General features: G+C 49.0%; 2 protein-coding genes across 2 annotated transcripts in view; one reads left to right on the top strand and one right to left on the bottom strand.

The window, feature by feature from the left end:
* The window catches only part of DCAF5 (DDB1 and CUL4 associated factor 5), a 133,158-nt gene extending 112,307 nt beyond the window's left edge, over positions 1-20,851 (bottom strand). Inside the window, exon 1 of the mRNA XM_075329842.1 lies at positions 20,513-20,851. Coding sequence (XP_075185957.1) covers positions 20,513-20,768 — 256 coding nt within the window. The 5' untranslated portion in view covers positions 20,769-20,851. The remainder of the gene's footprint in view (positions 1-20,512) is intronic.
* A 6,696-nt stretch (positions 20,852-27,547) lies between these two features.
* EXD2 (exonuclease 3'-5' domain containing 2) lies at positions 27,548-78,869 on the top strand. Its single transcript, XM_075329553.1, has 9 exons — positions 27,548-27,582; positions 31,681-32,032; positions 34,561-34,817; positions 42,268-42,394; positions 42,547-42,821; positions 73,699-73,805; positions 73,883-74,018; positions 74,682-75,038; positions 76,854-78,869. The coding sequence occupies exons 2-9, from the start codon at positions 31,694-31,696 to the stop codon at positions 77,068-77,070; spliced, it is 1,815 nt and encodes a 604-aa protein (XP_075185668.1). The 5' UTR covers positions 27,548-27,582; positions 31,681-31,693; the 3' UTR covers positions 77,071-78,869.
* Positions 78,870-144,179: the final 65,310 nt, after the last annotated feature.

Raw genomic sequence — 144,179 nt, 5'->3', positions numbered from 1 at the left:
CACCTTCCCTTCCAAGTCCTGCCGTTTGCCCAAACAGACGTTTTTGACTACATGTTGGGTATCGCTGGACTCGTAAGAAAGTGGGTAACAAAATGAGGGGTCCACGTTTTGGTGTTACATCTTGTAAAAGTGGAAAATTTGGTGCTAAAGCATCACTTTTGTGAAAAAGAAGAACATTTTCAATATGACAACCTATTGTTATAAAATTCTGTGAAGTACCTGTGGGTTCAAAATGCACACTATACCCCTAGATAACATCCTTGAGGGGTATAGATTCCAGAATGGGGTCAGTTGTGGGGGAGCTCTACTGTTTAGCCACTTTAGGGGGTCTCCAAACACAACATGGCGTGCGCTAATGATTCCTGCCAATTTTGCAGTCAAATGGCGCTCCTTTCATTCCGCACCCTGCCGTGTACCCAGACAGTTGATTTCCGCCACATATGATGTATCGGCGAACTCAGGAGAAATTGCACAATACATTTTATGGTGTTTTTTTTCCTTTTACCCTTGTGAAAAAAAAAGCTACATGGTTGAAGTAACAATTTTGTGTTAAAATTTAATTTTTTTATTTTCATGGCTCAACGCTATAAAATTCTGTGAAGCACCTGGGGGTTCAGGGTACTCACCAAACATCTAAATAAATTCCTTGAGGGGTCTAGTTTCCAAAATGGGGTCAGTTGTGGGGGGTTTCTGCTGTTTAGGTACCTTAGGGGCCCTACAAATGCAACATGGTGCCCACAATCTATTTCAGCCAAATTTGCTTTCCAAACTTCAAATATTGCTCCTTGTGTTCCGAGCCCTCCCATTTGCCCAAACAGAGGTTTCTGTCCACATATGGGGTATCACCGCGCTCATAAGAAAGTGGGTAATAAACGCTGGGGTCCAATTTTTGGAATTACCTCTTGAAAAAGTAAGAAAATTAATGCTAAAGCAACATTTTTGAGAAAAAAATGAAATTTTTCAATATGACAACGTGACGTTATCAAAATCTGTGAAGTACCTGTGGGTCCAAAATGCTCACTATACCCCTAGATAGAAGCCTTGAGAGGTCTAGTTACCAGAATGGCATCACTTGTGAGGGGTTTCTGCTGTTTAGGTACCTTAGCGGACATGTAAATGCAACATGGTGCCCACAATCTATTTCAGCCAAATTTGCTTTCCAAACTTCAAATATTGCTCCTTGTGTTCCCAGCCCTCCCATTTGCCCAAACAGAGGTTTCTGACCACATATGGGGTATCACCGCGCTCATAAGAAAGTGGGTAATAAACGTTGGGGTCCAATTTTTGGAATTACCTCTTGAAAAAGTAAGAAAATTAATGCTAAAGCAACATTTTTGAGAAAAAAATGAAAATTTTCAATATGACAACGTGACGTTATCAAAATCTGTGAAGTACCTGTGGGTCCAAAATGCTCACTATACCCCTAGATAGAAGCCTTGAGGGGTCTAGTTTCCAGAATGGCGTCACTTGTGAGGGGTTTCTGCTGTTTAGGTACCTTAGCGGACATGTAAATGCAACATGGTGCCCACAATCTATTTCAGCCAAATTTGCTTTCCAAACTTCAAATATTGCTCCTTGTGTTCCCAGCCCTCCCATTTGTCCAAACAGAGGTTTCTGACCACATGTGGGGTATCACCGCGCTCATAAGAAAGTGGGTAACAAGTTTTGGGGTCCATTTTGTTGTGTTATTTCTTCTAAAATTGATTACATTTGGGGTAAAGCAACATTTTTAGGTAAAATTTTATTTTTTGCTTTTTTCATTCCACATTGCTTTAGTTCCTGTGAAGCACCTAAAGGGTTAATAAACTTCTTGAATGTGGTTTTGAGTACTTTGAGGGGTGCAGTTTTTAGAATGGTGTCACTTTTGGGTATTTTCTGTCATCTAGGCCTCTCAAAATCACTTCAAATGTGATGTGGTCCCTAAAAAAATGGTTTTGTAAATTTTGATGTAAAAATGAGAAATTGCTCATAAACTTTGAACCCTTCTAACTTCCTAACAAAAAATTTTTTTTTTTCCAAACTTGTGCTGATGTAAAGTAGACAAGTGGGAAATGTTATTTATTAACTATTTTGTGTCACAGAACTCTCTGATTTAACGGAAAAAAAATTCAAAAGTTGAAAATTTCAAAATTTTCAAAAATTTTGCCAAAATTCATATTTTTTCACAAATAAAATCAAAAAATTTTGTCCTAAATTTGGTACTAACATGAAGTCCAATATGTGACGAAAAAACAATCTCAGAATCACCGGGATCCGTTGAAGCGTTCTAGAGTTATAACCTCATGAAGTGACACTGGTCAGAATTGCAAAATTTGGTCTGGTCATTAAGGTGAAAATTAGCCCCGTCACTAAAGGGTTAAGGAACAGTGGCAAGGAGAAAGCCATTACTCATAGATAGCTATAAAAAAAGTGTTGTTTAAAGTTTGCCATAAGCCAAACATGTGGACACCAAACATGTGGAAGAAGGTACTCTGGTCAGATGAAACCAAAATCAAACTTTTTGGGCACAATGCCAAACGATATGTTTGGCGTAAAAGCAACACAGCTCATCACCCTGAACACACCATCCCGACTGTCATACATGGTGGTGGCAGCATCATGGTTTGGGCCTGCTTTTCTTCAGCAGGGACAGGGAAGATGGTTAAAATTGATGGGAAGATGGATGGAGCCAAATACAGGACCATTCTTGAAGAAAACCTGTTGGAGTCTGCAAAAGACCTGAGGCTGGGACGGAGATTTGTCTTCCAACAAGACAATGATCCCAAACATAAAGCAAAATCTACAATGGAATGGTTCACAAATAAACGTATCTAGGTGTTAGAATGACCAAGTCACAGTCCAGACCTGAACCCAATCGAGAATCTGTGGAAAGAGCTGAAAACTGCTGTTCACAAACGCCTCCATCCAGCCTCACTCAGCTCCAGCTGTTTACAAAGGAAGAATGGGTGAGAATTTCAGTCTCTCCATGTGCAAAACTAATAGACACATACCCCAAGTGACTGCAGCTGTAATCGCAGCAAAAGGTGGCGCTACAAAGTATTAACTTACAGGGGATGAATAATATTGCACGCCCCAGTTTTCAATTTATTTTTAAAAATGTTTAACATAAACAATACATTTCGTTCAACTTCACAATTGTGTCCCACTTGTTGTCTATTCTTCACCATTAATTTAAATTTTTTTATCTTTAAGTTTGAAGCCTGAAATGTGGGAAAAGGTTGAAAAATTCAAGGGGGCCAAATACTTTCGCAAGGCACTGATATGTATATATGTATAATGTATATATATATATATATATATATATATATATATATATATATTTATGTATATATATATATATATACACACATATATATATACATATATACACACACACACACAGTACAGACCAAAAGTTTGGACACACCTTCTTAACCCCTTCACGACCGCGGGCCGTAAAATTACGTCCTATTTTAACGTGACTTAACGACCAGGGACGTAATTTTACGGCCTAAACTTCATTTGATTGCCGTGGCCATAGCAACGGCTTTCAAATCATGTCCCCTGCTGTTTCTTACAGCAGGGGACCTTTGCTTGACCCCAGGGGGGGCGGCATCGCCACCCCCTATCGACGATCGATGTGATTGGCTGTTCAAATCTGAACCGCCAACCACATCGATCGCACTAATTTCGGCAAAAATAATGCCCGAATTAGTGCGATCCTGTGAGATCCAGCTATGAGATGCCGCAGCTGCAGCAGCATATCATAGGTGGACCTCAAACATGCCGCCCCCAGCCCCTGCAGCACTGATTGGAGCGATCGTGCTATGACGCGCAATCGCTCCAATCAGTGTGCAGTGGGGCGGTCTGATCTGCCGGTGGCCGCCCTCCCCAGGCCTGTGCTGGCCTGTGAGCCCTCCCCCAACATGTCTGCAGCGTGGAGTGGCTGGTACTTTTGGTACCACGCCACCGCTGCTGCCGCCGCCGCCGCCTCTGATGTCTCCGCCACTGCAGCTCTAATGGTAAGTATTCCGCTCCCTGCGCGCTCCCGTGAAGGCCCCTGCGCGCTCCCGTGAAGGCCCCTGCCCGTGCCCCCCCCGATCTGCCCCCCTACGCCCCGATCTGCCCCCCTACGCCCCGATCTGCCCCCCCGGCATCCCGATCTGCTACCACCGCTGCTGCTGAGGTCACCGCTGCTGCTGCAAAGTGAGTACTGTGCTCACTTTGCAGCCCGTGCGCGCTCCCGTGGTACCCCTGCGCGCTGCCGTGATAGCCCCTGCCGTGCCCCCCCCGCGATCTGCTCCCCCCAACCACCCCCCCCCCCGACATCCCGATCCGCTCCCCCCGCGATCTGACTGCCTCCCCCATTATTTCTATTCTGCTTCTGCAGCTCCCTCTCCGGTCTCCCCCTCTGCTCTCCCCCCCTCCCCCTCTGCTCTCCCCCCCTCCCCCTCTGCTCTCACCCCCCCCCCCCCTCTGCTCTCACCCCCCCCCCCCCCTCTGCTCTCACCCCCCCCCTCTGCTCTCACCCGACGTCCTCTTACCTGTCTTCACCGGCCTGATCACATCTGCGTCCATCGCTGGGTCCTTCCTGGGCATTCTGCTGATCTGCCTGCTGCTCCTGTAAAGCTGTCCATCTCTCTGCCATCTGTTCCTCTGCAGCTCTTCTGGTCAGTGATCCAACTGCTAGTCCTCTGGGTACTGTGAGTATAACTTTTTTTTTTTTTTCCGTATCCCCTGTCCATTTTTACACCTCATCCGTCCGTGCGTCCCGCCAAGCGCTGATCAGGGATGCAGATAACGGATCGGCATCCCTGCTCAATTTTTGGCGTGACTTTTTTTTCCGTATCCCCGACGCTTTTTGTATCGCATCCGTCCGTGCGTCCCGCCAAGCGCTGATCAGGGATGCAGATAACGGATCGGCATCCATGGTCAATTTTTGGCGTGACTTTTTTTTCCGTATTCACGACGCTTTTTGTATCGCATCCGTCCGTGCGTCCCGCCGAGCGCTGATCAGGGATGCAGATAACGGATCGGCATCCATGGTCAATTTTTGGCGTGACTTTTTTTTCCGTATTCACGACACTTTTTGTATCGCATCGGTCCGTGCGTCCCGCCGAGCGCTGATCAGGGATGCAGATAACGGATCGGCATCCATGGTCAATTTTTGGCGTGACTTTTTTCCGTATTTGCGACGCTTTTTGTATCGCATCCGTCCGTGCGTCCCGCCAAGCGCTGATCAGGGATGCACATAACGTATCTGCATCCATGGTCAATTTTTGGCGTGACTTTTTTTTTTACGTATCCCCGACGCTTTTTTTTATCGCATCCGACCGTGCGTCCTGCAGCGGCCGATCAGTGCACTGCGTCTGTGCGTTTGAAAAGTCAAATGGCGCTCCTTCTCTTCTGAGCCCCGCCATGCGCTCAAACAATTACTTTCCACCACATATGAGGTATCTGCGTACTCAGGAGAAATTGCACAATACATTTTATGGTGCATTTTTTCCTGATAGCCTTGTGAAAAAAAAAGCTACCTAGTTGAAGCAACCGTTTTGTGGTAAAAAAAAAAATTTTTCTTTTCACGGCTCAACGCTATAAACTTCTGTGAAGCCCCCAGGTGTTCAAAGTGCTCACCAAACATCTAGAAAAATTATTTGAGGGCTCTAGTTTCCAAAATGGTGTCACTTGTGGGGGAGCTCCACTGTTTAGGCACCATAGGGGGTCTCCAAACGTGACATGGCGTCCGCTAATGATTCCAACCAATTTTGCTGTCAAATGGCGCTCCTTCTCTTCTGAGCCCCGCCATGCGGCCAAACAATTACTTTCCACCACATATGAGGTATCTGCGTACTCAGGAGAAAATGCACAATACATTTTATGGTGCATTTTTTCCTGATAGCCTTGTGAAAAAAAAAGCTACCTAGTTGAAGCAACCGTTTTGTGGTAAAAAACATTTTTTTTCTTTTCACGGCTCAACGCTATAAACTTTTGTGAAGCCCCCAGGGGTTCAAAGTGCTCACCAAACATCTAGAAAAATTATTTGAGGCCTCTAGTTTCCAAAATGGGGTCACTTGTGGGGGAGCTCCATTGTTTAGGCACCTCAGGGGGTCTTCAAACCCGACATGGCGTCCGCTAACAGGTGCAGCTAATTTTGCACTCAAAAATTCAAATGGCGCTCCTTGCCTTCCGAGCACTGCCGTGTGTCCAAACATTTGATTTCCACCACATATGAGGTATCTGCGTACTCAGGAGAAAATGCACAATACATTTTATGGTGCATTTTTTCCTGTTACCCTTGTGAAAAAAAAAGCTACCTAGTTGAAGCAACCGTTTTGTGGTAAAAAAAATTTTTTTTCTTTTCACGGCTCAACGCTATAAACTTTTGTGAAGCCCCCAGGGGTTCAAAGTGCTCACCAAACATCTAGAAAAATTATTTGAGGCCTCTAGTTTCCAAAATGGGGTCACTTATGGGGGAGCTCCATTGTTTAGGCACCTCAGGGGGTCTTCAAACCCGACATGGCGTCCGCTAATGAGTGCAGCTAATTTTGCGTTCAAAAATTCAAATGGCGCTCCTTCCCTTCCGAGCTCTGCCGTGCGCCCAAACAATTGATTTTTACCACATATGGGGTATCAGCGTACTCAGGAGAACATGCACAATAAATTGTATTGTGTACTTTCTCTTTTCTCCCTTGTAAAAATGAAAATGTTATGGCTAAAGTAACATTTTTGTGTTAAAAAGTAAAATTTTCATTTTTTCCTTCCACATTGCTTTGGTTCCTGTGAAGCACCTAAAGGGTTAATAATCTTATTGGATGTGGTTTTGAGCAGTGTGAGGGGTGTAGTTTTTAGAATGGGGTCACTTTTGGGTATTTTCTGTCACCTCGGCCTCTCAAAGTCACTTCAAATGTGATGTGGTCCCTAAAAAAATTATTTTGTAAATTTTGTTGGAAAAATGAGAATTTGCTGATGACCTTTGACCCCTTCTAACTTCCTAACGGAAAAAAAATTTGTTTCGAAAATTGCGCTGATGTAAAGTAGACAAGTGGGAAATGTTATTTAGTAACTATTTTGTGTGACATATCTCTCAGATTTATGGGCATAAATTTTCAAAGTTTGAAATTTGCGAAATTTTCAAAATTTTCGCCAAATTTCCTAAATTTTCACAAATAAACGCAAAAAATATCGGCCTAAATTTACCACTGACATGAAGTACAATATGTCACGAAAAAACAATCTCAGAATCGCCAGGATCCGTTGAAGCGTTCCAGAGTTATAACCTGTCAAAGTGACACTGGTCAGAATTGCAAAAAATGGCCCGGTCATTAGGGTGTTTTAGTGGCCGGGGGTGAAGGGGTTAAGAGGAGATTTTGTGCAGCAGGCCTTCATGGTAAAATAGCTGCTAGGAAACCACTGCTAAGGACAGGCAACAAGCAGAAGAGACTTGTTTGGGCTAACAAACACAAGGAATGGACATTACACCAGTGGAAATCTGTGCTTTGGTCTGATGAGTCCAAATTTAAGATCTTTGGATCCAACCACCGTGTCTTTGTAGAAAAGGTGAACGGATGGACTCTACATGGCTGGTTCCCACCGTGAAGCATGGAGGAGGAGGTGTGATGGTGTGGGGGTGCTTTGCTGGTGACACTGTTGGGGATTTATTCAAAATTGAAGGCATAGAGAACCAGCATGGCTACCACAGCATCTTGCAGCGGCGTGCTATTCCATCCGGTTTGCGTTTAGTTGGACCATTATTTTTTTTTTCAACAGGACAATGACACCAAACACACCTCCAGGCTGTGTAAGGGCTATTTGACTAAGAAGGAGAGTGATGGGTGCTACGCTAGATGACCTGGCCTCCACAGTCACCAGACCTAAACGCAATCGAGATGGTTTGGGGTGAGCTGGACCGCAGAGTGAAGGCAAAAGGGCCAACAAGTGCTAAGCATGTCTGGGAACTCCTTCAAGACTGTTGGAAAACCATTTCCGGTGACTACCTCTTGAAGCTCATCAAGAGAATGCCAAGAGTGTGCAAAGCAGTAATCAAAGCAAAAGGTGGCTACTGAAGAACCTAGAATATAAGACATATTTTCAGTTGTTTCACACCTTTTTAAGTATTTCATTCCACATGTGTTAATTCACAGTTTTGATGCCTTCAAATGTGAATCTACAATTTTTAGAGTCCTGAAAATAAAGAAAACTCTTTGAATGAGAAGGTGTGTCCAAACGTTTAGTCAGTACTGATATATATATACAGTGCCTACAAGTAGTATTCAACCCCCTGCAGATTTAGCAGGTTTACACATTCGGAATTAACTTGGCATTGTGACATTTGGACTGTAGGGCAGCCTGGAAGTGTGAAATGTAGCAAAAAAGAATGTTATTTCTTTTTTTATTTTTTTTTTTAAATTGTGAAAAGTTTATTCAGAGGGTCATTTATTATTCAACCCCTCAAACCACAAGAATTCTGTTTGGTTCCCCTAAAGTATTAAGAAGTATTTCAGGCACAAAGAACAATGAGCTTCACATGTTCGGATTAATTATCTCTTTTTCCAGCCTTTTCTGACTAATTAAGACCCTCCCCAAACTTGTGAACAGCACTCATACTTGGTCAACATGGGAAAGACAAAGGAGCATTCCAAGGCCATCAGAGACAAGATCGTGGAGGGTCACAAGGCTGGCAAGGGGTACAAAACCCTTTCCAAGGAGTTGGGCCTACCTGTCTCCACTGTTGGGAGCATCATCCGGAAGTGGAAGGCTTATGGAACTACTGTTAGCCTTCCACGGCCTGGACAGCCTTTGAAAGTTTCCACCCGTGCCGAGGCCAGGCTTGTCCGAAGAGTCAAGGCTAACCCAAGGACAACAAGGAAGGAGCTCCGGGAAGATCTCATGGCAGTGGGGACATTGGTTTCAGTCAATACCATAAGTAACGTACTCCACCGCAATGGTCTCCGTTCCAGACGAGCCCGTAAGGTACCTTTACTTTCAAAGCGTCATGTCAAGGCTCATCTACAGTTTGCTCATGATCACTTGGAGGACTCGGAGACAGACTTGGTTCAAGGTTCTCTGGTCTGATGAGACCAAGATCGAGATCTTTGGTGCCAACCACACACGTGACGTTTGGAGACTGGATGGCACTGCATACGACCCAAAGAATACCATCCCTACAGTCAAGCATGGTGGTGGCAGCATCATGCTGTGGGGCTGTTTATCAGCCAAGGGGCCTGGCCATCTGGTCCGCAGCCATGGGAAGATGGATAGCACGGCCTACCTGGAGATTTTGGCCAAGAACCTCCGCTCCTCCATCAAGGATCTTAAGATGGGTCGTCATTTCATCTTCCAACAAGATAACGACCCAAAGCACACAGCCAAGAAAACCAAGGCCTGGTTCAAGAGGGAAAAAATCAAGGTGTTGCAGTGGCCTAGTCAGTCTCCTGACCTTAACCCAATTGAAAACTTGTGGAAGGAGCTCAAGATTAAAGTCCACATGAGACACCCAAAGAACCTAGATAACTTGGAGAAGATCTGCATGGAGAAGTGGGCCAAGATAACTCCAGAGACCTGTGCCGGCCTGATCAGGTCTTATAAAAGACGATTATTAGCTGTAATTGCAAACAAGTGTTATTCCACAAAATATTAAACCTAGGGGTTGAATAATAATTGACCCACACATTTTTGTTGAAAATGTATTAAAATTTAACTGAGCAACATAACTTGTTGGTTTGTAAGATTTATGCATCTGTTAATAAATCCTGCTCTTGTTTGAAGTTTGCAGGCTCTAACTTATTTGCATCTTATCAAACCTGCTAAATCTGCAGGGGGTTGAATACTACTTGTAGGCACTGTATATTTATATTAGCTCCACAATTGTTATATTGTGCTGAATATAATTCTGTAATATCATTTTCTTCCTATTGATTCTGCTAAAAAGATATAACAAAAAGCTGTTTTCAGTTAGTTGCATATTCTGTCATACATTTGGCCAAATCTATAATCTGTGTGAATAAAGGCATATTTACATTTAATATTTTTTTTAATTCTATTTTATTAGAGGCTCTGGAGTCCTGGGGAAAATATCTCTCTATCAGCCATTTCTAAAGGCCGCTTTACACGCTGCGATATCGGTACCGATATCGCTATCATGGGTACCCGCCCCCATCTGTTGTGCGACACGGGCAAATCGCTGCCCGTGCCGCACAACATCGCCCAGACCCGTCACACTACTTACCTGCCCGGCGATGTCGCTGTGACCGGCATACCGTCTCCTTTCTAAGGGGGCGGTTCATTCAGCGTCACAGCTGCATCACTGAACCGCCATCCAATAGAAGCGGAGGGGCGGAGATGAGCGGGACGTAACATCCCGCCCACCTCCTTCCCTTCCTTCCGCATAGCGGCCGAGAGGCAGGTAAGGAGAGCTTCCTCGTTCCTGCAGTGTCACAAGGAGCGATGTGTGCTTCCGCAGGAACGACAAACAACTTTGTTACTGCTGCAGTAACGATTTTTGAGAATGGACCCCCATGTCACCGATGAGCGATTTTGCACGTTTTAGCAACGATGCAAAATCGCTCAAAGGTGTCACACACAACGGCATCGCTAGTGCGGCCGGATGTGCGTCACGAATTCCGTGACCCCAACGAGTTCGCATTAGCGATGTCGCAGCAGGTAAAGCCCCCTTAACTTACATAGTGTTAGGAAATGTGAGCGTCACTGACAATCAGCTTTAACGTAAGGGGCGTTCTTGAGTTTGAAATTTATACCCTATTCACAAGATAAGGAAAACATTTGTGATTGCTGAGGGATCGACTGCCGTGGCCCCACCGGTCAGAAAGCTTTGAAGAGCCCCGGATGAATAGACAGGAGGTTGAGCATGCGCACTCTCGCCCCAGCCTTTCTAATGGAAAAGCCAAAGATAGCGCTTGGCAATCTCCAGCACTTCCATAAGGAATGAATGAAGTGGTAGTGCATATGATCAACCACAGCTCCATTCAAGCCCAGGTTCTCGAGATTGCCGTCAGACTCCCATCAATTGGAATGTTATTCCCTGTCCCATAGATCGGGGATAACTTTTAAACTTGAGAACACCCCTTTGAACTCCTGAATAAAATGTAAAAAATTAAATATATTTACACACACGGTCATGGCCAAAAGTGTTGGTACCCTTGAAATTTCTCCAGAAAATGAAGTCTTTCACCCAAAAAATTATTGCAATTATACAAGTTTTGTTATGCACATGTTTATTAACTTTAAGGAAAAAAAAAGGCAAATTGGACATAATTTCACACAAAACTCCAAAAATTGTCAGGACAAAATTGTTGGCACCTTTCCTAAACTGTGGGTAAACAACATTTGTTTCAACCATGTGATACTCATTCAATCTCTCACCTGTGGCAAGTAACAGGAGTGGGCAATATGAAATCACACTTGAAACCACATAAAAAGGGGAAAAGTTGACACAATCTTTGCATTGTGTATCTGTGTGCCACACTAAAGCCCCCATCACATTTAACGACTTACCAGCGATACCGAAAACGATGCGACCTGATAAGGATCGCTGGTAAGTCGCTGGAGAGATGTCACACAGTCAGACCTTACCAACGATGCAGTAACGATCAGCGACCTGTATAACAATGAGCGACCTGTATAGGAGGTCATTGTTAGGTGTCAAACACATCGCTGTGTCCTGCCCAGCAGGACATCACATTTGAAGAAAATGGTCCGGACCCTTGAACAACGACTGGCGATCTCACAGCAGGGGCCTGATCGCTGGTAGGTGTCACACATAACGAGATTGCGGGCAAGATTGTTACTGTGTCACAGAAACCGTGACGCAGCAATGATCTCGTTAGCGATCTCGTTGTGTGTGACGGGACCTTTAGTATGGAGAACTGTCTCTTGAGACCAAAATTGCTGAAAAAAATCAACAATCTCAAGGTTGCTCCAGGGATCTTGATGTTCCTTTGTCCATGGTGCACACCACAGTCAAGAAGTTTACAACCAATGGCACTGTAGCTAATCTCCCTGGATGAGGACGGCAGAGAAAAATTGATGAAAAGTTTTAACGTAAAATAATCCGGATGGTGGATAAGCAGCCCCAATCAAGTTAGCCCATATGATGATGTCATGTCTTTGGAAGCTTCTTATAGATTTATTAGGAACATCTGAGTTAACTAAGAGACATGCCTGTGGATGTATTTTAATGCTCACCTGAAACACACGGCTTCCTTGTGTAGCATCATGGGAAAATTAAAAGAAATCCGCAAAGATCTCAGGGAGAGAATTGGGGATTTGCACAAGTCTGGTTCATCCATGCGTGCAATTTACAGACACCCAAAGGTGCCTTGTTCATCTGTACAATTATACACAAGTACAAACCAGATGGGAATGTCCAGCCATCATACCGCTCTGGAAGGAGACGGGTTTCGGTGTACCAGAGATGAATGTGCTTTGGTCAGACATGTGCATATCAACCCAAGAACAAAAGTAAAAGACCTTGTGAAGATGCTGGTGGAAGCTGGTAAGATTGTGTCATTATCCACAGGGAAACAAGTACTGTATCAAAATGAGCTGAAAGGCCACTGTCAGGAAGAAGCCATTACTCCAAAAGAAACATAAAAAAGCCAGCCGAATGTTTGCAAATGCACACAGGAACAAAGACTTTAAATTTCTGGAGGTATATCCAGTGGTCTGACGAAACTAAAATGGAACTGTTTGGCCATAATGACCATTGTTATATTTGGAAGAAAAATGGAGAAGCTTTGAAGCCTAAGAACACCACCGCAATTGTGAAACACGGGGGCGGCAGTATCATGTTGTGGGGATGTTTTGCTGCAGGAGGGACTGGTGCACTTCACAAAATAGATGGCATCATGAGGAAAGAAGATGATGTGGCCATACAGAAGCAACATCTCAAGACATCAGCCTGGAACTTAAAGCTTGGGCAGAAATGGGCCTTCCAAATGGACAATGACCCAAAGCTACTGCCAAACTAGTTACAAAGTGGCTTAAGGATAACAAAGTCAATGTTTGGAGCGGCCATCACAAAGCCCTGATCTCAATCCTATTGAAAAATTATGGGCAAAGCTGAAAAGGCCGGTGCGAGCGGCGACCTACAAATGTAGCTCAGTTACACCAGTTGTCAGGAGGAATGGGCCCAAAATTCTACCAACTATTGTGAGAAGCTTGTGGAAGGATATCCAAAATGTTTCACACAAGTCACACAGTGTAAGGGCAATGGTACCATAATGAAATGGATGGAAACTTTTGACTTTGTAAAAAAATAATAAAAATGCCTTAAAACATTCCCTCTATCATTATTCTGGCATTTGGCAAATATAAATAATTTTGGTTCCTAATTGACCTAAAATGGAAAAGGATTATTCTGATTTCATGGCAGATAGTGAGAAAAACATGTAGATGCATCTTTTTAGATAGTGGATGGAAACTTCTGGTTTCAGGTGTAAACAAAAAGCTAGATTGCAGTTTGCCAAAATGTATGTGAGTAAGCCAAAATCCTTTTGGGAAAGTGTCTTGTGGAGAAATGAGACCAAGGTAGTGCTTTTTGGTAAAGCACATCAATCTACTGTTTGTTAAAAACGGAATGAGGCCTACAAAGAAAAGGACACAGTACCTACAGTCATAGATGGTGGAGGTTCAATGATGTTTTGGGGTTGTTCTGCTGCCTCTGGGTTCCCTGACTTCTTTACAAGGCATCATGAAATCTGAAGATTACTAAAGGATTTTTGGTTGTAGTGTCAGAAAGCTGGGTTTGTGTTTTAGGTCATTGGTCTTCCAGCAGGATAATGACCCCAAACTTCAAGAAGTCCCCAGAAACGGATGGAAACAAAGTGCTGGAGAGTTCTGAAGTGACAGCAATGAGTCCGGACCTAAATCCCATTGAACATCTGTGGGGAGATCTTAAAATTGCTCTTGGGAAAAAGTCGTCCTTCAAAACCTGGGGCAATTTGGAAAAGAAGAGTGATCCAAAATTCCAGGTGAGAGGTGTAAGAAGCTTGTTGATGTGGTTATAGGAAGCGAGTGATTGCAGTTATTTATTCCAAAGAGTGTGCAAACAAATACGAAGTAAAGGGTGCTAAAAATTCTGATCAGCCCATTTTTGGAGTTGTGTGAAACGATGGCCAACTTGCTTTTTTCATAGTTTTTTTTTGTGTTATTCCAATACACACAAATGAAATAATACTCATCTCACCAATTTCGGCTGCAGCTCAATTATGCCGCCTGGGTTTGGGAATTTACAAAGTATCATTTACATTATGCCGGACAGCTTAGGAAAAGCTTCCCAGTGATGAACAACACCTTTATAGTGATAAGATCATAAGATCCCCACCAATTTCAACAGGACCAGCTGAACATAAAATGTATATATGGTGGAAACTAAACTACAATGTCTGATCCTTTTGTTTCCCCAAGAGAACCTCCACCTCTGCCAGGCCCGTCTTCCAGCAACTTACTCTGCTCTCACTATAGAAAAACACATGCACGCTTGGCCGATGTGTGCGTACATATGGGAGAGTCAGTACAGATAGCCACCAATCAATCCAGCATTTGGCCAACAACCATCTATTGCTTATGCAACTAATTTTCTTCTTTTTTTTCCTCCACCTTTTTCCACAGCCATAACTTTTTCCCCCCATCAATATAGGCGTATGAATGCTTATTTTTCTCTAAACCACCCATATAGGAAAAATGGCACATGCCTGCATATGCTCTGTGTTTCCTGCTCATTGGCACCTCCTACGGTAACAGAACAGGCCCACTATTCACATACATGAAGGCTTTACTTTTTTAGCGGGAGTTGCAGTTTTGGAGAACACCATTCATTTTACCATATAGTGTATAACACAATGGGGAAAATTTGCAAGTGATTCTCTATACAGTGTCCCCACCCATATCCTGTCCACCGCCATTAACTTGAGAACGGCGGCAGCTATAGGCATTGAAGTGGTGTCTAGGTATAGTAAAGTATCCATGCGCTACGCAATGAAACCACCTATAGCGCCACCTGGTGGAAACCAATGGAGTTCGCATTTTTAGCTCAAAAAACGGAACAGGATAGAGAAAAAAAGTGAATTATAAAGTTGTAGGGCATCATCAATTCAATACGAATCCACACCTTGCATACAGAAATGCTATGAATAGAACGTGTAAAACTCACAAGGCTGCGGACGTGAAGCGATACCTCATGGAGACCTTCCTACAAGTCATTGGGTACGGTGGCTGTGTGGAGTGGCCTCCACGCTCACTTGACCTGACCCCATTGGACTTCTTTCTGTGAGGTCACATCAAACAGCAGGTGTATGCGACCCCTCCACCAACATTGCAGGACCTACAATGACGTATCACAGATGCTTGTGCAAACGAGTCACCTACCATATTGCACAACGTGCAGCAAGATACAGTATGCTGTGCAGAGTCCAGATGTGCATTGCAGCTGACGGGGGACACTTTGAGCATCAAAGTTAAATGAGCGCCATATGCGTGACCAGCATTCAATGTTTTTTTTTTTGGGGGGGGGGGGGTCATGGGTTTGATATCATAGCATTTCTGTATGCAAGGTGTCGATTCGTATTGAATTAATGATGCCCTATAATTTTTAATTCACCTTTTTTCTCTATCTCGTTCTGTTTTCGAGATAAAAATGCTAACTCCGTTGTTTTCCACCAGGTGGCGCTATAGATGGTTTCATTGCATAGCGCATGGCTACTTTACTATACCTAGACACCACTTCTATGCCTATAGCTGCCGCCGTTCTCAAGTTAATGGCGGTGGACAGGATATGGGTGGACACACTGTAGAATCAAAGGGTATATCTGAAACCTTGTAAAAAAAAAAAAAAAAAATTAAAAAAAATAAATAAAATGTGCCTAAGCACTAACAGGTAGACAGATACTACCTACCTGCCCGTTATGCCTAGCACCGTTCTCCGCCGGCACAGATCGGTCACAGGCCGCTCTTGCTGGCGATTCAGCACCTTCGGCTGACATCATGTTACCAGAGCGGAGGCTTCAGTTCTGCTTTGTAGACCTGGTGGACAGCTGACGTCATGATGATTGACAGCTGGCTGCTCGCTGCCTAACTGGAGGAACCGGCTGTCAATCAGCATAACGTTGGCTGCCCCCGTCATCTCAAGAGCACAGCGATGAACGATGAGAAGTCGCGGCTCTGTTAACGCTATGTCAGCAGATGCAGCTGTATCTCCATCAGGAGCAGTCTGTGACCGCTCTGTGCCCCTGAAGAATGACACATAGGACAACAGGCGGGTAGGTAGCAACTACCTGCCTATTAGTGGTCTGGCACATTTTTTTTTTTTTACAAAAGTCTTAGATATACCCTTTAAGCCCCCGATTCATCAAATCGATTATAGCAGAAAGTTACAATATTTTTTACTCAAAATTAAGTTGTGCAAAACTTTTCCGACTTTTGGCGCTCTTATGCCAGTTTCACCCAGCTCTGCCTATTTTGGCCAAGCTGAGGCAGCACGGGGCCATGAGAACACAGCTCGTCTAATTCATGAGGCATACCTACCTTACACCACAAATCTTACTCCAGTCCCTGACTGAGGTAAGACTTATGGCAAGGCGCACACCACTTTTCAGACGGGCCTGATTCAGTAAGGCTAGGTTCACATTTCCGTTGTTTTGCATCAGTCACATGCGTTGCTTGACGCTTGTGACTGACGCGTTGTACAACGGATGACAAGAATTAGAATTAATTGTCGGACTCCGTTTTAAAACGTGAAAGAGAGAACGATCAGCTGATCGCTCACATTAGCCGGCCGCCGGGTGATCAGCTGATCGCTCACATTAGCCGGCCGCCGGGTGATCAGCTGATCGCTCACATTAGCCGGCCGCCGGGTGATCAGCTGATCGCTCACATTAGCCGGCCGCCGGGTGATCAGCTGATCGCTCACATTAGCCGGCCGCCGGGTGATCAGCTGATCGCTCACAGCAGCCGGCCGCCGGGTGATCAGCTGATGGCTCACAGCAGCCGGCCGCCGGGTGATCAGCTGATCGCTCACAGCAGCCGGCCGCCGGGTGATCAGCTGATCGCTCACAGCAGCCGGCCGCCGGGTGATCAGCTGATCGCTCACAGCAGCCGGCCGCCGGGTGATCAGCTGATCGCTCACAATAGCCGGCCTCCAGGTGATCAGCTGATCGCTCACAATAGCCAGCCGCTGGGTGATCAGCTGATCGCTCACAGAAGCTGGCCGCCGGCCGATCAGCTGATCGCTCCCAGAAGCCGGCCGCTGGGAGATCAGCTGATCGCTCCCAGAAGCCGGCCGCTGGGAGATCAGCTGATCGCTCCCAGAAGCCGGCCGCTGGGAGATCAGCTGATCGCTCCCAGAAGCCGGGTAATCAGCTGATCGCTCCCAGAAGCCGGCCGCCGGGTGATCAGCTGATCGCTCCCAGAAGCCGGCCGCCGGGTGATCAGCTGATCGCTCCCAGAAGCCGGCCGCCGGGTGATCAGCTGATCGCTCCCAGAAGCCGGCCGCCGGGTGATCAGCTGATCGCTCCCAGAAGCCGGCCGCCGGGTAATCAGCTGATCGCTCCCAGAAGCCGGCCGCCGGGTAATCAGCTGATCGCTCCCAGAAGCCGGCCGCCGGGTAATCAGCTGATCGCTCCCAGAAGCCGGCCGCCGGGTAATCAGCTGATCGCTCCCAGAAGCCGGCCGCCGGGTAATCAGCTGATCGCTCCCAGAAGCCGGCCGCCGGGTAATCAGCTGATCGCTCCCAGAAGCCGGCCGCCGGGTAATCAGCTGATCGCTCCCAGAAGCCGGCCGCCGGGTAATCAGCTGATCGCTCCCAGAAGCCGGCCGCCGGGTAATCAGCTGATCGCTCCCAGAAGCCGGCCGCCGGGTAATCAGCTGATCGCTCCCAGAAGCCGGCCGCCGGGTAATCAGCTGATTGCTCCCAGAAGCCGGCCGCCGGGTAATCAGCTGATCGCTCACAGAAGCCGGCCGCCGGGGGAAATCAGCTGATCGTTCAGCCGCCGAGAGAGAGCATATGGAGCGAAATCCTAAGGATTCCGCTGCTCAAAAAACGTTACACTCTGCGTTTCTGCCGCCCGACGGTCAGTCGTTCCACGACTGATCAGTCGGGTGAAGAATGCATCGCAAAAGAATCAGTCACAATCCGCCGCTCATATAAGTCTATGGGAAACAACGGAATCCGCCAAACGGATTGTGTTGTTTATCAGAGCCGCGGATTGTGACTGATGCAAAACAACGGAAATGTGAATCTAGCCTGACAGTCATTCGCCATCAGGTGCCTCTAACTCCAGCATGCGCCCTCATCAAGACCGATGGGAAAAAATCTGGTCTTGCTGAATCAGGGCTTTATATTGTAAAAATGACTTCCGGTTCGCACATACACCCCTGTGTCATCAGGTCACTCAGAGCTGAAGTCGGTTGACTCAGAAGACTTAACCAAAGCTGGAAATGGAAAAAGGCAGTGATCGGTAAGTATTTTAACATAATTATTGTCGGGAGCGCTTCTTTAAAAGTTTTGTTCATTAGTCTGGCGATTGCTAATCTGTTTAGCCAGATCTCTGAACACATGTACCACCATAATATTGGCTCTTCTAAATGGCCTAAAGGATACGTCATAAATAGAAGGCAGAACAATCACTTTAAGAAATTGATCACTTTTGCACATATCGCAGACACTGAATAAGCAGGGAATGTGGAGAGACTTCTAAACAATCTGTAACACATGGTGTAATGTATCTGCAGTACAGTAAGGGCTCATGCGCACGTAACTGCTGAATATTCTGCAGCGATTTGACAGCGCATGTGCACTTCAAATCGCTGCAGAAACACTGCATAATGGATGTCGTTTTGTAGAAAAAAAGCAGATTTCATGCGCTTGGGATGCTGCCCCCACCATAGACAAGAGTGGGAGCTGCATCCATAGCGCACGGAATTGACATTTTATGAACGCACGGATTTGGGTCAAAATTTTAGTACCCAAATCGCTGCATTCATAAAAGCATTGCGCGCACGTGTCGCGCACAATCTACAGTACACAGATTGTGCAGGGGACGCAGGACGCATGCATTTACACTCAAGTGCAATACAAAGCGTAAATGTATGCAATTACGCAACGTGCGCACGAGCCCTTATCCAGGAATAAATGGTCGGATAAAGCATAAATCCTAGAAGTTACAGCCATCTTTCATCACTCCATTCGTCTCTAGAAATGACAATCTCAGTCTTGGCTATAATGTTGTGATCACAACAGTAGTGTTTACAGATAACATAGTAACGCCTGGACTCCAGCCATGACATCTGACGGCGGATTGTCAGCGGTGCCCCCAACTTGATATAGGGCAGAATCTAAAGACATTCAGGGGCGTCCACCCCCCCAATATACCATTCTATGGAGAGAAACCTCCTGGGAATTATCTGCCGACTATAAGCCCCCCGCTCCCGTACAGCAGGTGATCAGTAAGCCCCCTGCTCCTGTACAGCAGGTGATCAGTAACCCCCCCGCTCCTGTACAGGAGGTGATCAGTAAGCCCCCCCGCTCCTGTACAGGAGGTGATCAGTAAGCCCCCCCGCTCCTGTACAGGAGGTGATCAGTAAGCCCCCCCCGCTCCTGTACAGGAGGTGATCAGTAAGCCCCCCGCTCCTGTACAGGAGGTGATCAGTAAGCCCCCCGCTCCTGTACAGGAGGTGATCAGTAAGCCCCCCGCTCCTGTACAGCAGGTGATCAGTAACCCCCCCGCTCCTGTACAGCAGGTGATCAGTAACCCCCCCGCTCCTGTACAGCAGGTGATCAGTAAGCCCCCCCGCTCCTGTACAGCAGGTGATCAGTAACCCCCCCGCTCCTGTACAGCAGGTGATCAGTAACCCCCCCGCTCCTGTACAGGAGGTGATCAGTAAGCCCCCCCGCTCCTGTACAGGAGGTGATCAGTAAGCCCCCCCGCTCCTGTACAGGAGGTGATCAGTAAGCCCCCCCGCTCCTGTACAGGAGGTGATCAGTAAGCCCCCCCGCTCCTGTACAGGAGGTGATCAGTAATCTTCCGACACGTTATGAGGGTTTTCCAACCAAAAATACTTATGACCCAATGGGGTCCGCCTGTGCCCCTCGTGAGTGCAGCAGTGTGGCGTACACAGCGGACGGGCAATACATGGTGGTGGGATCACCTGCAGATCACCCCACGTCAGGGTACAGGTGGGCTGCATTGTGTCACTGCTTTACCCCCTCTGATCACATAACAGGGGATCACAACTCCCACATCTTGTATTCTGAAAGTCATATACAAAAAGCAGAGCCCCCCTTTAAGATGGGTGACAGTGAGGACCCCATGTGGGCCAATATTGCCGCTCTGTGCCCTGTAATCAGCAGCAGGGGGGACCACAGACCCTCAATGCCAGGCAGACACCAGATTACAGGCAACCTGTGGCTATGCGGCTGTCAGGGCATGCTGGGACTTGAGGTCTCCCCAGCTCGCCGCCACAGGCCGGGGTGTAGGGGTGCAGATACGGGGGTGCCGGCGGATACGGGGGTGCCACTTGCCTGACACCAGCATGTTTCCCCCGCTGTTGGAGAACTCGATGGCATTGACACAACCGAAGTGTCCGAGCAGGTCCTTCTTGTACAGGTTCCTGCAGGCCTGCAGCCTCCGCCGCTGTAAGTCCTCCTTCAGCAGCGGGTCTCCGTGTAGGCCCCTCCGGGACAGGAAGCCCACCACCGACCTCATGCCGCAACCCCCGTCCCTTCTCATGGCGGCAGCGCACGGCCCGGGCTCGCCCTGTGATCCGGGGCTCGTCATACAGACATGGCAGCTAGGGAAGCACCGAGCTGTTTAGACACAAGTTGCGGGGCCGATCCGAGCTCCTCCTCCTCCTCCTCAGCTGATCCTCCGCTTCCTCCCCCCGACTGTCCCCGGGAGCAAACAACGGCCGGGCCGACACAGGCGCCGCGTCACCCGGAGGCCGTGGTGTACAGTGCGCACCCCGATATCACCACAGTGTGTGCACCCCGACATCACCTCTGTGTGTGCACCCCGATATTACCACAGTGTGTGCACCCCAACATTACGTCAGTGTGCGCACCCCAACATTACCTCTGTGCGCACCCCGACATTACCCCCTGTGCGCACCCCGACATTACCTCAGTGTGTGCACCCCAACATTACGTCAGTGTGCGCACCCCGACATTACCACAGTGTGTGCACCCCAACATTACCTCAGCGTGTGCACCCCAACATTACCTCAGTGTGTGCACCCCAACATTATCTCACAGTGTGCACCCCGACATTACCCCCTGTGCGCACCCCGACATTACCCCCTGTGCGCACCCCGACATTACCTCAGTGTGTGCACCCCAACATTACGTCAGTGTGCGCACCCCGACATTACCACAGTGTGTGCACCCCGACATTATCTCACAGTGTGCACCCCGACATTACCTCAGTGTGCGCACCCCAACATTACCTCAGTGTGTGCACCCCAACATTACCACAGTGTGTGCACCCCGACATTATCTCACAGTGTGCACCTCGACATTACCTCAGTGTGCGCACCCCGACATTACCTCAGTGTATGCACCCCAACATTACCTCAGCGTGTGCACCCCAACATAACCTCAGTGTGTGCACCCCAACATTACCTCAGCGTGTGCACCCCAACATAACCTCAGTGTGTGCACCCCAACATTACCTCAGCGTGTGCACCCCAACATTATCTCAGTGTGCACCCCGACATTACCTCAGTGTGTGCACCCCAACATTACCTCAGTGTTTGCACCCCAACATTACCTCAGCGTGTGCACCCCAACATTACCTCAGTGTGCGCACCCCGACATTACCTCAGTGTATGCACCCCAACATTACCTCAGCGTGTGCACCCCAACATAACCTCAGTGTGTGCACCCCAACATTACCTCAGCGTGTGCACCCCAACATTATCTCAGTGTGCACCCCGACATTACCTCAGTGTGTGCACCCCAACATTACCTCAGTGTTTGCACCCCAACATTACCTCAGCGTGTGCACCCCAACATTACCTCAGTGTGTGCACCCCAACATTACCTCAGCGTGTGCACCCCAACATTATCTCACAGTGTGCACCCCGACATTACCTCAGTGTGTGCACCCCAACATTACCTCAGTGTGTGCACCCCAACATTACCTCAGCGTGTGCACCCCAACATTACCTCAGCGTGTGCACCCCAACATTACCTCAGTGTGTGCACCCCGACATTACCTCAGTATATGCACCTCGACATTACATCAGTGTAAGTGAACCCCGACATTACCTCAGTGTGTGCACCCCGACATTACCTCACAGTGTGCACCCCGACATTACCTCAGTGTGTGCACCTCGACATTACCTCAGTGTGTGCACCCCGACATTACCTCAGTGTGTGCACCCCGACATTAACAGACATTATCTCAGTGTGTGCACCCCATTACCTCATACGTGGGTGAACCCCAACATTACCGCATATGTGTGCGCACCCCAATATTAACTCATGTGCGCACCCCATTTCCTCATACATGTGTGCACCCCGATATTACCTCATACGTGTACACACCCCAACATTACCTCACACTTGTCTGCACCCCAACATTACCTCCAATGTGCGAATACCCCAACATCACCTCACACGTGTGCGCACCCTGTTATTACCTTAGGTGTGTGCTCCCCAACATCTCATACCTGTGCGCACCCGTACATTACCTCATACATGTGTGCACCCCAACAGTGCCTTATATGTGTGCAGACCCCGACATTACCTCATACTTGTGCGAACCCCGACATTACCTCATACGTGTGCAGCCGAACATTACCTCATTTGTGTCAACACCCTAACATTACATGTGTGCACCCCACATTACCTCATACATGTTTACATCCCAACATGGACTCATACATTCATACATTCATGCCAACCTACAATACCTCACACCTACAGTACCTCACACATGTACACCCCAATATCATCTTACATGTTTATTACAGGCCCCACCATATTATCTTACATAGTACACTGCCCCCCACATATTACACTATGCCCCCAACATTACCTCACATATTACACTATGCCCCCAACATTACCTCACATACTACACTCCCCCCCATATTACCTCACATATTATACTGTCCCCCTCATATTACCTCACATATTATACTGTCCCCCTCATATTACCTCACATATTATACTGTTCCGCTCACATTACCTCACATATTACACTGCCCCCCCATATTACCTCACATATTATACTGTCCCGCTCACATTACCTCGCATATTACACTGTCCCCTCCATATTACCTCACATATTATACTGTCCCCCTCACATTACCTCACATATTACCCTGCCCCCCTTATGTTACCTTATATATTACACTGTCCCCCTCACATTACCACAGATATTACACTGTTCTCATATTACCTCACAGAATACACTGCCCTCCATAGTACCTCAGATATTACACTGGCCGCCTCACATTACTTCACATATTACACTGTCCCCCATATTACCTCACATATTACCCTGCCCCCATATTGCCTCAGATATTACACTATCCCCTTCATATTACCTCACATATTACACTGTCCCCCATATTACCTCACATATTACCCTGCCCCCATATTGCCTCAGATATTACACCATCCCCTTCATATTACCTCACATATTACACTGCCCCCCCCAAATTACCTCACATATTACCCTGTCCCCCTCATGTTACGTCATATACTGTCCCCCTCATATTACCTCACATATTACATTGCCCCCCTCATGTTACCTCATATACTGTCCCCCTCATATTACCTCACATATTACACTGTCCCCCGCACATTACCTCAGATATTACACAGTCCCCATATTACCTCACATATTACCCTGTCCCGATATTTCCTCACATATTACATTGCCCCCCAATATTACCTCACATATTACACTGTCCCCCTCACATTACCTCACATATTACCCTGTCCCGATATTTCCTCACATATTACATTGCCCCCCAATATTACCTCACATATTACACTGTCCCCCTCACATTACCTCACATATTACCCTGTCCCGATATTTCCTCACAGATTACACTGTCCCGCAATATTACCTCACAGATTACACTGTCCCGCAATATTACCTCACAGATTACACTGTCCCGCAATATTACCTCACAGATTACACTGTCCCGCAATATTACCTCACAGATTACACTGTCCTTCTCACATTACCTCACATATTACACTGTCCTTCTCACATTACCTCACATATTACCCTGTCCCGATATTTCCTCACATATTACACTGTCCTCATGTTACTTCACATATTTCACTAATTGAAACCCAATAATGTCCACTGATCCATTGAGCACTGTTAGGCTATGTACCCACGGGACAACGTACCCGCTGATTTTGCTGCAGGTTTGATTTTGCCTCAGGTTTGTCCGCAGGTTTCCCGCAGATGCTCCCCGAAATCCGCAGCTACCCATTGCTGTGGGATTTGAGCATTTTTGTTGCGGTAAACCTGCGGAACAAGTGCAGAAATACCTGCGGACGTCCCGCCCTCTATCTCCATAGTGGAAATGTGGAACATCCGCAGGTATTTCTGCAGGAATAATTGACATGCAGTTATGTGCGGCTGCGGGACATCCGCAGCATATTCCACAGCCGCACATACCGCAGCATTGACACAGCACTCTCCAAATCCCATAGGATAACATGGGGCGTGTCTGTACTTGCGTAAACCTGTGGATTTATGTGGAAAATCCAGATAAATCCGAGGGTTTTCTGCGGCAAAATACGCGGGTACGTTGTCCCATGGGCACATAGCCTTACGGTGTGTGCCCACGATCAGTGTTTTGGATATAGCGTGTATTCACTGCGTCCAAAATGCTGCGTTCTACAGTACAAGAAAAGTGGATGGATTTCTAGACATCTCCTGCCCACTGTGCTTGTTTTTTCAACAGCAAACACTGCGGTGCATCTTTCCACACCGCAGCATGTCAATTGTTTGCTGTGGAATTGCCTGCGTCCTCCGTAGGGAGAACACAAGCAGGAGACCGCCGCGAACTGAACCCTGATCGTGGGTACAAGCAGCTGCGGTCTAATGTGGAGGAGACGCGCGGCCCCGCAGCTCAGGACCCTATGTGTTCAGGATGCAGTGAGTCCTGATCGTGGACACATACCTTTAGTGTCTTACATGTTGGAACAGAGAAACGCAGGTGTGAACTTAGCCTTATTCTACACTGGCCTATTATCCCTTTCCCTCATATTAAGACCACATGCACATGTTGAGTATTTGGTGAGTTTTATACCTCAGTATTTGTAGCCAAAACCAGGAGCTGGTAATAAATACAGCAGTGGTGCCCGTGTTTCTATTATACTTTCCCTCTGATTGTGCCACTCCTGATTTTGGCTACAAATACTGAGGTAAGAAACTCACCAAATACTCAACATGGGAACGTGGCCTAAAGGGGGCTTTACACGCAACGATATCGCTAGCGAGCATACCCGCCCCCGTCGTTTGTGCGTCACGGGCAAATCGCTGCCCGTGGCGCACAATATTGCTAACACCAGTCACACATACTTACCTTCCTAGCGAACAACCTCTTTTTTAAGGGGGCGGTTCATGCGACGTCACAGCGACGTCACACGGCAGGCGGCCAATAGAAGGGCGGAGAGCAGCCGCATTATCGACACGCCCACCTCGTTGCCGGAGGACGTAGGTAAGCTGTTGTTCGTCATTCCCGGGGTGTCACACGTAGCGATGTGTGCTGCCTCAGGAACGACCAACAACCTGCGTCCTGCAACGACCAACGAGATTTTGAAAATGAACGACGTGTCAACGATCAACGATTAGGTGAGTGTTTTTGATTGTTAGCTCTTGCTCCAAGCTGTTACACGCAACAACGTCGCTAACGAGGCCGGATGTGCGTCACGAATTCCGTGACCCCGACAACATATCGTTAGATATGTCGTTGCGTGTAATGGGGCCTTTAGGTAGTTGACCAGGACACCATAGAAGAGGTCATCAGTGAGACTGGTGGGGCCACACTCATTCCAGTGAGTTTCAGCTGTTTGGCGGCAGTCCATCACTTTCATATGGATGTTGTACCCCGTGGTCTCGTCAATCGTTATGTCCCTGGAGACCCCTGAAATAGATGAATATCCCACCCTGTCATGCCCAACACCATGACGAGGCCGGATTCCATTACAGAGGAGGACCCGCTGGTGTCAGGGCACAGAGGTCACATTACCGCCTCTGCACAGATTATTCCTCAGTGGCAAAATCCAATACATCTGTAACAGACCCCCGCACGGTTACTGATAGCCCCTTTAAGGTTAGGTTCACATTTCCGTTGTTTTGCATCAGTCTCATGCGTTGCTTGACGCTTGTGACTGATGCATTGTATAACGGATGACAAAGAATAGAATTCATTGTCATGAGAAAGCGGATTCCGTTGTAAAACGAGAGAGAACGATCAGCTGATCGTTCACAATAGCCGGCCGCTGGCTTTTGAGAGCGATCAACTGATCTCCCGGCCCCCGGCTTATGAGAGCGATCAGCTGATCTCCCGGCGGCCGGCTAATGAGAGCGATCAGCTGATCTCCCGATGGCCGGCTAATGAGAGCGATCAGGTGATCTCCCAGCCGCCAGCTTTTGAGAGTGATCAGCTGATTTCCCGGCGGCTGGCTAATGAGAGCGATCAGCTGATCTCCCGGTGGCCGGCTAATGAGAGTGATCAGGTGATCTCTCGGCCGCCGGCTTTTGAGAGTGATCAGCTGATCTCCCGGCGGCCGGCTAATGAGAGCGATCAGCTGATCACTCACAGAAGGCGGCCGCCGGGAGATCAGCTGATCACTCACAGAAGGCAGCCGCCATGAGATCAGCTGATCGTTCACAGAAGGCGGCCGTCGGGAGATCAGCTGATCGCTCACAGAAGGCGGCCGCCGGGAGATCAGCTGATCGCTCACAGAAGGCGGCCGCCGGGAGATCAGCTGATCGCTTTCATTAGCAGGCCACCAGGAGATCAGCTGATCGCTCTCATTAGCCGGCCGCCGGGAGATCAGCTGATCGCTTTCATTAGCAGGCCACCAGGAGATCAGCTGATCATTCGGCCGCCGAGAGAGAGCATGCGCAGCGAAATGAAAAGGATTCCGCTGCTCAAAAAACGTTACACTCTGCGTTCCAGTCGCCCAACGGTCACTCGTTCCACGACTGATCAGTCGGGCGGCGGATGCAACGCAAGGTCATCAGTCACAATCTCCCGCTCATACAAGTCTATGGGAAACAACGGAATCCGCCAAACGGATTGCGTTGTTTATCAGAGCGGCGGATTGTGACTGATCATAAACAACGGAAATGTGGACCTAGTCTAACAGTCATGGTGCTGATATCAGTTATCACCCCGGCTTCCCATAAACTAATCTGGAAATCTATATTAGGTTTCTGTGGGTGTTTTTATTTTCAGGGAGGAAAGAGGACATTGCTCGCCTCTTTGACCTGCAAGACAGGAAGGGGTTAAACAGAGCCTCGTTCTGTATAAGAGGACACGTAGCGTGCGTGCTGACGTCATACCCGGAAAGGGAAGTGCGCGCGGTGGTGGAACGCAGGCGGCGTGCAGGTAGTGGTCCGTGTGCTTGTATATGTGTGTGCCCGGCTGCTGTCGTGCGCGCGGCTTGTGGGGGTCTCTGTGTCCTCTGCCCCCCGTGCTGTTTAGTTTCTAGCCTTATATTGTGGCGCTCCTGTGAATGCTCGGGCGCTGTGGGAGGGATTGGCACTGACTCTTAGTACTGCATGATTTTCACTGCAGTATATTTGCTATATATACAAACCATGTGTATCCATTCCACACAGTCTAATGTCACCGAATGTCCTGGCCTATGGGAATATCCCAGTCTGGGCTCCTTATTTAGCTGCTACATTAGATGTATTTGTTTTTAGTGGGAAGTGTAAGTGTCCTGTAAGACCCCATGCACACGCTGCAGTTTGTGGTCACCATTAACTGCATGCCTTTCCTTCCCCAGCAAAGTGTGACACTTCAGGCTGGCTGTGTGCATGTTGCAGGTTTTTTTTTTTGTATTTTTTTTTTTTTTTGTGGTGACTACAAAAATGCAGTTTGTCAATTCCTTTTATATATTTTTTTTTTCTCTCATTGATTAAATGCACAGTCAAAAATGCATTTTTTTTTTTTTTTTTTTTGCCACCGGGTGCATTTGTGGTTACTGCAAAACTCTTGTGCGGACATACTCTAAAATGGTGGAGGGAACTGATTGTTTAATATCTGGCATGAAGGCCACCTTAGTAATTTGCTGAACTAAAGGGATAGTTGTGTAACAATCTCCTAAGATTTGATTGGCAAAATCAAATGACTAAGGCTAAGTTCACATTTCCGCTAAAATGTATCAGTCGAAATCTGCTGCTATGGTAAACTGAATCCGTTTAGCGGATTCCGTTGTGTCCCATAGACTTGCATTAGTGGCGGATTGCAACTGATGACCCGGTGCTGCGTCGCGGTCCGTCGTTTTTTGACTGACCGCCGGGCGGGGAGCAACGCAGACTGTTGTAACGTTTTTCAGGCCGTCGAAAACAACGCACCACGCAGGAATCCGTCGCCATCCGTCACACTTGCAATGTATGTCTATGGTGCTGGATTCCGTCATGCTCTGAGCATGCCCAGCATGTTTGGCACGCCCACTGGGCTGTCCCAAACACAAACGGATCATGACATCCGTCAAAAAATGGACGCACAGCGGATGTAACGGATGCAACTGATCCGTTTTTCCACAGGATTCCTGTGAAAGGAATCTTGTGAAAAACACATCAGTTGCATCAGTTGACATCTAAAAAACAACTGATCTGTTGCTCACGGACCTGACGGATTGAAAACGGAAATGTGAACTTAGCCTAAGGCTGGGTTCACATTTCCGTTGGTTTAAATCCGTCAGGTCTGTCAATGCGACTGAGTGACAAATCCATCTGTTTTCTGTCAACTGACGCAACTGATGTGTTATTTCACAGGATTCCATTCACAGGAATCCTGTGAAAAAACTGATTTGTCGCGTCCGTTGTGCGTCTGTTTGACGGATCCGTTTGTGTTTGAGACAGCCCAGTGGGTGTGCCAGACAGGGCATGCTCAGTAGATCATGACTGAATCCAGCGCTGGATTCCGTCGTAAGACAGATTACGACGGAATCCAACACCATAGATAAACATTACAAGCTTGACGGATTCCTGCGCGGTGCGTTAAGTTTGACGACCCAAAAAACGTTACGTTCTGCATTTCTGCCCGGCGGTCACTCCAAAAAACGACTGATGCGCTGCGCAGCGGATGCAAACCAAGGTTATCAGTTTTCAATCCGCCTCTCGTACAAGTCTATGGGAAACAGAATCCACCAAATGGATTCCGTTGTTTACCACAGCCGCGGATTGTTACTGATACAAATTGACAGGAATGTGAACCTAGCCTAATGTTGGGGGTCAGGAGCAATGTACCCCAGTTTGATCTCAAGATCTTTCATACAATGGCAATAAACTTTTTTTTTTTTTTTCTTAAAATTAAAGATTCATATAGCAATGTTTAATTTTGGGCATCATGCTTTCACTATTAAGTCTGAATGTAACATGGAGTTTCTCATGAATCTATGTTTTGTAGAAAAATCTGTCATCAGAATTTTCCCCTTCTGCAGCTCCTGGGCTGCATTCTATAAAGGTGCACCTTGGCCCTGACTCCCCTTCCAGACCCCAAAAATAACTTTATAAAACTTAGCCGTTAGGTATGCTAATTACCTGTGTTGGCCAGATGGGCGGGTTCCGTTTCTGCTCCTGTCTCCCCCTCCTGCCACTGATCGCCATCCTCTTTCCTTGATTGACAGGATGTCTCCCTCCGTCATCCTCCTCGAATTTTCAAATCTCGCGCATGTGCAGTTAGGTCTGCTTGCGCAGTTCGCTCTGCCACATTGTGGGCAGAGCAGAAAACTTAAACAGCCCTTGCACCAATGAGCTAAATGTGCAGGCGCGAGATTATGGGCAGGTATGAGCATGGCGCTGGTGAAGTCATGCACAGCGCCTAAGTTTTCTGCTCTGCCCATGATATGGCAGAGCGAACTGCGCCTGCGCAAGCCACCATAACTGCACAGGCGCGAGATTTGAAAATGCGACGAGGAGGATGACGGAGGGGGTGACCCTGTCAATCAAGGAAGGAGGACTGCTAATCAGCGGCAGGAGGGGGGACAGGAGCAGAAAATGAGCCCGCCCATCTGGCCAACCAAGGTAATTAGCATACATAACGGACAAGTTTTCTTAAGTTATTTTTGGGGTCTGGAAGGAGAGTCTGGGCCAAGGTGCATCTTCATAGAATGCAGCCCAGGAGCTGCAGAAGGGGATTCTTTTAGTTTAATAGGGAAAAAAAAAAAAAATCTGGCAACAGGTTCCCTTTAATAAGAGTGTGTGTGTGTGTGTGTGTGTGTGTTGCAAATTGTAAAGTGTAGTATCATTTTTTTTTGTTATATATATATATATATATATATATATATATATATATGCAGTTTCCAGACTGTAGGGCAGAAAGTAGTTAAAGGGTGTATATATAGGACTTTAACATAACAAAAAAAACCCTAAACACTAACAGGCAGGTGCTACCTGACCGTTGTGTGGGTGTTCGCCTGGCAGAGTGGTAATGGACCGCTCTTTGCAGCGTTACAATGACTGACAAAGGAGCAGAGGCTTCTTACCGCTCTAAGACAGCTGACATCATGCTGATTGACAGCGGACTCCTCGCTGCCTAACTGGGGAAGACGGCTGTCTCGCCACTCTGTTAACATGACGTCGGCAAAAGTATGGTCCCCCTGGGATCAGATAGGCCATTAATAAAGTGGCTAGACCCTTTTTAAAGGGACTGTTGGCACAATATTACTGTTTAAACCAAATCCAGGCGCTCGGTGCATCATGTCTTGGCCACCTGCTGGTTTTCCTGCCATCTCCACCCTTCTCTGGCTCTATGAAGCCAGAGCTGCCAATCAAATAGAAAAGAGGAGGTGGAGCTTGAGGCGAATGCAAGCAGGTGGGAGGGGGTATTTATTTGATTAGCCTTGCCCTGATGCATCAAGCTCTTGTGCTAGGTTTGAATGGTCATTCTATGCTGACAGCCCAACTTTCTGTCTCCTCACTTCAGCACTGAATGTTACAGCCTCATAGTCCTATGGCCGGTTTTACACATCTGGCGTTTCGCCGCTTTGCTGGATCCGTCACTCCAGTACAGTGCAATACAGTACAATGGCATTGTGGCAAGCTCCGGTCACATGACAGCATGTGACCAGAGCTTGCTACAATGCCATTGTACTGGAGTGTGCCGGATCCGGCAAAGCGGCGACACGCCGGATGTGTGAAACCGGCCTATACAAGACTTTTTGAGTTCAGGTCAGGAGACCTGTCGCTTTTTGGTACACAGACCGTGACAGTCAGATGTGTGAAGCCGGCCTAAGCCCTCTCCCCACTTGCTGTAATCACTGGATCCTCCGGAGGCTAGGTATACAGGAAGGCTGGTTAGACAGTAGGGGAAACTCCTAAGTACTCCCATGTCGGACGAATTTTTTCCTGGGGAAAGATTTAGTTTGCAATTACAGATTTTCTCTTTATTTTTGAAACTGTAGGTCAAGCAAAATCCGTGGTTCATATGGTGATCCTGTTCTTCACATATAGGGTTTTTTTTGTTTTTAACCAGGTATTGCAGCAGAATGCCCAGACATGCAGGTATAACGCTTGGTGTGGCCTCTCTGGTGGGTACTACAGTCGGATGTCTTGTGCTGTGGAAGCTCATTAATCGCCGGAGGCAGCAGCTGTGTACTAATGTTGACCACAAAGGCTTGTGTACTGCGTTGACCGCAGATATCCTCCACGGATCGGATCAGAACGTGCATCAACCTTTAGAAAAGGAGCGGTCTGTGTTTTCTGTGGAAAAAATCCTGCAAGCTCCAATAAAAATAGTCTCTAGGACTGAAGAATGGGAGGCGGTGTGGCCTAGATTACAGCGAGATCTGGATGACTACCCAGTACTCGGGGTGGACTGCGAGTGGGTATGTTGCAAGGGTGTTTTGGTTTTGTTTTTTCTTCTCAAGCCATTTTCTACCCTGCTTCTCAAGTGTTTTTCAAGAACAAAATATTTCTTTTTAATAGGTAGCATTCCCCAGCACGATCACATGTACTTGTAAGCCACACTGTTCATTTCCAAAAGTGCCTGCTTTGCCCACTTTATAGCAGTCGTGCAACTTTCCCATCATGCTGTAGTAATCTGGCTGCATTTACTGGGCACATTATATAAACACTAGAGCATCCTTGTAGTCAGACATGTCATCAGTGACTTCACCTTACACGGGAAGGTGTAGACCAGTCATGTGCCTTAGGCTAGGTTCACATTTCCGTTGTTTATGATCAGTGACAATCCACCGCTCTGATAAACAACACAATCCGTTTGGTGGATTCCGTTGTTCCCATAGACTTGTATGAACGGCGGATTGTGACTTATGCCCTTGCGTTGCCTCCGCTGCCCGACGGTCTGTCGTTCCACGACTGACCGTTAGGCGGCAGGAATGCAGCATGTAGCGTTTTTTGAGCAGTGGAATAATTTTTTGGTTTTGCTGCGCATGCACTCAGCGGCCGAGCGATCAGCTGATCAACTGGCGACCGGCTTCTGTGAGTGATCGGCCGGCTAATGAGAGCAATCAGCTGATCGCTCTCATTATCTGGCCGCCGGGAGATCATCTGTTCGCTCTCAAAAGCCGGCTATTGTGAACGATCAGCTGATCATTCTCTCACGTTTTACAACAGAATCTGCTTTCTCACGACCATGAATTCCAATTCTTGTCGTCCGTTGTACAACGCATCAGTCACAAGCAACACATGTGACTGATGCAAAACAACAGAAATGTGGACCTAGCCTTAGGCCAGAGTCACACTTGTGAGTTCCTCGCGTGTAACTCGCACGAGTCTCTCATTGAATCACCCGGCACGGACTCGCACTCTCAGGACAGGAGCATCTCAGCTGCATAGACATACATGCAACCGACCCGCTCCTGTCAGGAGAGTGCGAGTCCGTGCCGGGTGATTCAATGAGAGACTCGCAAGTGTGAATCTGGCCTTAGGCAGAGTCACACTTGTGTGTGACTTGTGAGGATCGCATCTCCTGGCCCGATCAGCAGCTCTCCTGCCAAGAGGGGGTCAGCTGAATAGAAATAAACGAAGCTGACAGGTTCCCGTTAGTAGAGCGGCGGCCGAGCGATGTGACCCTCCAGAGTTTCCAGCTGCAGGTCTGGTCTAATGTATCTGCAGCCTGATCTTCTCAGAAATCTTAAGCTGTGTGCACACTTCATGTTTTTGTCTGCAGGTTTTCACAACTCTGCAAGGAAATCCTTATGGTAGCAAAGTCAAGGAGAATCCTGAAGTGTTGTGCACACATTCAAGATTTTTTTTTTTTTTTTCCCTTCTTTGCAGAATAAGTCTGTAGCATGGCAATGCTTTCTGGGCCTTTTTTTTTTTTTCACCATTGAAAGCAATGAAGAAAATGGCTTCTTTTTCCTGCCAGGAGGTGCAGAAATTTCCCCAACATGCACACGTAGCCCTACTCTAAGAAGCATATTTCATCAGGCCCTACCACTCTCACTTTTACATCTAAAAAAAATATGTAGTTTGGTTTTTTATTTTTTATTTTATATTTTTGACTGGACATGGCCCTCCTGGAGAATTTGCTTCCAGAGGTTCACTGCCCCTCTGTCATTTTAAGAGTAAGGTGTTACCAGTGTAAGACATGGAATGACTGGCAACAAATATGCAAAAAACTGACCCGCACATCCAACAAATGTGAACAGGTGCTAGCCGAACAAACGTAGTAACTATAAAATGCATACAGCTGCACACTGAAAAGCCAAAAATGTACAAGGGAAAATATGGGACTGCATTACTGCAAAAGAGATATTTAGTTTATGTATTGGTCAATGCATGTAAGCCCAGAAACCAACGGCAAGGTAATGGAATGACTTACAGTCTGCACTCATGAACTCGCTGCAGAGATCAGGAGTGCATACTCAGACATTCTGTGACCTATGTGCCCATATAGACAGCTTATGGGGGTTAAGACTGAATTTACATTGTGTGGTTTTTTTTGGTTTGTTTTTTTGTTTTTGTTTTTTTTTTTTTGGGCTACCTCCCTTCCCTTCATAATGTGGTACTGTTGGAAATTTACTGCTTATTAAAAGTCTGCTGATCTTCAGTTACAGGCAAATGGCCATGTCTGGTGACACTATGTATATTTACCTGCAGCTATAGGTTTAATTTGCAGATTAGTGGCATTGAAATCATTGAGAAACTTACCTCCCTGTAGCTGTAACTAAAGCAGCCGCTAGAATTGCTAGTGTAATTTGCATTGGCAATTCCAGTGCCTTGCTTTGTATGGAAACACAGTACCACATTAATAAAGCTGTATTCCTTTAATGTAAACTTCTCATTCTTAAAGTTGTATTTTTATTCTTTTTGTTTTCTTTTTTTTTAACTTTTCTGTTTTTTTCTGTTTTTTCTTTTTTTTTTTTTTTTTTCCTTGTTTGCTTCCTAGGTATCTGTAGATGGGAGAGCGAACCCTATCTCCCTGCTACAGATGGCCTCCCACAGTGGCTTCTGTGTACTGGTTCGTCTGCCTCGCTTGGTCAGCGCCAGCGGCACCATTCCCAATACCTTGGTGGCTCTTCTGGCGTCCAGTGATGTTCTGAAAGTCGGTGTAGGCTGTTGGGATGATGGCTCCAAACTGATGAATGAGTATGGACTCTCTGTGAAAGGAATTGTTGACATACGCTACCTTGCAATGAGACACAGGTAAGTGTGCTCACAAGCAATTATTTGTTTAGGATTCACACATACATACATACATACATACACACACACACACACACACACACACACACACACACACACACACACACACACACACACACACACACACACACACACACACACACACACACACGTAGGGGTGGCTTAATGTTCTATACAGCACAAGTTTCACTTATCGTTTTAAAATTTGCAATGCAGGGTTTTGGTCAGGAACAAACTAAGCAATATTTTTAATAGGAATATTGAGAGAATTTTTTTTTTTTTTTGCCCCATCTAATAAGGGCTTAAAGGGAACCTGTCAGGTGCAGTATGCACCCAGAACCACGAGCAGTTCAATTATTGCTAATCCCTGCCCAACTGTCCCTGTATCTAGTAGCATAAATGGAGATCTTTAGGAAAAAAGTTTCTAAAGATCCTTTAAGATGCTAATGAGAACAGGGACTAGTTAGTCCCCCTCCCCTGACTAGTCTCCCCTCTTAGCATATTAGAATGCCCACAGGGGTATGCTATTCAATACACATTGCTCAGCATCATTGGCAGTGACACACGTACCTGTGTCTATTGTCACAGCCTCAGAAACTAGCTTTAGTGTCAGTGCGCATGATCAGAAGTCACGGCACTTCCGGTCATGTGCACTAGACCTCTCTGAAGCTGGGACGCATACACCACGCTTCATAGTGCGTATGACCGGAAGTGTGGTGACTTCATGCGCACTGACACTAAAAGCCGGCGTCTGAAGCGGTGAAATTGGACACAGGTACAAACATCACTGCCAATGATGCTAAGCAATGGGCATTGAATAGCATGTTAGTATGCCCCTGTGAGTGGACTAGTCAGGGGATTTAACGCTCTTGTGACTAATCCTTGCACTCTTTAGATTAGCATATAAAGGATCTTTAGAAACTTTTTTTTTTGTTTTTTTTTTTCCCCTTAATCTATGTATGCTGCTAGATTCAGGGATTAGAACTATTCATCCAGAACTGCTCGTGGTTCTGGGTGCATGCTGCACCTGACCGGTTCCCTTTAAATGACTGCAGACATTCATCCCGACTCTAGACAACCCACTTTTAAATATCTGCCTAAAATAATAGATGTGCTCCTGCTTTCTTTTTCGCTCCTAATTGGGAGACCCAGACAGTGGGTGTATAGCTACTGCCCTCTGGAGGCCGCACAAAGAACTACACTTAAAAGTGTAAGGCCCCTCCCCTTCTGGCTATACACCCTCCCGTAGGAGTACAGATTCCTCAGTTTTAGCTTTGTGCGCAAGGAGGTCAGACACGCACGCATAGCTCCATTGTTTTTAGTCAGCAGCAGCTGCTGACTATGTCGGATGGAAGAAAAGAGGACACATATAGTGTCCCCAGCATGCTCCCTTCTCACCCCACTGTATGTCGGAGGTGTTTGTAAGGTTGAGGTACCCATTGCGGGTACGGCGGCAGGAGCCCACATGCTGATTCCTTCCCCATCCCTTTTTACAGGGCTCTGGGTGAAGTGGGATTTGCTGGTCTCCAGGCACTGAGACCGGGCTCCATCTACAGCCCCTGGACAAGATGCTGGATGGAGCGGAGTACATCAGGGACATGGCCCTGCATCCTCAAGGTACTCTGTGTCCCCGTGCAGGCGCTCACACCGCAGCATGCTGGGTGTTGTAGTGCGCCGGGGGACATCAGCGCTACGGCGCTTGTGCCATGGCCTCATTCAGCTTAGCTGAAGCAGGCACACTTCCAGGAATCGGTCGCGCCGGCCGCTGGGACTGCGGCGCGGCTGGCACTTGTGGTGCGCCGGGGACTTCAGCGCGGCCCGCGCTTTTTACGGCGGCCGCGCTGATAACTCGAGTCCCCGGCTTTTGCGGCCTGCTTCCGTTCGTTCCCGCCCCCGGACCTGCCAGTCAGGAGAGGGGCGGGACGCTGGCCACATCTAGAGATCGGTCATGCCGGCCGCTGGGACTGCGGCGCGGCTGGCACTTGTGGTGCGCCGGGGACTTCAGCGCGGCCCGCGCTTTTACGGCGGCCGCGCTGATAACTCGAGTCCCCGGCTTTTGCGGCCTGCTCCCGTTCGTTCCCGCCCCCAGACCTGCCAGTCAGGAGAGGGGCGGGACGCTGGCCAGTGCATCAGCGCTGAGGGCTGGAGTCGTTTTTACATACTCCAGCCCTCACAATCGGCACAGAGGGGACACTGTTTCCCGCACTTTTGTTTGGGAACTCCCACGGACCGCCCCTCTCCACAGACGCCGGCAGCCATTCCTGCTGACACGCTGAGCTGCAGAGGGGAGCCGGGGAGACCCAGACAAGGATTTCTGCAGCCTCTTACCCGCTATTCAGCGGGCGGTAAGCAGCCCTCAGGGCTCACCCCTCTTGTGCCAGTAGTATCCTTAGTATTTTGTTGCTACAAATACTTGGTATTACATAGCGCTGGTCGCCCTTTGGCTATAGACTCTCTCACATTCAGAGAGCCAGCAGCATGTCGTCCGCAAAACGCAAGGGTGCCAAAGCACAGACATTATATGCTTCCTGCACCGCATGTGGGACTTTTCTACCGGCAGGCTCCACAGACCCCCATTGTGTGCAGTGCTCGGCCCCTGCGGCGCTTGCACAGCCGGGGCCTCTGCTGGACGTGACCCAGGGTGTACCACCTGTGAATGCTGTCCAGGTGACAGGCACTGAGTTTGCAGCTTTTGCTGACAGAATGTCTCTCACTATGTCACAAATTCTTGACACATTGCGAGCTAGGCCTGTACTTCAGGCCACGGACACTGTGCAATCATTGCCCCCTGGTCCCCCTCAGCTCCAAGCTCCGGGGCGGGCATATACACCTCAGGGTGAAGACTCTGACTCGGACGATGGCCCCGGGCAGCCTAAGCGGGCTCGCTATGACGGGCCTTCACATTCATCCCAATGGTCAGGATCCCAGCGAGATGAATCTATGGGTGATGAGGCGGACGTAACTGATCAGGATTCTGATCCTGGAACCGCTCTCAATCTAGATACACCAGATGGTGACGCCATAGTTAATGATCTTATATTTAACATCAATAAGATGTTAAATATTTCCCCACCAGCTCCTCTTGTGGAGGAGTCAGCTTCGCAGCACGAGAGAATCCATTTCAGATACCCTAAGCGTACTTTAAGCACTTTTCTGGACCACGCTGACTTTAGAGACGCAATCCAGAAACCCCACGCTTATCCTGAAAGGCGTTTTCCTAAACGGCTTAAAGATACACGCTATCCTTTTCCCCCTGAGGTGGTCAAAGGTTGGACCCAGTGTCCAAAAGTGGATCCTCCAATTTCCAGGCTTGCAGCTAGATCCTTGGTTGCAGTTGAAGATGGAGCGGCACTTAAAGATGCCACTGACAGGCAGATGGAGCTCTGGCTGAAATCCATCTATGAAGCGATTGGAGCGTCATTAGCGCCTTCTTTTGCAGCCGTATGGGCACTCCAGGCTATCTCAGCCGGGCTTGCGCGAGTTGACTCCGTCACACGTGCATTTGCCCCGCAGGTAGCACCATTGACCTCGCAAATGGCGGCATTCGCGTCGTACGCGATTAATGCTGTTCTTGACGCTACAAGCCGCACGGCAGTGGCGTCAGCCAACTCCGTTGTTTTGCGTAGGGCCCTGTGGTTGAGACATTGGAAAGCAGATTCTCATTCCAAGAAGTGCTTAACCAATTTGCCTTTTTCTCGTGACCGATTGTTTGGAGAGCGTTTGGATGAAATCATCAAACACTCCAAGGGTAAGGACTCATCCTTACCGCAACACAGACAAAACAGACCCCAACAGAGGAAGGGTCAGTCTGGTTATCGGTCCTTTCGAGGACCGGGCAGGTCCCAATTCGCATCGTCAAAAAAGACTCAAAAGGACCAGAGACGCTCAGATTCTTGGAGGTCTCAGTCACGCCCAAAAAGGGCAGCCGGAGGAACCGTTGCCAAAACGGCGTCCTCCTGACTTGAGGTCTCCGATTCCCACACCCGCGGTCGGTGGGAGGCTTTCCCACTTTGGCGACATCTGGCTGTCACACGTCAAAGACCGTTGGGTGAGGGATATTCTGTCTCACGGGTACAGGATAGAGTTCAGTTCTCGTCCGCCAACTCGTTTCTTCAGAACTTCTCCCCCACCAGACCGAGCCGATGCTCTGTTGCAGGCGGTGGCCGCTCTAAAAGCGGAAGGAGTGGTGACCTCTGTCCCTCTTCAGGAACAAGGTCACGGTTTTTACTCCAATCTGTTTGTGGTCCCAAAAAAGGACGGATCGTATCGGCCCGTCCTGGATCTAAAGTTGCTCAACAGACACGTAAAAGTCAGGAGGTTCCGGATGGAATCCCTACGCTCCGTCATAGCCTCAATGTCTCAAGGAGATTTTCTAGCATCAATAGATATCAAAGATGCGTATCTCCACGTGCCGATCGCACCAGAGCATCAGCGTTTCCTACGCTTCGTCATACACGACGAACACCTGCAGTTCGTAGCGTTACCTTTCGGTCTGGCAACAGCCCCCCGGGTCTTCACCAAGGTCATGGCAGCAGTAGTAGCTGTTCTGCACTCGCAGGGTCACTCGGTCATCCCGTATCTAGACGACCTGCTTATAAAGGCACCCTCTCAAGAGGCATGTCAACACAGTCTGAAAGTGGCACTAGACACTCTCCAGAGTTTCGGGTGGATTATCAACTTTCCAAAGTCTCATCTAACCCCGACCCAATCTCTGACTTATCTTGGCATGGAGTTTCATACTCTCTCAGCGATAGTGAAGCTTCCACTGGACAAGCAGTGCTCGCTGCGGACTGGAGTGCAATCTCTCCTTCAGAGCCAGTCGCACTCACTGAGGCGCCTCATGCATTTCCTAGGAAAGATGTTGGCAGCAATGGAGGCAGTCCCGTTCGCGCAGTTTCATCTGCGCCCTCTACAATGGGACATTCTACGCCAATGGGACGGGAAATCGACGTCCCTCGACAGGACTGTCTCCCTCTCTCAGACTGCCAAGGACTCTCTGCGTTGGTGGCTTCTCCCCGCCTCATTGTCACAGGGAAAGTCGTTCCTTCCCCCGTCCTGGGCAGTGGTCACGACGGATGCGAGCCTATCAGGGTGGGGAGCGGTGTATCTCCACCACAGGGCTCAGGGGATGTGGACTCTGGAAGAGTCCACCCTGCAGATCAATGTTCTGGAAATCAGAGCAATCTATCTTGCCCTGCGAGCCTTCCAACAATGGCTGGAAGGCAAACAGATTCGGATTCAGTCGGACAATTCCACGGCGGTGGCGTACATCAACCACCAAGGGGGAACACGCAGTCGCCAAGCTTTTCAAGAAGTCCAGCGGATTTTGACGTGGGTGGAAAGCAGAGCGTCCACCATATCCGCAGTTCACATCCCAGGCGTGGAAAACTGGGAAGCAGACTTTCTCAGTCGCCAGGGCATGGACGCAGGAGAATGGTCTCTTCACCCGGACGTGTTTCAGCAGATCTGTTGCCGCTGGGGGACGCCGGACGTCGATCTGATGGCGTCACGACACAACAACAAGGTCCCAGTTTTCATGGCACGGTCTCACGATCACCGAGCACTGGCGGCAGACGCCTTGGTTCAGGATTGGTCGCGATTCCGACTCCCCTATGTGTTCCCACCTCTAGCATTGTTACCCAGAGTTCTCCGGAAAATCAGGTCCGACTGCCATCGAGCCATACTCGTCGCTCCAGATTGGCCAAGAAGGTCGTGGTACCCGGATCTGTGGCATCTCACGGTAGGCCAACCGTGGACACTACCAGACCGTCCAGATTTGCTGTCTCAAGGGCCGTTTTTCCATCTGAATTCTGCGGCCCTGAACCTGACTGTGTGGCCATTGAGTCCTGGATCCTAGCGGCCTCAGGTTTATCTCATGAAGTTGTTGCCACAATGAGACAGGCTAGAAAACCATCCTCAGCTAAGATCTATCACAGAACGTGGAAGATATTCTTAGCGTGGTGCGTGGCTCAAGGGTTTTCTCCCTGGCCATTTGCATTGCCAACTTTTCTTTCCTTCCTGCAGTCTGGGTTGGAAAAAGGCTTGTCGCTTAGCTCTCTTAAGGGTCAAGTCTCCGCGCTATCCGTATTCTTTCAGAAGCGCTTGGCACAGCTTTCTAAAGTACGCACTTTTCTCCAAGGAGTTTGTCATATCGTTCCTCCTTACAGACGGCCATTGGAACCCTGGGATCTGAACAAGGTTCTCATTGCTCTCCAGAAGCCGCCTTTCGAGCCTTTGAAAGAGGTTCCCCTTTCTCGGCTTTCACAAAAGGTAGTTTTTCTTGTGGCGGTCACGTCTCTTCGAAGAGTGTCCGAGCTAGCGGCGTTATCTTGCAAATCTCCCTTCCTGGTGTTTCACCAAGACAAGGTAGTACTGCGTCCAATTCCAGAGTTTTCTCCCAAGGTGGTTTCTTCCTTTCATCTCAATCAGGATATCACTTTACCATCTTTGTGTCCGCATCCAGTTCACCAATTTGAAAAGGGTTTACATCTGTTGGACCTGGTGAGAGCACTCAGGATTTACATTTCTCGCACGGCGGCTCTACGCCGTTCTGATGCGCTCTTTGTCCTAGTCGCTGGTCAGCATAAGGGATCGCAAGCTTCCAAATCCACCCTGGCGCGGTGGATCAAGGAACCAATTCTTCACACATACCGTTCTGCTGGGCTTCAGATTCCATCTGGACTGAAGGCCCATTCTACCAGAGCCGTGGGTGCGTCCTGGGCATTGCGGCATCAGGCTACGGCTCAGCAAGTGTGCCAGGCGGCTACCTGGTCGAGTCTGCACACGTTTACCAAACACTATCAAGTGCATACCTACGCTTCGGCAGATGCCAGCCTAGGTAGACAGGTCCTTCAGGCGGCGGTGGCCCACCTGTAGGAAGAGGCTGTCTGACAGCCCGTTCATGTGGTATCTTTTTACCCACCCAGGGACTGCTTTTGGACGTCCCACTGTCTGGGTCTCCCAATTAGGAGCGAAAAAGAAGGGAATTTTGTTTACTTACCGTAAATTCCTTTTCTTCTAGCTCCAATTGGGAGACCCAGCACCCGCCCTATTTGTTCTTAGGGTTTCGTTTTTCGGGTGCACATGTTGTTCATGTTGTTTCTTAAGTTCTCCGATCATGTTATCGGATTGAATTTGTTTTTGAAACTGTTATTGGCTTTCCTCCTTCTTGCTTTGGTACTAAAACTGAGGAATCTGTACTCCTACGGGAGGGTGTATAGCCAGAAGGGGAGGGGCCTTACACTTTTAAGTGTAGTTCTTTGTGCGGCCTCCAGAGGGCAGTAGCTATACACCCACTGTCTGGGTCTCCCAATTGGAGCTAGAAGAAAAGGAATTTACGGTAAGTAAACAAAATTCCCTTCTTTTCAGCTATTGTTGATCAGCATTGTACCCACGTTTTAAGCAAACTGTCAATTATTGGTCCTTCTGATATATTTTGTTCTCTTTTCAGGAGGGACAGTTTTCAGAACAGCCTGAGTCTTAAATCTCTGTCTGAAACTATCCTGTGCTATCCTCTGGACAAATCTTTTCAGCTTCGATGTAGTAACTGGGACGCTGATGAGCTCACACAAGATCAGGTATATACATGGACTTGCCTTTGTCTCCTTTTGTATATAACGTTTTTAGCGTCATAAAGGGCTGGGGGTGGAACGGTCCTCATACTACAGCCGAGTGAGTTTGCTCCGTTCCTCATAAAGGTTTGTCTAAAATGCTATTTTTGTTCTTTCAGGTGTTTTATGCGGCTAGAGATGCCCAGGTCTCGGTCGCCCTCTTCCTCCAGTTACTTGGCTTCTTCTCTTCGCCTCCTCCCTTAGCCTGGGATTTCTATCTGAGTAAATGCCAAGGGCTCGTTGATGTGCCGTTCAAAGGAAAAAATGTTGTAAATGGCGATTTAAACATCATTCCAAGACAGAAGCCAGGGCTTATAGAACAATCCAGCTATAATTCCCAGGGCGACCCTCGCAAGAAACAGAAGAAACCTCTAGGAGTGGGATATTCAGTGAGGTATCTCAATTTTGTAACGTTCACAGAAGAATTTAGGAGTTTATAGATGCTTATCTACAATCAACCAAATTCTTCTTTGGCTAAAAATTAGTGACGTAACATAATTCTGACCTAGAATTAGGCTTTATTGCTCGCTTTCAGTCTAAGCTACCTCAAGCGTGCCTCCACCCATGGCATATTTATGCAGTTGTCTACTTAAGCCCTTAGTGACCACCAATACGACTTAAAACTGACAAGTGAATAGCCCCCTACCCCCCCCCCCCCCCATGGCTGAAAATGCCACCGCTGACTTTATATAGATAACATGCTGCATCAGTCTCTCGGTGTTGGCACAGACCATGGCCATTTAACCCCTAGGATGCTGCTGTCAATGACTACAGCATCTAGATAGTTGAGTGTGGGGTCTCCCTCTTTGAACATTGTGCACTCCTGATGGTAGCCAAAAAAAATGGTCTTTGAGTTTGCTGGCTAGAGTGACCGGTTCAGAAGCTAGCATTTTTTTGGTGGGGTGTTTTTTTTTTTTTATAAATACAGTGGAACCTCGCTTAACAAGTAACCCACTTAACGAGAATTTCGCTTAACAAGCAAAGCATTCTGTAAATTTGTAATTCTATTTAAGAGAAAGCTTTGCTGTACGAGCGAAATTTTCACCGCACACACTTTGGTTCCGTACGTCCACCGCGCTCTGACCCGCACTTGCAGTCCACACAAACACACATGTACGCGCGCGTGCGCACACACACAGTATTATGCTCACCTTACGTTCCACCGCCGGTCTCATGGTTCTTGTAGTTCCTGGGTACATAGCGACGTCCTCACGGCGAACTACAAGATCCAGGAGGCCGGCGATGGAACGGAAGGTAAGGTGAGCATATAACATATAGTGTACCTTTTTCGTTTCATCACCGGCCTCCTGGGTCCTGTAGTTCGCCGCTCTGCTCCACTCCAGGCTGTGCATCGGCATACATAGCGACGAGGGAGGAACTTCCTGTCACCGCTACTGAAAGGCAGCGCGCTGGCCAATCGGAGACAAGCGGCTCTGCCTTTGACGTCAGCGCTCTGGCCGGGAAGTTCCTCCCTCGTCGTTATGGTAACCCAATACACAGCCCGGCCCCGTACCATAGAACAGCAAGTCCCAGGAAACCGGCGATGGAATGAAAGGTAAGGTGAGCATAGTGGGGTGTGTGTACACAACAGGGCACCAGCATGAGTTATATAACAAGTTGTGGAAGGAATTGTCTGCATTGCAATGATTTCCTATGGGAAATCTTGCTTTGCTGAATTAACTTGGCTAACAAGCACAGTCCCAGAACGGATTGTTCTCATTAACCAAGGTTCCACTGTAAAGCTTTATCTAGTGTAATACCAGACTTTTAAAGATTGCAACTGCAATCTGTCACCATGCAATAGGATAGTTGCACACTAGTCACAATGTATAGGGGAATAATGAAAAGCAGAACTGCTATGGGAATGCTAGACTGAAAAATACAATGGACCATCTGAAAAAAGTGAAACATGAAAATGATATAACTGCTATGAATAATAGGAATGAGATGTTTAGCAATTGTATTAAATAAGACACATGTATAGCTTGGTCCTTTGCTTCCCATACAGAGCAAGTTTTTTTTTTTTTTAACTGCAGGTGAGGTTACATGTAGGTCAGGGACCCCAAAAATAGAGATTACCTTGGTATTTGGTTTTGGGGCTTCTTTGCATTGATCAATACAATGTCTAAATATCTCTCATTCCTATTATAGCAGTTATGCACATACCATTTTCATGTTTTTCACTTTTTTTTTTCAGATAGTCCATTGTATTTTTCAGTCTAGTATTCCCATAGCAGTTCTGCTTTTTCATTATTCCCCTATACATTGTGACTGGTGTGCAACTCTTTCTTATTTAGTTGTATATTTTTGAGTCTTGCACCTTGTTCACACCATAGTGTTCCAGACGTCCATTCTTTAATCTGTCACTGTGCAGTCTGTCCTAGATTTCAGGATAAACAAAGATGGCCAGCACTAAATGTGCACTTCAGCACTAAAAATTCCAAACTGTACTTATTAAAATTTGAGATTTTTGGCAAAACAAATTGCAATTTCTTGAGCTACCCCGCCACATCATGGCAAATCTTTGGGGCAGTCCTACTCTAAAATATTTTTTATATAAAATGTGCCATGCGGCCCCACATGTGAAAAGTAGAACTGCCTATGGCAGCACTTGGTGCTTTGCAATCCTGTACCCATGACTGAATCATGGCTGTGGGCGGGACAGGCCCAAGCACATGCTGCTGGAAGTAAATAGCCTGTGGACAGGGCCTGATGGCTGAATGTGAACAGCCACAAATTGCCAAAATCAAGACAGGTGGCATATAACCCAAATTGGGGTGCACGGCAAGGTGGGGGGGGGGGGGGGGGGTCAGCCACCGACCAGAACTAAGAACAGTTCTACTTTCTTCGGCGCTCCATTGGGAGACCCAGACGATTGGGTGTATAGCACTGCCTCCGGAGGCCACACAAAGCATTACACTAAAAAGTGTAAGGCCCGTCCCCTTCTGGCTATACACCCCCAGTGGAATCACTGGCTCACCAGTTTTCTGCTTTGTGCGAAGGAGGTCAGACATCCACGCATAGCTCCACTGTTTAGTCAGCAGTAGCTGCTGACTCTATCGGATGGAAGAAAAGAGGGCCCATATAGGGCCCCCAGCATGCTCCCTTCTCACCCCACTTGCGGTTTGTAAGGTTGAGGTACCCATTGCGGGTACGGAGGCTGGAGCCCACATGCTGCTTTCCTTCCCCATCCCCCTGAGGGGCTCTGTGGAAGTGGGATCTTACCGGCCCCCAAACCCTGAGGCCGAGCTCCATCCACAGACCCAGAGACCCTGCTGGAGGAGCTGAGTACAGTCAGGGACAAGGCCCTGCAACGTTCAGGTACTGTGTCCCCGCACAGACAGGCCACGCACACTCCAGGCTTGCTGGGTGTGCTAGTGCGCCGGGGGCACTAGCGCTGCGCGCTCGGGTTAGAGTCACTGCAGCTTAGCTGAGTGATTTTATGCCTTGGGAACTACCGCGCCGGCCGCTCCGGGAGCGGCGGCGCCGCTGGGACTTGTAGTGCGCCGGGGACTCGCGCTGCCCGCGCTTTTACGGCGGCAGCGCTCATAAATCTAGTCCCCGGCTTTTGCGGCCTAGCTCTGCTTCGTTCCCGCCCCTACCCTGTCAATCAGGGAAAGGGAGAGACGCTGTTCTATAGCCAGCGCCGAGGGCTGGAGTCTTATTTACATACTCCAGCCCTCTCACTGGGCACAGTGGGGACGCAAGTTTCCCGCTCTTGGTCTCAACACGCCCAGGGCCCGCCCCTCTCCACAGGACGCCGGCAGCCATTCCTGCATGCAGTCTGGCTGGAGAACGGACACAGGCTCTGGGGGACTCAGACAAGGGACTCTGGCGACCACACACCCGCGTTTATGCGGGCGGTAAGCTGCACATAAGTGCTGGCCCCACTAGTGCCACAGTGTTATTTGGTGCATTTTTTCCCTGTACCATATATATTTATATTGCACTGTACAGTCGCTTCTTGGCTTATACCCTACATTGCTCTGAGGAGACAACAACATGTCATCCGCAAAACGCAAGGGTGCCAAGGCACAGGCGGTATGCACTGCTTGTGCCGCATGTGGGGCTAATCTACCGGCAGGTTCCAATGACCCCCATTGTGTGCAATGTTCAATCCCTGTGCCACTTCGGCAGCCAGAGTCTATGGTAGTAGTGGCCCAGGCAGAGACGCCTGTGAACCCTGCCCCGGTGACGGGGACAGAATTTGCAGTTTTTGCTGATAAGATGTCTGTGACTATGACAAAAATCCTGGAAACCTTGCAGTCCAGGCCAGTTTCTCAGACCATGGACACTGCTGTGTCTATGCTCCCCGGTCCCCCTCAGTTGGAACTAATCCGTACTTCAAGGGGGTCCCAGGCATCACAGGCTGAAGACTCTGACTCGGATGACAGTCCCAGGCAGCCTAAGCGGGCTCGCTGGGAAAGACCCTCGCCGTCATCACACTGGTCAGGGTCTCAGCGAGACGAGGCTCTGTATGAGGAGACAGAGGTGGGTGATCAGGAATCTAATCCTGACACCGCTCTCAATCTAGATACCCTTGATGGTGACGCTATGGTAAATGACCTTATAGCGGCCATCAATAGACTGTTGGATATTTCTCCCCCAGCCCCTTCAGCAGAGGAGGCAGCTGCACAGCAGGAGAAGTTCCATTTCCGGTATCCTAAGCGTAAATTGAGTACTTTTCTGGACCACTCTGACTTCAGAGAATCAGTCCAGAAACATCATGCTTATCCAGATAAGCGTTTCTCCAAACGTCTTAAGGATACACGTTATCCCTTTCCCCCTGACGTGGTCAAACGCTGGACCCAGTGTCCAAAGGTGGACCCCCCAATCTCCAGGCTTGCGGCTAGATCCATAGTTGCAGTGGAGGATGGGGCTTCACTTAAAGATGCCAATGACAGACAGATGGACCTTTTGGTTAAAGTCTGTCTATGAAGCTATCGGCGCGTCGTTTGCTCCAGCATTCGCGGCCGTGTGGGCACTCCAAGCTATTTCAGCTGGCCTGGCACAGGTGGACTCTATCATACGTCCAGCAGTGCCGCGAGTAGCGTCCCTAACCTCGCAAATGTCTGCGTTTGCGACTTACGCTATCAACGCTGTCCTGGACTCTACGAGCCGTACCTCAATGGCGTCTGCCAACTCTGTGTGGTTTTGCGCAGAGCCTTGTGGTTAAAGGAATGGAAAGCAGATTCTGCTTCCAAGAAATGTTTAACTAGCTTGCCACTATCTGGAGACTGTTTGGTGAGCAATTGGCTGAGATCATTAAACAGTCCAAGGGTAAGGACTCCTCCTTACCCCAGCCCAGATCGAGCAAACCTCAACAGAGGAAGTGGCAGTCGAGGTTTCGGTCCTTTCGAGGCTCCAGCAAGACCCAATTCTCCTCGTCCAAAGGGACTCGGAAGGAGCAAAGGAGCTCAGATTCCTGGCGGGCTCATTCACGCCCCAAGAAAGCAACCGGAGGAACCGCTTCCAAGGCGGCTGCCTCATGACTTTCGGCCTCATCCCTCCGCATCCTCGGTCGGTGGCAGGCTCTCCCGCTTTTGCGACATTTGGCTGCCACAGGTCAAAGACCGGTGGGTAGCAGACATTTTGTCTCACGGGTACAGGATAGAATTCAGTTCTCATCCTCCGCCTCGGTTCTTCAGAACCTCCCCACATCCCGACCGAGCAAATGCCCTTCTGCAGGCGGTGTGCTCACTAAGAGCAGAAGGAGTGGTGATCCCTGTTCCTCTGCAGGAACAAGGACAAGGTTTTTACTCCAATCTCTTCGTGGTTCCAAAAAAGGACGGCTCGTTCCGTCCTGTTCTGGACCTAAAGCTGCTCAACAAGCATGTGAACGCCAGGCGGTTCCGGATGGAATCCCTCCGCTCCGTCATTGCCTCAATGTCTCAAGGAGATTTCCTTGCATCAATAGACATCAAAGATGCTTATCTCCACGTGCCGATTGCTACAGAGCACCAACGTTTTTTACGTTTCGTGATAGGAGACGACCATCTCCAGTTCGTAGCTCTGCCATTTGGTCTGGCGACAGCCCCACGGGTTTTCACCAAGGTCATGGCGGCAGTGGTAGCAGTCTTGCATTCTCAGGGACATTCGGTGATTCCTTACTTAGACGATCTACTTGTCAAAGCACCCTCTCAAGAGGCATGCCAACACAGCCTGAATGTTGCGCTGGAGACTCTCCAGACTTTCGGGTGGATCAACTTTTCAAAGTCAAACCTGGCACCGACTCAATCACTAACGTATCTTGGCATGGAGTTTCATACTCTCTCAGCGATAGTGAAGCTTCCGCTGGACAAGCAGCGGTCACTACAGACAGGGGTGCAGTCTCTCCTTCAGGGTCAGTCGCACCCCTTAAGGCGCCTCATGCACTTCCTAGGGAAGATGGTGGCAGCAATGGAGGCAGTCCCGTTCGCGCAGTTTCATCTGCGCCCACTTCAATGGGACATTCTCCGCCAATGGGACGGGAAGACAACTTCCCTAGACAGGACAGTCTCCCTTTCTCAGATGACCAAGGACTGTCTGCAATGGTGGCTTCTTCCCACCTCATTATCACAGGGAAGATCATTCCTGCCCCCATCCTGGGCAGTGGTCACGACAGACGCGAGTCTGTCAGGGTGGGGAGCAGTTTTTCTCCACCACAGGGCTCAAGGGACGTGGACTCAGCAGGAGTCCACCCTTCAGATCAATGTTCTGGAAATCAGGGCAGTGTATCTTGCCCTATTAGCCTTCCAGCAGTGGCTGGAAGGAAAGCAGATCCGAATTCAGTCGGACAACTCCACAGCGGTGGCATACATCAACCACCAAGGAGGGACACGCAGTCGGCAAGCCTTCTAGGAAGTCAGGCGGATTCTGATGTGGGTGGAGGAAAGAGCATCCACCATATCCGCAGTTCACATCCCGGGCGTAGAAAACTGGGAAGCAGACTTCCTCAGTCGCCAGGGCATGGACGCAGGGGAATGGTCCCTTCACCCGGACGTGTTTCAGGAAATCTGCCGCCGCTGGGGGGTGCAGGACGTCAACCTAATGGCGTCTCGGCACAACAACAAGGTCCCGACCTTCATAGCGCGGTCTCGCGATCAAAGAGCTCTAGCGGCAGACGCCTTAGTGCAAGATTGGTCGCAGTTCCGGCTCCCTTATGTGTTTCCACCTCTGGCACTCTTGCCCAGAGTGTTACGCAAGATCAGATCCGATTGCGGCCGCGTCATACTCGTCGCCCCAGACTGGCCGAGGAGGTCGTGGTACCCGGATCTGTGGCATCTCACGGTCGGCCAACCGTGGGCACTACCAGACCGACCAGACTTACTGTCCCAAGGGCCGTTTTTCCATCGGAATTCTGCGGCCCTGAACCTGACTGTGTGGCCATTGAGTCCTGGATCCTAGCGTCTTCAGGATTATCCCAAGGGGTCGTTGCCACCATGAGACAGGCTAGGAAGCCCACGTCTGCTAAGATCTACCACAGAACGTGGAAGATATTCTTATCCTGGTGCTCTGCACAAGGAGTATCCCCCTGGCCATTCGCGTTACCTGTCTTTCTTTCCTTCCTGCAATCTGGGTTGGAAAAGGGCTTGTCGCTCGGCTCCCTTAAAGGGCAAGTCTCGGCACTATCCGTGTTTGTTTTTTCAGAAGCGTCTAGCGCGACTTTCTAAGGTGCGCACGTTCCTGCAGGGGGTGTGTCATATCGTACCTCCGTACAGGAGGCCGTTAGATCCGTGGGATCTAAACAAGGTCCTTGTTGCTCTCCAGAAGCCGCCTTTCGAGCCCCTGAGGGATGTGTCACTTTCTCGACTCTCACAGAAAGTGGCATTTCTGGTAGCGGTCACGTCTCTTCGGAGAGTGTCTGAACTAGCAGCGCTGTCATCCAAAGCTCCTTTCCTGGTGTTCCACCAGGACAAGGTAGTGCTGCGCCCCATTCAGGAGTTTCTCCCTAAGGTGGTATCCTCTTTTCATCTTAATCAGGATATCTCCTTGCCTTCCTTTTATCCGCATGCAGTTCATCGGTATGAAAAGGATCTACATTTGTTAGATCTGGTGAGAGCACTCAGAATCTACATTTCCCGCACGGCGCCCCTGCGCCGCTCGGATGCACTCTTTGTCCTTGTCGCTGGTAAGCGCAAAGGGTCGCAGGCTTCAAAAGCCACCCTGGCTCGATGGATCAAAGAACCAATTCTTGAAGCCTACCGTTCTGCTGGGCTTCCGGTTCCATCAGGGCTGAAGGCCCATTCTGCCAGAGCCGTGGGTGCGTCCTGGGCATTACGACACCAGACTACGGCTCAACAGGTGTGCCAGGCAGCTACCTGGTCGAGTCTGCACACTTTCACCAAACATTATCAGGTGCATACCTATGCTTCGGCGGACGCCAGCCTAGGTAGAAGAGTCCTGCAGGCGGCAGTTGCCTCCCCGTAGGGGAGGGCTGTCTTTGCAGCTCTAACATGAGGTATTTCTTTACCCACCCAGGGACAGCTTTTGGACGTCCCAATCGTCTGGGTCTCCCAATGGAGCGCCGAAGAAGGGAATTTTGTTACTTACCGTAAATTCCTTTTCTTCTAGCTCCTATTGGGAGACCCAGCACCCGCCCTGTTGTCCTTCGGGATTTTTGGTTGTTTTTCGGGTACACATGTTGTTCATGTTGAACGGTTTTCAGTTCTCCGACGTTACTTCGGAGTGAATTTGTTTAAACCAGTTATTGGCTTTCCTCATTCTTGCTTTTGCACTAAAACTGGTGAGCCAGTGATCCCACTGGGGGTGTATAGCCAGAAGGGGAGGGGCCTTACACTTTTTAGTGTAATGCTTTGTGTGGCCTCCGGAGGCAGTAGCTATACACCCAATCGTCTGGGTCTCCCAATGGAGCGCCGAAGAAAGAAAAAAAAAAAAAAAAAAAACACATTTGGTAACTAATTTTCAATGGGGTGAAAGAGGGGCTCTGAGGAAGTGGGATCTTACCGGCCCCAAAGCCCTGAGGCCGGGCTCCATCCACAGACCCATTGAACCTGCTGGATACGGAGCTGGGTACCGTTCAGGGACATGGCCCTGCACCATTCAGGTACTCTGTGTCCCCGTACACACAGGCACAGCACACTCCAGACTTGCTGGGTGTGCTAGTGCGCCGGGGACAGTAAAGGGTTACAGTCACTGCAGCCTAGCTGAGTGACTTTATGTATGGGGAACTACCGCGCCGGACGCTCCGGGAGCGGCGGCGCGGCTGGGACTTGTAGTGCGCCGGGGACTTAGCGCCGACCGCGCTTTTACGGCGGCGGCGCTTATAAATCCAGTCCCCGGCTTTTGCGGCCTAGCTCCGCTTCGTTCCCGCCCCCACCCTGTCAATCAGGGTAGGGGAGAGACGCTGTACACTCAGCAGCGCCGAGGGCTGGAGCCTTATTTACATGCTCCAGCCCTCTCACTGGACACTGTGGGACGCCGGTTTCCCGCTCTGACTTGGGGGCACGCCCACGGCCCGCCCCTACTCACACGAGCTGGAGAAGGACGCCGGCAGCCATTCCTGCAGTCCGAGCTGAGAGATCGGACTCTGGGCAACCAGGCACAGGACTAGGGCGACCACACACCCGCTTACAGGCGGGCGGTAAGCGGCACCTGAAGTGCTGACCCCACTAAATACCGCAGTTGTCCATTTGTATTTTTATGCTTACACTGCATAGGTCGCTATTTTTGGCTATATGCCCTCTTAGATGGCGACACATCAGCAGCAGGAAAGCAGGGGTGCTAAGGCACAGGCTTTCTATGCTGCTTGTATTGCATGTACTGAAGTGTTCATGTGTATTTATGCTTGTATGCTATACACTGCACTGTACGGTCGCTAGTCTGGGCTATTTTCGCCTAGAATGACTAGACTACAGCAGCAGAAAAGCAGGGGTGCTGAGGCACAGGTTTTTTCTATGCTGCTTGTATTGCAGGGTTTGCAGTGTTCATTTGTACTTATGCTTGTATGCTATACATTGCACTGTATGGTCGATATTCTGGGCTATATTCCCCTAGATGGCTAGTCTACAGCAGCAGAAAAGCAGGGGTGCCAAGGCACAGGCTTTCTATGCTGCTTGTATTGCATGTGCTGCAGTGTTCATTGTACTTTATGCTTGTATGCTATACATTGCATTGTACGGTCGCCATTCTTGGCTCTATGTCCTAGATGGCTAGTCGGCAGCAGCATATAAACAACACAGGCTTTCGATGCTGTTTTTACTGCATGTGATACTGTTCCACGGCACTGAACCCCATTGTGTGCAATGCTCCCCTGGAGCACTTGGTCAGCCGGGGTCTCTACTAGACGTGGCCAAAGGAACCACCTGTCAACCCTGTCCAAGGACAGGGATGGAGTTGCAATGGGATAGAGACTTGCAGTCCGGACAGGCCATGGGCAATCTGGATCATTGCTCCCTGGCCACCCTCATTGGGAATAAAATCGGTGCTCCGGGGGGGGGGGGGGGGGTGGGTCCCAGGAGGCTCTCTGTATGATGAGGCAGACGTAGCTCATCAGGACTTTGATCCTGACAACGCTCTAAATCCGGATACACCGGATGGTGACGCCATAAGGAATGATCCTATAGCGTCCATCAATGGAATGTTGGATCTTTCTCCCTCAGCTCCCCCAGCGGAGGAGTCAGCTTCACAGCAGGAGAAGTCCCATTTCAGTAGCTCAAACGTATATTGAGTATTTTTCTGGCCACGCTGACTTCAGAGAAGCAGTCCAGGATCACCACGCTTACCAGATAAGCGTTTTCTCCAAACGTATTAAGGATACACGTTATCCTTTTCCCCTGACGTGGTCAAGCGCGGGACCCAGGGTCCAAAGGTGGATTCTCCAATCTCCAGGCTTGCGGCTAGAGCTATAGTTGCAGTGGAGATGGGACTTCACTTAAAGATGCCAGACAGATTTCAACCAGAGTCCATGAGGCTATCGGCGTGTCGGTTGCTCCGGCATTTACAGCCGTATGGGCACCCTAAGCTTTTCAGCTGTTCTTGCACAGCTGGTCTTGAGCATATGTACATTTGTGCCGCAGGGGCGTCCGTAACCTCGCAATGTCTGCATTGCGACTTACCCTATTAATGCTGTCCTGGAAGGACAGTCGAGGTTTTGGTCCTTCCCAAGCTCGGGCAGGTCCCAATTGTCCTCGTCCAAAAGAGCTGAAAAGCCTCAGAGGGGCTCAGTTTCCGGGGGCTCAATCACGCCCAAGGAAGGCAGCCGGAGGAACCGCTACCAAGGCGGTCTCCTCATGACTCTCAGCTCTCTCATCTCTCCGCATCCGCGGTTGATGGCAGACTCGCTCGCCTTTGGCGACATTTAGCTGCCACAGGTCACAGACCGGTGGGTGAGGGACATTGTGCCCACGTGCACAGGACAGAGTTCTGTTCTCGTCCTCCGACTCGATTCTTCAGAACGTCCCCCACCTCCCCACCGAGCCGATGCTCTTCTGCAGGCAGAAGGAGTGGTAATCCCTGTTCCTCTTCAGGAACAAGACACGGTTTTCCTCCAATCTGGTTGTGGTGCCAAAAAAGGATGGCTCTTTCCGTTCCGTTCTGGACCTAAAACTACTCAACAAGCACGTGGAGGCCAGGCGGTTCCGGATGAAACCCTCCGCTCCGTCATTGCCTCAATGTCTCAAGGATATTTCCTAGCATCAATAGACATCAAAGATGGTTATCTCCACGTGCCGATTGCTACAGACCACCAATGTTTTCTACGTTTCGTGATGGGAGACGACCATCTTCAGTTCGTAGCTCTGCCATTCCGTCTGGCGACAGCCCCACGGGTGTTCACCAAGGTCATGGCGGCAGTGGTAGCAGTCTTGCACTCACAGGGACACTCTGTGATCCCTTACTTGGACGATCTACTTGTCAAGGCACCCTCTCAAGAGGCATGCCAACTCAGCCTGAATGTTGCGCTGGAGACTCTCCAGACGTTCGGGTGGATCATCGACTTCTCAAAGTCAAACCTGTCACCGACCCAATCACTAACGTATCTTGGCATGGAGTTTCATACCCTCTCAGCGCTAGTGAAGCTTCCGCTGGACAAGCAGCGGTCACTACAGACTGGGGTGCAGACTCTCCGTCAAGGTCAGTCGCACTCCTTAAGACGCCTCATGCACTTCCTCGGAAAGATGGTGGCGGCAATGGAGGCGGTTCCGTTTGCGCAGTTTCATCTGCGTCCTCTTATTGGGACATTCTCCGCCAATGGGACGGGAAGTCAACATCCCTGAACAGGAAAGTATCCTTTTCACAGAAGGACTCTCTGCAATGGTGGCTTCTTCCCACCTCATTATCACAGGGAAGATCCTTCCTACCACCGTCTTGGGCGGTAGTCACGACAGACGCGAGTCTGTCAGGGTGGGGAGCAGTTTTTCTCCACCACAGGGCTCAGGGTACGTGGACTCAGCAGGAGTCCACCCTTCAGATCCATGTTCTGGAAATCAGAGCAGTGTATCTTGCCCTACTAGCCTTCCAGCAGTGGCTGGAAGGAAAGCAGATCCGAATTCAGTCGGACAACTCCACAGCGGTGGCATACATCAATCACCAAGGAGGGACACGCAGTCGGCAAGCCTTCCAGGAAGTCCGGCGGATTCTGATGTGGGTGGAAGCCACGGCCTCCACCGTATCCGCAGTTCACATCCCCGGCGTAGAAAACTGGGAAGCAGACTTCCTCAGCCGCCAGGGCATGGACGCAGGGGAATGGTCCCTTCACCCGGACGTGTTTCAGGAAATCTGTAGCCGCTGGGGAAGGCCGGACGTCGACCTAATGGCGTCCAGGCACAACAACAAGGTCCCAACCTTCATAGCACGGTCTCGCGATCACAGAGCTCTGGCGGCAGACGCCTTAGTGCAAGATTGGTCGCAGTTCCGGCTCCCTTATGTGTTTCCACCTCTGGCACTCTTGCCCAGAGTGCTACGCAAGATCAGATCCGACTGCAGCCGCGTCATACTCGTCGCCCCAGACTGGCCAAGGAGGGCGTGGTATCCGGATCTGTGGCATCTCACGGTCGGCCAACCGTCGGCACTACCAGACCGACCAGACTTACTGTCCCAAGGGCCGTTTTTCCATCGGAATTCTGCGGCCCTGAACCTGACTGTGTGGCCATTGAGTCCTGGATCCTAGGGTCTTCAGGATTATCCCAAGGGGTCGTTGCCACCATGAGACAGGCTAGGAAGCCCACGTCCGCTAAGATCTACCACAGAACGTGGAGGATATTCTTATCCTGGTGCTCTGCTCAGGGAGTGTCTCCCTGGCCTTTTGCATTGCCTACCTTTCTTTCTTTCCTGCTATCTGGGTTAGAAAAAGGTTTGTCGCTCGGCTCCCTTAACCCCTTCACCCCCGGCCACTAAAACACCCTAATGACCGGGCCATTTTTTGCAATTCTGACCAGTGTCACTTTGACAGGTTATAACTCTGGAACGCTTCAACGGATCCTGGCGATTCTGAGATTGTTTTTTCGTGACATATTGTGCTTCATGTCAGTGGTAAATTTAGGCCGATATTTTTTGCGTTTATTTGTGAAAATTTAGGAAATTTGGCGAAAATTTTGAAAATTTCGCAATTTTCAAACTTTGAAAATTTATGCCCATAAATCTGTGAGATATGTCACACAAAATAGTTACTAAATAACATTTCCCACTTGTGTACTTTACATCAGCGCAATTTTCGAAACAAATTTTTTTTCCGTTAGGAAGTTAGAAGGGGTCAAAGGTCATCAGCAAATTCTCATTTTTCCAACAAAATTTACAAAATAATTTTTTTAGGGACCACATTACATTTGAGGTGACTTTGAGAGGCCTAGGTGACAGAAAATACCCAAAAGTGACCCCATTCTAAAAACTACACCCCTCACACTGCTCAAAACCACATCCAATAAGTTTATTAACCCTTTAGGTGCTTCACAGGAACCAAAGCAATGTGGAAGGAAAAAATGAAAATTTTACTTTTTAACACAAAAATGTTACTTTAGCCATAAAATTTTCATTTTTACAAGGGAGAAAAGAGAAAGTACACCATACAATTTATTGTGCATGTTCTCCTGAGTACGCTGATACCCCATATGTGGTAAAAATCAATTGTTTGGGCGCACGGCAGAGCTCGGAAGGGAAGGAGCGCCATTTGAATTTTTGAACGCAAAATTAGCTGCACTCATTAGCAGACGCCATGTCGGGTTTGAAGACCCCCTGAGGTGCCTAACCAATGGAGCTTCCCCACAAGTGACCCCATTTTGGAAACTAGAGCCCTCAAATAATTGTTCTAGATGTTTGATGAGCACTTTGAACACCTGGGGGCTTCACAGAAGTTTATAGCGTTGAGCCGTGAAAAGAAAAAAAATTTTTTTTACAACAAAACGGTTGCTTCAACTAGGTAGCTTTTTTTTTCACAAGGGTAACAGGAAAAAATGCACCATAAAATGTATTGTGCATTTTCTCCTGAATACGCAGATACCTCATATGTGGTGGAAATCAAATCTTTGGACACACGGCAGTGCTCGGAAGGCAAGGAGCGCCATTTGAATTTTTGAATGCAAAATTAGCTGCACTCATTAGCGGACGCCATGTGGGGTATGAAGACCCCCTGAGGTGCCTAAACAATGGAGCTCCCCCACAAGTCACCCCATTTTGGAAACTAGAGCCCTCAAATAATTTTTCTAGATGTTTGGTGAGCACTTTGAACACTTGGGGGCTTCACAGAAGTTTATAGCGTTGAGCCGTGAAAAGAAAAAAAATTTTTTTTACCACAAAACGGTTGCTTCAACTAGGTAGCTTTTTTTTTCACAAGGGTAACAGGAAAAAATGCACCATAAAATGTATTGTGCATTTTCTCCTGAGTACGCAGATACCTCATATGTGGTGGAAAGTAATTGTTTGGGCGCATGGCGGGGCTCAGAAGAGAAGGAGCGCCATTTGACAGCAAAATTGGTTGGAATCATTAGCGGACGCCATGTCACGTTTGGAGACCCCCTATGGTGCCTAAACAATGGAGCTCCCCCACAAGTCACCCCATTTTGGAAACTAGAGCCCTCAAATAATTTTTCTAGATGTTTGATGTGCACTTTGAACACCTGGGGGCTTCACAGAAGTTTATAGCGTTGAGCCGTGAAAAGAAATTTTTTTTTTTTTTACCACAAAACGGTTGCTTCAACTAGGTAGCTTTTTTTTTCACAAGGGTAACAGGAAAAAATGCACCATAAAATGTATTGTGCATTTTCTCCTGAGTACGCAGATACCTCATATGTGGTGGAAATAAATTGTTTGAGCGCATGGCGGGGCTCAGAAGAGAAGGAGCGCCATTTGACTTTTCAAACGCACAGACGCAGTGCACTGATCGGCCGCTGCAGGACGCACGGTCGGATGCGATAAAAAAAAGCGTCGGGGATACGTAAAAAAAAAAAAGTCACGCCAAAAATTGACCATGGATGCAGATCCGTTATGTGCATCCCTGATCAGCGCTTGGTGGGACGCACGGACGGATGCGATACAAAAAGCGTCGCAAATATGGAAAAAAGTCACGCCAAAAATTGACCATGGATGCCGATCCGTTATGTGCATCCCTGATCAGCGCTTGGCGGGACGCACGGATGGATGTGATACAAAAAGCGTCGGGGATACGGAAAAAAAAGTCACGCCAAAAATTGAGCAGGGATGCCGATCCGTTATCTGCATCCCTGTTCAGCGCTTGGCGGGACGCACGGACGGATGCGATACAAAAAGCGTCGGGGATACGGAAAAAAAAAAAAGTCACGCCAAAAATTGAGCAGGGATGCCGATCCGTTATCTGCATCCCTGATCAGCGCTTGGCGGGACGCACGGACAGATGAGGTGTAAAAATGGACAGGGGATACGGAAAAAAAAAAAAGTTATACTCACAGTACCCAGAGGACTAGCAGGAGGATCACTGACCAGAAGAGCTGCAGAGGAACAGATGGCAGAGAGATGGACAGCTTTACAGGAGCAGCAGGCAGATCAGCAGAATGCCCAGGAAGGACCCAGCGATGGACGCAGATGTGATCAGGCCGGTGAAGACAGGTAAGAGGACGTCGGGGGAGAGCAGAGGGGGAGAGGGGGGGGGAGTGAGAGCAGAGAGGGGGGGGAAGCAGAGGGGGAGGGGGTAGAGCAGAGGGGGAGACCGGAGAGGGAGCTGCAGAACAGAGATAATGGGGGAGGCAGTCAGATCGCGGGGGGAGCAGATCGGGATGTCGGGGGGGGGGGGGGGGGTTGGGGGGAGCAGATCGCGGGGGGGGGGGCACGGCAGGGGCTACCATGGCAGCGCGCAGGGGCACCACGGGAGCGCGCAGGGGCACCACGGGAGCGCGCACGGGCTGGCTGCAAAGTGAGCACAGTACTCACGTGCAGCAGCGGTGACAGCTAGGGCGGCGGCGGCGGCAGCAGCGGCGGTGGCGTGGTACCACAAGTACCAGCCACTGCACGCTGCAGACATGTTGGGGGAGGGCTCGCAGGCCAGCACAGGCCTGGGGAGGGCGGCCACCGGCAAATCACACCGCCCCACTGCACACTGATTGGAGCGATTGCGCGTCATAGCACGATCGCTCCAATCAGTGCTGCAGGGGCTGGGGGAGACATGTTTGAGGTCCACCTATGATATGCTGCAGCAGCTGCGGCATCTCATAGCTGGATCTCACAGGATCGCACTAATTCGGGCATTATTTTTGCCGAAATTAGTGCGATCGATGTGGTTGGCGGTTCAGATTTGAACAGCCAATCACATCGATCGTCGATAGGGGGTGGCGATGCCGCCCCCCCTAGGGTCAAGCAAAGGTCCCCTGCTGTAAGAAACAGCAGGGGACATCATTTGAAAGCCGTTGCTATGGCCACGGCAATCAAATGAAGTTTAGGCAGTAAAATTACGTCCCTGGTCGTTAAGTCACGTTAAAATAGGACGTAATTTTACTGCCCGCGGTCGTGAAGGGGTTAAAGGGCAAGTCTCGGCGCTATCCGTCTTTTTTCAAAAGCGTCTAGCACGACTTCCTAAGGTGCGCACGTTCCTGCAGGGGGTTTGTCATATTGTACCCCCGTACAAGCGGCCGTTAGATCCATGGGATCTGAACAGGGTACTAGTTGCCCTCCAGAAGCCGCCCTTCGAGCCTCTGAGGGAGGTTTCACTTTCTAGACTATCACAGAAAGTGGCTTTTCTAGTAGCGATCACATCTCTTCGGAGAGTGTCTGAGCTAGCAGCGCTGTCATCCAAGGCTCCTTTCCTGGTCTTCCACCAGGATAAGGTAGTGCTGCGCCCCATTCAGGAGTTTCTCCCGAAGGTGGTATCCTCTTTTCATCTTAATCAGGATATCTCTTTGCCTTCTTTTTGTCCTCATGCAGTTCATCGGTATGAGAAGAATTTACATTTGTTAGATCTGGTGAGAGCACTCAGAATCTACATTTCCCGCACGGCGCCCCTGCGCCGCTCCGATGCACTCTTTGTCCTTGTCGCTGGTAAGCGCAAAGGGTCGCAGGCTTCCAAAGCCACCCTGGCTCGATGGATCAAAGAACCAATTCTTGAAGCCTACCGTTCTGCTGGGCTTCCGGTTCCATCAGGGCTGAAGGCCCATTCTACCAGAGCCGTGGGTGCGTCCTGGGCATTGCGACACCAGGCTACGGCTCAACAGGTGTGCCAGGCAGCTACCTGGTCGAGTCTGCACACTTTCACCAAACCTTATCAGGTGCATACCTATGCTTCGGCGGACGCCAGCCTAGGTAGAAGAGTCCTGCAGGCGGCAGTTGCCTCCCCGTAGGGGAGGGCTGTCTTCGCAGCTCTAACATAAGGTATTTCTTTACCCACCCAGGGACAGCTTTTGGACGTCCCAATCGTCTGGGTCTCCCAATGGAGCGCCGAAGAAGAAGGGAATTTTGTTACTTACCGTAAATTCCTTTTCTTCTAGCTCCTATTGGGAGACCCAGCACGCGCCCTGTTGTCCTTCGGGATTTTTGGGTTTTTTCGGGTACACATGTTGTTCATGTTGAACGGTTTTTCAGTTCTCCGATGTTACTCGGAGTGAATTTGTTTAACCAAGTTATTGGCTTTCCTCCTTCTTGCTTTTGCACTAAAACTGGTGAGCCAGTGATCCCACTGGGGGTGTATAGCCAGAAGGGGAGGGGCCTTACACTTTTTAGTGTAATGCTTTGTGTGGCCTCCGGAGGCAGTAGCTATACACCCAATCGTCTGGGTCTCCCAATAGGAGCTAGAAGAAAAGGAATTTACGGTAAGTAACAAAATTCCCTTCTTTATCACCGCGTTCAGAAATGAACGATCTATCAAAATCTAAAATCAATTTAATCTGGTAAATGGCGTAGTCGCAAAAAAAAATCCAAACTCCAAAATTGTTTTTTTTTTGGTCGCCGTATGTTTTACGCAAAATGCAATAACAGGCGATCAAAACGTAGCATCTGCGCAAAAATGGTACTGATAAAGATGTCAGCTCGAGACGCTAAAAATAAGCAATCACTGAGCCATAGATCCGAAAATGAGCACTCTACAGGTTTCGGAAAATGGCGCAAAACGTGCGCAACTTTTATTGGACAAACCTGTGAATTTTTTTAACCCCTTAGATAAAAGTAAACCTATACATGTATGGTGTCTACAAACTCGCACCGACCTGAAGCATCACAATGACAAATCAGTTTTACCATATAGTGAACACTGTGAATAAAACATCCCAAAAACTATTGTGCTATCACTTTTTTTTGTAATTTTTTCCACACTTGGAATTTTTTTGCTGTTTTCCGGTACACTATATGGTAAAACCTAAGGTTTCATTTAAAAGTACAACTCGTCCCGCAAAAAAAGCCCTCATATGGCAAGATTGACAGAAAAATAAGTTACGGCTCTCGAAAGAAAAGGATCAAAAATGTAAAGTGCCTGGGGGCTGAAGGGGTTAAAGGTGGTTTTTGATTTTTTTTTTCTTTAACCCCTCAACGGCCACAGGCAGTAAAGTTTACAACCTAGTGGTCAGTGTAAGGCCTTGTTAGCACGTACCTTCTGAATATTCTGCAGAGATTTGACAGCACATGTGCGGTTCAAATCGCTGCAGAAACACTGTAATGGATGCAGTGTTTCAGCAGATTACATGCCGGTTTCATACGCTATGGATGCTGGCCCTTGTAAGGGCCCAGGGACAGAGGACCTCAAATGTTCTGTGTCACAGTTGCTGTTCTGGCACGAGGGTGCAGGGGCCATGTTCCCTGGGTGGTCTACAAGGCCCTGATGTTCCCTGCTATCCACAGCTGATGGACAATCCACAGACACGGTCTTGGGGATAACAGTTGCTTTAATACAGCAGGAACAAAGGAAAACAACACGGAATGTACAGTGTTTCACGGTCTCTTGTGGGTAGGCCACAGCAAATACAGCTTGGTGTTGAATGCTGAAGTGTAATTAGGGTTCTGTAGCTTTAAGAGGACAATTTGCTTCAGATGTAATACTGGTATGCCTTTAAGCTGGGTTTACACACTGCAAGATCGCAAACGACATCGCTGTAACGTCACCGGTTTAGTGACGCTACAGCGACCTCCCCAGCGACATTGCAGTGTGTGAAACACATCAGCGACCTGGCCCCTGCTGTGAAGTTGTGATCGCCACAAATCGTTCAGGACCATTCCTAGGTCCTTTGTTTCCCGCTGTGCAGCATGATCGCTAGCAAGTTTCAGTGTGTAAAGGGGACTTTACAGCGACTCCGGCTCTGTCTGTGTAGCGTCCTGATTAGCGGTCACCTGTGAAGGATTCACCGGTGACCGCTAATCCCCCGAGTGACTGAAGTGTCCCCCCCCCCCCCCCCCCCCCCCCCCTCTCTCATATACTCACCGATCCCCCGATCACCGGCGCTGCACGGCGTTCACTCTGCTCCAGCGGCTTTTCCTTTGTTTAATGAGCGGCCGGCTTTTTAAAAAATCTCGTATTCCCTGCTTTTCCCCGCCCACCGGCAAATATGATTGGTTGCAGTGAGACACGCCCACACGCTGAGTGACAGCTGTGTCACTGCACCCAATCACAGCAGCCGGTGGGTGTGTCTATACTGTGCAGTAAAATAAATAATTAAAAAATCCGGCGTGAGGTCCCCCCAATTTTAATACCAGCCAGCTAAAGCCATACGGCTAAAGGCTGGTATTCTCAGGATGGGGAGCTCCACGTTATGGGGAGCCCCCCAGCCTAAAAATATCAGCCAGCAGCCGCCCAGAATTGCCACATACATTAGATGCGACAGTTCTGGGACTGTACCCGGCTCTTACCGATTTGCCCTGGTGCGTTGGCAAATCGGGGTAATAAGGAGTTATTGGCAGCCCATAGCTGCCAATAAGTCCTAGATTAATCATGTCAGGCGTCTCCCCGAGATACCTTCCATGATTAATCTGTAAATTACAGTTAAACACACACACCCGAAAAATCCTTTATTAGAAATAAACACTAACAAATTCCCTCATTACCAATTTATTACCCACAACAAAGCCCTCCTTGTCCGGCGTAATCCACGGTCCTCCAGCGTCGCATCCAGCTCTGCTGCATGCAGGTGACAGGAGCAGCAGAAGACACAGCCGCTCCTGTCACCTCCACGCAGCTAATGAAGAGAGCCGTGTGATCGGCTGAGCTGTCACTGAGGTTACCTGGATCCAGCGGTGGATGCAGCGGTGGCCGCGGGTAACCTCAGTGACAGCTCAGCTGATCGCGCTACTCAACTCAGTTGCTGCCTGGAGCTGACCGGAGCGACTGTGAGTAGCGCGATCAGCTGAGCTGTCACTGAGGTTACCCGCGGCCACCGCTGCATCCACCGCTGGATCCAGTGACAGCGGGTAACCTCAGGGATAGCTCAGCTGATCGCGCGGCTGTCTTCATTAGCTGCGTGGAGGTGACCGGAGCGGCGGTGTATTCTCCTGCTCCTGTCACCTGCATGCAGCACAGCTGGAAGCGACGCTGGAGGTCCGTGGATTACGCCGGACAAGGAGGGCTTTTTGGGGCTGATTAAATTGGTGATGAGGGAATGTGTTTGTGTTTTTTATTTCTAATGATTTTTTTCTGTGTGTGTGTGTGTGTGTGTGTGTGTGTGTGTGTGTGTGTGTGTGTTTACTGTAATTTACAGATTAATCATGGAAGGTATCTCGGGGAGACGCCTGACATGATTAATCTAGGACTTATTGGCAGCTATGGGCTGCCATTAACTCCTTATTACCCCGATTTGCCAACGCACCAGGGCAAATCGGGAAGAGCCGGGTACTGTCCCAGAACAGCCGCATCTAATGGATGCGGCCATTCTGGGCGGCTGCTGACTGATATTGTAAGGCTGGGGGGCTCCCCATAACGTGGAGCTCCCCATCCTGAGAATACCAGCCTTCAGCCGTATGGCTTTATCTGGCTGGTAATAAAATTGGGGGGAGACCGCACGCCGTTTTTTTTTAATTTAACTATTTATTTCACTGCACAGTATACACGCCCACCGGTTGCTGTGATTGGGTGCAATGAGACACCTGTCAGCGTGGGGGCGTGTCTCACTGCAACAAATCACATTTGCCGGTGGGCGGGGAAAGCAGGGAATACGAGATTGTTTAATGAGCGGCCGGCTTTTTCAAAAAAGGAAAAGCCGCCGGAGCAATGTGAACGCCGTGCAGCGCCGGGGATCGGTGAGTATGAGAGAGGGGGGGAAATCACCAGCAAATGAGGTGAGTAACGCGATCAGCTGCTGTCACTGAGGTTACCCGGTGGCCGCCACTGGATCCAGCGGTGGCCGCGATTAACCTCAGTGACAGCTCAGCTGATCGCGCTACTCACCTCATTGTGGAGCTGACAGGAGCGGTGGTGAGTAGCGCGATCAGCTGAACTGTCACTGAGGTTACCCGCGGCCACCGCTGCATCCACTGCTGGATCCAGGTAACCTCAGTGACAGCTCAGCCGATCACAAGGCTGTCTTCATTAGCTGCGTGGAGGTGACCGGAGCGGCGGTGTCTTCTGCTCCTGTCACCTGCATGCAGCAGAGCTGGATGCCACGCTGGAGGACCGTGGATTACGCCGGACAAGGAGGGCTTTGTTGTGGGTAATAAACTGGTAATGAGGGAATTTGTTAGTGTTTATTTCTAATAAAGGATTTTTCGGGTGTGTGTTTTTATTTACTGTAATTTACAGATTAATCATGGAAGGAATCTCCGGGAGACGCCTGACATGATTAATCTAAGACTTAGGCTGGTTTCACACTACGTCTTTTTAACATCCGTTGAAAACGTTTTTTTAACGGAAGTACGGATCCTGTGCAAATCCGTTTTGTGTTTAATGCATTTTCAATGGACTCGCGTCCACTTCCGTTTGCGTCCGTTAGACGCAGGATCCGTCATTGTGCGTTAATTTAACATGTTTCAAAAACGCAACATGTAGCGTTTTTTGGCTTTGTCAAATTAACGTATGTCACAGGATCCTTGACATTGCGCCGCGAGCTGCAATGGATGTCAATGAGTGCTGGATCCTGCCTACCAAAAGTCGTTCAGTTGCGTTATAACAGGATCCTGATTCTGTACTGAGCATGCTCGGTACAGGGTCTCAGGGTCGGTCTCTCTCGCTCTCGCTCTCGCTCTCGCACGCTGCCCGGCTCTGCTATGTGCACGCTGCCCGGCTCTGCTATGTGCACGCTGCCCGGCTCTGCTATGTGCACGCTGCCCGGCTCTGCTATGTGCACGCTGCCCGGCTCTGCTATGTGCACGCTGCCCGGCTCTGCTATGTGCACGCTGCCCGGCTCTGCTATGTGCACGCTGCCCGGCTCTGCTATGTGCACGCTGCCCGGCTCTGCTATGTGCACGCTGCCCGGCTCTGCTATGTGCACGCTGCCCGGCTCTGCTATGTGCACGCTGCCCGGCTCTGCTATGTGCACGCAGCCCGGCTCCTAGCAGCTGCAGACACTCGTAACCAAGGTAAATATCGGGTATCCAAGGCCGATGTTTACCTTGGTTACCAGCGTATGCAGCTGTCAGAAGCCTCCTCCCAGTCTAGCTCCCCTCAATCCCGATCACATGACTCCTTTGCCCGCCCCTAACATCCAGTGCAGGATCCTGCAAAATAACATATGCGTTTGCATACGTTATTTGCTGTAAAAGCAGGATCCGTACTTCCGCTAAAAAAACGTTTTCAGCGGATGTTAAAAAGACGTAGTGTGAAACTAGCCTTATTGGCAGCTATGGGCTGCCAATAACTCCTTATTACCCCGATTTGCCAACGCACCAGGGCAAATCGGGAAGAGCCGGGTACAGTCCCAGAACTGTCGCATATAATGAATGCGGTAATTCTGGGCGGCTGCTGACTGATATTGTTAGGCTGGGGGGCTCCCCATAACGTGGGGCTCCCCATCCTGAGAATACCAGCCTTCAGCCGTATGGCTTAATCTGGCTGGTATTAAAATAGGGGGGGGGACCGCACGCCGGATTTTTTAATTTATTTACACTGCACACCTACAGAGCCGCGCGGCATTAAATGAAGTCGGGTGAAGTTCACCTGCTTTTTTGACACGTCCCCAACGACCAGCTAGTCGCTCTGCAGGTCCGGATCGCTGTTTGGTCGTTGGCCAGGTCTGCCTGTTTGACAGCTCACCAGAGACTTTCTAGCGATCCAACCTGCGATCTCAACCTAGCCGGGATCGCTACAAAGTCTCAGTGTGTAAACCCAGCTATAGAAGCAGGTTCAGAGTCTCTTGAGCTTAGAGGGTAGATATAAGATTGTACTGACCTGGAGTCCTGGGGTTAATTTCACTGCTAGTTCAGACACGTGCAGTACATGTAAGCAAATGTAGACAGTTGCCCAGCGCGCTTACGGGGACCGGACAGCTGGTGCGTGGACAATGGCATGAAAGCCACTAATATTGCAGTGGGACGGGAGACCCTCAAACTTCCCCAATCTGCGTGCAGTAGGGTCTGGTATATACTCAGTATGCCCTACTGTCTGAAGAGATGTATATCTGGCCAGTGAGGATTCAGGATAGGAGCCTTCAGCATATTTGCTGTAAAAGTCAGTAAATGGTGAAATTCTAGGCCTCGGGCCTAGCAGGAGTCTTGTGGTGAAGAGAAACTCCACATAATGTCTTCCCTCAGAGGAGACTCAGCCAGAACCAGAACATTCCAGTTCTTTCCAGACAGAGGCTGGAGAATAGCTCCACCTATTGAGCCATGTGAGTAAGAACTGGCCAATAGGATAACACCCAATGAACACTTCAGATTCTTACAGTTTTCACCAGTAGATGGTGCTAGAACACAACAAATGAAAAATGCTTTACTTATAACATATAGCATAATATTACATATAAGTGAATGTACTTGACCAGGCCACTACACCCTCCCATAGACAGAGTGGGAGCTGCATCCAAAGCGCACAAATTGACATGTTGCTTTTTTGAATGCGTGGATTTGGGTCAAAAGTTAAGCATCCAAATCGCTGCATTAAAAAAAGCATTGTGCGCATAGATCGTGCTGGGGACACAGGACACATGCATTTACACTGCAGTGCAGAACGCAGTGTAAATGCACGCAATACACGTGCGCACATGCCCTTAATACCCACCAGCTGACGGTGGGGATCCACGCACATGTCAGCTCAGCTGATTTGTACAGCTGACATACATTTTTTCCCCCCTCCCCCTTTCCCTTAGATAAAAGTAACCATATAAATCAGTGTTTCTGTTTCTCAACTCTAGTCCTCAAGACCCATCAACAGATCATGTTTTCAGGATTTCCTCAGCATTGCATAGGGAATAAGTCAATCACCTGTGCAACACTAGGGAAATCCAGAAAACCTGACCTGTTGGTGGGTCTTGAGGACTGGAGTTGAGAAACTCTGCTATACATGTTTAACTACAAACTCGCACCGCCCTGAGGCATCACATCAACACATCAGTTTTGCAATATGGTTAATAAAATCTCAATCGTGTAATCGCACCTTTTTCTTTTTCGCTCCTAATTGGGAGACCCAGACAGTGGGTGTATAGCTACTGCCTCTGGAGGCCGCACAAAGAACTACACTTAAAAGTGTAAGGCCCCTCCCCTTCTGGCTATACACCCTCCCGTAGGAGTACAGATTCCTCAGTTTTAGCTTTGTGCGCAAGGAGGTCAGACACGCACGCATAGCTCCATTGTTCTTAGTCAGCAGCAGCTGCTGCTATGTCGGATGGAAGAAAAGAGGGTCTATACAGACTCCCAGCATGCTCCCTTCTCACCCCACTTATGTCGGAGGTGTTTGTAAGGTTGAGGTACCCATTGCGGGTACGGCGGCAGGAGCCCACATGCTGATTCCTTCCCCATCCCTTTTTACAGGGCTCTGGGTGAAGTGGGATTTACCGGTCTCCAGGCACAGAGACCGTGCTCCATCTACAGCCCCTGGAGAAGATGCTGGATGGAGCGGAGTACATCAGGGACATGGCCCTGCTTCCTCAAGGTACTCTGTGTCCCCGTGTATCTGGCGCTCACACCGCAGCATGCTGGGTGTTGTAGTGCGCCGGGGGACATCAGCGCTGCGGCGCCTGTGCCATGGCCTCATTCAGCTTTGCTGAAGCAGGCACATTTATGGAAATAGTCCGCGCCGGCCGCTGGGACTGCGGCGCGGCTGGCACTTGTAGTGCGCCGGGGACTTCAGCGCGGCCTGCGCTTTTACGGCGGCCGCGCTGATAACTACAGTCCCCGGCTTTTGCGGCCTGCTTCTTTTCGTTCCCGCCCCCAGACCTGCCAGTCAGGAGAGGGGCGGGACGCTGCCCACGCTAGAACTCGGTCGCGCCGGCCGCTTGAACAGCGGCGCGGCTGGCACTTGCGGTGCGCCGGGGACTTCAGCGCGGCCCGCGCTTTTACGGCGGCCGCGCTGATAACTCGAGTCCCCGGCTTTTGCGGCCTGCGTTCGTTCGTTCCCGCCCACAGACCTGCCAGTCAGGAGAGGGGCGGGACGCTGGCCAGTGCATCAGCGCTGAGGGCTGGAGTCGTTTTTACATACTCCAGCCCTCACAGTCAGCACAGAGGGGACACTGTTCCCGCACTTTTGTTTGGGAACTCCCACGGACCGCCCCTCTCCACAGAAGCCTGCAGCCATTCTTGCCAGACACGCTGCGCTGCAGAGGGGAGCCGGGGAGACCCAGACAAGGCATTCTGCAGCCTCTTACCCGCTGTTCAGCGGGCGGTAAGCAGCCCAGTGGGCTCACCCCCTCTTGTGCTCGTAGTATCCTTAGTATTTTGTGGCTACAAATACTTGGTATTGCATAGCGCTGGTCGCCCTTTGGCTATAGACTCTCTCACATGCAGAGAGCCAGCAGCATGTCGCCCGTAAAACGCAAGGGTGCCAAGGCACAGACATTGTATGCTTCCTGCACCGCATGTGGGACTTTTCTACCGGCAGGCTCCACGGACCCCCATTGTGTGCAGTGCTCGGCCCCTGCGGCGCTTGCACAGTCGGGACCTCTGCTGGACGTGTCCCAGGGTGTACCACCTGTGAATGCTGTCCAGGTGACAGGGACTGAGTTTGCAGCTTTTGCTGACAGAATGTCTCTCACTATGTCACAAATTCTTGACACATTGCGAGCTAGGCCTGTACTTCAGACCACGGACACTGTGCATGTATTGCCCCCTGGTCCCCCTCAGCTCCTAGCTCCGGGACGGGCATCTACACCTCAGGGTGAAGACTCTGACTCGGACGATGGCCCCGGGCAGCCTAAGCGGGCTCGTTATGACGGGCCTTCACATTCATCTCAATGGTCTGGATCCCAGCGGGATGAATCTATGGGTGATGAGGCGGACTTAACTGATCAGGATTCTGATCCTGGGACCGCTCTCAATCTAGATACACCAGATGGTGACGCCATAGTTAATGATCTTATATTTAACATCAATAAGATGTTGAATATTTCCCCACCAGCTCCTCCTGTAGAGGAGTCAGCTTCGCAGCACGAGAGAATCCATTTCAGATACCCTAAGCGTACATTAAGCACTTTTCTGGACCACGCTGACTTCAGAGACGCAATCCAGAAACCCCACGCTTATCCTGAAAGGCGTTTTCCTAAACGACTTAAAGATACACGCTACCCTTTTCCCTCTGAAGTGGTCAAGGGTTGGACCCAGTGTCCAAAAGTGGATCCTCCAATTTCCAGGCTTGCAGCCAGATCCTTGGTTGCTGTTGAAGATGGAGCGGCACTTAAAGATGCCACTGACGGGCAGATGGAGCTCTGGCTGAAATCCATCTATGAAGCGATTGGAGCGTCATTAGCGCCTTCTTTTGCGGCCGTATGGGCACTCCAAGCTATCACGGCCGGGCTTGCGCGAGTCGACTCAGTCACACGTGCATTTGCCCCGCAGGTAGCACCATTGACCTCGCAAATGGCGGCATTCGCGTCGTACGCGATTAATGCTGTTCTTGACGCTACAAGCCGCACGGCAGTGGCGTCAGCCAACTCAGTTGTTTTGCGTAGGGCTCTGTGGTTGAGACATTGGAAAGCAGATTCTCATTCCAAGAAGTGCTTAACCAATTTGCCTTTTTCTCGTGACCGATTGTTTGGAGAGCGTTTGGATGAAATCATCAAACACTCCAAGGGTAAGGACTCTTCCTTACCGCAACACAGACAAAACAAGCCCCAACAGAGGAGGGGTCAGTCTGGTTATCGGTCCTTTCGAGGACAGGGCAGGTCCCAATTCGCCTCGTCAAAAAAGACTCAAAAGGACCAGAGACGTTCAAATTCTTGGAGGTCTCAGTCACGCCCAAAAAGACCAGCCGGAGGAACCGTTGCCAAAACGACGTCCTCCTGACTTGCGGTCTCCGATGCCCACACCCGCGGTCGGTGGGAGGCTGTCCCACTTTGGCGACATTTGGCTAGCAAATGTCAAAGACCGTTGGGTGAGAGATATTCTATCTCACGGGTACAGGATAGAGTTCGGTTCTCGTCCGCCAACTCGTTTCTTCAGAACTTCTCCACCACCAGACCGAGCCGATGCTCTGTTGCAGGCGGTGGCCGCTCTAAAGGCGGAAGGAGTGGTGACCTCCGTCCCTCTTCAGGAACAAGGTCACGGTTTTTACTCCAATCTGTTTGTGGTCCCAAAAAAGGACGGATCGTATCGTCCCGTCCTGGATCTGAAGTTGCTCAACAGACACGTAAAAGTCAGGAGGTTCCGGATGGAATCCCTACGCTCCGTCATAGCCTCAATGTCTCAGGGAGATTTTCTAGCATCAATAGCTGTTCTGCACTCGCAGGGTCACTCGGTCATCCCGTACCTAGACGACCTGCTTATAAAGGCATCCTCTCAAGAAGCATGCCAACACAGTCTGAAGGTGGCGCTAGACACTCTCCAGACTTTCGGGTGGATTATCAACTTTCCAAAGTCTCATCTAACCCCGACCCAATCTCTGACTTATCTTGGCATGGAGTTTCATACTCTATCAGCGATAGTGAGGCTTCCACTGGACAAGCAGTGCTCGCTACGGACTGGAGTGCAATCTCTTCTTCAGAGCCAGTCGCATTCACTGAGGCGCCTCATGCATTTCCTAGGAAAGATGGTAGCAGCAATGGAGGCAGTCCCGTTCGCGCAGTTTCATCTGCGCCCTCTCCAATGGGACATTCTGCGCCAATGGGATGGGAATTCGACGTCCCTCGACAGGACTGTCTCCCTCTCTCAGACTGCCAAGGACTCTCTACGTTGGTGGCTTCTCCCCAACTCATTGTCACAGGGAAAGTCGTTCCTTCCCCCGTCCTGGGCAGTGGTCACGACAGATGCGAGCCTATCAGGGTGGGGAGCGGTGTTTCTCCACCACAGGGCTCAGGGGACGTGGACTCAGGAAGAGTCCACCTTGCAGATCAATGTTCTGGAAATCAGAGCAATCTATCTTGCCCTGCGTGCCTTCCAACAATGGCTGGAAGGCAAGCAGATTCGGATTCAGTCGGACAATTCCACGGCGGTGGCGTACATCAACCACCAAGGGGGAACACGCAGTCGCCAAGCTTTTCAAGAAGTCCAGCGGATTTTGACGTGGGTGGAAAGAGCGTCCACCATATCTGCAGTTCACATCCCAGGCGTGGAAAACTGGGAAGCAGACTTTCTCAGTCGCCAGGGCATGGACGCAGGAGAATGGTCCCTTCACCCGGACGTGTTTCAACAGATCTGTTGCCGCTGGGGGTCGCCGGACGTCGATCTGATGGCGTCACGGCACAACAACAAGGTCCCAGTTTTCATGGCACGGTCTCACGATCACCGAGCGCTGGCGGCAGACGCGTTGGTTCAGGATTGGTCGCAATTCCGACTCCCCTATGTGTTCCCACCTCTAGCATTGTTACCCAGAGTTCTCCGGAAAATCAAGTCCGACTGCCAGCGAGCCATACTCGTCGCTCCAAATTGGCCAAGAAGGTCGTGGTACCCGGATCTGTGGCATCTCACGGTAGGCCAACCGTGGGCACTACCAGACCGTCCAGATCTGCTGTCTCAAGGGCCGTTTTTCCATCTGAATTCTGCGGCCCTGAACCTGACTGTGTGGCCATTGAGTCCTGGATCCTAGCGGCCTCAGGTTTATCTCAGGGAGTTGTTGCCACAATGAGACAGGCTAGAAAACCATCCTCAGCTAAGATCTATCACAGGACGTGGAAGATATTCTTAGCGTGGTGCTTGGCTCAAGGGTTTTCTCCCTGGCCATTTGCATTGCCAATTTTTCTTTCCTTCCTGCAGTCTGGGTTGGAAAAAGGTTTGTCCCTTAGCTCGCTTAAGGGTCAAGTCTCCGCGTTATCCGTATTCTTTCAGAAGCGCTTGGCACAGCTTTCTAAAGTACGCACGTATCTCCAAGGAGTTTGTCATATCGTTCCTCCTTACAGACGGCCATTGGAACCCTGGGATCTGAACAAGGTTCTCCTTGCTCTTCAAAAGCCGCCTTTCGAGCCTTTGAAAGAGGTTCCCCTTTCTCGGCTTTCACAAAAGGTAGTTTTTCTTGTAGCGGTCACGTCTCTTCGAAGAGTGTCCGAGCTGGCGGCGTTATCTTGCAAATCTCCCTTCCTGGTATTTCACCAAGACAAGGTAGTACTGCGTCCAATTCCAGAGTTTTCTCCCAAGGTGGTTTCTTCCTTTCATCTCAATCAGGATATCACTTTGCCATCTTTGTGTCCGCATCCAGTTCACCAATTTGAAAAGGGTTTACATCTGTTGGACCTGGTGAGAGCACTCAGGATTTACATTTCTCGCACGGCGCCTCTACGCCGTTCGGATGCGCTCTTTGTCCTAGTCGCTGGTCAGCATAAGGGATCGCAAGCTTCCAAATCCACCCTGGCGCGGTGGATCAAGGAACCAATTCTTCACACATACCGTTCTGCTGGGCTTCAGATTCCATCTGGACTGAAGGCCCATTCTACCAGAGCCGTTGGTGCGTCCTGGGCGTTGAGGCATCAGGCTACGGCTCAGCAAGTGTGCCAGGCGGCTACCTGGTCGAGTCTGCACACGTTTACCAAACACTATCAAGTGCATACCTACGCTTCGGCAGACGCCAGCCTAGGTAGACAGGTCCTCCAGGCGGCGGTGGCCCACCTGTAGGAAGAGGCTGTCTGACAGCCCGTTCATGTGGTATCTTTTTACCCACCCAGGGACTGCTTTTGGACGTCCCACTGTCTGGGTCTCCCAATTAGGAGCGAAAAAGAAGGGAATTTTGTTTACTTACCGTAAATTCCTTTTCTTCTAGCTCCAATTGGGAGACCCAGCACCCGCCCTATCTGTTTTTAGGGTTTCGTTTTTTTCGGGTGCACATGTTGTTCACGTTGTTTCTTAAGTTCTCCGATCTAGTTATCGGATTGAATTTGTTTTTGAAACTGTTATTGGCTTTCCTCCTTCTTGCTTTGGTACTAAAACTGAGGAATCTGTACTCCTACGGGAGGGTGTATAGCCAGAAGGGGAGGGGCCTTACACTTTTAAGTGTAGTTCTTTGTGCGGCCTCCAGAGGCAGTAGCTATACACCCACTGTCTGGGTCTCCCAATTGGAGCTAGAAGAAAAGGAATTTACGGTAAGTAAACAAAATTCCCTTCTTTGCAAGTTTTACTCATTTGGATTTTTTGCCGTTTTCCAGTACACTATATGGTAAAACTCATGGTTTCTTTAAAAGTACAGCTCGTTCTGTAAACGAGCCCTCACATGGCAAGATGGACGGAAAAATAAAAGTTACGGCTCTTGGAAGAAGAGTGGCGAAAAAACCCCCCCGGAAAGCACAATCGGCCGGTCGTGAAGGGGTTAAACGAACAGCACTGATTCCAACAAATATATTGGTAAAATTTCACTCCTTTAGAAGAAACAAACTACAAAGAATATTCTGTCCTTGCAGGAAGTCCCCGCTGTACGATAACTGTTTTCTGCACGCTCCTGATGGACAGCCCCTGTGTACGTGTGATAGAAAGAAAGCCCAGTGGTATCTTGACAAGGGCATTGGAGGTCAGTCTGCTTTTGGGTGTGGAAGAAACTCGTATCTCGACCTTTTCTTCTTCCTAACGTTGTTTTTATGTCTCCAGACTTGATCAGCAATGACCCATTTGTCGTCAGACTACGTTTTGAACCTTCTGGCCGACCTGAGTCAAATGTGGACTATTACCTGACTGTGAAGGAAAATCTTTGTGTGGTTTGTGGAAAAAAGGAGTCCTATATACGGTAAGTGAGACTAGACTGTCTTGTACTCTATAAGCAACTAGCTGTACTACCTGGCTTCGCCCGGGTTAATAACTGCTGTTAACAAAATAGAATGTATTAACAAAAATGTATTCTGCACACAAACACCACAAAATAGATAGATATAAATAATGTCTGTCTCCCCCTCTGTAGATCTTTGTCTCTTACCCTGTCTGTCTCTTTCCCTCTCTTTCCCTGTCTGTTTCTTTGTCTCTTTACCTGTCTGTCTTTCTCTTAACCTGTCTCTTTCCCTGGCTGCATTGTGACACGCCAACATTCCATATAAGGGCGTGGCTGCACATTCTTCTGAAGTTCTGGCTGCACTGTGGCTCCCAGCTCCATTCGCTTTAATGGAGGCAGGTTTTTTGGTGAATAACTGTAAAGCACAGGGTTAAGATTTCCCCCTAAACCTAGCCTATGACTCTCTCGGGGTCCAGGAGTGAGTGTGCAAAATGCACACTGGCAACATTCAGATTGCATAAATTTTGCAATGCTTTTTCTTGAGTTTTTGCAGGACAGTAATTTTTGTCTAGCCAGCATACATGCGTGTATATACTGCAGTGCCATTGATAATTAATGCATTACTGATGCAGGTACCAGTATTTTATATTTATTAATTTGTACCCAACTATACTCCTTGTGTAGGAAGAATATTGTGCCTCACGAGTACAGACGTCACTTTCCTATTCAGATGAAGGACCATAATTCCCATGATGTTCTGCTGCTCTGCACAGCTTGCCACGCTGTGTCCAATTATCATGACAACAACTTAAAACAACAACTTTCAATTGAGTTCTCTGCACCCATCGGCTGTGAAGAGGGGGTGCGCATGTTGGAGGATCCCATAAGGCGGCAGGTCCGTTCAGCTGCAAGAGCTATTCTCCATGCAACTAATCTACCAGAGAACCGCAGACATCAGCTTCTGGCTGAGATCAGAGCATTTTATGCCATTAATGTAGTTACTGAGGAGATCCTAAGGGAAGCCGCAAACCTGGAGACCAGGTGAGAACCACTGCAACTTGTAGAATCTGACAGTTTAACTAATTAAAGGCCTTATTCAGTTTAGTGGGAGAAGCTTGACTTTTTTTTTTTATTTTTTTTGGGAGGAGTCTTCTCTTCCCCCGCCCATCAAGGTTTCCATCCAAACCCCCCGCAAAACTGGTTTCGGACGAGGCCATTGACTTAATAGACTGCGTGTGGGTGTGTGCCTCCCGAAAATGTTGGACAGAGCACACGGTGACTGCGTTTGCACCATTATAGTCAATGGCCGTGTCAGGGAATGCGTCCAAAACACATTTTGCGTGTGGGAGGGGGAATGTTGGTAGAAAGCCCCAACGGGACCACTGAACAGAGCTGAACGCAATGAGAAAGGGGCCTATTATGTACAGCCCGAGCACTATTGAGAACACTTTTTTTTTTTTTTTTTTTTTTCTCTTTTTGTTAACCCCCTTCATCCCCGTGCAATATTTTATTCCTCCCTCCTTCGAGACTTAACTTGCCCCCCCCTCCCCCATCATATGAGGGCTTATATTTTGCGGGACGAGTTATACTTTTGAATAACACAATTAGTTTTACCATACAGTGTACTGGAAAATGGTAAAAATTCAAAGTGCAAAAAAGTGTGACTGCCTGATTGTTTTTGGGATATTTTATGCAGTATTCACTATATGGTAAAACTGATGTCCCAGGTCGGCACAAGTTCGTAGACAACAAGCATGTATTGGTTTACTTTTATCTAAGGGGTTAAAAAAAACTCACAAGTTTGCGGAAAATGGTGCAAAAAGTGGACCTTTTTTGACAAACTATAGCGTTGGCGCTCATTTTTCTTGATCTATGGCTCAGTGACAGCTTATTTATATTTTTTTTTTTTTTTACGATAACATTTTTTGAACAGATGTCACGTATTGCCTGTTATTGCATCTTGTGCAAAATATAAATATGCAACGACCACAAAAATGTAATTTTGGCATCTTTGATATTTTTGCTTACGCCATTTACCGTTCAGATTAATTTTTATTTTGATCGGGCATTTTTTGAACGTGGCAATACCAAATGTTGGGTTTAACTCTAATTTTCATTAAGGTGGTTGGAACTTTTAGGTTATTTATTTATTTATTTATTTATTTATTTATTTATTTTTTTTTTTTTAAATTTTAATTTTACTACTAATTGATCCATATCTGAAATTTATCACTGCAAATGTGGTAGTCACAAGCTGTTTATAATCTTGATAACCCCTTATTCACTATGGGGCGAGTCCTTTTCTAAATATGTGAATTGGATGTCATAAATCATTCAAACACATTTCCGTTTTAAGGCTATTAGGCTATATGCCCACGTGAGTGCGTTCTGCACCGCAGCGTAACGTCACTGCATGTGGGCTTCAGAACGCAGCTGAAAAGCTGTGTTCTGAGACTCATTGTACTGCAGAATTCGTGAGCTCTGGCTGCTGCCTCACCCTATAGACAGAATGGAGACAGCATGCAGAGCACACGAAAGAAGTGACATGTTGCTTTTTAGAACCCAGCGATTTGGCAGCATGCACATTGCTGCGTTCTAAAATGCAACGTGTGCATGGATTATGCACAATCTTCAGGACGCAGGCAGTTGCGCTGCAGTGCAATACGCAGCATAGCTGCATGCAAATGCGCAACGTGGGAGCATAGCCTTAATGTTCTCCTTGCCTCCACGTATCTGTGGGGCTGAGGTGGAATTAGTCAATGCAAAATCCTATGTGACTGATCTCTATGGCAATTAAAACCACTATCTACCCCTCCCCACCACTTGTTTCTAAGATTCTATTTATTCCGTCTCTAGAATCTTCAATGAGACCTATACCCCGCATGGACTGAAGGTGGTGCAGTGCTTTGCGAAGGGCGGCCTGACGTCCCTAATGGAATTGGAGAAACGCTGGCGTCAACACTTCCTGGACAGGATGACTCCCAAATTCCTTCCACAGCAGTGGTCTGTCGATCACAATCATAGTAAATTGATCAAGAAGTACGGAGAAGATCTACCCATTCATCTCGGATAAGAAGCCCTCTCTACGGACAGTATTATATTGTAAGGGCTCTGAGACATTTAACTCTTTACTACGAACGTTCAGAGCTGGAGTGGGCAGCGCTTGGCTCTTTACGGACCAGTGCTGCGCCGACAGACACATTCTACAACGCTACAAGTGATTTGTGTCATTTAACATTTCCTAACTTTCACACTGCGGATCCCACTTTTTTGCTGGGTAAATTTATTTTTTAAAAATGAAGAAAAAAAAAAGCCTATTTTGGCTCTTAATCATGAAACGAAAAAAATACTAAAAGCAAAATATGACACCATTTTTACCTTTAGTGCTGGCATCCAGCTAGCTTGAGTGGTACGCTAATCTTGCTAAAGAGAACTATTCCTATTTAATTGTTTGACGTCTCAGCCGACTATTTATTTTATGCCGTATATATTTTCGCTGGCTTCTGATTTTTGCACTGATCATGTTGGTGATCGTCTTTAAAACGGGTGCAATTAAGAGCCTTGGTATTTCTCTTGGCAGCCTGTTATTGTGCGTTTGGATGGTGACGGCGAGAAGCCGGTTGCTTTGGGCAATATCAATGTTCAATCTGCACTATTAAATCCATGAAGCCATTTAGTTTTCAATAGGTTATGTGCCCCTTATGCATTGGCTTGTATAATGGCCAGTGCAGTCATTTTCATGACTTTTTGATCCCAGGCACTTCCGTTTCTAATGTCGGCGGAGGACATCATGCTTTTAATTGTGATGCCTTATTTATTTTCTTTGGTTTAGCTTTTTCTTTAAGGTGAGATTAATTTTCTTTACGGAGTGCCATACGGTTTACCGATAAAACAGGAATCCCTGTTAAAATGTGCATTAATTGCCTTATTTATTTTAATTCTCCCATGTGACTTATTTATTACTAGTGTGGAGAAATATGACTTGGACATGTAAATGAAAAGCATAAAGTATTTTTGTTGCTCGTGCTATTGTTGTTTGTTGTGTTTTGTTTTTTTTTTTTGTTTTTTTTCCTTTGTATTGTTTTTCAGATACTATTTATATTGTGCAGTACCATTGATAAACTAGAACTAAAGCCCCCCCCCCCCCAATTTATAAACACATTTTCGATAGTTCTGACAAACTGCGTTGAAAAGTTGCAAAATTTTGGCGCAACTTGGAACTGTGCAATAATTTTGGGACATTTGGCGGTAAGTTTCTCCCAGCTGTCCAAAAAAAGGTGAAGCGAGGGCTTGACAACCTATAGCGCCATAAATCTCCTGGTGACGCGCACACCATTAATCTGGAGCATCTGATGAGCGAAGAGGCGTGCACCTCTTCATGATTCAGGAGCGTCTGAATCCACCAAGCCCCTTCAACAAAATCACCGGTTGTGATCAATCTGGGTTTATGAGCTCCTTGGCGGCCACATCTCATGAATGTTGTGGACTCCACTCTGCCCTCACGTGAACGGGAGGATTTGAGGGCTTTATCACTTTATAAATGGTACTGCATGAGCACCCAAACTCCAATGTAACTTAATAGGGCAGCAGAAATCTGGTGACAGATGACTTTTTAAACCCCTCCTGAGATGTTGCATACATGGGTTTCGGAGCTGAGCTCCATCCATACACAGCAGTAATCGGAGTTGGTGCAACCTACTGCATGCCACACAGGACTGGCTTCATAAGGCTGTGTACCCACTGTGAGCATTCAAGCGTTTGCTGTTGCAGATTTCTGCACCTTTTGGGTTGTTTTTGTTTTTGTTACTTTGTACTTTACAGTTTTGTCTTTTTGGTACGGCATGTTTTAAATAAAGATGCTTTGTAATACTTCCTGGTATTTGGCTTTGACAACACTTTGATGGTCCTGTCCGGATTACATGCATTCTTGGTTTCTGCAGCAGAAATTAATTTATAAACACATGCGTGTGCATTTGTGAGGTTCTCCTCCTCCCTTCCACATAGTGAACCTTTACAAACCAAAATCTACTGAAGCAGCATACTTTGATAACTTGAAGGGAGCCAGTTATCAGTTCAGAACTGAAGAGATAGGGTTAATCCACTGATAAATGGCACTAGAAAGCTGCTCTGCCACCATCCTCAAAGCATACGTGTCTTCCTTGAGAAAATGGACTTTAAAGGGAGCCTGTCACCAGAAATTTCGCTATTAAACTAAAAATCCCCTTCTGCAGCTCCTGGGCTGCATTTTATAAAGGTTCATCTTGCTACTTGATGTGGCCCCCATGCTGCTGCCCATAGTAAAATAAACTCTTTACTTACCTTCTCCAGCGCCATCCTCCCTGGTGTCTCCCTCCGTGCTGCTGAGCTCCTCCACTTCCTGCTTCTCAGTGCCGGTCATGTGATTGGCACAGCAGAGTTAATTATCTCTGCATGCCTGATCGCAGCAGCAGGGAGACACTGGGAGATCCGTGCTGGAGCCGGTAAGTAAAGCTTTTTTTTTTTTAGCATGGGGGCCATATTTCCATATCATATGTGCCATCAAAGGGGGCACAGGCACATATAATATGCACTGCTCCCCCAGACCATCACCGTGGTGTGGTTCAGCACCACGGTGATGGACGGCGGCAGTGCATATTTTATATGAGCAGGAGATCTCCCGCTGCAGCCTCCACCAGCCTGCCTCAGCCGCCAGCACCGGTCCAGAGCTGCCCCCACCTTCCCTGGGCCCTGTAGTATATAATCCGTGTATTCGGATTATAAGAGGCATTTCCTAATCCCCCCCCCCCCCCCCCCCCCCCCGAAAAATTTGGGGAACAGAAGGGCGTCCTATGATGCGAAAAATACGGTAATTTCAAATGGCAACTTTCTGGCTTTAAGAAACGCTAAAATAAATTATGAAAACAATGTGCTAGCCAGTAATTACCTTTCAAGACCAAACAAGGAACAATTATGGGACTCATGAGGGGAAAAAAATAATGGAATCACCCTGTAAATTTTCATTCCCAAAACTACCCTAAGGCTGTGTGCACACGTTGCGTTTTTTACCGCGGAAACTCTGCGTTTAGAACCGCAGCGTTTCAGTGGCAAATTGCATGCGTTCAGCTTTCCCAGCAAAGTGTATGAGAGCCGAAAAATTAGTGCACACGCTGCGTTTCTAAACGCAGCGTTTTGGATGCCAAAAATCGGTGCGGAAAGAAATGCAGCATGTCACTACTTTTGTGCGGTGTGGCTGCGTTCTCTCCCCCATTGAATCAATGATGTGGGGTCAGAACGCAGCTACACCGCAGTGAGCTGCTTTTTTGTTGCGGTCCGCGGGCTTTGTCGGCATGCCAGAACGCAGGCATTTACCTGGAAGTGAGGTCAAGAGGTTTCCTGTTGACCTCACTTCCTGGCAAAGTCCTGGAAAGCCCCCAATGTTGCCAAAGTGCCCGCCCCGACCCCCCCCCCCCCCCCCGAAAATCCAACATGGCCGCGCGCACAGTAGCGCACCGGCCGCCCTGCTCCTATAATTTCTGTTGCATGTGCAATAACACATGCGACAGAAAACTGCTCCCCAGGCCCTGCCCAGTCACCCCCTATACCCCCCCGGTATTCCCCCTCACCTGTCCGGGTCGCAGCGCTGATTTCCCCCCCCCCCACCCCCCGCCCCCCCCCCCCCGCGGCCCCCTCCTCCTTCAGTGCACGCTGGCCGGTCACATGTGCAGAGCAGCTGACAGCCAGCACTGTGTTCAGAGAGCTGTGCTGGCTGCTCGGCACTGCAGCTGTGACCTGGGGAGAGTGGGTGCAGATTTTTGGCACACCCTCTCCTCAAATGGAGGGTCTGCCCTCCTAGAAAATGGGGGGATAAGTTCCCTGAACGTGCCCCCATATTCTAGAAGGTCCAGAGGCGACGTGGAACGTCCAAATGGATTTCTGCGGACCCATTTTTTTCAATTTTTTTTTTTTTTTATTAAATTGGAGAACAAGGGAATGATTTGGGGAGTGTTTTTTCTAATTTTTTTGTCTTTTTGGCTTTTGTTTACTGTCAATTAGTTATGTCGGGTATCTAATAGAGGGGAATACATGTAATAGCAGAAACTGCTGTGTGAATACTGACATGAAAAATTCAATAGCTATATGTAAGAATGAAATGTGAAAAATGGAACCTGCATTACTGCCATGAATAGATGAATAAAGAGAAATTTAGCTACTGAATTGATCAATGCAGAAGAGCCCCAACACTACGCCAAAGTATTTCTCTACGTTGGGGTCCCTAGCTTGTGTGTGTCCTCTCATGCAGTTAAAAAGTAGTTTTTCGTTTGTGAACCCTCCCCACCCACACCTATTGCCAGTCCACATTATACGCATATATAGCCTGGGTCTCAGCTTCCCATACACGGTAAGTTTTTTAACTGCATGAGAGGACACACACAAGCTAGGGACCCCAACGTAGAGAAATACTTTGGCGTAGTGTTGGGGCTCTATTGCATTGATCAATTCAGTAGCTAAATTTCTCTTTATTCATATATTCATGGCAGTAATGCAGGTTCCATTTTTCACATTTCATTCTTACATATAGCTATTGAATTTTTCATGTCAGTATTCACACAGCAGTTTCTGCTATTACATGTATTCCCCTTACATAGTCACTGGTGTGCATACCTTATCTCCCCATAGTGATGTTTTTTTAGGTTTTTGCACCCAGTTCAGACATAGAATGGAGTTCCAAACGTTATTTCTTATTTATTGGGTATCTAGTAGACGCCGTGACATCACTAATTGCTGGGCTTGATGCCAGGTGACATTACACATCTGGTATCAACCCCATTTATTACCCCGTTTGCCAACGCACCAGGGTGCGGGATGAGTTGGGGCGAAGCGCCAGGATTGGCGCATCTAATGGATGCGCCACTTCTGGGGCAGCTGCGGCCTGCTAGTTTTAGGCTGGGAAGAGTCCAATAACCATGGCTCTTCCCACCCTGAGAATACCAGACCCCAGCTGTCAGCTTCACCTTGGCTGGTGATCTAATTTGGGGGGACCCCACTTTTTTTTTTTTTTAATTTTTTATAAATAAAAAAAAAAAGCCTGGGGAGCCCTCCAAATTGATCACCAGCCAAGATGAAGCTGCCAGCTGTGGTTTGCAGGCTACAGCTGTCTGCTTTACCCTGACTGGCTATCAAAAATAGGGGGGGACCCCACGCCATTTTTTTCATTGTTTTTTCTTATTCGCTCCTAATTGGGAGACCCAGACAGTGGGTGTATAGCTACTGCCTCTGGAGGCCGCACAAAGAACTACACTTAAAAGTGTAAGGCCCCTCCCCTTCTGGCTATACACCCTCCCGTAGGAGTACGGATTCCTCAGTTTTAGCTTTGTGCGCAGGAGGTCAGACACGCACGCATAGCTCCATTGTTTTTAGTCAGCAGCAGCTGCTGACTATGTCGGATGGAAGAAAAGAGGGCCCATACAGGGCTCCCAGCATGCTCCCTTCTCACCCCACTGTATGTCGGAGGTGTTTGTAAGGTTGAGGTACCCATTGCGGGTACGGCGGCAGGAGCCCACATGCTGATTCCTTCCCCATCCCTTTTTACAGGGCTCTGGGTGAAGTGGGATTTACTGGTCTCCAGGCACTGAGACCGTGCTCCATCCATCTACAGCCCCTGGAGAAGATGCTGGATGGAGCGGAGTACATCAGGGACATGGCCCTGCTTCCTCAAGGTACTCTGTGTCCCCGTGCATTTGGCGCTCACACCGCAGCATGCTGGGTGTTGTAGTGCGCCGGGGGACATCAGCGCTACGGCGCTTGTGCCATGGCCTCATTCAGCTTCGCTGAATCAGGCACACTTCTGGGAATCGGTCGCGCCGGCCGCTGGGACTGCGGCGCGGCTGGCACTTGTGGTGCGCCGGGGACTTCAGCGCGGCCCGCGCTTTTACGGCGGCCGCGCTGATAACTCGAGTCCCCGGCTTTTGCGGCCTGCTTCCGTTCGTTCCCGCCCCCAGACCTGCCAGTCAGGAGAGGGGCGGGACGCTGGCCAGTGCATCAGCGCCGAGGGCTGGAGTCGTTTTTACATACTCCAGCCCTCACAATCGGCACAGAGGGGACACTGTTTCCCGCACTTTTGTTTGGGAACTCCCACGGACCGCCCCTCTCCACAGACGCCGGCAGCCATTCCTGCTGACACGCTGAGCTGCAGAGGGGAGCCGGGGAGACCCAGACAAGGAATTCTGCGCCTCTTACCCGCTATTCAGCGGGCGGTAAGCAGCCCTCAGGGCTCACCCCCTCTTGTGCCAGTAGTATTCTTAGTATTTTGTTTCTACAAATACTTGGTATTACTTAGCGCTGGTCGCCCTTTGGCTATAGACTCTCTCACATTGCAGAGAGCCAGCAGCATGTCGTCCGTAAAACGCAAGGGTGCCAAGGCACAGACATTATATGCTTCCTGCACCGCATGTGGGACTTTTCTACCAGCAGGCTCCACGGACCCCCATTGTGTGCAGTGCTCGGCCCCTGCGGCGCTTGCACAGTCGGGACCTCTGCTGGACGTGACCCAGGGTGTACCACCTGTGAATGCTGTCCAGGTGACAGGAACTGAGTTTGCAGCTTTTGCTGACAGAATGTCTCTCACTATGTCACAAATTCTTGACACATTGCGGGCTAGGCCTGTACTTCAGGCCACGGACACTGTGCAATCATTGCCCCCTGGTCCCCCTCAGCTCCAAGCTCCGGGACGGGCATATACACCTCAGGGTGAAGACTCTGACTCGGACGATGGCCCCGGGCAGCCTAAGCGGGCTCGCTATGACGGGCCTTCACATTCATCTCAATGGTCAGGATCCCAGCGAGATGAATCTATGGGTGATGAGGCGGACGTAACTGATCAGGATTCTGATCCTGGGACCGCTCTCAATCTAGATACACCAGATGGTGACGCCATAGTTAATGATCTTATATTTAACATCAATAAGATGTTAAATATTTCCCCACCAGCTCCTCTTGTAGAGGAGTCAGCTTCGCAGCACGAGAGAATCCATTTCAGATACCCTAAGCGTACATTAAGCACTTTTCTGGACCACGCTGACTTTAGAGACGCAATCCAGAAACCCCACGCTTATCCTGAAAGGCGTTTTCCTAAACGGCTTAAAGATACACGCTACCCTTTTCCCCCTGAGGTGGTCAAGGGTTGGACCCAGTGTCCAAAAGTGGATCCTCCAATTTCCAGGCTTGCAGCTAGATCCTTGGTTGCAGTTGAAGATGGAGCGGCACTTAAAGATGCCACTGACAGGCAGATGGAGCTCTGGCTGAAATCCATCTATGAAGCGATTGGAGCGTCATTAGCGCCTTCTTTTGCGGCCGAATGGGCACTCCAAGCTATCTCAGCCGGGCTTGCGCGAGTCGACTCAGTCACACGTGCATTTGCCCCGCAGGTAGCACCATTGACCTCGCAAATGGCGGCATTCGCGTCGTACGCGATTAATGCTGTTCTTGACGCTACAAGCCGCACGGCAGTGGCGTCAGCCAACTCCGTTGTTTTGCGTAGGGCCCTGTGGTTGAGACATTGGAAAGCAGATTCTCATTCCAAGAAGTGCTTAACCAATTTGCCTTTTTCTCGTGACCGATTGTTTGGAGAGCGTTTGGATGAAATCATCAAACACTCCAAGGGTAAGGACTCATCCTTACCGCAACACAGACAAAACAAACCCCAACAGAGGAAGGGTCAGTCTGGTTATCGGTCCTTTCGAGGACCGGGCAGGTCCCAATTCGCCTCGTCAAAAAAGACTCAAAAAGACCAGAGACGCTCAGATTCTTGGAGGTCTCAGTCACGCCCAAAAAGGACAGCCGGAGGAACCGTTGCCAAGACGGCGTCCTCCTGACTTGCGGTCTCCGATTCCCACACCCGCGGTCGGTGGGAGGCTTTCCCACTTTGGCGACATTTGGCTGTCACGCGTCAAAGACCGTTGGGTGAGGGATATTCTGTCTCACGGGTACAGGATAGAGTTCAGTTCTCGTCCGCCAACTCGTTTCTTCAGAACTTCTCCACCACCAGACCGAGCCGATGCTCTGTTGCAGGCGGTGGCCGCTCTAAAGGCGGAAGGAGTGGTGACCTCCGTCCCTCTTCAGGAACAAGGTCACGGTTTTTACTCCAATCTGTTTGTGGTCCCAAAAAAGGACGGATCGTATCGACCCGTCCTGGATCTAAAGTTGCTCAACAGACACGTAAAAGTCAGGAGGTTCCGGATGGAATCCCTACGCTCCGTCATAGCCTCAATGTCTCAAGGAGATTTTCTAGCATCAATAGATATCAAAGATGCGTATCTCCACGTGCCGATTGCACCAGAGCATCAGCGTTTCCTACGCTTCGTCATACACGACGAACACCTACAGTTCGTAGCGTTACCTTTCGGTCTGGCAACAGCCCCCCGGGTCTTCACCAAAGTCATGGCAGCAGTAGTAGCTGTTCTGCACTCGCAGGGTCACTCGGTCATCCCGTATCTAGACGACCTGCTTATAAAGGCACCCTCTCAAGAGGCATGCCAACACAGTCTGAAGGTGGCACTAGACACTCTCCAGAGTTTCGGGTGGATTATCAACTTTCCAAAGTCTCATCTAACCCCGACCCAATCTCTGACTTATCTTGGCATGGAGTTTCATACTCTCTCAGCGATAGTGAGGCTTCCACTGGACAAGCAGTGCTCGCTACGGACTGGAGTGCAATCTCTCCTTCAGAGCCAGTCGCACTCACTGAGGCGCCTCATGCATTTCCTAGGAAAGATGGTAGCAGCAATGGAGGCAGTCCCGTTCGCGCAGTTTCATCTGCGCCCTCTACAATGGGACATTCTACGCCAATGGGATGGGAAATCGACGTCCCTCGACAGGACTGTCTCCCTCTCTCAAACTGCCAAGGACTCTCTGCGTTGGTGGCTTCTCCCCACCTCATTGTCACAGGGAAAGTCGTTCCTTCCCCCGTCCTGGGCAGTGGTCACGACGGATGCGAGCCTATCAGGGTGGGGAGCGGTGTTTCTCCACCACAGGGCTCAGGGGACATGGACTCAGGAAGAGTCCACCCTGCAGATCAATGTTCTGGAAATCAGAGCAATCTATCTTGCCCTGCGAGCCTTCCAACAATGGCTGGAAGGCAAGCAGATTCGGATTCAGTCGGACAATTCCACGGCGGTGGCGTACATCAACCACCAAGGGGGAACACGCAGTCGCCAAGCTTTTCAAGAAGTCCAGCGGATTTTGACGTGGGTGGAAAGCAGAGCGTCCACCATATCCGCAGTTCACATCCCAGGCGTGGAAAACTGGGAAGCAGACTTTCTCAGTCGCCAGGGCATGGACGCAGGAGAATGGTCCCTTCACCCGGACGTGTTTCAACAGATCTGTTGCCGCTGGGGGACGCCGGACGTCGATCTGATGGCGTCACGGCACAACAACAAGGTCCCAGTTTTCATGGCACGGTCTCACGATCACCGAGCGCTGGCGGCAGACGCCTTGGTTCAGGATTGGTCGCAATTCCGACTCCCCTATGTGTTCCCACCTCTAGCATTGTTACCCAGAGTTCTCCGGAAAATCAAGTCCGACTGCCATCGAGCCATACTCGTCGCTCCAGATTGGCCAAGAAGGTCGTGGTACCCGGATCTGTGGCATCTCACGGTAGGCCAACCGTGGACACTACCAAACCGTCCAGATTTGCTGTCTCAAGGGCCGTTTTTCCATCTGAATTCTGCGGCCCTGAACCTGACTGTGTGGCCATTGAGTCCTGGATCCTAGCGGCCTCAGGTTTATCTCATGAAGTTGTTGCCACAATGAGACAGGCTAGAAAACCATCCTCAGCTAAGATCTATCACAGGACGTGGAAGATATTCTTAGCGTGGTGCTTGGCTCAAGGGTTTTCTCCCTGGCCATTTGCATTGCCAATTTTTCTTTCCTTCCTGCAGTCTGGGTTGGAAAAAGGTTTGTCGCTTAGCTCGCTTAAGGGTCAAGTCTCCGCGCTATCCGTATTCTTTCAGAAGCGCTTGGCACGGCTTTCTAAAGTACGCACGTTTCTCCAAGGAGTTTGTCATATCGTTCCTCCTTACAGACGGCCATTGGAACCCTGGGATCTGAACAAGGTTCTCATTGCTCTCCAGAAGCCGCCTTTCGAGCCTTTGAAAGAGGTTCCCCTTTCTCGGCTTTCACAAAAGGTAGTTTTTCTTGTGGCGGTCACGTCTCTTCGAAGAGTGTCCGAGCTAGCGGCGTTATCTTGCAAATCTCCCTTCCTGGTGTTTCACCAAGACAAGGTAGTACTGCGTCCAATTCCAGAGTTTTCTCCCAAGGTGGTTTCTTCCTTTCATCTCAATCAGGATATCACTTTGCCATCTTTGTGTCCGCATCCAGTTCACCAATTTGAAAAGGGTTTACATCTGTTGGACCTGGTGAGAGCACTCAGGATTTACATTTCTCGCACGGCGTCTCTACGCCGTTCTGATGCGCTCTTTGTCCTAGTCGCTGGTCAGCATAAGGGATCGCAAGCTTCCAAATCCACCCTGGCGCGGTGGATCAAGGAACCAATTCTTCACACATACCGTTCTGCTGGGCTTCCGATTCCATCTGGACTGAAGGCCCATTCTACCAGAGCCGTGGGTGCGTCCTGGGCATTGCGGCATCAGGCTACGGCTCAGCAAGTGTGCCAGGCGGCTACCTGGTCGAGTCTGCACACGTTTACCAAACACTATCAAGTGCATACCTACGCTTCGGCAGATGCCAGCCTAGGTAGACAGGTCCTTCAGGCGGCGGTGGCCCACCTGTAGGAAGAGGCTGTCTGACAGCCCGTTCATGTGGTATCTTTTTACCCACCCAGGGACTGCTTTTGGACGTCCCACTGTCTGGGTCTCCCAATTAGGAGCGAATAAGAAGGGAATTTTGTTTACTTACCGTAAATTCCTTTTCTTCTAGCTCCAATTGGGAGACCCAGCACCCGCCCTATTTGTTCTTAGGGTTTCGTTTTTCGGGTGCACATGTTGTTCATGTTGTTTCTTAAGTTCTCCGATCTTGTTATCGGATTGAATTTGTTTTTGAAACTGTTATTGGCTTTCCTCCTTCTTGCTTTGGTACTAAAACTGAGGAATCCGTACTCCTACGGGAGGGTGTATAGCCAGAAGGGGAGGGGCCTTACACTTTTAAGTGTAGTTCTTTGTGCGGCCTCCAGAGGCAGTAGCTATACACCCACTGTCTGGGTCTCCCAATTGGAGCTAGAAGAAAAGGAATTTACGGTAAGTAAACAAAATTCCCTTCTTTTTTATTGGATAAATACTAAGCTAGGCACCCTTTAGTGCCACATGAAAGGTACTAAAGGTGCCAGCTTAGAATATGCAGGCGGGGGTGGGACGTTATATATATTTGACATCCATTCATCCATTGACGCTTTTTAGGTTGTGTGCCCACAATCAGGGTTTGCAGCGTTATGGGCGCTGAGTGTTTTCCCTGCGTCCATAACGCTGCGTTGTGCAGTAGAAGCACAGTGGAAGGATTTTTGGAGATCCCATGCCCACTGTGCTTCTTTTCTCCACAGCATAAACTGACCGGTGGCGTGGCTTCCCGAGCCTCAGCATGTCAGTTTATACTGCGGAGACGAGAGTGTTCTCTGCAGGTAGAATAGAGCTAAAGTCCACAGCAGCCTGAACCCAAATCGTGGGCATGGGCAGCTGCAGGAAGGCTGACACTGTGTACTAGACGCCGTGCCGCTGGATCATGGCCACATAGCCTTAGGCCTCTTTCACACGTCAGTGATTCTGGTACGTTTGTGTTTTGTTTTTTTTTTTTTTGTTTTGTTTTTTTTTTTAAACGTACCAGGATCACTGACATACGCAGACCCATTATAATGAATGGGTCTGCTCACACGTCAGTGATTTTTTTTTTTTTCACTGCACGTGTCTCCGTGCGGTGTACCCGCGTGTGTGTGTGATTGCCGCATGGAGAAATGTCCATTTTTTTTTTTTCTGGCATCACTGATGTTCCACGGACCACGCAGTGGTGTGGTCCGTGAAACACGTGCCAGAAAAAAACGTGCTTTTAAAATAAAAATCATTTTAACTCACCCGGCGTCCAGCGATGTCCTGTGCAGCCTGCTGCTTCTGAGCCAGCTCATTGTCGCGCATATTCATGATGTGCGACACAGCCGACCCGGAAGCAGCTGCTGTGGGGGTCAGCGCCAGCCGGATGCTGCACCGCGGGAGCGATCAGCACCATGGGGAGCGGGCGCAGGTGAGTTGATTACTGAGTGCAATCATGGGTCACGGAGAACGGAGCCCGGATTGCACTTAGACAACCCATGTGTGCCGTGATTCACGGCACATGGAGGGACATGTGCGTGTTTTACACGCCAGTGAAAAATGTCAGTTTTTCACTGACGTGTGAAACGGGCCTAAAAGTGAGAATATTGTTGTTACAGCAACATTTTGGGTGAAGTAGCTGTGGATTTAAAATGCTTAATATACTCCTGAATAAAATCCTTCAGGGGTGCAGATTCTAAAATGGGGTCACTTGTGGGGGTTTTCTGACGTATAGGTATCCAAGGGGCCCTGCTAATGTGACATGGTGCGCGAAGTTTATTTCAACTTTTCCAAAATTCAAATGGTGCTCCTTCCATTCCAAGCCCTCCCATTTATCCAAACAGAAAGTGGAGAAGGAAATGACATCACAGGTTTTTTTTCCAAAGGTCTGTGTTCAACCAACTTTATTAACACTGACAAGTCTTAAAAAAACGCACCAAAAAACCGCATGAAAAACGCATGCGTTTTCGATGCCTTTTTCTCAAAGCATTGTTTACAATTCTCCCCTCTGCCAGAGGGTGCGTTTTTCCGCGCTGAAAAAAAAGCAACGTGTGCACATAGCCTAACACCTGCAAAAAGGAATAATCACACCTTGGAGAGCTGTTGCACCAAGTGGACTGATATGAATCGTGACTCCAACACGAGAGATGCCAATTGAAACAAAGGATTATCACACTCTTAAGAGGGTAAATCATCACACAATGTTGCAAAAGATGATGGTTGTACAGTCAGCTGAGTCTAACATCTGGACCAAATACAAACCACATGGGAAGGTTGTTAAAGGCAAACATATTGGTAGACAAAGAAAGACATCAAAACAGGAAACTCACAACAAAACAAATGAGGAACGAATGGGAGGAAACTTGAGTCAATGTCTGTGACCGAACTGTAAGAAACCGCCTAAAGGAAATGGGATTTACATACATACAGAAAAGCTAAACAATTAAAAAGATGATTGCCTAAAGCGAACATGTAAATTTTCAGTCATTGATGATGGGGCTGCATGTCAGGTAAAGGCACTGGGGAGATGGTGGTCATTACATCTTCAATAAATGCCCAAGTTTACATTGAAATTTTGGACACTCTTCTTATTCCATCAATTGAAAGAATGTTTGGGGAGGATGAAATCATTTATCAAGATAATGCATCCTTCCATAGAGCAAAAACTGTGAAAACATTCCTTGAAAGAAGACACAAGGTCAATGACATGGCCTACAAATAGTCCGGATCTCAATCCAATTGAAAATTTTTGGTGGAAGTTGAAGAAAATGGTCCATGACAAGGTTACAACCTGCAAAGCTGATCTGGCAACAGCAATCAGAGAAAGTTGGAGCCAGATTGATTAAGAGACTGTTTGTCACGCATTAAGTCCATGCTTCAGAGACTGCAAGCTGCTATAAAAGCCAGAGCTGGTGCAACAAAATACTAGTGATGTATTGGAGGGTTCTTTTGTTTTTCATGATTCCATAATTTTATCCTCATAATTGAGTGATTCCATAATTTTTTTTCCCCCTTTTTGGTCTTGAAAAGTAACCGTTACTGCATAGCAGATTATGTTTTCATGATTTTTTTTTAGTGTTTCTTAAAGCCAGAAAGTTGACATTTGAAATTACTTTACTTTTGTTTTAAAAAGCAGGTCACAGACATAACACAAAATTAAACAACTGAATGAACATCCTCCGAGCCAGGTGAGTCCATAATGTTTGCCAGGGGTTGTATTTCTTATCACAATTTTAGCTTTCTCTATGTAATGCTGCCACCAGGGGGAGCCAGAGCTCTGCAGCAGACAACACTACACAGAGCAATGAGAACCAGGAAGTAAATGCACAGTGTTCTCATGCACTGCCTAATCCGCACAGCTGAGAGGCAGAACTGCAGGGTATGTGAGGAATAGTCAGACAGGCTGGGGTCAAACACCGTACGGGCAGAAGCAGGACCGGAGTAGCGAGCAGAAGCGAAGTCAAAGTCAGGCTAAGGTCAGTACCGGAGGAAGCAACCGAGTGGGGAAATAGGAAGGGGGGCACAGGACAGGAGGAACGACCAGGGGACAGAACACAGACAAGGGCACAGGAACAGACAGATCAGGATATCACTCACAGGACCAGCAATCACAGGCAAAGCAGTGCTAAGCTTATAGCCGGCGCTGGTTCACTGGAAGTGTCAGCTTTTAAGGCATCCAGGGGCCGAAAGTAAGGCCCGAGAGAAGGCTCCGCCCCCTAGCCATGTGGATAGAGAGGCGAATCATGACACTCTACATATGAAACATGGCAAATACAACTTTACCCACCTGGCCAATGTTAATACTGGCATAACGGGCAGACCACACAGTAATACCAGTGAATATATTGTTTGGCACTGCACCACAATGCTGAAAATTTGCCTCCTATATCTATAGAACTTATACCTGTCCAAAAAAAAGGAAATAAATATTAATATCTTTTAACATGGCCCACTGAAGTCTGGGACTTAAAGCAACATGGCCAAATTACACAGGGACAGTAAAGTGTCACCACAAACCACTGTTTAAAGAAGCGTTCAATGAATAAATGAGCAAGATTGTCAGCTCTTCCCATGGCCCTGATTCCCAATACATAGTGAAGCCATGCTCCTGTGCTCAATATGAAGGTGACACTGTCCTGATATACTGTTTTGGTCTTGTACACTGGCCACTTAAAGGGAACCTGTCAGGCCCCTATGCACCCAGAACCACGAGCAGTTCTGGGTGCATATTGCTAATCCCTACCTAGCTGTCCCAGCCTATAGTAGAATACATAGATCTTTAGAAAAAGTATTTCTAAAGATCCTTTATGATATGCTAATGAGCACCGGGACTAGTCACAAGGGCATTAGTTCCTGCTCTCATTCTGCCTTCTTAGCATGTAAGCACACCCACAGGGACGTGCTAACATGCTATTAAATGCCCATTGCTCAGTGTCATCATTGCCAGTGACACTTATACCTGTGTCTGTTCCCTGTCTCAGAAAGCCTGCCTTAGGGTCAGTGCGCATGTTCAAAAGTCCCCAGAGTTTTGGTCATGCGCACTACACCAGTTTGAAGCCAGGACGCATACACCCGGCTTCATAGTACAAATGACTGGAAGTTCGGGACTTCTGATCATGTGCACTGAGACAAAAACCAGCGTCGGCCGTGGTGACAGCACAGTAAAGAGGTGAGCAACCATGCCTCTAACACTACGCATTCATTAGCACATGCTATGTGGGCCAACTAGACCCTTGCCTCATTAGCATATAATGAAGGATCTTTAGAAATACTTTTTCTAAAGATCTCTTTATGTATGCTGTTATATACAGGGACGGTTAGGCAGGGATTAGCAATATGCACCCAGAACTGCTCGTTGTTCTGGGTGCATACAGGACCCAACAAATTCCCTTTAATTGGGAAATTAGCATTCCTAGGAATTTTCATTCCCAATTATCACTATTATAAGGAAGCTGGCAATCGCCTGATGACAAACGAGCTAAACGCTTGTTCAGGTTTTAAGCTTTCTTACAAATCCTCATTCTTGGCAGTAAAACATCTTGTGTAAACAGGAGGGATCATGCCAGAAACATTATTATTAATTATTATAGCGCCATTAATTCCATGGCGCTTTACAAGTGAGAAAGGGTATACATAAAAACTAGTACAACAATCATTAACAGTACAAAACAGACTGGTATAGGAGGAGAGAGGACCCTGCCTGTGAGGGCTCAGTCTACAGGGGATAGGTGAGGGTACAGAAGAAGACAGGACCCTGCCCGTGAGGGCTCACAGTCTACAGGGGATAGGTGAGGGTACAGGAGGAGAGAGGACCCTGCCTGCGAGGGCTCACAGTCTACAGGGGATAGGTGAGGGTACAGGAGGAGAGAGGACCCTGCCTGCGAGGGCTCACAGTCTACAGGGGATAGGTGAGGGTACAGGAGGAGAGAGGACCCTTCCCGTGAGGGCTCACAGTCTACAGGGGATGGGTGAGGGTACAGAAGAAGAGAGGACCCTGCCCGTGAGGGCTCACAGTCTACAGGAGATGGGTGAGGGTACAGGAGGAGAGAGGACCCTGCTCGTGAGGGCTCACAGTCTACAGGGGATGGGTAAGGGTACAGGAGGAGAGAGGACCCTGCCCGTGAGGGCTCACAGTCTACAGGGGATGGGTGAGGGTACAGGAGGAGAGAGGACCCTGCCCGTGAGGGCTCACAGTCTACAGGGAATGGGTGAGGGTACAGAAGGAGAGAAGACCCTGCCCGTGAGGGCTCACAGTCTACAGGGAATGGGTGAGGGTACAGAAGGAGAGAAGACCCTGCCCGCGAGGGCTCAGTCTACAGGGGCTGGGTGAGGGTACAGGAGGAGAGAGGACCCTGTCTGCGAGGGCTCAGTCTACAGGGGATGGGTGAGGGTACAGGAGGAGAGAAGACCCTGCCCGCGAGGGCTCACAGTCTACAGGGGATGCGTGAGGGTACAGGAGGAGAGAGGACCCTGCCTGCGAGGGCTCACAGTCTACAGGGGATAGGTGAGGGTACAGGAGGATAGAGGACCCTGCCCGTGAGGGCTCACAGTCTACAGGGGATAGGTGAGGGTACAGAAGAAGAGAGGACCCTGCCCGTGAGGGCTCACAGTCTACAGGGGATGGGTGAGGGTACAGGAGGAGAGAGGACCCTGCCCATGAGGGCTCACAGTCTACAGGGAATGGGTAAGGGTACAGAAGGAGAGAAGACCCTGCCCGTGAGGGCTCACAGTCTACAGGGAATGGGTGAGGGTACAGGAGGAGAGAGGACCCTGTCTGCGAGGGCTCAGTCTACAGGGGATGCGTGAGGGTACAGGAGGAGAGAGGACCCTGCCCACGAGGGCTCACAGTCTACAGGGAATGGGTGGGGGTACAATAGGTGAGGACATTGATGTTCTGTGAGCCTTTCTAAATATGCTATTAAACGACCATCATTGGCCGGTCCATAAGCACCCCAAGTCCCTCTACACATACAAAAACTTTTCAAACCACAGATAAGTGATTTGTGACATTGTTGGTGACATTGTTGGGGGTGATCGAGTCAATATTTCTAAGAACACTACTCAAGCCAGTTGAGAAACCTCTTTCTAGGGTACAATGACTGTCACTGTTGCTCAGCAATAACTCATAAAAGCCGTGTGCTAAGCATCCGTGCACTGTGTAGTGGTTGCCTTCTAATGACATTTTGACAATCCAGCTGCTGAAAACTGTAATTTTAAAGTGCTTCTGGCAGAATAAGGCAGTGATAAATGTATTGCTGTTACCTGATTTTTAATTTGTCCCTGTAATATATAGTTTTTAGTAAATTCATAGGTCATAGTCAGCCATCCAACACCCAGATGGTACTGCTCTGTGCTAGGATGGATATCCAGAAATGTGTGCATCACACTGCTACTAAGAGCCTGTAATAAACAAAGAAACCTCCAAAAGGCAACCATAATTTATGTAATGGACAGAAACCAGTGTTGCTGAAAACCATTACCACCACTCAAAAATGACTAGAAAAACAGGAGGATGCGGAGTACATTGGTAAAAAGAAATTAGTTTATTACAACATATAGGTGACACACAAGATAAAAACAGACATGAGGGTAACAAGTGACAATGCAAGAGGGGTATATAATGAATTAAAGCAAAGCACAAAATAAATAGATGGTAAAAGTATCAATGGAAGGGAGGAGGGGATACATATAAATCCTCAAGGTGATATAAAATCACCAATTTTATGAACAATAAGGAGGAAACCTCCACCAGCCCATGAAATAACAACCAGGGGATCAAATAACCCTATTAAAGTGCCTAGTGCAAATTGTAAGAGAATCACAAATGCATAGTCAGAAGTTAAGCCATCAGGACAATCCCCCCCCCATCAACCTAGCTACGCACGTTTCGCAAGTTTGTGGACAAAGCCACAACAAAGCTTCATCAGGGAAGGAGAGGGGTTATTTGATCCCCTGGTTGTTATTTCATGGGCTGGTGGAGGTTTCCTCCTTATTGTTCATAAAATTGGTGATTTTATATCCCCTTGAAGATTTATATGTATCCCCTCCTCCCTTCCATTGATACTTTTACCATCTATTTATTTTGTGCTTTGCTTTAATTTATTATATACCCCTCTTGCATTGTCACTTGTTACCCTCATGTCTGTTTTTATCTTGTGTGTCACCTATATGTTGTAATAAACTAATTTCTTTGTACCAATGTACTCCGCATCCTCCTGTTTTTCTAACAGCCTGTAATCAAGGTTTGAGAGGAAGGAAATAGTGGCCATCTTGTAAAGTGTGATAGCCTTGATTATGAGAGGCTGCTAAGGAGGGCCATAGTCTTTAGTGCATTAGTTACCATGTTTGCAGCAGTTTAATTCAGTGCAGAAGATTGTATTAGGCCAGAGTCACACTTGCGAGTGTCTCGCAGGTCTCACATTGTATCACATTACCCGCCACAGCTTACCGCTCTCCAGTCGGGAGCGTCCCAGCTGCATAGAAATACATGCAGCTGACCTGCTCCTGTCTGGAGAGCGGCAGATTGTGCCAGGTAATGCGATGTGAGACTCGCGCAAGTGTGACTGTGCCGCCCCCGCGTCAGCAGCCAGGCTGCTCAGATCCCGATCCGCGGAGGCTCAAGGGGTCTCCGGACCTGGGGGTTGGGGTCGCATGGCCACTTGGAATAAAGGGGGAATATTTACATGGGGTGTTATGTTTGAAGTTCGTGACGCCACCCGTGGTGCGTGGAAAGGTGGAGTACCTGGTGGTGATGGTGAGGGCAGCCAAGTGTTTAACCCCTCCACGGGTAGGGGGAATGCCCCGGGACTCGATGAGGGCAACGGGGAGGTCCCGTTGGGACTGTAAGGGTCACTTGTGTACTCAGTCCAATAACGCTGACACCGACAACTGTGGTAAACCAAAATTCTTGACACCGCTGCCGCTGGCAGGGAGCACGCCTGGATCCCGTGCTCGTTGGTGTTGCCTGTTAGTCTGTGACTGTTGCCTTGGCACCTTGTTTTCTAGTTGGTCCCTTTAGCCTGAAACTAATCGGGTCCCACTCACCAGTATTGCTAACTGGGTGAGCTTGCTCTCAGGGTTCACGCTTGGGATTTTCTGGAGTGTGTAGTGGGAAAGTCCTATCCCCCTCGTTGCGCTAGTACCCAAATTTTGGAGCGGGTGGAGAATGGATCTTGAAGGCTCCGTCCTTGTTGGGTAAATTGCCTGAAGCTCCTTCCTGACCTAGGGTCCACGTACCCCGTCGTGCCCTGGCCCCTGCCCGGAGATGGCACAAGGCCGCCGGCTGTCCTCCTCAACAGTCTGTGCCCCTTGTCACGATCCCCTGCGACCGGGGTCCAGCTCCTACCAGGCCCAGACCAACGTCTGCCACCTAGTAGTCTTAAGGAGCCCAACTCCTGACCTCTCCTCTCGAGAGTCACTACTCAACTCCCTATCAGACTGTCTCCTCACACTCCTGACCGCCTCTTAACCAACCCCCCAGTGGGCGACCCTATTCCCTTCAGGTTAGCAAATGGTGTGTCTGGTGGGTGTTGTGCAGAGTGTTCCTAGGATCTTAATTAGCTTGTTCTTGGCAACACCAAAGGTCAGGGACCCATAACCAAGGAGGAGGTGGATATTGTACAGGAGGGCAGATTGCACAATACCCTGTGATGACCTGATAGGCCAGGGTATCGCATGACTCCAGCCTTAGTTAGAGAAGGCTGACCTGACCTTAGGCATGGCAAGGCTTGTTTCCCCACAATGCCTTACAGCAATGGTATAGCACAGCCAGTTAGGAGGGACTAGAATAGCCTGTATAAAAGCCTAGGCAGGGAATGCAGCAGCCTTTTTGTGGTGAAATGGGATAGTGAGAGGACATCAAAGCTTAGCAATAGAGATAGGGAGAGAAAGCCATAAAACACTGAAACATTACAAAAGGTGTATGACAACACAACAGTGAAGTGTTGACAGGTTTCCTGTAAGGTGGGTGGATTTATAAAAAATGTATGTTTATACACACCACACACAAATGGTAAGTTGTAGACTGAAGCTGTGTGACAAAACCTGTAGCCTTCAGTGGATTTTTTAACATTCCTCTTTTCTGATGTAAGACTCCATCCAGCTGGTTTCCTATAGGTAGAGATATGATGATGCACAGGGAAGGACAGTCGCAACCGAACACAGTCTGGCCTAATTTAAAGGGAACCTGTCAGGCCCCCTATGCACACAGAACCGCAAGCAGTTCTGGGTGCATATCTAGAATCCCTGCCTAACCGTCCCTGTATCTAGTAGCATACATAAAATGACCTTTAAAAAAAGCATGTCTAAAGATTATTTATGATATGCAAATGAGAGCAGCGACTAGTCTCAAGGGCGATATTTCGCCAGACTAGTCCCCCCTTTTAGCATGTTAGCAAGCCCCTGTCCTTTGTTACCTATCCGTTGTCATTGTCTCCGATGCTGGGATTAGGGTCAGTACGCATGATTAGAAGTCCTCGGAACGTCCGGTCATGCGCAGTAGATCTCTCTGAAGCCGGGATGCATACAGCAGGCTTCATAGTGCGCATGACCGGAAGTGCCGACACTTATCATCATGTGCACCGAGCCTAAACTTTGTGTTGGAGGCGGTGACATCGGACAGGTACGCACATGCATGCCGATGACTCTAAGTATTAAATAGCATGTTAGCACACCCACATAAGCATGCTAACATGCTAATAGGGTAGACTAGTTGAGGTAAATAACGCCCTTGCGACTAGTCCCTGGCCTCATTAGCATATCATAAAGGATGTTTAAAAATACTTTTTCTAAAGATCTCTTTATCTATGCTAGTGTATACAGGGACGGTTAGGCAGGGATTAGCAATATGCATCCAGAACTGTTCGTGGTTCTGTGTGCATATTGCACCTGACAGGTTCCCTTTAAGGCTATGTGCGCACGCTGCATTTTTGTGTGACCACAGAGATGCAGCGTTTTTTGTGCGTTTTTGGCCTCAGAACTGCATCTAAAGGGTCAACATGATGTCATGATGGGACAACTGCGTTCTCTCTCTCTCTCTCTCTATATATACATACATACATACATACATACATACATACATGCATGCATGCATGCATGCATGCATGCATGCATATGTCCACCCATATCCTGTCCACCGCCATGAACATAAGAACAGCGGCAACTATAGGAATAGAAGTGGTGTCTAGGTATAGTAAAGTACCATACGCTACGCAATGAAACCACCTATAGCGCCACCTGTTGGAAAACAATGAAGTTAGCATTTTTATCTCGAAAACGGAACGAGATAGAGAAAAAAAGTGAATTACAAAGTTGTAGGGCATCATCAATTCAATCCGAATCGACACCTTGCATACAGAAATGCTATGATTAGAACGTGTAATACTCACAAGGCTGCGGATGTGAAGCGATACCTCATGGAGACCTTCCTACAAGTCATTGGGTATGGTGGCTGTGTGGAGTGGCCTCCACGATCACCTGACCTGACCCCATTGGACTTCTTTCTGTGAGGTCACATCAAACAGGTGTATGCGACCCCTCCACCAACATTGCAGGACCTACGACGATGTATCACAGATGCTTGTGCAAACGTGTCACCTACCATATTGCACAACGTGCAGCAAGATACAGTATGCTGTGCAGAGCCCAGATGTGCATTGCAGCTGACGGGGGCCACGTTGAGCATCAAAGTTAAATGAGCGCCAAATGCGTGACCAGCTTTTTTTTTTCTATCTCGTTTCCGTTTTTGAGATAAAATTGCTAACTCCGTTATTTTCCACCATGTGGCGCTATAGGTGGTTTCATTGCGTAGCACATGGCTACTTTACTATACCTAGACACCACTTCTGTGCCTATAGCTGCCGCCGTTCTCAAGTTAATGGTGGTGGACAGGATATGGGTGGACACATTGTATGCATATATACAGTATATATTGGAAAGAACATATTTGTTTTGCAAGTTTTGCTGCGTTTACGAGCTTAGATATATAAAATTTCTCAGTTTTATGTAAGCTCCAAAAGTTGCATTACAGACATATGCTTTCCAATAGATGGCAGTGTTGTCCTAGATTAATTTTGTTTTTTACTGCTCCATTTTACAACTCGCCAAATCAATCAAATTAAGAGTGTTTGCAAACTTTTTTTTTTAATTTTTAATCTAAACAGTTTTATGCACTTTAAACATTTTTGTTTCTCTTATTTAGAACCTTTCTTGTACATTCCTGTTGTGGATCAGCAATAGAAACAACCAGGTTAATTGAATGTGGAATCATCATCTGCAAAGTGCATAGTATTGACTGTACTGCTCAGGTATGTATCTCTGTATATAGCCATTACAAGCTTTATTAACCCCTTAACGACTGCGGGCAGTAAAGTTACATCCTAATGGTCATAGCGCTAAACTCCACCTGCTGCTGCGGGCTGCAGGCGGGGATCCGCGCACATGTCAGTTGATTTATACAGCTGACATGTGTGCCTGCTAGGCACAAGCGGGAAATCGCTATCCACCCCTGCCTTTTAACCCCTTAAATGGTGCTGTCAAGATGTCACAGTGTCATAATAACATTGATAGTGGTAGATCCGTACTCCCCGCCTGATACCGCATGACGTGATCACGTGCAACCGGTGGTTGTCATCTGATGACTCCTGGACTCACATGACTCAGGTCCTGTAGGAAACAGCCGAGTGCTGCTTGTTACAAGAGATGATCATTTCTCCCCGTCTAAGCGGTGCTGCTCTGATCGGGAGAAAAGCATGAGCGATCAGACTGCTGATCGTTATAGTCCCCTAGGGGGACTAGTAAAATAAAAAATAAAAAAAGTGAAAAAAAACAAAAAACTAAAAGTTCAAATCACCCCCCTTTTGGTCCAATTGAAAATTAAAGGGTTAAAAAATATACAAACAATTGGTATCACCGCGTTTAGAATCTATCAAAATATAAAATCAATTAATCTGATCGGTAAACGGCGTAGCGGCAAAAAAATTCCAAACGCCAAAATTACGTTTTTTGGTCGCCACAAATTTTGCGCTAAATGCAATAACAGGTGATCAAAACGTAGCATCTGCACAAAAATGGTACCGTTAGAAACGTCAGCTCGAGACGCAAAAAATAAACTGAGCAAAAGATCCTGAAAAACAAGAACGATACAGGTCGCAGAAAATGACTCAAAACATACGCCACTTTTTTTGGACAAACTTCTGATTTTTTTTTAACCCCTTAGATAAAAGTAAACCTAAACTTTAAGCTTAAGGATTAAAATCTTCTCACCACTGACATACTACATTGTGTGTAGAATTTATTTTGCAAATTTTAGAATTATTATGCAAATTAGTATTTTGATCACATGATACTTTTTTTTACATGTTGTCCTACTCCACGCTGTATAGGTTTGAGAATCAACTACCAATTAAGTAAATCAGGTGATGTGTATCTCTGTAATGAGGAGGGGTGCGGTGTAATGACATCAACACCCTATATAAGGTGTGCATAGTTATTAGGTAACTTCCTTTCCTTTGGCAAAATGGGTCAGAAGACAGATTTGACGGGCTCTGAAAAGTCCAAAATTGTGAGATGTCTTGCAGAGGGATGCAGCAGTCTTGAAATTGCCAAACTTTTGAAGCGTGATCACCGAACAATCAAGCGTTTCATGGCAAATAGCCAACAGGGTCGCAAGAAGCGTGTTGGGCAAAAAAGGCGTAAAATAACTGCCCATGAATTGAGGAAAATCAAGCGTGAAGCTGCCAAGATGCCATTTTCCACCAGTTTGGCCATATTTCAGAGCTGCAACGTTACTGGAATATCAAGAAGCACAAGGTGTGCCATACTCGGGGACATGGCCAGGGTAAGGAAGGCTTGAAAACGACCACCTTTGAACAAGAAATATAAGATAAAACGTCAAGACTGGGCCAAGAAATATCTTAAGAATGATTTTTCAAAGGTCTTATGGACTGATGAAATGAGAGTGACCCTTGCTGGGCCAGATGGATGCGCCAGAGGCTGGATCAGTAAAGGGCAGAGAGCTCCAGTCCGACTTAGACGCCAGCAAGGGGGAGGTGGGCACTGGTATGGGCTGGTATCATCAAAGAGGAACTTGTGGGACCTTTTCGTGTTGAGGATGGAGTGAAGCTCAACTCCCAGACCTACTGCCAGTTTCTGGAAGACAACTACTTCAAGCAGTGGTACAGGAAGAAGTCGGTATCGTTAAAAAAAATATGATTTTCATGCAGAAGAATGGTCCATTACTTGAATCCAAGTACTCCACAGCGTGGCTGGCCAGTAAAGGTCTAAAAGATGAAAAAATAATGACATGGCCCCCTTGTTCACCTGATCTGAACCCCATAGAGAACCTGTGGTCCCTTATAAAATGTGAGCTCTACAGGGAGGGAAAACAGTCCACCTCTCGGAGCAGTGTCTGGAGGCTGTGGTGGCCGCTGGAAACAATGTTGATCGTAAACAGATCAAGCACCTGACAATCTATGGATGGTTGGTGCTGAGTGTCATCAGAAAGAAAGGGGGCTATATTGGTCACTCATTTTTTGGGGTTTTGTTTTTGCATGTCAGAAATGTTTATTTCTAAAATTTGTGCAATTATATTGGTTTACCTGGTGAAAATAAACAAGTGAGATGGGAATATATTTGGTTTTTATTAAGTTGCCTAATAATTCTGCACAGTAAGTTACCGCCACAGACAGATATCCTTCTAAGGATAGCCAAATCTAAAAAAAACCACACTCCAACTTCCAAAAATATTGAGTCTTTGGGGTTAATTGAGAACATAGTTGTTGATCAAGAATAAAAAAATCCTCTAAACAACTTGCCTAATAAGTCTGCACCCAGTGTAGAATGGTGTGTCAATCTACTCAAGGAAAATAGCTTTCCCTTTAGACCCCGTCTTAACCTCTCATACAGCCAGATCAGATCTCATACTTTGCACTGACGAGGGACAACCATCCCGAAACACTGTGTCTGCAAATTGAGGTTCTGATCTGGCAAAAATCCTAAGTCATATGACAAGGCTCGTTAAAGGGTCACTTTTGACTTTTAGGATTGATACCTCCAATAGGTGGTGCTAGAGATCATCTTCTACCTCCCTGAAAAGACCATTTACGTGGCTGAGAAACACAGGTGTGCGAGTCAGGCAGCCCAAAACTGTATTGTAACCTAGTGGCACTTTACAGTGAAATAATTTGTGGTTTTGGATTGCAAAGAGCCAAGTGTACGTACGATAACAAGCTTTGGGTAAAGGTTAAAAATCACCAATAGGCTTCTGTGTAGCTGATCGAGGGTCATTTGACATCTACGAGTTAGTAAGTGTAAACTCGACATACATGATGGGGGCAAGGATTGACTAAAATATTTCAGCAAAAAAAAGTTTCTCTGAAGAAAATAGTTATTTTCTTTATCATTGTTTTTAGGTAAAAGGTTCTTTACTAGCCATTCTTATATCAGGATAATAACTCTGTATCCCTTCCCCTTAATTTGTCATGTGTTACATATATATTTTTTATTGTCTCCCTATACATTTAATATAAAGTATGCATGTTTCAATTCGGTTTTCTTAATTCGTATTTTATAGCCTATTTTACTTTGTTCTATATCTCAAGTACACCTCGTCTAGCATTCTCTTACTTAAGATCGCTCCTTCTATTTGGCTTAATTGAATACTTATGCAGTACATTACGCATGCGCTGCTTTTTAGGCATCTGCAATAACAGTGGTTTCCGCTGTGTTCAACTGGAGAGCGCAATCCTGCTTCCCTGGTTGTTGAGCCAACAAAGTGACCCGTTCTTACTGAGATGTAATACATCTGTTTGTCTTATTCTCCTAGCACACTAATCGACATTCTGCCAACCAGTCCCACACTCTTATGCCGGCGTCACACGGGACGATGTATCGTGCGATCCCATGAGCGATCGCACCCACCACCATCGTTTTTGCATCACAGGCAATTCATTGCCTGTGGCGCACAAAGTCGGTAACCGCCGTCACACGCACTTACCTCCCGCACGACCTCGCTGTGGGCGAGGAACATCCTTTTCCTGAAGGGGGAGGGACGTTCAGTGTCACGGCGACGTCACACAGCCGCAGGCCAATAGAAGCGGAGGGGCGGAGATGAGCGGGACGTAACATCCCGCCCACCTCCTGCCTTCCGCATTGCTGGCGGGACGCAGGTAAGCTGTGTTCGTCGTTCCGGGGGTGTCACACGGAGCGATGTGTGCTTCCTCGGGAACGATGAACACCCGGAGCACAGAAGCAGGACCGACATTTTGAAAATGAATGTGTCAACGAGCAACGATAAGGTGAGTATTTTTGCTCGTTCACAGTTGTTCGAAGGTGTCACACGGTACGACATCTCTAACAATGCCAGATGTGCGTCACGAATTCCGTGATCCCGCCGACATATCACACGATATATTGTACCATGTGACGCTGGCATTAGCCTCTATACACAAGATCTGCTTTTCTGACCCCCACAATCCAATTCCTGGGCAAGCAGAGTGTATTGTTACTTCTGCCATACCCTTTTTTCTGTGCTGTACATTACTTGTGATTTTTATATATACAGCTCTGGCAAAAATTAAGAGACCACTGCAAAGTTGTCAGTTTTTCTGATTTTTCTCTTTATAGGTATATCTTTGTGTAAAATGTAAATTGTTCTTTTATTCTATAAACTACTGACACAACATGTCTCCAGACCTGAACCCCATTGAAAACCTCTGGCATGTAATGAAGAGGAAGATGGATAGTCACAACCCATCAAACAAAGAAGAACTGCTTAAATTTTTGCGCCAGGAGTGGCATAAGGTTACCCAAAAGCAGTGTGAAAAACTGGTGGAAAGCAGCCCAGACGCATGAAAGCTGTGATTAAAAATAATGGTTATTCCACAAAATTTTGATTTCTGAACTCTTCCTCAGTTAAAACATTAGTATTGTTGTATCTAAATGATTATGAACTTGTTTTCTTTGCATTATTTGAGGTATGAAAGCAATACATTTTTTTTTTATTATTTTGACCACTTCTCATTTTCAGAAAATAAATACCAAATTTATTGCTTGGAAATTCAGAGAAATGTCAGTAGTTTATAGAATAAAAGAACAATTTACATTCTACTACAAACTATACAGTACCTATAACGAGGAAAAATTAAAAAAACTGAAAATTTTGCAGCAGTGGTCTCTCAATTTTTGCCAGAGCTGTAATATATATATATATATATATATATATATATATATATATATAAAGCTGAATGTGTGTATGTATGTATTGACTCCGAGAGTGTCATAGGCTATGTTTTGAGGGGAAATTTTAACCCTGCACTTTACAGTTATTCACCAAAAAACCTGCCTCCATTAAAGCGAATGGAGCTGGGAGCCACAGTGCAGCCAGAACTTCAGAAGAATGCGCAGCCATGCCCTTATATGGAATGTTGGTGTGTCACAATGCAGCCAGGGAAAGAGACAGACAGGGAAAGAGGCAGACACAGACAGGGTAAGAGACAGACACAAAGAGACAGACACAGACAAAGAGACAGACTGACAGGGAAAGAGACAGACTGACAGGGAAAGAGACAGAGGCAGACACAGGGAAACAGACAAAGAAAGAAAGGGAAAGAGACAGACAGGGTAAGAGACAGAGACAGACACAGGGAAAGAGACAGAGGGAAAGAGAGCGAAAGAGACAGACAGGGAAAGAGAGCGAAAGAGACAGACAGGGAAAGAGAGGGAAAGAGACAGACAGGGAAAGAGAGGGAAAGAGACAGACAGGGAAAGAGAGGGAAAGAGACAGACAGGGAAAGAGAGGGAAAGAGACAGACATGGAAAGTGACAGAGATAGACAGACAGGGAAAGAGATTGAGACAGAAGGAGAAAGAGACAGACAGGGAAAGAGACAGACAGATAAAGAGATAGAGAGAGAGAGACACAGAGAGATATATACAGAGGGGGAGACAGACAGAGAATGGGAGAGAAACAGAGAGACAGTTGATATCCCGGGCGTTAATACATTCTATTTATACATTCTAACCCGGGAATGTTAATACATTCTATTTTGTTAACAAGAGTTATTAATCCGTGCGAAGCCGGGTAGTACAGCTAATATATATATATATATATATATATATATATATATATATATATATATATATATATATATATATTCAGTGATGAATTTTATTGAGGGGACAGTAGAAGATTGGAAAGAGGTGATTTGGAACAATGAAACTAGAGTCAATAGACTAGGCTATGATGGAGCAAATGGGTGTGGAAGAGACAAGGGAAACAGGGGCTAACAGATCCAGAAATTGAAGGAACTATCAAGTTTGGTGGAGGAAGACTGATGATATGTGGTTGCGTCACAGCCAAAGGCATTGGATACTTGACCAGGATTGATGGTGGTCTCAATGCTGATCTACAGTATATGTGAGTATCCTACAAGATGAGTTACTTGGTATACTTAAGTGCTATGGGTATGAAAAGGATGATATAGTGCTCCAGCAATACAATGACCAGAAGCATGCGTCAAGATTGGCAAGAAAATGATGCAATGACAATGAAGTAGAAGTGCCGGATTGACCCAACAAGTCCCCAGACCTCACCCGAATCGAACACTTGTGAGTAGAGTTGAAGAAAAAGCTGTATACATCCCCAAGTGAGGCGTCCAGTATGCACCAACATTGGGAAAGTCTAGAAGAGACCTGGGATCAGATTTCGGTCGAGACATGCTTGATTCTGATCGAGATCATGACCAGAACGATTCAGGCAGTGCTGAAAGCCAAAAGTGGATTTACAAAATACTAACAAAATAATAAAAGTTACATTTTTATGAGACAAACTGTAACAATGCAGTGACATGACAAGAGTCTTCATAACTAATCATATGCTAAATAGTTGCAAGTCAATTTTATGTATGAGATAGCCAAGATGATTGTCTATGAAATGAAGGTCATCTCACGCTCAAAGCTGTAGTGGCTAATGAGATATGAAGCCTGAAAGTCAAAAGTTCAAAACAGCTGAATCAGCTATAAAATGGTCAACGGGAGTGTGTGTTTGTTTAGTATCTGCTTCAAAGAGCGTAGTTGTCTCAGGGGATCCATACTCAGACTGGAAATGGTGTCTAGGATTGGATCCAAGGGGGTAATTGAAGTGTCCCTCTGCGACCAATGTTCGATCTGCAATTTCAGAGAGTGTTGTTACAAAAGAGCTACATGTAGAGGTTTCACATAAATTAGGTAGGTATTAATTCATGATAATTAAAACTGTATTATTTATTTTAAGCTTTATGGAGGCATTTTTCTCGCATATGTATGTGTTTGTAATACATTCCAGGAAAGTATGTGCAAGAGACTTCTTTAAAGCAATAAACACACCTCAAGGTTGACGACCATTCAGTATGAGTCAGATTGAGTAACTTTGTTCTGGTGGTGTCACCTCTGTAGGCATGCCTAAAATATCAGTTTTATAGCTCTGGTTGTTCAGGATTCAATAATACCAATTGTATATTTTATATACACACACACGCATACATACACAGGGGGTACAGGTGAAATGTATATTCGCACAGAGGCCCGCCGGGTCCCTGCAATGCGATACACGCTGCCCGCATTATGACTGAGGTCGGCACATCAGAGTAACGTCATATACCATGACGCACACTCCAATGTCAGCTGCCAGCCACTGCGCACTGGCTACAGAGGACACCAAGAAACAGAGCAGAGGGAAGATAAGTTGAATGTTTTGTTTTTTTGTTTTTTTTTAAATTATGCATTAGAGACAGTCCTGGCCCATATATACTACGATGAGGACCATATATACCAGAATGGGGACATATATACCAGGATGAGGATCATATGTGTTGTGAATACGTTTTCCAGTTTGGGGACTCCCTCTTGTGGTCAGTGCTGGTGGTGCAATTGATGTGTGGAATGAAAGCCACACACCTGTGGAGGACTGGCAATCAGGGTCAGATTGGGCTATTTAACTGAGTAGTTTTCTCTTGTTACTTGCCGGTGGTCAATGTCTCCTGTGTGTTAAGGACATTCAGTAACCAGCTCTGATCACTACCAGAACTCCTCTCAGATAAGTGGTCTTTGTACCTCTGCTGTTTGTTTTCCACTTTCTTGTTGTTTTTTTCTGCTTTGATGCTAAGGCTTGATTCCTATTTTGTCTGTGTGGAGTTCTTGGTGGAATGGGATAATTCCCTGCTGGGAGTGTCTGTATACTTAGCTCCATGATTCTACAAGGTATTGTGTTTGTCATGCTTGGTATTAATTCAGTCCCTCATCTGTATTAGTATTTTTGGATCCCAGTAACATCTGAGTGCTGATACAGTGGGGGAGAGGTTGTGTGACCTCAGGATTTTTCCATATCAGAAGTGCTGGTATATATTAGGGTATTTACGGCTGCAGATAGTGCTCCTTCCTATCCTTTCCTATAAAGATAGTTTGGGCCTCACCTTTGCTAAAATCTGTCTTTTCTGGTTTTGTATTGGGTTTTTCTATATCACCGTAGCCTTTACATGTGGGGGGCTAGCTATCTATCTTTGGGGACTGCTCTGAGGCAGATTAGCTGTCTTATATCTCTATCTGTGAGATTATTTAGTTCTCCGGCTTTGTCGAGGCGTCCAGGTCATTGTAGGCACACCCCACGGCTACTTCTAGTTGTGTGTCAGGATTAGGTCTGCAGTCCGTTAAGTTTCCAGCCACTCTGTTACCTTTTTGGGATTCTGCATTTTTTGATCCTTTTCGGTCCCTGAATCATAACACTGTACATAACATATGTACTAGGATGGGGACCATATATACAATGCGCCAGGGCTTAGCATTGTACCGTGTCCCATTTGTGGCAGCGTTCGTTGGGGGTTACCTTACATCTGGTGTAAATCCCACTAGTCACAGCGTGACATTATTTCAGATAAATATTTTTCTGAGTCTATATGGCTCAGGCGGTGGCTTTTGCTCACCTGATGCAGACCATGTCGCAGGATATTATGGATTTGCGATCTCAAGTAAATCCCATAGGTGCAGTTTGATGAACCCATACAGTTGTCAGAGAAAAGGGGTGATATTCTACCCTCATCCCAGGTTAATATTAGGCCTCAGTGCTCCCCCCCCAGGAAAGGTGGTCGAGGGAGGATGGTCGTTCCCACTATGTCCTGTTCCTGAGAGTAAGGTTTTGAAGACCTAGTGGGACACCTCTGTTATTTATCCTTCAAGGGGTTTTTCTTCTACTAACAAACGCATGCATGGTAATAAATGGCCAGGTCCGGACCTGTGTGTGAATGACTACGCATGGGTACGTGCTGAAAACATCAAGTGGAAATGTGCATCTGAGCCTCGAGGCTCGACGTTTATCGGGTCATATAGAATAGAGGACATTATGAACCCTAAAGCCGTTCAGCTAGACTTATCCCCAAAAGTTAATACCCATGACATTTTTCACAAGCCATCACTCAGAAGATTTGTCGCATCTCGGAATCTAGTTTATTACCACCACTTCTGGTTTGCATTTTTAACAACCTTGAGGGTCAGGTGACAATGGAATTGAGCACAAGGAAGTGGGGGTGTTTCTTCCATATGTCTTATCCGGACAAGTCTGGTCCTGAGGCCCTCGTAGAAAGAGGTGTACTGTCACAAGAGTCTTCTGTCCTTGTGTTATTTGTGATGGCTCTGGGATCTGAGTTACACATTAACTTGTGAAGCTCTTTATATTAAATGTATTTGCTTTCTGTTGATGCAGCAAGGGTTAATTTCAGTTTCTCTGATAGCAGCTCCTGGTTAATTCACCTCATGGTGCAGCCAGTTTAGGACTACTACCATCTCTTTTAAATAGACATATGGTCCATCACATGATGCCGGAAATAGAATCTCATTCTGTTTTTGACCGCCTGGGAGGGAGGAAGTGTCTAGGAGTTGCTGGATTACTGCTGCTAGCATTTAGTTGTTAGAGCTGTGTCGTCTGCAGTTCTGGTGTTTGGCTGTAGCCATCAAGTTTGTGTTATAGGCAAGCCTTTAGTCATTGTTACTTTGTCAGTCTACCTACCCTTGTGTTTGATTATTGTAGTTTTGGGACTAGTTCTCTCTCTGGCCTTCTCACTAGCCAGGGGGAGTTCAGGGCAAGCGATTGCTTAGGCATTTGATCGGCTACAGAGTGAAAGAACCCATATACGGACATTAGAGCGTGCAGGGTACAGCCTCAGGTTAGTGCATGAGGTGTCCCCACTCCCCTTTACCTTGCGCCAGGGCCCACTGCTGTACTGTGTTCCCGGTGTACCCTGTTGGAGTGGCGCTTGTTAGGGGTTCTCTTACATCTGGTGGAACCCCGTTAGTCACATCGTGACACCTACCTAATGTTGGGATTGGAAAAGAAGAGACAAAATGCAATCAGATGTCCATGAATAAATCTTTTTATTTGAAAAATAGAATAGGAATAAGGTACAGGGACCAATAAAGGCAGTGGTGAAAAAGAGGGGGCAGCTAACCTGCAGTATATTATGGTAAATAACTGTACAACCAATAGGTATGTGTATGCAAGTAAAAGGTTATAACCTATAATCTGTAATTTTATGCTCAAACGAATATGTATGATACTTTTAATCAATAAGGAATTGTTACGTCACCACCGGAGTCTGCTCCAGTCACTTCTATTCCGATCGCCAGGCGATGCCGTGTTCCTGCCGTGCATGGTGCTGGTGATGGGAGAGGAGTCGATGCCAGCGGCGCTGGTGGGCGCAGGCTCCGCTCATCCACTGGGCTGGGTTATCTCGAGATCTGCAGTACCACTGGCTGACTATAGGTGGCATGTGTCTTCCAGCTGAAGTTACCATCATTCAGCTACAGCCAATGGGAAGACACCACACCCTCCTTAATTCCCTTTCTGTCTGCTGACCACTGCCAGAGATAGTTCTGATATTCTGGCTCCTGTTCAGTTTTGTGATTCTGGTGTTCTGACTACCCTCCTGCTGTTTTTGTACCTCGCTGCCCGATCCGGTTTTGACCTCTGCTTGTTTCTGATTACGTCCTTGCCTACCGATTCTGTCCCTGTTCTGCAATTCCTGGTTTGACCCTGTCTGTCGACTACTCTCTTGGACTGCAGCCTTCCACAGGTAGTGATCTCCAGGGCCCTGTGTAATTGCTAATCCCTGTATAGGGGTTAAAGGGTTTCAGGGTTCTGGAGGTCCTGCTTGGTGAGTGGCTTCCCTCTAGTCTGTCCATTACAGCCCTGTGTCTGTGGATCCAGGCAGGCGTTACAGGAATACAGACGGCTACCAGTGAGAAAGCTGATATAAGCTAGTAAAAAACCTCAATATGAGGACCAGTAGTCACCTAGATGTTTAAGGCTGAGAGGAGGCAGGAAAGCGGGCAGGAACCCGACGGCCGTTTCGGTGAAAGACCTTCGTCAATGTTGTGATTGGTTTGTGTGGCCTAAAGCATCTGACAGATTCCCTTTTAAATTTTGCCTAAAAGTTTTATTACACTTAAATCCAAAACAAAGATTTGGAAATATGAAAGAGATGCTGGTAGTATCATTACTAATCTGTATTTTTTTTATATTATCTTTCTGCTTAGTGTGGGATGAGGTGGACAATGGATGAGATAAAATGAACTTTACTTATTGATTTCTTATTTAGGGTCTACATTTAATAAAAGAATACCTCTTATTGCTGCATAAACAAACACAAAACAACCAAATAGTTTCTACTGACTATAGCCTTCAGAGCCGGTGAATAGAATGATGGTCATACTTTGTCTTTAATTCAGTACCACGGACAGGGAGTCTTTAATGTGCTTGGCAAGAGGCATGTGTGTACCTCTCACAGCAGAGAGGTAAATGAATAGATTGTGAAATCAATCAACACATGCTATTTGGCTGACCATTTCCCAGATCCCTGGGGCTATGCTGGCTGTGAATAACAGTGTGGCTAAATGACGCTCAAAGACAGATATGCTTTCAGCTGCATCATATTCTGCAAAAATCCTTCCCCGGAGAGTTCCTGTCCTAGAATGACTAAGGAGAGTTATGAAGTATGTGATTAACATGGAAAGAAAGTGACATTAAATGAAGGTTTTCAATGTTAGACGTTAGATGCTCCTAAATAACCTTATTACACACTAAATTTATCTATTCTAAAAATTGGACTTTATACCCATGGTAATAATGGATGAGTGCCTTCATCCTTAAAGGCCTCTTTTCTTGATCTTATCTATTTCTGTAAGTCATGCGCACATTTATTTCTGACCCTTTTCTTCATCTAATTCTTTATTTCTATAGCGCCAACATATTCCGCAGCGCTTTACAATTCAGGAGGATCATATACAAACAAGTAACAGTTATAGAAATACAATATTTAGAGGGAAAAAAAAAGAAAAAACACAACCCTGCTTGTGAGAGCTTACAATCTACAATGAGATGGGGGAGGGGCAAGGTACAAGTGCTTATTTACAATGACAATCCAGCCATCTCACGGAAATGGGGGCTAGATAGTGGTTTCCTCGACCAGTGGGCCCGAGCCTTGAGATGCCTTTGGGTGCTATGGAGTTTGACGTGGAGTTATGTTGTGAGAAGTTGTAGAAGGACTATGTGAATTGAATCTGATTAGGGAGTGTGATAGGCCGCCCTAAAATGATGCGTCTTTAGGGTGCGTCTGAAGCTGAGTAAGTTGTGATTTGTCCTAACTTCTTGGGGTAGAACGTTCCAGAGGGTTGGTGCAGCTCGGAAGAAGTCTTGGATGTGGGAGGTTCGAATTAGTGTGGATGTTAGTCGAAAATTTCCCATAAGACTCCTGCACTACTTTGTAGTTGTTTAATCATTTTGGTCAATACAAAAAGGTACTAAAGGGGTAACCCCATAAATGTAAATTATGGCACATTGCATTGATGGGCCATGAATCTGTGTAAGGTTAAGTTCCCACAATTTGTTTCTGGTCAGTCTTTGTGTATTTTCACTACTTAAAAAAATCGCAACTGTGATGCTACGGTAGTCACTTACTCATGGGCAAGTCTGGAGGAAGGGTAATTGGATGAGCCGGGGTCAGATACCAGCGGAATTCATTGTGGTGACAAGGAGTAAACTGAGACGTAGTCAGGTAACGGTCTGGGGTCTGGATACCACAAGAACACTTGGTGGATACAGGGAGTAAACTGATCAACATTCGGGGTCAGAATACCTGGAGGACACGTTGTGGGTACAAGGAGCAAATGGAGGAGTAATTAGGCAACAGTCTAGGGTCAGATAGGAATAATCAGAACAAGCAGAGCAAAGGAATGCAAGCCAACAGCACCATTCAAACAGAATGCTATGCATGGTAGAGTTCTGAGAGTACTGCTCAGCTAACTAGCTGGGCAATCACTAGGAATATGGAACACATGAACAGCCTAGCACCTCCCAAAACCAGATTGGATGACTAAGCTGTCATTCAACTCTCCAACGGCTTATCACACGCCGGTAACTGATTGCACGACTGAGCTGCCACTCACCAAACTGACAGCTCAGCACGCTTTGATATCCTAGTCACAGCAGACATTCGCTCATTGCATCATACACATAATGAGTGGCGGAATCATGACCGTACCCCCTCTTCTAGGGGGGCCACTGGACCCTCAGGTTTCTCAGGAAACCTATGATGGAAGGCCCTGACCAAATGATTGTCCCTTGCAGAACGAGCTAGAACCTAGGATCTCTCCTTGGGTCCATATCCCTTCCAATCAACCACATATTGAAGGGAAATCTGGGCCTTCTGAGAATCAACAATCCTCGGCAACTTGTACACTAAATCTCCATCAATGGAAACAAGAGGAGGTGAGGACAAGGGAGACAATGCTGAAGGGACTGATTTTTTTTTTTTAACAGGGATGGGTGAAAAACGTTATGGATATGAGGAGACTGAGGGAGTTTTAGGCGGGCTTTGCACGTTGCGACATCGCAAGCCGATGCTACGATGTCGCACGCGATAGTCCCCGCCCCCGTCGCAGGTACGATATCGTGTGATAGCTGGCGTAGCGAAAATTATCGCTATGCCAGCTTCACATGCACTCACCTGCCCTGCGACCGTCGCTCTGGCCGGCGACCCGCCTCCTTCCTAAGGGGGCGGGTCGTGTGGCGTCATAGCGACGTCACACGGCAGGCGGCCAATAGCGGCGGAGGGGCGGAGATGAGCAGGATGTAAACATCCCGCCCACCTCCTTCCTTCCGCATAGCCGCCGGCGGCAGGTAAGGAGATGTTCCTCGCTCCTGCGGCTTCATACACAGCAATGTGTGCTGCCGCAGGAACGAGGAACAACATCGTACCTGTCGCGGCACCGGCATTATGGAAATGTAGGTGAATGCAACGATGATACGATAACGACGTTTTTGCGCTCGTTCATCATATCATCTAGCATTTACACAGTACGATGTCGAAAGTGACGCCGAATGTGCGTCACTTTCGATTTGACCCCACCGACATCGCACGTGCGATGTCGCAACGTGCAAAGCCGCCCTTAATCTAAAAGCAGCTGGATTGACCACCTCCAGAATCTCGTACAGGCCAATAAATTTAGGACCCAACTTCGTCGATTGGATCTTCAGTTTAATATTTTTGGAAGGTAACCAAACCTTATCTCCTACCTTGAAAATGGGACCTGCCTACCGCTTCCTATCAACCTTCCATTTCTGACAAAGTTGCGCCAATGCAATATTCATTTGAATCTCCCTCAAGACATCTCCAAGTTTCTGTGTGGCTACATTTAGTCCTGGACAACCAGAACTTATCCTAGAATGACTGCCCCTCCCTCACCGCCTGCAGCGTCTGCCGCTCACAGTAAGCCCACAGCAGAGTGCCCGCGGCCCACAGAATCTCCCCTGCCTCCTGTAACCCCTCTCCATCACCCCTGGTAAGCTACATTCGGATTATAAGATACACCCCTCGTTTTCCTACCAAATTTTGGGGAGGAAAAGTGCGTTTTATACAGAAACATGAAAAATATGGTAAATCACACTTTTGCCTACATTTTTACTCTAATATGCATACGGTGGTTGAAATTCCTGTGACCATTTAATGCTATTTATTATGTTCCAAACCAATATCCATGTTCTTAAAGAGGTTGTCCAGATTTGGTCTGAAAATCTTGTGACTTGTCATTTCTGACATTGAGCACACTGTGCTCTGTCAAGATTATCCAGCGCTAGGAGCACTCAGTCATGTGACAACAAATATGTGATATACATACTGCCAGCCACATTCCAACTAGACGTGCACTGTCTCACTCAATGTAAGTAAATGGAGCAAGGCCATGAACGTCTAGTCAGAATGTGGCCAGAAGTATGCATATCACATATGTGCAGTCACGTGACAGCTCGGTCTTGGCATTGGCACCAGAGAATCCTGACTGCGCAAAACTCACTGTAAGGATTCACAAGTCTTCAGACTTTTGGGACAAACTTGGACAACCTCTTTGTCACATACATGAACTAATAGAGTTGATTCATACTGTATCAGGAGAATACATGTAGTGTTCAAAATTATTTAGAACATCAACCCTAGTGCAAACTTACTACAGTATCTATCCTAAAAACGCAAGTTAGAGGTTAGAGATGAGGAGAAGATATTGTCACTTAGGTTAAAATAAAAAGTAAATTATAGACTGAAAAATAATTGTATGTAACATAGATTGCGTGTGAAAAAAGACAAAGTTTGTTCAGCTCACCTTACCCCCATGAAGATCTGTTGAACGGATGCTGCAATGCCGGACAGGGGTAAATAGTGGAATAGAAAAATTTCCAGCAACCAATCTTCTAAAACTTCAATTTTCCTTTCGTCACGACAGCACCAACGAGAGAGGGATCCGCCCCCTTCAGGACAGGAAACCTACAGATAAAAAAGGGGCAGTCCCCCTCCCTCATCAGTTGGTTTCCTGTCCTGCATGGAGAGGAACCTACAGTACCTGGGTCCGGTTGAGTCTGTGCGGTCTCCGAGGGAACGGCGGAGCTCTAGGTCCAGAAGCACGGTCGGTGGAGCTCCCCTCGTGGACTCCGTCCTCCGGTGCACCTCGTCCTCTTCCCTTTGGTTCGGCTTTGCCTCCGGGGTAATGACGCCAGCACATGCGCGCGCCTGGTTCTGTGGACGACAGGGGGGGCCCTGCCGTGTCCGCGCGCTCTCTGCTGCCGTGACCCGGAAGTGCACTGGAGCGCTTCCGGGGGAGTGGACCGGGCAGGTTCCTTGTGAAGGCCGTGGATCCCTTCTTCCTGAGCCGGACGTGGGGTAAGTTGCTGTCGGTGCTCGGCGGCCGGCGCCTCTCCCTGTGGCGCGGGCTGCGCCTTCCGGTTGCACGGCGGGTGCGATGTGTCCGGGGCCGCGTCCACGCTCTGTCTCCTCGGCGCTGTCCCGGCAGTGCACGGAGGATCGTCCCGGAGTCCCTGCCTGCGCTAGTCCGGGGTCGGGGCGTGGCTTCGGGCCGGGCTGTGTGGCTTCCTGATCGGACTTTGGAGCTGGATTCTGCCGCATGGCCCGGGGCCCCTGTAGCCTCTGTGTTTGCCTGGCCCCCTGTGCCTCTGTGGACTCCTGGCCCCTGTGGCCTCCGTGGACTTCGGGCCCCTGTGGCCTCTGTGGACTCCAGGCCTCTGTGGACTCCAGGCCCCTGTGGCCTCTGTGGACTCCTGTGGCCTCTGTGGACTCCTGGCCCCTGTGGCCTCTGTGGACTCCTGGCCCCTGTGGCCTCTGTGGACTCCTGGCCCCTGTAGGCTCCTGACTCCTGTGGGCTCTGTGGCCTCGTGGCCCCTGTCGGCTCCTGGCCCCCTGTGGGCTCCTGGCACCTGTGGCCTCTGTGGGTTCCTGACCCTTGTGGCCTCTGGGACCTCCTGGTCCCTGTGGCCTCCGGGCCTCTGTGCCTCTGTGTCTCCTGGCCCTTGTGGCCTGTGTGTTTTTCGGGCCCATGTGACCTGTGTGTGTCCTCCAGGCTTCTGTGGCCTCTGAGCCTCCTGACCTCTGTGGCCTCTGGGCCTCCTGGCCTCTGTGGCCTCGGGACCTCCTGGTGTCTGTGGCCTTTGTGTCCTCTAGCCCCCCTGTCCTCGGGTCTCGGGCCCTCCTGGCCTCTGGCCTCTGGCCTTCCCGGCCTCTGAGCCTCCTGGCCTTTGCGCTTCCTGGGGTTGGGTCTCGGGACCTCCTGGTCCCTGTTCCTCCTGGCCTCCGGACCTCCTGGCCTCGGGCCTCTGTGTCTCTGCCCCTCGTGCTTCCGGGCCTCGTGCTTCCTGGCCTCGTGCTTCCTGGCTTGTGCCTCTGTTCCTCTGTGCTGCCTGCCCTTGGTCCTCTGTGCCTCATGGCCTTGGTCTTCTGTGCTGCCTGCCCTTGGGCCGGTGGGCCTCCTGGCCTGGGGCCGCTGTGTCTCCTAGCCTGGGGCCGCTGTCCCTCCTGGCCTTTGGCCGCTGTGCCTTCTGGCCTCGGGCCTCTGTGCCTTCTGGCCTCGGGCCTCTGTGCCTTCTGGCCTCGGGCCTCTGTGCCTTTCTGGCCTCGGGCCTCTGTGCCTTTCTGGCCTCGGGCCTCTGTGCCTTTCTGGCCTCGGGCCTCTGTGCCTTTCTGGCCTCGGGCCTCTGTGCCTTCTTGGCCTCGGGCCTTTGTACTTCTTGGCCTCGGGCCTTTGTGCCTCCTGGCCTCGGTGCCTCCTGCCTTCGGGCCTCTTTGTGTACTGCCTCTGTGCCTCTTGGCTCTGGCCTCTGTGCCTCTTGGCCTCTGTGCCTCTTGGCCTTTGTGCCTCTTGGCTTCTTGGTCTCTGTGCCTTCTTGGCCTCTGTGCCTTCTTGGCCTCTGGGCCTCCTGGCCCCGTGCCTCTGTGCCTCTTGGCCTCTGTGCCTCTGTGCCTCTTGGCCTGCTGTGCCTCTTGGCCTCTGTGCCTCTTGGCCTCTGTGCCTTCCTGGCCTCTGTGCCTCCTGGCTTGGGCCTCCTGGCCCTATGCCTCCTGGCTCCGGCCTCTATGCCTCTTGGCCTCTGTGCCTCTTGGCCTTTGTCGTCTTGGCCCTTGTGCCTCTGTGCCTCTGGGCCTCTGTGCCTCTTGGCCTCTGTGCCTCTTGGCCCTTGTGCCTCGATGCCTTTTACCTCTGTGCCTCCGTGCCTCTGTGCCTCCGTGCCTCTGTGCCTCTTGGCCTCTGTGCCTCTTCGCCTCTATGCCTCTTCGCCTCTATGCCTCTTGGCCTCTTGTCCTCCGTGCCTCTGTGCCTCTTGGCCTCTGTGCCTCTTGGCCTCTGTGCCTCTGGGCCTCTGGGCCTCTTGGGCTCTGTGCCTCTTGGTCTCTGTGCCTCTTGGTCTCTGTGCCTCTTGGTCTCTGTGCCTCTTGGACTCTGTGCCTCTTGGCCTCTGTGCCTCTTGGGCTCTGTGCCTCTGTGCCTCTTGGGCTTTGTACCTCTTGGGCTCTGTGCCTCTTGGGCTTTGTGCCTCTTGGGCTCTGTGCCTCTGTGCCTCCTGGTCGTGTGGGCCTGTGTTCTCGTCCTGCGTCTCTAGGCCTTGCGCTTTTGTGCTTGCTCCTTGCGGCGCTCCTGCTTGCGCCTCTGACGCCTTGCGCCTCCCTGGCCTTCCACCTGGCCTGGCGCCTCGGGCTTCCTGCTTCACCTCTGAGTCTCTTCTCCTCCTCGTCCAGTACGGTGCTGTCCCTGTTCCTCTGTCTCTTGGTCGCCCTTGCTTCTGCTGGACGTGTTCGCGCCTGTCCGGCCCTGTCCGTTGGTCCTTCCTTCCTTAGGGTGTTCCGGTTCAGGTTGTTCTCCTGCCGCGCGGGGTGTCTTTGGGTTTTTTCCCGCGCGGGGTGCTTTCTCCATTCCTTCGTTTCGGGGGGCTCTGTCCTCGCCTATGTCGCTAGGTCGGCCCCTTGGCGGGGGGGTTGGTCTTTGTTCTTTGTTCTTTGTCTTTCAGGATTCCGGCTGTGGTCCTCGCGTGGTGTGCCGTCCCTTGTCCCGATGGCTGTGGGATGTTGTTTCCCTATCGTCTGTGGTGAAGCGAGTTCCTCTGGCCTCCTCGGTGTCGGATCCTTCTCCGGGGCGGTAGCCTCCCCCTTGGGTGGATGTGACCAGTGTCTCCTTCGATGGTATTGTACGGCTGCGCCCTGGTCCTCTCCGTCCGCCTTTCCGGGCTCTGCCGGCTAGCCATTGTTCTTCCACTGTCTTCCGTTGGAGGCTTGGCCCTTGCGCTGTTTTTTCCCACCCTCTGAGTGTATTCTCTCTAAGTCTCTCGTGGGTGCTGTCGTGACGAAAGGAAAAGACTATATTACTTACCGGTAATGGGATTTTCCTGAGTCCACGACAGTACCCTTTACACCCCTGCCCTTTCTTGTTTGGTTTTCACCATTGGTGTCCTGGGATTTGTCTATTTTGTATATTCATTCATTGGCGGTTCCTCTCCCGGTTCTCTGCAACCAACTGATGAGGGAGGGGGACTGCCCCTTTTTTATCTGTAGGTTTCCTGTCCTGAAGGGGGCGGATCCCTCTCTCGTGGGTGCTGTCGTGGACTCAGGAAAATCCCATTACCGGTAAGTAATATAGTCTTTTTTATTTATAGAATTAAAAAATTCACAAAAAAGGTAGTACAAAAAATAAATTAATGAAATCAGACAGCCATAGTGTCACAAAACAGACGCGTTTCGGAAAATTCTAGTCCTTAATCATTATTCATGACCAATGATTAAGGACTGGAATTTTCCGAAACACGTCTGTTTTGTGACACTATGGCTGTCTGATTTCATTAATTTATTTTTTGTACTACCTTTTCTGTGAATGTTTTAATTTTATAAATAAAAAATTGAAGTTTTAGAAGATCGGTTGCTGGAAATTTTTTCTATTCCATAGATTGTGTGTGCATACAGAGAACGCTGTATAATCAGTAGTGCAAGGGAAAACTGGGGCATTAGTAAATTGGAAAACTGGGGCATCTTTCTGTTTCCTATTTCGAGATTAGATGATGAAATTAGAGGCTTGATGGGTTGCCATGGGCAATTGCTCCAGTTTTTCCACTTCACCAATTTTATGTCACCCAATTGTTTCTAGGCATTTTGCTTGGATGTTTTGCATGCAACACATAATGCACATACATTAGCATAAATCTATCACTTCAGCTTATGTTATTCTGTGCTTAGCACTGTAAAATTATTTATCACACATGGGTAAACAGTCCTCAATTGAATCCTGCATTTATTTGAGTAAGCTATAACTTAGGCAGAGGTTAGCGGTCTATGCTATAGCAGAGTTATTTGCAAAACAGGGGTTACAGTGGCATGTAAAAGTTTGGGCACCCCTGGTCAAAATGACTGTTATTGTGAACAGTTAAGCAAGTTGAAGATGAAATGATCTCTAAAAGACAAAGTTATAAGATGACACATTTCCTTTGTATTTTAGGCAAAAATTAAATATTTTAATGTTTTATATTTTAAAAATTACGAAAAGAAAATGGGCCCATGTAAAAGTTTGGGCACCTGTGGAGATTTGTATGCTCAGATAACTTTGACCAAGATTTCAGACCTTAATTAGTCTGTTAGGGTTATGGCTTGTTCACGATCATTGTTAGGAAAAGCCAGGTGATGTAAATTTCACAGATTTATAAAAACTCAGCCTCCTCTAACCTTGTGCCAAAAAACAGCAGCCATGGGTTCTTCTAAGCAGCTGCCTAGCACTCTGAAAATGTTCAAGGCCCACAAAGCAAGAGAAGGCTATAAGAAGATAGCAAAGCATTTTCAGCCGGCCCTTCCTTCACTTGAAAATGTAATTAAAGGGAACCTGTCACCACTTTTTTGGCCTATAAGCTGCGGCCACCACCACCAGGCTCTTATATACAGCATTCTAACATGCTGTATATAGGAGCCCAGGCCGCTGTGAGAACATAAAAAACACTTTATAATACTTATCTAACGGTCGTGTGGTGGGCCATATGGGCGTCTCCATTCTCCGGTGCCGATGCCGCCTCTTTCGGACATCTTCGTCCTTCTTCTGAAGCCTGTGTGCATGACGCGTCTACGTCATACATACTCGCCGATCCTGCGCAGGTGCACTACAATACTTTGATCTGCCCTGCTCAGGGCACATCAAAGTGTGCCTGCTCAGGACCTGAATATCGGCGAGTGTGGAAGACGTCGGACACGTCATGCCCCGCGGCTAGAGAAGGAGGAGGATGAAGATGGCCGAAAGAGGCGGCGCCGGCACTGGAGAACGGAGACGCCCATATGGCCCACTGCACGACCGTTAGGTAAGTATTATAAAGTGTTTTTTATGTTATACCCCCAGCCTGGGCTCTTATATACAGTATGTTAGAATGCTATATATAAGAGCCCGGTGGTGGTGGCCGCAGCTTATACGCCAAAAAAGTGGTCACAGGTTCCCTTTAAGAAAGGGCAATTACCAGGAACAGGGAGGTCAAGATAATGTTTGGAAGACCAAACAAAGTGTCTGTGAAAGCTGCTCTTAGAATTGCTAGAGAGGCAAATTGGAACCTCCTCTTGACTGCAAAAAACCTTCAGGGAGATTTATCTGACTCTGGAGTTGTGGTACATTATTCTACTGTTCAGAGACACCTGCACAAATATGGTCTTCATGGAAGAGTCATCAGAAGAAAACCTCTCCTGTGTCCTCAACATAAAATTCAGGGTCAGAAGTATGGAAACGAACATCTAAACAAGCCTGATGCATTTTGGAATCAATTCCTGTGGACCAATGAGGTTAATGTGTCACGGGCGGAGGGGACGCGCTCACCACGCTCTGGTCTGGGGCTTCTGCTGCTGCTGCTCGGTGGCTTGAGTGGTGGGCCGGACCCGGGGACTCGAGCAGCGCTCGTCACCCGTGAGTGAAAAGGGGACAGTTTGTTTGGGGAGAGAGTTCGTGACGCCACCCACGGGACGTGGTGATGATGGCACCACCGCTACTGGTGACGGGGATCCTGGGAGAGATGGTAGGGAGCAGCTAGGATGTTGTCCCCTCCGTGGGTAGGGGGTTGGTGATCCTGGGGCCCGGTGGTGTAATGGGGAGGCTGGATGGCTGGGGTGCAGGGTTACAGGGACAGCGCAGCGCGGTGCCAGACGGCACTGGTGTACTCACTCAGACAATCAATGACAGAGTCTCTGGTAAACCAAACGGCCAGATGGATGGGTCCCGCAGCCGGCTGCAGTGTTGTGCTCTCCCTGGACGGCTGATGGTGTCTGCCTTTCCCTGCACCTTTTAGAATGTTCTGACTCCTGTGGTTGCCCACCGGTAGTCCGCTCCCCGGCGTATAGGTGCCGTAGGAGCCCGTTTTTCCCGCAGGCGCTGGCCCTTGGATCTCTAGCCTGTGGCGGTGGCTGTATATCCTCACGGTGTGAGCGGTTGCCTTCTGTCGGGACTTGGTTGTTGGGAAACCCTGGGGTTCCTGTCACACTCGGATTTGACTATTGACGGCAGCTCCAAGCCTAGTCGGGGTCCGATGGCCCTGCCTGTGTGCTTAGCTTCACTCCGCAACCCGGTTCGGGTTCAATGAAATTTCATCAAATTCTTGATTCAAACATAACACCATCTGCAATTTTTTTTCCATTTTGCTGGAACTTTAAGACGCTGCATTTTCAACCAGCATCAAAATCTCACCAGAAACTCATTGTGGGAATGTAGACTAAAGGCCCTGTCACACAGAGATAAATCTGCGGCAGATCTGTGGTTGCAGTGAAATTGTGCACAATCAGTGCCAGGTTTGTGGCTGTGTACAAATGGAACAATATGTCCATGATTTCACTGCAACCACAGATCTGCCAAAGAGTTATCTCTGTGTGTGACGGGGCCTTTAGGCCTTGTGCACACATTGATTATTTGGAGAATTTTTTATCTCCGTATTTGTAGCCAAAATGTGATGCCCCTGGACTATCAGGTCGTCACAGGGTACTGCACAAACTGCCCTTCCGTGCAGTATTCCGAGTCCCTCATGGTTCTGGGTCCCTATCTAAATAGTGTTGCCTCCAACAGCAAATCAAATACTAGATACACCCTGCACCACACCCACCAGACACACCAGTGGACGGCTTGAGTGGAATAGAGTCGCCCACCTGGGGGGGTCAGGGAGGGGAGGTGAGGAGTGTAGTCAGAGTAGAGAGTAGAGAGGAGGTCGGGAGCGGTGGCTCCTAGAGAAGCTGTCTAGGTTGCAGACGGTGGTCTGGGCCTAGAGGAGTCGGACCCCCGGTCGCAGGGGATTGTGGCAAGGTGCCTGTACCTGTCAAGGAGGACAGCCGGCAGTGTTATGATCCGGAACCATGGAAGACCACCAGAAATCATTGGTAAAAGGTGACAAGAGCATTGGCAACTAATCTGGCCGCCATCCCCTCACTAACCATCAACACTAGAAGTAGCCGAGGGGTGAACTAACATCCTGTGCACCGCGAACCCAGCCGGAGAACTAACTATCCTAAAGGAAGGAAAGATAAATAACTTTCTGCCTCAGAAAATAGACAAGAATAGCAAGCCCCCACATTCAAAGACTGCGGTGATATAGGAACAACACAACACACAAATAGATGACAGGATTAGCAAAAGGTGAGGCCCCCACTGACTAAAATAGGAAAGGACAGGAAAGGGGCTAATGGTGGCCAGAGAAAAACCCTGCAAAATCCCAAATTCCTGATAGTACAAAAAGGCCCTCAGATCGCACGATCTGAACTCCGTCCTATACCAGCTGCTCTTGTCATACCAATGAACAGAAAACAAGAATCATTACAAATTCAACAAGCCACAAACACATGGACCCAAAGGAGCTATACTCCAAACAGAACTGCAGGGAGTTCCCCAGCCAAGCAACTGAGGGGGAAAATCCCTGCATGCAAATAAACTGAAAACAACCGCAGCAAATGACAAACCCAGACAAGAGCAAAAGAACCAAACAATACATAAAGAGCAAGCACTTATCTGGGGGTAGATGTGGTGTGGAGCAGAATGAAGCAGGCTGGTAATACAAAGAACAACTGACATCCAGCATAGCCTGCTATCAGACCAGGATTTAAATAAGCAGAGAGTTAGCAAAGGGAACGCCCATTGCACAACACACCTGGTCCAAGTCCAAACCATTCCTGGCCACCAGAGGGAGCCTGCCAGCAGCCAAAACATAACTAACATTCACAACATGGCAGCCTAGCACTATCACCAGTCTGAGACCGAAGGCACGATGGGGTACATGGACCCTAGGTCGGGGAGTAGCTTCAGGCAACCTGACAATTCACCTGAGGAGAACGGAGCCTTTATGATCTGTTCCCACCCGCTCCAGAATCGGAGCATTAGTGCAACGAAGGGGATAGGACTTTCCAATCCAAAACGGTCCAGAAAATCCCAAGCGTGAGCCCTGAGAGCAGGCTCCCACACTTAGCCACAGTGGGGAGCCGGACCCGGCAAGTGCCATACTACTGGGCCACCACGTTGAAATTAAACTTAGTGCTAGGAGGCAGGTCACAGATCACCAGGCAACACTATAGGGGACGGGACCCGGACGAGCTTCCCTCAGGGGCAGTGGCACCCAGAGAGTTGGTTTACCCGGTTGTCAGCGTATGCTTATTGACTGAGTGAGAACGAGAGTGACCCCTGCATCCCACGGCATCCCACACTGAGTCCCGGGGCATCCCCCCTACCCGTGGAGGGCTACGACACCTTGCTGCCCCACTTCATCACCTCGGGTACTCCAAACGGCAGTGGCGGTGCTCCCCAAATTACCGTACACCACGGGTGGCGTTACGAACTATATATCAATTATCCTGTACATACTCCCCCTTCATTTGAGTTGCCGCACGCCCCTGAAGCCACAGCGAACCCGGATACGAGCAGCTCGGCTTCTTCCCTGGGGGTGGCACAAAAACCCAGAGTGGAACAATCAGAAGAAAAATATAAGGGTGCAATCAGACTGACGTATAACACTGCTGAGTGCGATACAATGTTTATAGCGCCCGACCCAATATTATACTATGGGGCAGTGCTGATCAGCAATTTTTTTCTCATGCTGATTCGACACGAGCAAAAAAAAATCGCAACATGCTGCGATTGGCAGCATATATCGGTCATTCGCACCCATATAAGTCTATAGGTGCGAGTGAGCCATCGTACTGCACTTGGATGTCATCAGGTGCATCCTGGACAATAATACAGCACAAGTCAATATTAATTGTTGAAATTTTACTGGTAGTTGACTGAGTCAGGCCCGTCCCATAGACTTTATCAGACAAATATTGACGGACATAATCTCTTTATATATCTAATATATAAAGCTGAATGTGTGTATGTATGTATGTATGTACGTATGTGTGTGTATCCGGGATTGGCATCTGCACCATCGCAGCTACAGCCACAAAATTTTGCACACTCACACGTCTGGATCCCGAGAGCGTCATAGGCTATATTGTGAGGCGAAATTTTAACCCCGCGCGTTCCAATTTACCAGTCAATTTTGCCCCTATCTACATAATGGGGAACAAGTGAGACGAAAAATGTATCCGCACCGTCGCATTTACAATCACGAAATTTTGCACAGACACCTCATGTGACCCAGGGAACGTCATAGACTATGTTTTGACAGGAAAATTTAACCCCGTACTTTACAGTTACTCTCCAAAAAACATGCCTCCATTAAAGTAAATGGAGCCTGGAACTACAGGTTATTAGTAGGAGCTGTGATTGGTTGCTATAGGAACAAAAGACATTCATAGTATAAGAAGCTTATATGTGAGGTAATAAGATGTCGGTGGGGAGATGGATAGAGAGAGACAGACAGAGAGACAGACAGAGAGACAGAGAGACAGACAGAGACAGACAGAGAGAGAGAGACAGACAGAGAAACAGGTAGGGAAAGAGACAGAGAGATAGAGACAGACAGGGAAAGAGACAGACAGAGACCGACTGGGAAAGAGACAGACAGAGACAAATGGTGAAAGAGACAGAGGCAGACGGTGAAAGAGACAGACAGTGAAAGAGACAGACAGAGACAGATGGGGAAAGAGACAGACAGAGACAGACCTGGAAAGAGACAGACCTGGAAAGAGACAGACCTGGAAAGAGACAGACCTGGAAAGAGACAGACCTGGAAAGAGACTGACCTGGAAAGAGACTGACCTGGAAAGAGACTGATGGGGAAAGAGACAAACAGACTTGCAGACAGGGACAGACACAGGCAGACAGGGAAGGAGGAGACAGCCAGAGAGACAGACAAAGATAGATGGGGAAAGACACAGACCTTGATAGAGACAGACGGGGAAAGAGACAGAGAAATAGAGACAGACGAGGAAAGAGACAGACAGAGACAGGCAGACAGGGAAAGAGACAGACAGGAAAAGAGACAGACAGGAAAAGACACAGACTAAGAGACGGGGAGACAGACGGGGAAAGAGACAGACCTGGGAAAGAGACAGACCTAGAAGGAGACAGATGGGGAAAGAAACAGAGAGATAGAGATAGATAAAAAAAGAGACAGACAGAGACAGGCAGAAGGGGAAAGAGACAGACGGGGAAAGAGACAGATGGGGAAAGAGACAGACCTGGAAAGAGACAGACGGAGCACGTTACTTGGCCAGTTTAGTTAAATCTGTGTGGAATATCTGTGGTGTTGAAATATATGTTGTGAAATGCTTCTATTAGCATAGTTTTTGCCTTTTAATAATTACATTTCTATCTATTTGTTTTGTGGTTTTTGTGTGCAGAATACATTTTTAATACACTCTATTTTGTTAACAACAGTTATTAACCCGGGCGAAGCCGGGTAGTACAGCTAGTCTCTTTATATATTGCTTGCACATACTATCCCTGTGGGCTCTATTCTGGGTGTTTCACCTTACCCACTTTTATATAGGAGCACGGGATATATTTAGATTGAGTGGAGGGTCAGTATAGGACTTTAGTCGACGTGGAACGGGGGCGACATGAACATTTAGGACGCCAACCCCCGTATGACAGGAAAGGTGAAAGTTAAGGACCCGTTACATGCAACGACGTATCTAACGATATATCACCGGGGTCACGGATTCCGTGATGCACATCCGGCCTTGTTAGCGACGTCGTTGCGTGTGACAGCAAGGAACGACCGTTAACGATGGAAAATACTCACCTTATCGTCCATCGTTGATATGTCGTTCCTTTCCAAAAAATCGTTGATTGTTGATCTCGCAGGTTGTTTGTCGTTCCCTAGGCAGCACTCATCGCTACGTGTGACACCTCGGGAACGACGAACTGCAGCTTACCTGCGGCCGCCGGCAATGAGGAAGGAAGGAGGTGGGCCCTTAGAAAGGAGGCGGTTCGCCGGCAACAGCGACGTCGCTAGGCAGGTAAGTCCCGTGTGACGGCTCCTAACGATATTGTGCCCCACAGGCAGCGATTTGCCCGTGACGCACAAACGACGGGGGCGGGTGCATTCAACGGCGATATCACTAGCGATATCGCTGCGTGTAACACCCCCTTTAGACGCAAATAATTCCCACCTTCTCAACACAAAATATTTATGTGTGTACCTTGTTTGTGGCATATGTGTTAATAAAGTAATTGATTTTAATGTAAGTTTTTAGTTTTTGATATTCGATACCCTACCTTAGTATTTAGAATCGGTGTTTATTCCCTTATGTATTGTGCCACTCGCCGGGAGTACTCTCGTACCTAATGTGACACCTACAGTCAGGGCTGTATTTTGCCTTCGTGCTGCCCTAGGCACTTTAAGTGGTCGCGCCCCTTAGTGACAACGTAACACTGAGTTTTCGCACATGACATCTGTTTAAGGCAGATCTACTCTGTAAAACACTTGAAAAAGTATCAATGAGAAACGAAGGGCACTAACCCCCCCAATGGGGATCACCACAGGCACATCAAAACATAGCATGAGTATAAAATATTCCCACCACACCGTCCCCACTTATATACTGTGACTGTCACACTGCCCCTAATAAACTACACACCGCCCTCCCTTATAAATTATACCCACCACACCTTCCTCAATTATGAAATATGATCTGCACATTGACCTCACATCATGCTGCCCCCTCCTCACAATGTCCCATGCATGCTGCCCCTTCCTCAGTGTCCCATGCATGCTGCCCCCTCCTCCCAATGTCCCATGCATGCTGCCCCTTCCTCACAGTGTCCCATGCATGCTGCCCCCTCCTCCCAATGTCCCATGCATGCTGCCCCCTCCTCCCAATGTCCCATGCATGCTGCCCCTTCCTCACAGTGTCCCATGCGTGCTGCCCCCTCCTCACAATGTCCCATGCATGCTGCCCCCTCCTTACAATGTCCCATGCATGCTTCCCCCTCCTCACAATGTCCCATGCATGCTTTCCCGTCCTCACAATGTTCCATGCATGCTGCCCCCTCCTCCTAATGTCCCATGCATGCTGCCCCCTCCTCACAATGTCCCATGCATGCTGCCCCCTCCTCACAATGTCCCATGCATGTTGCCCCCTCCTCACAGTGTCCCATGCATGCTGCCCCCTCCTCACAATGTCCCATGCATGCTGCTCCCTCCTCACAATGTCCCATGCATGCTGCCCCCTGCTCAGTGTCCCATGCATGCTGTCCCCCCTCACAATTTCCCATGCATGTTGCCCCTCCTCCCAATGTCCCATGCATGCTGCTCCCTCCTCACAGTTTCCCATGCATGCTGCCCCCTCCTCAAAATGTCCCATGCGTGCTGCCCCCTCCTCACAATGTCCCATGCATGCTGCCCCCTCCTTACAATGTCCCATGCATGCTTCCCCCTCCTCACAATGTCCCATGCATGCTTTCCCGTCCTCACAATGTCCCATGCATGCTGCCCCCTCCTCACAATGTCCCATGCATGCTGATCCCTCCTCACAGTTTCCCATGCATGCTGTTCCCTCCTCACAATGTCCCATGCATGCTGCCCCTCTCCATGAGCTCCTAATGCTGCCTTCCTCTTTTCCATAATGACACCTCCATGCTGCCCCATTCATCATACTAAGACCACCACACTAACGCTTATGCTGAGACACCCCCCCACACACACTACCCCACTCTTGATATTGACTCCCCTACATTGCTCCACTCCATACTGAGCCCACACATGCTGCCCCTTCTCCATAATGAGCTCCCAATGCTGCCCCCCTCTCATTCTGAGTCCTTACACTCCCCCCCATCGATTTTGTCATTGCACTATCCCTCAACCCTTGTCCTCTGTCTCTAGGATTGGCCCCTCTCTCCCATTCCCCCAGCAGCAGCCGCTCTCCCCCAGCATCAGCCTTTCTTCCCCCAGCCCCCCCCAGCATCAACCTCTGTCCCCCAGCTTCAGCCTCCCCCAGCTTCAGCCTCTCTCCCCCAGCTTCCCCCAGCATCAGCCTCTCTCCCCCAGCTTCCCCCAGCATCAGCCTCCCTCCTCCCAGCCTCCCCCAGCATCATCCTCCCCCAGCACCAGCCTCCCCCAGCATCAGCCTCTTTCCTCCCAGCCTCCCCCAGCATCAGCCTCCCTCAGCGTCAGCATCCCTCCTCCCAGCCTCCCCCAGCATCAGCCTCCCTCAGCATCAGCCTCCCTCCTCCCAGCCTCCCCCAGCATCAGCCTCCCTTCTCCCAGCCTCCCCCAGCATCAGCCTCCCCCAGCACCAGCCTCTCTCCTCCGAGCCTCCCTCAGCATCAGCCTCCCTCCTCCCAAACTCTCCCAGCATCAGCCTCCCCCAGTATCAGCCTCTCTCCTCCCAGACTCACCCTCTCTCCTCCCAGCCTCCCCCAGCATCAGCCTCCCTCCTCCCAGCCTCCCCCAGCATCAGCCTCCCCAGCACCAGCCTCTCTCCTCCCAGCCTCCCCCAGCATCAGCCTCCCTCCTCCCAAACTCTCCCAGCATCAGCCTCCCCCAGTATCAGCCTCTCTCCTCCCAGCCTCCCCCTCTCTCCTCCCAGCCTCCCCCAGCATCAGCCTCCCTCAGCATCAGCCTCTCTCCTCCCAGCCTCCCCCAGCATCAGCCTCCCTCAGCATCAGCCTCCCTCCTCCCAGCCTCCCCCAGCATCAGCCTCTCTCCTCCCAGCCTCCCCCAGCATCAGCCTCTCTCCTCCGAGCCTCCCGCAGCATCAGCCTCTCCCAGCATCAGCCTCCCTCAGCATCAGCCTCTTTCCTCCCAGCCTCCCCCAGCATCAGCCTCCCTCAGCGTCAGCATCCCTCCTCCCAGCCTCCCCCAGCATCAGCCTCCCTCCTCCCAGCCTCCCTCAGCATCAGCCTCCCTCCTCCCAGCCTCCCCCAGCATCAGCCTCCCTCCTCCCAGCCTCCCCCAGCATCAGCCTCCCCCAGCACCAGCCTCTCTCCTCCCAGCCTCCCCCAGCATCAGCCTCCCTCCTCCCAAACTCTCCCAGCATCAGCCTCCCCCAGTATCAGCCTCTCTCTTCCCAGTCTCCCCCTCTCTCCTCCCAGCCTCCCCCAGCATCAGCCTCCCTCCTCCCAGCCTCCCCCAGCATCAGCCTCCCCCAGCACCAGCCTCTCTCCTCCCAGCCTCCCCCAGCATCAGCCTCCCTCCTCCCAAACTCTCCCAGCATCAGCCTCCCCCAGTATCAGCCTCTCTCCTCCCAGCCTCCCCCTCTCTCCTCCCAGCCTCCCCCAGTATCAGCCTCCCCCAGCATCAGCCTCTCTCCTCCCAGCCTCCCCCCTCCCAGCCTCCCTCAGCATCAGCCTCTCTCCTCCCAGCCTCCCCCAGCATCAGCCTCCCTCAGTATCAGCCTCCCTCCTCCCAGCCTCCCTCCAGCGTCAGCCTCCCCCATCCCAGCCTTCCGCAACATCAGCCTCCCCCCTCCCAGCCTCCCCCAGCATCAGACTCTCTCCTCCCAGCCTCCCCCAGTATCAGCTTCTCTTCCCCCAAGTCTCCCCCAGTATCAGCCTCTCTCCTCCCACCCCATACGCAGATCTCCAGTCTGCATTAGAGACACTCCCACGCTCCTTATGAATCTTCAGCTCTGCGAGCACTTACCTGCTCCACGGCCCACTGTCATCTTCCTGGCTCATGTGAGTATCCTCTTCTGACACCGGCTTCCATCGCGGTGTCCTGCTGTGAGCTCTGCATGTGAAATCCACACAGCATTGGACGCAGCACAGAGGAAGGAGCTGATTGGCGCGCCTGTGACCCCGGAAGTGCAGGCGCTGGCAGTTCTGGGGTCAATCAGTTCTCTGTGCCAGGCCGCTGCAGTTTGTCTGCATTCGCGTCTTAAGTGACGTGGATACAAATAAATAAAGGTGCGCCTCTCCCCCTCCCCCCTCCGAAAATACAGCGGATTTAATGAATGTGTAAAAAAAAATATTTTTTTTTTTTTTTTTACTGCTTGAAGGTGCCGCCCCCTGCATCCTGCCGCCCTAGGCACGGGACCACGGGTGCCTAATGGTAAATACGGCCCTGCCTACAGTCACATCATGACATTATAGCCGGCCCCAAAAATATGTCAGGATTTTATTATGAATACAGTTGCAGGTCTTGCACGACAGATGTGGAGTTTATCTCTAGAAGTGACGGAAGTGCAGTCACAGGTTGTGCAGCAGCTGCAGCAAATTGCGGGTCTGCTTGTCTTGGCTCACAGCAAGACTCAACCAGAACACAAGATAGCTTTCCCGGAGAGGTTTTCTGGGGGGAGCTGTAACGCCTGCCTGGATCCACAGACAGACGGGCTGTAATGGACAGGCTAGAGGGAAGCCACTCACCAAGCAGGACCTCTAGAACCTTGAAACCCTTTAACCCCTATACAGGGATTTGGAATTACACAGGGCCCTGGAGATCACTACCTGTGGAAGGCTGCAGTCCAAGAGAGTGGTCGTCAGGCAGGGTCAAATCAGGAATTGCGGAACAGGGACGGAATTGTCAGGCAAAGACGTAATCAGAAACAAGCAGAGGTTAAAACCGGATCAGGCAGCGAGGTACAAAAACAGCAGGCAGGAGGGTAGTCAGGAAACAAGCGGTAATCAGCACACGAAATCACAGAACAAGACGGACCAGGAACCAGAGTTTTCAGAACTATCTCTGGCAGTGGTCAGCAGACAGGAGGGGAATTAAAATGGGTGTGGCGTCTTCCCATAGGCTGTAGCTGAATGATGGTACTTCAGCTGGGAGACACGCGCCACCTACAGTCAGCCAGTGGCACTGCAGATCCCCAGGAAACCAAGACCAGTGGATGAGCTGAGCCTGCGCCCACCGGCGCCGCTGGCAAAGACTCCTCTCCCATCACCAGCACTATCCACGGCAGGAACACGGCGTCGCCTGGCGATCGGAGTAGAATTCAATGGAGCGGACACCGGTGGTGATGTAAAAAGAGCAGTACATTAGTGGGCGCTTCTAAACTGTATTTCAAGCTTCACCCCTGCTCCTCAGGGAGTGAAGAGCAACTGTTGGGCATTGTTGACTCACTCTTGCAAGGAGATCCCCAGTCTTGGGCCTTCTTCCTTCTGACCTATTCTCAGTCCTTTTGGTTAATTGACAAGTTTTTTGTGGCTCTGGATCTTATTTATGATGACCCGCACCAAATTTCCCTTGCTGACTCCAAGCTACGTAGGCTTCGGCAAGGGGGTTGGCCAACAGATGAATTTTGTTCAGAGTTCCGCAGATGGGCCATTGACACTAGGTGGAATGACCCCACCCTTAGAAGCCATTTTTGTTACAGCCTGTCTGGGGCCTGAAACACACTTCCGTTAAAAACACGCATGTGCCGCGAGACACGTATTTTCCCTGCGTGTTGCGTGTAGGTAAGTACGTGTCTCTGGTACGTGCGGTCCACGTGTGTTCTACGTGTGCTATCCGCGATAGCACACGTAGAACCAGTAATTTGCATACTCATGTGGTCCACGCTGCTGTCCGTGGTGCTGATCTTCGGTCTTTAGCCCTGCCATCTCCCTGCTGCTGCCGGCCACAGTAAAGTGAATATTAAATGAGCATAATGAGCGGCGGTCGGCAGCAAGTGGCAGCAGCGGCAGAGACAGGAGGGCTGGAGAAGGTGAGTAAATGTTTTGGGTTTTTTTCACTGACACGTGTGTTTTCTCCGGCGCGTGTCACACGGGACCGCATCCACACTACATCCGTGTGGTACGGGAGCCGGCCGTGTGACACCCGTGCTGCCGGAGAAAACGTGGACATGTCAGCGTGTAGAAAAACGCACACACGTACAAACGGACACACGTTCCGTGCGGTTTTACGTGTGTGTGCCTGCTACCATAGGGTAGCATTGGTGTATGTGTATCCGTGCCGCCGGGACGTGCAAAAAATGGCAAACACGTACCGGCGGCACGGATGTGTGTCGGAGGCCTGAAAGGCTAAAAAATGCCTTGGCTATGTAGGAAGCGCCTGAGTCCTTAGAGGCCACTATGAATTTAGCCATACTACTGAAGATCCTACCCGATACAACCTTACTTTGACATAGAGCTGCCAGACAAACAGGCAGGATTCAGAAAAAGTAGAGGAACAAGAGATGTAATTCCTAACATTAGATGGATAATGGAAAAGGCGAAAGAATATAACAAGGAGACCTTTCTGCTTTATCGACTACAGCAAAGCCTTCGCCTCTGTTGATCACAAGAAACTTTGGAATACCATTGTCAAATGGAGTTTTGCACAAAACTCACCGACTGTCATGGTGGCATCAGGCTCTGTATTGCAAAGTCTGAAACGCTGTCAACACAAGTCTGGTCAACACAGGCAGACCTTGGCATCAACCTGCTCTCTGCTTATTTATAGACAGGCTAGCAAGAGTTAAGGGGGCTTTACACGCAGCGATCTCGCTAGCGATATCGCTGGTGAAAGCACCCGCCCCCGTCGTTTGTGCGTCACGGGGAAATCGCTGCCCGTGGCGCACATAAACGTTAGGAGCCGTCACACGTACTTACCTGCCTAGCGACGTCGCTGTGGCCGGCGGACCGCCTCCTTTCTAAGGGGACGGTTCGTGCGGCGTCACAGCGGCATCACTAAGCGGCCGCCCAATAGAAGCGGAGGGGCGGAGATGAGCGGCCGTAAGATCACGCCCACCTCCTTGCGTCTTCATTGCCTGCGACCGCAGGTAAGCCGTAGTTCGTCGTTCCCAAGGTGTCACACGTAGCGATGTGTGCTGCCTCGGGAACGACGAACAACCTGCGTCCTCAACAATCAACGATTTTTTGAAAATGAACAACGTGTCAACGATCAACGATTAGGTGAGTATTTTTGATCATTAACGGCTGTTCGTTGGTGTCACACGCAATGGCGTCGCTAATGATGCCGGATGTGATTCACGGAATCCGTGACCCCGGCGATATATCGTTATACATCGTTGCGTTTAATGGGGCCATTTGCCTCTGCTAACCAGCGGCGTAGCAAAGGGGGGGGCGGAGGGGACGGTCCGCCCTGGGCGGCACGTGTCAGGGGGGCAGCATTTTGGCCACTCGCCTTCAGTTCTGCTGCCCCCGGGCCGAGTTCCGGGGACCGGAGTCCTCAGCAGGAAACTGTGGCTGCTGTCTCTTTAAGGCATGCAGACCACAGTGTCCTGCTTGATTGAGCTTCATCTGTGGGTGGAGCTACCGCCCGGCATCCTGCTCTGTCCCACAGAGATGAAGGAGTGCCAGCCAGCAACCCCCAGCACAGCGCTGGCCTCCGGCGCTGTGTGGGCCCCCTCTCATCCGTGTCCGAGCGGTAAGTGCTACCCCCCCTCCCCCCCTCGACCTGTATACTCCCTCCCAGCCACCCGGTTTATGGGCCCCAGTGAGCTGCATGGGCTTTCCCCACCTTAGGAACTGCGTGTGCGGGCCCCCAGGAGCCGCATGTGTCGGTGCAGACTCAGCTCTGCTACATCTGCCCTGTGCTTGGTGTAGGCTCAGCTCTGCTACATCTGCCCTGTGCTTGGTGCAGGCTCAGCTCTGCTACATCTGCCCTGTGCTTGGTGCAGGCTCAGCTCCGCTACATCTGCCCTGTGCTTGGTGCAGGCTCAGCTCTGCTACATCTGCCCTGTGTCTGGTGCAGGCTCAGCTCTACTACATCTGCCCTGTGCTCGGTGCAGGCTCAGCTCTGCTACATCTGCCTTGTGCTTGGTGCAGGCTCAGCTTCTCTACATCTGCCCTGTGCTTGGTGCAGACTCAGCTCTGCTACATCTTCCCTGTGCTTGGTGCAGGCTCAGCTCCTCTACATCTGCCCTGTGCTTGGTGCAGGCTCAGCTCTGCTACATCTGCCCTGTGCTTGGTGAAGCCTCAGCTCTGCAGCAGCCACGTGTGCGGACCCCCAAAAGCCGCGTGTGTGTCTATATGTGCAGCAGAGTTGTGTGTGTATGTATGTATGCAGTAGAGCTGTGTGTGTCTGTCTGTATGTAGCAGAGTTGTGTCTGTATGGATGTATGCAGCAGCTACAGAGTTGTGTCTGTATGGATGTATGCAGCAGCTGCAGAGTTGTGTGTACCTGTATGTATATATATATATATATGCAGCAGCTGCAGAGTTGTGTGTGTCTGTATGTATGCTGCAGAGTTTTGTGTCTGTCTGTATGCAGTAGAGCTGTGTGTCTGTATAAATGCAGTAGAGCTGTGTGTGTCTGTATGTATGCTGCAGAGTTGTGTGTCTGTCTGTATGCAGTTGTGTGTCTGTATGCAGCAGAGTTGTGTGTCTGTATGTATGCTGCAGAGTTGTCTGTATGTATGCAGTAGAGCTGTGTGTGTCTGTATAAATGCAGTAGAGCTGTGTGTGTCTGTATGTATGCAGCAGAGCTGTATGTGTCTGTATGTATGCAGCAGAGTTGTGTGTGTCTGTATGTATTCATGTATGCAGCAGCTACAGAGTTGTGTGTGTCCGTATGTATGCAGCAGCTGCAGAGTTGTGTGTGTCTGTATGTATGCAGTAGAGTTGTGTGTGTCTGTCTGTATGTATGCTGCGGAGTTGTGTGTCTGTCTGTATGCAGCAGAGCTGTGTGTGTGTCTGTATGTATGCAGCAGAGTTTTGTGTGTCTGTATGTATGAAGCAGAGCTGTGTGTGTCTCTGTATGTATGCAGCAGAGCTGTGTGTGTGTATAATAGGCCTACATGTGTGTAAAAAGGTGAAAGTCTAGGACTAATAGCAGCAGTCTACAATTAGATCTTTGATTGTAGTTCCATGAAAAATAAATATTTTGATGGTTTTCCAAATTTTTGAAAATTTCTGGATCATCAACGGCCAACGGAGGGGGGCGGCAAATTTGACGACCGCCCCAGGTGGCAAAAGCAGTAGCTACGCCACTGCTGCTAACCAGCTCGTTTTGATCACATGTAAGGAAGAAAAAACACTTCTGCAAATAAGAAGGTAAATTGCGGCACTCTCTTCAAAGTAAAAAGTCAAAATGTATTGCATACCTCTTAAAATACGTACCTGAGTAGGGGTCGGCAGTCACAGAGGGAGGGGGAAAGTGCAGGAGTGCAGACAGATGATGGCCATTTTGCGCTGAAGTGCACTTCCACGGGTCTGTATCCAGACAGAAAAGTCACTGGGGGGTGATTATAAGACTAGTGGAAGGGGACTTACTGTATATTTGAAAGCAACACTCCAGCAGTGAAATTTTAAATAAAATGCGCTGGAGTGGTGCCTAATGTAAAAAAAAAAATTCTCAAAGGTGGAGAACAATAAGGCCTGATCCTTAAAGGGAACCTGTCAGATGGACTATACATCCAGAACCACAAGCAGTTCTTGGTAATATTGCTGATCCCTGCTAGCTGTCCCTGTATCTAGTAGCATAGATAAAGAGATCTTTACAAACAGTATTTCTAAAGATCCTTTATGATATGCTAATAAGCACAGGGACTAGTCACAAGTATGTAACTTCCTGCACTCTCTTAGGCTGGTTTCAGATGTCCGTGTTTAATCAGGTACCAGTCACACGCATGGTTATGGTCATTTGTGTGTCATACATGTGTCATACGTGTGTCACGCGTGTGACATCCGTGTTTGCATACGTGTGACACGTACCGGGTAAAAAACGTGTCTCTGTTATGAAAAGACGTTCTATATTTACCTGTATCCAACGATGCTGTCTACGGCTCTGCTGCATCCCTCTCCTGATCCCCGCTCATTATTTTCATTGATTATTCACTGCCGGAGGATCTGGAAGCCAGAGCATCGCGAGGACAGGCTGGGTACAGTACAGCCGAGGACAGCATCGCTGGGGACATCACCGGGGACATCGCCGGTGACAGGTGATTATACAGCAGTTTGTGCAGTGACATCCAGGGACTCATCAGGGTTCCCAATGAACTCTCATGAACCCCTGGAGGTCACCATTGTGACACTCGCTGTAACGCAGTTGTCGCAGGGGTGTCATCAGGAGGTCATCAGAGTTCATTGGGAAATCCGATGACCTCCTGGACATCCCTGCACACACACTGCTGGCAGGATACTCACCTGTCACTAGCGATGTCGGCGGTGCTGTCTCCTTCGCTGTCCCCGCGATGCCACTGCTCCCAGCTGCTCACTGCGGTGAATAATCAATGAAAATAATGAGCGGGGGACAGGAGCGGGAGGCAGCAGAGCCGGAGACAGCATCGCTGGATACAGGTAACTATAGAAAATCTTTTTATTTAAAAACCCGTGTTTTCTCCGGTACGTCTCACACTGATGTCACATCAGTGTGCGGTCCGTGTGACATCCGTGCTGCTGGAGAAAAAACGGGCACGTCTCTGTGTGAAATAGCGAGCCCACACGGTCCGTGTGAAAACATGGCCATGTGAGAGTGTACAATAGGGTAACATGGGTACGTGTGACATCCGTGTTAAAAACGGATGTCACACGTACCTAAAACACGGACGTCTGAAACCAGCCTTAGCATGTATTCCGCCCTCTTAGCATGTTAGCATGCTCAGAGGCGTGCTGACATGCTATTCAATGCCCACTGCCAGAGTCATCATTGGCAGTGGCGCGCGTACCCGTGTCCATTATAACCACCACAAACTCTGGGTTTGGGGTCAGTGCGCATAATCAGAAGTTCCGGCATTTCCGGTCATGCGCAGTATGAAGCTGGGTGTACACTTCCCGGCTTCAGAGAGGTCTAGTGCACATGACCGGAAGTGTCGGGACTTCCGATCATGCGCATTGACCCTAAGCCCAGGGTTCTGAGGTGGTGCAACAGACACAGGTACACATGTCACTCCAAAAAAAGGGGAAGGAATCCAGCTCTTCAGGTGAAAAAGACTTCAAGTTTATTTCAACATGCAGGCAAAACAAATAGCATGACCAGTGCTACGCGTTTCAGGTGACAAGAATCACCCTTAATTCAAAGTTGCTGCTCCCGAGAGCTGAAGCTCGGCTCCTATTCAATTGAATTGGAGGCCGGAAGCCCCCTTTAAGTAGGGTATACAGAACATTAAGTATCCGCAGTGTATTTTAACAGCGAGGTATTGCTGGAAAACATCCATGATACATTCTGGTGGATTCATCTCCTTTGATTATTTGCATTCTATTCTCCCAATACTTCCACATTCTGTTTCCCTAATGGGACGTTGGGGAATTTTGGAATGGGATGGGTCAGTTAATTCCAGAAAGCCTTTCAGATCAGGCTGATATATTTGCAGCTGACTTAGGCTACTTTCACACATCCGGCTTGAGCCCTGCGGCTCAATCCGGCTGTGCAAGCTATGCAACGGATGCGGTGAAAACACCGCATCCTTTGCATAAGTTTTTCCTTTGCGGCCAGTCCGGTTTTTGCCGCTTGCGGCATGCTACTGAGCATGCGCAGTGGCAAAAACCGCATGCGGCGGCCGGATGCGGTATTTGCCGCATCGCGCCGCATCCGGCCGCCATAGGCATGCATTGAAAGATGCGCCGCATCGGCCGAATGCGGCGCGATGCGGTTTTTTTTGGCGCACGAAAAAACGTGCCAGGCAACGTTCCATCCGGCCGCCGCATCGGCTAAATCTGCCGCATGCGGCAAAAACCGGATGGAACGCGAGGCCATGCGGCACAATGCGGCACTAATTAAAGTCTATGCAGGAAAATCGCAACCGGCAGCAAAAAAAAACGGTTGCGATTTTCCTGCAAAGTGCCGGATTGTGCCGCAGAAGAAAAACCGGAGGTGTGAAAGTACCCTTAGGCTACTTTCACACATCCGGCTTGAGCCCTGCGGCTCAATCCGGCTGTGCAAGCTATGCAACGGATGCGGTGAAAACACCGCATCCTTTGCATAAGTTTTTCCTTTGCGGCCAGTCCGGTTTTTGCCGCTTGCGGCATGCTACTGAGCATGCGCAGTGGCAAAAACCGCATGCGGCGGCCGGATGCGGTATTTGCCGCATCGCGCCGCATCCGGCCGCCATAGGCATGCATTGAGAGATGCGCCGCATCGGCCGAATGCGGCGCGATGCGGGTTTTTTTGCCGCACGAAAAAACGTGCCAGGCAACGTTCCATCCGGCCGCCGCATCGGCTAAATCTGCCGCATGCGGCAAAAACCGGATGGAACGCAAGGCCATGCGGCACAATGCGGCACTAATTAAAGTCTATGCAGGAAAATCGCAACCGGCAGCAAAAAAAAAACGGTTGCGATTTTCCTGCAAAGTGCCGGATTGTGCCGCAGAAGAAAAACCGGAGGTGTGAAAGTACCCTTAAGGAATCTATGCATTTCTAAAAGGCCAGCCTTACCTAAAAGAAAAGGAAAAAGAACAAGCAAATCAACAAATGAATACAAAGTATGTACAGTCATGCCGAAACAAAACAGAATGTATGTAACATATTGCACACGAGGAGTCCTCTCCCCCGAGCAGATGTTCTGCTGTACGTACTCCAATCAATATGACCCATACATGACCAGTAATAAGAAATGAGGCATTTTCTCCTTAAGCTGCTCATGAATGAACCTATTGTACACTGCTTGGAATTCCCAGCAGAAAGTATATAGCTTGGGATGTTAACCCTCCCACTGCCAGGTGGGAGCTTTTAATGGACTGTAGACCACTTGCTGCAGAAAATAAGGCTAATTGTTAAGACAGCAAAATGTGCTTGACACTAAAAATAAAGGTTTGTTGTTTTTTTAATGTAATAACTTTTGACCGTAAGGCAACTTTCAGACATTGACTTCACTTTGCGGTTTCAACACCCTGTCCCCAGAGGGTTCACGTAACCAGACAAAGAGCACAAAAGGGTTTAGGAGAACCTTCCACCATGTGGGTGTTGCTGTATGGACTCTAAATGACATCTTTTTATGGCTGTGTAAAATTAGTGTCAGGGCTCATACACACTGCAGGGCCTGTGTTCGGAGTTGTACATGTTCCGTCGGAATTTGGAGAGAATAACGCTATACATACAGGTTTCATTGACCAGGCTACAATTTATTTCTACTGCATTCATACAGAATTAGGCATAGACTATATTTATATGAAATCAGAAACATGCAGGGGCCGATTCATCAAGCAGTGTTCGCTTGTTTTTTTGTAGGTGCAGCAACATTTTCAGACTTGTGGTTTTCTTAAGGGCGCCATACACGCAGCGATATCGCTAGCGAGCGTACCCGCCCCCGTCGTTTGCGTGTCAGGGCGAACCGCTGCCCGTGGCGCACAATATCGTTAGTAACCGTCACACGGACTTACCTGCCTAGCGACATCGCTGTGAGCGTCGAACCGTCTCCTTTATAAGGGGGCAGTTCGTGCGGCGTCACTAATCGGCCGCCCAATAGAAGCGGAGGGGCGGAGATGAGCGGCCGTAACATCCCGCCCACCTCCTTCCTTCCTCATTGCCGGCGGCCACAGGTAAGCTGTAGTTCGTCGTTCCCAAAGTGTCACACGTAGCGATGTGTGCTGCCTCGGGAACGACGAACAACCTGCGTCCTCAACAATCAATTATTTTTTTAAACGGAACGACGTGTCAACGATTGCCGATTTGGTGAGTATATCCATCGTTAACGGTCACTCGGTGTCACACGCAACAACGTTGCTAACGATGCCGGATGTGCGTCACGGAATCCATGAACCCGGCGATATATGGTTAGATGCGTCGTTGCGTGTAACAGGCCTTTACACTAATTTCAACCTAGTAAGCCTTCTTTTTGAAATTTGAGTGGAGCATATGTGACGCCCTGGACTAGCCAGGTAGTCACAGATATACCAACATACACCCCCCCCACCCTAGACAGTTACAACAGTCAGACAAAAACCCTTGTTGCCTCCCTCCAGAGTCTGATGTCCACACCAGGTGGGGCGGAGCCAGGCAGTTGGCCCCACCCACCGAGGAGTTCACAGGCCTGGAGGCGGGAAAAGCAGTAGATGAGTTGAGGAGGTGAAAGTGAGAGGTCAGAAACTGTAAGTGTGTGGGTCAGAGCCCAGGCACTGACAGCAAGGTTAGCAGACGGTGGTGGCAGTCTGCAGGAGTTAGCGGAACTCTGCAGAGCCGTAGGACCGGGGCTGGGCGGTGGGAGTGAAGCTAAGCACACAGGCAGGGCCATCGGAGCCCGACCAGGCTTGGAGCCGCCGACAATAGTCAAATCCGAGTGTGACAGGAACCCCAGGGATTTCCGAACAACCAAGACCCGACAGAAGGCAAACGTCCACACCGTGAGGATATACAGCCACCGCCACAGGCTAGAGATCCAAGGGCCAGCGCCTGCGGGCAAAACGGGCTCCTACGGCACCTATACGCCGGGGAGTGGACTACCAGTGGGCAACCACAGGAGTCAGAACATTCTAAAAGGTGCAGGGAAAGACAGCCACCATCAGCCGTCCGGGGAGAGCACAACAACACTGCAGCCGGCTGCGGGACCCATCCATCCGGCCGTTTTGGTTTACCAGAGCCGTCCGGCACCGCGCCGCGCTGTCCCTGCAACCCTGCACCCTAGCCATCCAGCCTCCCCGTTACACCACCGGGCCCCGGGATCACCAACCCCCTACCCACGGAGGGGACAACATCCTAGCTGCTCCCTACCATCTCTCCCGGGATCCCCATCACCAGCAGCGGTGGTGCCATCATCACCACGTCCCGTGGGTGGCGTCACGAACAATCTCCCCCACCCAAACTATCCCTTTTCACTCACGGGTGAGGAGCGCTGCTCGAGTCCCCGGGTCCGGCCCACCACTCGAGCCACCGAGCAGCAGCAGCGGAAGCCCCGGACCCGAGCGTGGCGAGCGCGTCCCTTCCGCCCGCGACACATAGACAGAAGGGGACATAGTCAAGTGTGGATGACAAATATATCATAATTTAAAGGGAACCTGTCCCCAGATTTTGACCTTCTAAACTAAAACTAGCCCCTTAAGCAGCACCTGTGCTGCATTCCATGAAGGTGCACGTTACCCCCTGCCCCTCCCTGTAGACCCCACAAATACCCTTATAAAATCTTCCACCATGTATGTAAATTGTCTAGTCCAGTCCGATGGGCGTCCTAATCTGCGCCTCCTATCCTCCTGTGCTGATTGACGTGGATGATGCCTCGGGCGCCATCCACATAGGCGGGCAAATCTTGCGCCTTCGCAGACATATTCCCGGGTCGCGCAGACACACTTCGCTATGTCCTTTTGCAAGCAGAGCCGAAAAAACAAGTACGCCTTCGTGAACCGGCGAGTTCTCTGAGCAGGCGCGAGATTTTCCCCAGCAATGTGGCCGAAACAGGTAACGTCATCCACATCGCCCGGCAAAATCTCGTGTCGGAGCAGAGAACTCGACAAATTGCACAGGCGCACCTATATTTTCGGCACTGCTCGCAATTGGGCAGAGCGAAGTGCACCTGCGCGAGCCGGGAATATGTCTGCACAGGCGCAAGATTTTGCCCGCCTATGTGGATGGCTCCCAAAGCATCATCCACATCAATCAGAACAGCAGGACGGTGAAAGGAGGCGCAGTATAGGATGCCCATCGGACCAGACCAGACAATTTTCATATATGGTGGGAGAATTTACAAAGGTGTTTGTGGGGTCTTCAGGAGGGGGGGGGCAGGGGGTAATGTGCACCTTTATAGAATGCAGCACAGTCACTGTTTAAGGTGCTAGTTTTAGTTTAGAAGGTCAATATCTGATGTCAGGTTCCCTTTAAACCAAAAAGTGGTGTAAACTTTCAACAGAAATGTACGCCAATGACAACTAAAATATGCCTTTTAATGAATTTCAGGCACCTTACTCCATCGCACTTGGTATCATGACTGGTGTACAAAACAACATTTTTTATTAATCCGAGCCTCAGATCGAAAGTAGTGTATTCATGTGTCGCGGGCGGAGGAGGGGACACTGCGCTCACCCACTGCTCGGGTCCGGCTGCTGCTGCTGCTCGGTGGTGGCTCGAGCGGTGGGCCGGATCCCGGGGACTCGAGCGGCGCTCCTCGCCCGTGAGTGAAAGGGGGTGGTTTGGTTTAGGGATATTGTCCGTGACGCCACCCACGGTTGTGGTGAGATTGGTGACACCACCGCTGCTCTGGACGGGGATCCCGGGAGCGATTAAGGTGAGCAGCTTGGATGTTGGTTCTCCCCTCCGTGGGTAGGGGGGTTGGTTGTCCCAGGGTCCGGTGAGGGGTAGGGATGGCTGGCGGGTTACGGGGCCTGGTGAGGTGCAGGGTCGCGGGGGCAGCGCTGTGCCGCACGGCACGGTGGTACTCACTCAGCCAGTAATTCACACGGAGTCTCTGGTCAAACAAACGGCTGGATGGACGGGTCCCACAGACGGCTGCAGTTGTTGTCCTCCCGGTAGGTTGATGGTGACTGCCTTTCCCTGCACCTGTGTTGTGTTTACGGTTCCAATGGCTTCCCACCGGTAACCCGCTCCCCAGCTTGGATGGATGCTGAAAGAGCCCCTTTTGCCCGCAGGCTCTGGCCCTGGGAACTGTAGCCTTGGCGGTGACTGTGTTTCCCTTTACGGTGTGAGCTGTTGCCTTCAATCGGGTCTTGACTGCTGGGAAACCCCGGAGGTTCCCTTCGCTAACGGATTTGACCAATTTCACGGCGACTCCTAGCCTGGTCGGGGTCCGTAAGCCCTGCCGGATGGTGCTGGCTTCTCTTTGCTCTCCGGTCCGGTACCGTCGGGCCACCGCCCGTCCATGGTCCGTACGGTTCGCTCCAATCGGCCTCACCTGCAGACGGTCACCACCGTCTGCCAACCTTGCTGTTCCGTCCGGGCCACACACCCGGACGCCATCAGTCTCCTCTGCTACCACTTCACTTTACTCCTCCTCAACTCCTCTCCAAAACTAATCTGCCCTGCTTTTCCCGCCTCCAGGACTGTGAACTCCTCGGTGGGCGGGACCAACCGCCTGGCCCACCCCCTGGTGTGGACATCAGCCCCTGGAGGGAGGCAACAAGGATTTGTGTTTGGCTTCGGTGTGCCTAACCGGGGTGTGGGGTGTGTTGGTGTAGTTCTGTGACGACCTGGCTTGTCCAGGGCGCCACACATGCACCTGTATGGAAGCCTAAGTACTACCCAGTAAAAAGTATTTTCATGTGCAAGAGTGTTTAAAGGAAATCTGTCACATCGTTTTTCGATATTAACACTAGAAGTCCCAGAGAGGGGTCATTTGACATTTCTACCATTGGAACCCTATAAAGCTCGAAATTTCTGGGACTTCTAGTGTTAAACCTCCTCCAATATGTGTTGAATGATGAAATGTGCATCACTAACATGGTTTTCTAAAAAAAATAAAATTCCATGTATTTATCTTAAAACAGACTTTATATACTTAGGTGAATGCAGTACATACCTTTTGTTTCAGTCATAGGGACGGCGCTTTTGCTTGGTTCAGTCACTGTCACTCGTTTTTTTAACCTAGATACACCTCCGCATTGTGGTCCTTCACAACTATCACTATTACAATGCTGAGCTCTGCCCATTACGGTCACATGGTCGTGACATCACCACAGCTCCTTCACAACCGCCATTTCTCAAAGACTGAGTTTTACCCATTATGGTCACTACACTCCCAAGAAGACATGTAACACCTTGGAGCTGTGACAATGTGACCATAATGGGCAAAGCTCAGCATTGGAGGAGTGGTAGAGAAGGACTTGTGGTGATGTCACGACCATGTGACTGTAATGGATGGAGCTCAGCATTATATAAGTGGTGGTTATGAAGAACCTGTGGTGATGGCAAT

Source organism: Anomaloglossus baeobatrachus, chromosome 12 (genome assembly GCF_048569485.1).
Source record: "Anomaloglossus baeobatrachus isolate aAnoBae1 chromosome 12, aAnoBae1.hap1, whole genome shotgun sequence".
NCBI lineage: Eukaryota > Metazoa > Chordata > Amphibia > Anura > Aromobatidae > Anomaloglossus > Anomaloglossus baeobatrachus.
The sequence above is the reverse complement of the archived record's forward strand: the minus strand, read 5'-3'. Positions and strand labels throughout refer to the sequence as shown.

What these genes read in the sequence shown, in the direction of transcription:
- EXD2 (XM_075329553.1), top strand. Translation starts at nt 31,694, where the DNA reads ATGCCCAGACATGCAGGTATAACGCTTGGTGTGGCCTCTCTGGTGGGT. An exon ending in GGAGTGGGATATTCAGTGAG is followed by an intron (nt 42,822 to 73,698) that starts GTATCTCAATTT and finishes CTGTCCTTGCAG; the next exon opens with GAAGTCCCCGCTGTACGATA. An exon ending in TCTTGACAAGGGCATTGGAG is followed by an intron (nt 73,806 to 73,882) that starts GTCAGTCTGCTT and finishes TTATGTCTCCAG; the next exon opens with ACTTGATCAGCAATGACCCA.